This window comes from Tauraco erythrolophus, chromosome 14 (genome assembly GCF_009769465.1).
Source record: "Tauraco erythrolophus isolate bTauEry1 chromosome 14, bTauEry1.pri, whole genome shotgun sequence".
Lineage (NCBI taxonomy): Eukaryota > Metazoa > Chordata > Aves > Musophagiformes > Musophagidae > Tauraco > Tauraco erythrolophus.
The window spans coordinates 19576848-19721026 of record NC_141478.1 but is presented as its reverse complement, the minus strand read 5'-3'; the positions used below and the strand labels follow the sequence as shown (position 1 = coordinate 19721026).

General features: G+C 39.7%; 3 protein-coding genes across 4 annotated transcripts; all 3 read left to right on the top strand.

The window, feature by feature from the left end:
- Positions 1 to 12369: 12369 nt before the first annotated feature.
- Positions 12370 to 28979, top strand: CIB2 (calcium and integrin binding family member 2). The gene is made up of 4 exons (XM_009983100.2): positions 12370 to 12474; positions 22632 to 22779; positions 22872 to 23067; positions 28958 to 28979. Exons 1-4 carry the CDS (start codon positions 12385 to 12387, stop codon positions 28977 to 28979), a joined length of 456 nt encoding a protein of 151 aa, XP_009981402.2. The 5' UTR covers positions 12370 to 12384.
- Positions 28980 to 52214: 23235 nt separating this feature from the next.
- On the top strand, positions 52215 to 86411 carry TBC1D2B (TBC1 domain family member 2B). The gene is made up of 13 exons (XM_086620172.1): positions 52215 to 52580; positions 59532 to 59685; positions 64616 to 64781; positions 69977 to 70134; positions 71155 to 71381; positions 73145 to 73537; positions 74874 to 74984; positions 76086 to 76279; positions 76812 to 77306; positions 79113 to 79230; positions 79941 to 80126; positions 81497 to 81618; positions 84617 to 86411. Exons 1-13 carry the CDS (start codon positions 52215 to 52217, stop codon positions 84810 to 84812), a joined length of 2886 nt encoding a protein of 961 aa, XP_086476298.1. The 3' UTR covers positions 84813 to 86411.
- A 3448-nt stretch (positions 86412 to 89859) lies between these two features.
- DAPK2 (death associated protein kinase 2) lies at positions 89860 to 143067 on the top strand. 2 transcript variants are annotated; one of them, XM_086620101.1, is made up of 12 exons: positions 89860 to 89889; positions 99537 to 99634; positions 118798 to 119019; positions 125140 to 125278; positions 128419 to 128548; positions 129706 to 129754; positions 130435 to 130461; positions 134261 to 134413; positions 135598 to 135643; positions 142116 to 142205; positions 142382 to 142462; positions 142993 to 143067. In XM_086620101.1, exons 2-12 carry the CDS (start codon positions 99558 to 99560, stop codon positions 143065 to 143067), a joined length of 1089 nt encoding a protein of 362 aa, XP_086476227.1. In that variant the 5' UTR covers positions 89860 to 89889; positions 99537 to 99557. The 2 variants fall into 2 exon arrangements, with proteins under 2 accessions (XP_086476227.1, XP_009988538.1); XM_009990236.2 differs by lacking the exons at positions 89860 to 89889; positions 142116 to 142205; positions 142382 to 142462; positions 142993 to 143067 and adding exons at positions 94507 to 94524; positions 136543 to 137178.
- Positions 143068 to 144179: the final 1112 nt, after the last annotated feature.

Below are 144179 nucleotides of genomic sequence, written 5' to 3'. Positions count from 1 at the left end.
AATGCTTAGAATAAAATCATAGGAGTAGTTCTGTAAAGACCTAAAATCATGGAAGAAGGAATAGTCACTTGGAATAATTGTATTTCCTCTTCTACCTTATCCTTAGAATGTGATGTTTCTGCTTATTGGGAACATCTGTACATAATCAGTATATGTTATGGCAGATAGTAATACAGTCAATAGCATTTCTTTACTGTTTATAAACCGTTGAATACAAATTGCTGTCTAAGGAATAGAGTAGAATTATTTTTGCATGTCTAAGGTGAAATTTTACTGAGTGGGAATAAAATGGGCTATGACCCTCTCTTTAATTAGCACTTACTGATTTAGCATGTCCCCACCTCCGTTAAGAGCAGAGTGAGTACTGTTGTGTGTTTATTTATGCACTGCAGAATGCTCTCAGATGGGATATGAAGGAAGTGCAGGTCCAGTCCTGTTTAGGCTGAACTGAATTTCTTGTGCAGCTGCAAAGTTCAGTGAGACAATCCTGCAAGGAGTAACCTTACGGAAAAAAAAAAAAAAGGTGAATAGTTTTTTGGCTGAAGTCAGCCACCCTGGCTGGCTCACCATCCATTTGCATGAATGTTAGTGAGGACACAAGGGAAGGGGCACAGTTTGTAGGTGGGGATGAAGGGATGAATATGGCAGCTCCAATTTAGATCGATTTAAACGGATGTAAATCAGTATGAGATTGCAATTAGGTGAAATGGGCTAAGTGATTTTATCTGTCCCTACAGGAAAAGTAGCCCATCAAACAGCCCAAACAACAATAAATCTATTTTCTGCTGGTTTAATGAGCTGAATCAGCTCTCTGAGGGATCAGATGAGTGCTGAAGCTGGCACAAGAACCGGAGCAAGCAAATGCAACTGGAAATGAGGAAAGGAGAGGAGAGCAAAACTTAGCATTTCAGTACCAGTAAGGTGTTAGATTGGCTTAGTCTAACTTTAGTGTGTAAGACTTTGGTACCAGCCTTAACTTAAGTCAGCATAAACAGAGGCTGCTGTCAAAGGGGTTCAGGACACATCCTTTTGATTGATAGTCTGTGTATGGATAATTTGCAGATTATCAGGAAATAGAATTTATGATTTTAAGATGAAGAAGACATGAACACAGAATAATGAAAATGGATCTAGGAAAAAAATAAAGTAAGTTAGACTGCAGCAGAGGCAAGCATGCCTGGTGAAAGAGAGAAATAGAAACTATAGATCGTTATCAGTGTTTAATAGTTATTTATCACCAGAAAACCTAAATACACTCTTAAGTCTTTATTAAAGATAATTCATTTTGAAAAGTGCTTAACACAGCTAAGAGGATTCACTCATGGGCTCAGGGCAAGAACGGGTTAAAGAATGTTTTGTAATGTAACTGTTGTGTTACGTTACCAGAGATGAAAACATCTAAAATACTTATAGGACAGCTGACAATTTTTTAGAGTTGTTACTAATTTCGTGGGTAGGTATATGTTAGGGCTTTGAGAACATGCAAGGAGAATGTGGAAATTAGACCAGTGTGTATAACTTCAGGACACAACTTTAGTGTACGGAAAGACGCCAGAACACGCTGGTAAACAATCAGTTTGTAAGTGCCTGGAACATAATACTTGCTCAGAGGCAGCCACTGTGGATTTGTTAAAAGGAAGTCTTCCTTCAAGTGGCTGCTCTTGCGGATAAGAGAAAAGAAACAGATGCAACATGTCTTTATTTTGATGAAGCCTTTTATCCGTTCCTGTATGTGTTAATCCTTTTCTACTGGTGTAAGTGCTCCAACCTCTTGGCAAAGGCACTGTTGAGCGTACTTAGAAAATTTGTCAGGATAGTAAGAAACATGGACGTAAAGAGGGTTGCAGGCGCTATGAAAATCAAGATCAGCATTTTCAACAGTGCTCAATATATTAGAGACATTATTAGATCCAAAATAAGCAACAGCCAAGAGAAGACAGTGTCGCACAATACAGGTCTCTAAAAAGTCGCGCGAAGCGTGCCCCAGTTAAAAGGAGTCGAGCCAGAGCTGCAGTCAGGTGCCCTTTTTACCTGAGTAAGGTAGTACCCGACGTGCGCCAGTTCCGGCTCCACTCTTTCTACCTCAGTCAAATACTGAGAAAAGAAAAATTTGCAAGCACAGAATGCAGTGTAACAAAAAAATTAGGGCAGGGGGTTAGCTGATCTGACCAAAGTGAGCGTGATTTTAACAAACAAATAAAAACGGCCCGATGGTCTTGCAAAACAGAGAAATGTAGTTCTAGGATGCATTTAACTTCATTGTATATAAAATGGGAGAATTCCATTCCAGTCAGTGTTTTTGGGACCTTGGTAGGAATAGACTATCCAGTTTCGGACATCACCATTCAAAAAAGATTTGTTGTACTGGAAAACATCCAGTACAGGGGAAACAAGAATAAGAGGAAAAAACGACATATGAAGGAAGGTTGGAAAAACACCTTATTCATAGCAATGAATCTGTTCATATAACGTGCATCTCTTGTGATTGTAAAAGGGAACAAATTGTTGAGTTGTCTCTTACAAGGCAGTGTTTCTCTTACTGAGTTTTGTAAATCTAATTTTCTAGCAGACAAGCTTTTACTCCAGTAATAATGCTTATCTGCCAGCCAGGCCATCTGTTTCTATTTCTCTCTGTAGACTCGTACAATTGGGCAAATAGCCAAGCAGTCAAACACAGGTGTTCTTGGATATCCGTCCTAGGCAAAAAGCACAAAATCCGTAAATTAAAAGTTGTATAGCTTGAGACAGACTTAACCTAGCTAGACAACTGCTAGGGGATTATGGCACTAAATTACCAAGCCAGGCACCATCTGAACAGTCAACAAACTTTTGAACATTTTTGTAGAAGAAAGTTAGTAATTCTGTAGCATTCTCTTCTCTACCTCTTTCTCGGCATATTTTTGGCGGGTGAAAGGTGAGGTGCAGAGGAGCCCTTCTAGCCAATCCATCTGTTTGTTGGTGTTTAATTCTGAAACCTGCCTGAGAGTTAAGTTGGGGAGGTAAGCAGTGGTTTCCTCCAAGTGTCTGGAAAGCCTTCCTTATAAGGGAGCAAATGCAGCAAACTGCTTGAGATCCATCTCTCTATGGAGCAAGTTGCTATGTGAGTGGATCTCTCCTCATAACCACCTATGAGGGAGAGGTTAAAACACAGCTCGTGTTTTTCTAACACATCCTGTCAGCTTTGGGGGGGAAAACGTGTCTGCCAAGAGAATAAAGTTTGGGGGAACGCTATATCCTTGGGAAACTTCCTGAATTTTGTGTGAGAAACTACATGCAAGAGCAACGTATATCCTGAAGCTGCTACTGATCTTCTTGTCAATTCTGTTTCTATTCTTGTTGTTGATAATGTTTCTGTATCTTCTACGAACAGAAAAAAAAAAAAGAAAAGCGCTTCTAGACAATTCCTGGATCTCCTGTATCATAAAGCTCCTTTATTATATTTTTGTCAGGTTGCTCCTGTTTTGTCAGGCTGGGGTGAAGACAAAGTCATCCTCATCCTCAATGTTTATCTGTATGGAATCTGGAGTACTGGTCTACTGTGTCCAGTTCTGGGCTTCCCAGTACAGGAGAGAGATGGAGCTACTGGAGAGAGTCTGGCAAAGGGCCGCTAAGATGGTTAAGGGACTGGAGAATCCCTGAAATGAGGAAAGGCTGAGAGAGCTGGGATCTGGAGGGTGCAAAGAGGATGGAGCCCGGTGACAGGACAAGGGGCAGTGGGTACGAATTGAAACACTGGAGGTTCTGTCTGAACATGAGGAAGCACTTTTTTTTTTTCTCCGTGAGAGTGACAGAGCACTGGAACAGGCTGCCCAGAGAGATTGTGGAGACTCCATCCTTGGAGATATTCAAAAGCCATCAGGACATGGTCCTGGGCAACCTACTCTAGGTGGGCATTGGACCGGATGGTCTCTGGAGGACCCTTGCAACTTCAGTCATTCTGTGATTCTTAGAATCACCAGTGGAAAAGAAGCCTGTGAGCAGGTTTTTCAGTGGTGCTTCATGGAAGGAAAATACTATAAACTGCTTTTATCTATACTTACTGTGCATCATGTAGTTCAGTGAACCGCAGAGTTACATGTATTGAAGGGCAAAGCGTTCCTAAGTATGACTAGATCTTTTAGAATAAACTTATTATTATAACTTATCTGCCAAAAACATTTATCATGCAGGATTTCTTTTGAATTTTACTGTAGATGGTTTAGGAGGGTATTTATTTAGTATTGTCTTGAATTAGTTTGTATGGCTTCATTTTGCATTGCAGGCATGAAAGAATATTTAACATGTTAACTAAAAGCTGTCAGAAGGCTCATCTATGCACCTTTTCTCTTCCTTTTATACTGCCTTTTTATAAATCTGATTTCTCTGTCCATTTATTGTGTTTTATTGACATAATGAAAATAACTTCAACTGGAAAGAATAGAAGGGACAGGGCATATCAATAGCAGAAATGTAACAAAATTCCTTCACCTTTCAACTCTTCCTTCTTGTGTTTCTCACTAGCTTTTGGTTTTTATCCTTGTCAAAGTGTGACAATTTGGTGAGTTGTGGTTCTAGTTTCTGTCTGACATTCCTGGCTGGTGCCTTCAGATCTGGCACCAAGCTTCCTATCATTTTTGTTTCAGCTTCATATGGTAGACCCCTTTCTCTAGTGGACTGTTCTGAATTCTTGCAATCCTTAGAGGCAATAATTCACTAAGAATTTTCTGCAGCACAGAGATTTATGCCTTGGTTACCATGTGCAACATTTAACTGTCATTGCAAAAGCAATTTGTGAATGTATGGCATAAATCTGAGACCCTGACAGTACTTTCCTTATCAGTTGCAGACAGCCCTGAAGGCCCTTCCTTCTTCAGTTTCTCAGCCCCAGATTAAAGAACCTCCTTCTCTTGGACCTACGACAACTTTTTCCTCTGTGTGGTACACTTACGGATATAGGTCTGTCTGGATGTGTTCCCCAGTTCTCCAATCCCACATTCGTCCATCTGCAATAATAGCACTATAGGACAAAGGAGTATGTGCACCTCAGCAATTTGCATTGGCAGAGGGCTACAGCCTCTGTAGCATCAGTTGTAAACTGGTTCCCATCAATGTCTTTGCATCAGCATGATGCATTCTTTCCTCCAGTCTGTGCAATCACATCTTGAAAGCTTCTTTTACTTCCAGCCATCTATGTCTCCAGGGGCTCAGAAAGGCTGATTGCTCGGATCTGTCCATTTCCAGGGCTATGGATAGACTCGTTGGTGCACCTACTGGTCTCTGGAGTGGTGAATTCTTCTCTGAATATTGCAGGAAGTCCTTTTCCAGCTGTTCTGTTCAACTCTGGCATCTGTACAAGAGCCTATAGCTTTGGATGTGGTGAAAAACTGAAAGTGCAACTGCACAGCAACAGAGCACTTCTCTGGACCTTCTGCTGACATAGTTTATTCCATTCTGCACAGTCGGTCTCTGGTCAGGTCATGGCACAACTCCTATGAACTCTGTGGGACTGTCCATCAGCACTCACTGCCTTGCTTCCTTGTTGCAGTTAAGCCATTTTGCTATGTGTTTTCGGTGAATATGCAGAGCAATCTGGAATTTACTCCTTGGGATGATCTTGATTGTAATGTTAAAGTCTTTGAATGCATTCCTGTTTTTTAGGAATAAATAGGATATATATTACTGAATAAAAATGTTTTCCCTTTACAACATAAATCAGGTGACTGGTATTATGAAGGCAGGACCAGAGTTGGTGAAATGTTTATTAGATTCTACAGGCCACTTTAGAGCCTCTACTTATTTCTAATCAATGAGCCATTACAAGCTTTTATCTTTTGTTTTCAGCACTCCTTTAGTGCAGAGTTCTTGTTACAAAGGCAGCCTAGCCGGCTGTAATGTGTTGTCACCACATTTAATGGTGGCGATTTATGTATATCAAGCCAAGAAAGAGCTGCTCTGTGTTTTAACACACCCTCTGGTGACCTTGGGTACGATCTGACTTTCTCTTGAAGCTTAATAGCAAACTGAAACAATGGCTGCAGGGTGCAAGTTCGGAGATCTCTTTTTTCAGGTCTACAGAGGTATAGCTGCAGGCCTTGTTAAGACGTTGGAGATGTGCCAGTCAAGCTGTGTCCAGCAAATACTCACCAAGTGTTGTCCTTGCTGACTCAAGGATGTTACGCCCTTGAGAAGTGGGGACAGACTCTGACCTACCTGTTCTACTATGTAAAATACAAGTGGCAGAATGAAAGTTGACAAACATAAAGTAGGCTGTGGAGGCAATACTGGTTTGTTTGGTTGTGCTTTTTTTCTCTGAACACAACATTTTTGGTTTCATGAGCAGCTGAATTGATTTATAATCTTCTGCTGCCTACAGGGGTAAGTCTTATTCTGCCCTTATTTAATTGATCAATTAAATAGGAAAAATATACCCCCATTTACTTGCACGGGCAGTACTGCTGTTGCAACTGCATCAGTTACCTCAAGGAGCTGACTGTGAAAACTTTTATACTTTCAAACACATCAGTCCCCTGAACCTCCCTGCAGTTTCTTGTTAGTGCTTATGCAAGGGGGATGGGTGGGCTTGAGATTTCTGCAAGGGCAGGTCAGCAGTTTGGGTTTAGAGTGGATTTAACGGATACGGAATCACAGCCTTAATCCTTGATATAGTATGTTAAGCTTGAACATCTAGCAAAATCTGTGGGGACAGGACATCATCAGAAAATTAAATTTAGCATTAAATTTGTCACTACATTCCGTCCCACTCTTATCTGTGGGAGAGAAGACACTAGTAAACACTCCTGGCTTTTCCTTTCCTTCTTTCATGCAGAGTAAATAAGGCATCCTGGCAACAAAGAGAACACATCCAGGAGTAGGAAAATGCTTCTGCATGCATCCAGAAGATGTTTTTGAAGAAAATATCACTGCAGGATCTGTAGTCACTACTGCAAAGACAGTGAGGCTGGTTGCAGGTCCTGGACTTCTGAATGTACATAATGGTCTGTAATGGCAGCCTTTCCAAATCTATACATGTACAGACAGCACTGCAAAACCTTACGTTGCTTCCCTGACAAGACAGAAATGTTTCTGTGACTAGGGCAGATAGCTAAAGCAGCTTTAGGTTATTTTCAGATGTGCTTCTTGTTGAGGGTCATGCCATGTAAAAGGACAAAAAGCCTTTCCTCTCTAGATCACAACTGCTCCTGATGTGTTCAAGTCACCTGGAGAGCCTTCTGCTTCTATAAGAACAGGAGAAATATTAGAGCCTTTATGACATAGGTTTGTTTCTTTTCTTTTTATGATTAGTAATTAATGGCAGTGAGAGATGTGTCAGAACAGTCAGTAATGTGTACGGTGCCAATTGGTGCAGCATTTGGGAGATGGTTACTGAGTCTGACTCACAGCATTGGTCTTAGCGCTTGGTCCAGGTATGGCAGGGATATGACAAATTGATGTAGTGATGTATTGCGTCAAGGCAGGATGATTATAGGTGTGAATAACCCTGTGTCTACTGATATTTACCTTGTGTTATAGAATAATTGATGAGAAATGCATCCGGTTTCCTTGCCAAAAAGTAAATACTCACCCAGTGTAATGTAGGTTACTCAAGTAAGCAGAAGTGTTGCTGAAACTCATGCAAAAGGGACTGTGTTTCACTGTTGTATGTGGCTTTCTCAGAATCCTCTAAGATGCTAAGGAAGATCTGTTACTTTTCTACCTGTTTTCTATAAAATCTGGTCATTTGAGAGAATGGCAATCGAGTGCTTAGTTCGTCGTAAAACATTGCGTGGTGTCCCTGAAGAATTCACCAGCATAAAGATCTTTCAGTGGGAAAAGGTGTTACTATTTTTTTGTTGGTTTTTGTTGGTTGGGTTTTCTGTTTGTATGTTTTATTGAAAAGGATAACAGAGCTTGTGCAGCATACTGTATGTTGGTTCTGGAACTTCAGCTAGAGAAATCTTATGGCCTTTTTCCTTGCGATATTAGCTAGTCATGCCATGTAATAAGGCTATCGCAAATAGAGTTGTAGGATCCCCGCAGATAAAAGCGTGTAAAAGACTGTTTTATTGCTGTAATTTAGTTTGCAGGAGTTGGATCACAGCCACTTCCTACAGACTCATTTGGATGCTTTAGTGAGAAATCCACTCAGGTGGAAAGCTCTCATACCCACAGATCTTTGAGGGATTTGGTGAATTAATGGAAGAGTTAGTGGGAGGAGAACAGGATATCAGAGCTACTCTCAAATCTGCTCCTGGTTACTTGCACATTTCTGTGTCGATCATCTGCCTTCCAGCTAATTCTAGCAGAGTCCTGCTGAGCCCGAGGCAGTGTGCTGGAAGGCTGTCTAGTTACTCGTGCCTGGCAACTCCTTTCTGCTCATCATCAGAGATACAAGAAAGACTTAACTTCAAATGAATGAGCTGGGAACATATTATCTTAACAGATTTCTGTAAGATAAATATTGTCTGCATTGTGGATGTTTCTGAATAAAACACACGTGTAGAAACTGCACGTATTGACATGTATAGGTAGAAACATATATATTTGTTAACAGTAAAGGTGTTTGGCAGGAGGAGTTGTTTTCTTGCTTTGGTTGTTTTTGCCCACCTCTTGTCCCTGGGCATGCATTTCCCTTTCTGATTCTAAAAACTGAGTTCTGTCAGCAGATGTGTTGTTCTACTCAACGCTTCTGGCTGTACCTCCTTGCAGAAAGGAAAGAGGAATTAGTTTCACTATAAACTGTGGCAGCAAACCGAAGGTATGGGTTTTTATTCCCTGTTCTCTGGCAATGTTTTTAGCTAAAACCTAATCCCTTCAGAGAGATGCGTTGAATATATTCTTACAGATGCTTTCTGAAATTAGTGTATTTACATTGCATGGAGATGTAAATGTGCTAGGGTGGTATCATTTTTCTTGAAGGAATTGCAGAACCTCAATGTCTGAAGTAGTAGGAAAAGCACAATAAGAGACAATGTATCAGTCTTGGGTAATTGTACTTACCAAGGTGTCATCAGGTGGACACAGTATATTCTTCACAGTTAAAGTAGATGCATTATCCACAGTAAAGTAGGAGTGCTTTTGTTGGCTTTATGCTAGAAGACACGAATTAGTTGATATCTGTGGGACAAGAAAGGCAGTTCTAAGATCTAGTACAAAACCTAACTGCTCTGCCAAGTGCCTTGCAATTAACAACACAGTACCTTTCAGTTGAAAAATCAGATCTTTCTTTCAGCTACTGGAGAGTTTGGTTTAATTTCAGTATAAATATGTTGTTATCATTTCTGTGGACAAGATAGTGAATTCTGTCAGCAAGAAATTATGGGTTTATTTTTTTGCACTGATAGTGCATGTTATAAGAGACTAAACCTTTGTCCTGGGAAGAGGAATGTCAGTAAGCAGCTGGTAAGAGCTGTGGCCTCTCTTTGATTTCACTCCTTCTAAGCCTCCATCATTTAAACAAGGTTGTTGCTTCACAGCAAATGGCATCTGGTACACAGCATTGCAACCTGTCATGTGCCTTGCAAGGGTAGCTCTTGTGTGAGAATGATACTGCTTGCCCTGTAGCTATTGTTTCAAAATTTGTTACTTAATTTGGTGAGCACCATAAGAAGCTTTAGTATTTCTACCAAAACAGTACGGAGTACCAGATTGCTGTGAGTCGCAGTGCTGACTCTGAACTGCTTCTTTATGTAGCCATAATAAACACTTTTTATTTGTTATCTTAGTAATCGGTCTCTGTTGTAGCACTGTGTTATTCCCGGTACTGAAGTAACTTTAAATTCACACTGTTGTGACTGTTTCTTTCCTTATCATTAACATTAGTCTTGTGATAGATTGTATTTCAGTAACAGATACTTTCCCACAAGGTTTTTAGACCTATGTCATATGTTTGCTCCCAGTGGAAACTGACCTATCCTTTTTTTTTTTTTGCAAAGAAAAGGTTTGTTCAGAGTTTTTCATTGAAAGCTAAGAGAAATTCCATAACTTGCATATCAGATTAATATAACAAGCTTAGTAAACTATGAAACACAGATCACTTTGTTCCAATTCCTTCTGTGTCTTCTGAAAGACATTGTGGAGAACTCCTTTAAGATGCCCAACTCAGTGTCTGTATGCATAGTGCTGTTGGAGGAGACAGAAGACAGACAGAAAAGTCTAGTACTAGAGAAAATAGACAAGAAAATCTTGGCACTTAAAATGGAGCAGACATTCCTAGCTAGTGTGTGTTGAAATGTTGCCCACAATGATCAAGCCATTCCAATGATGAATGCTTTATTTTCATCAACACCATTTCACTATTTTAGGTTTAAAAAAAAAAAAATCCTGAGCTGGATATTTGCTTTGAAAGGTTTGCTTTCTTTTCAGTGCTTTTACGCTGTTTTTGCCATTGTATTTAGGGGCATCTTTGTAGCCGCTGTTTACAACGGAGAAATCAATTGCTGGAGTGGGAAATGGCTGTTGCATCTTGAATTACACAGTATTTATGAAATGTCAGGGTGAGCTGTGGTAAGCAGCTGAAATATGCTTAGATCAGTGGATATTTAATTTCCTATATGACACAATACATTGCTGCACAGTGTAAAGACATTAGTTTCTTAAGATCCAGACAAAACACATTTCTACGTTCCATTTCATGTGTTCTTTGTGACACGTAATCATGACCAAAGAGGTACTGAGAACAAAGATGCCTGTAGATTATTTTCTCCTGGTTTTTGAAATTGCTTAGCCTCATTAATCTGAAATAGCTGAGTTGCTGTGGGGCTGACTGAGGGGTTGCTGAGGCTAAAGCTGGAAGGATGAAGGGGTTGGTGAGGCATTACTTCCTGTATTACTGATTTGTTTATGTTCTGAGCTTTAAAACATGGTAATCTCTATTTGTAATAGTTAGTATGCTTAGGGAGCAGGCAGGATTTTCTGTGTTAAAAGGAAAATAAGTCACAAAATAGTAAATATAGCTTTTTAATATAGATAAGTAGTACATGTGACCTAATGAGACAAGAATACACTGTGTTAGTATGTAAAGACATGGCAAAATGATCACTTTTTGCTCCAAGCAGTTTATGAATTAGGTGTAAGACAAAATTTCCACATATGATAAAAATTACATTTTATAGTACATGACATTTTCTAAGTTTTCTGTGAACAGCAGCTACCTAATATTCCTTCCTATTCTTTTTACACATATGGTATTTTATAGAGGACTGGCAGATCATGCATTCATATTAAATATATTGATTTCTGACTAATCTTTGAGCACTAGGATACTGATGCTCTCTCTGCAACCTTTTTGTGCTGTTATTTGACAGAGTCTTGGAGTCTAGATTCTTGTCTACTAGAATGAGATATCACTAGTTTCAAAATTTGCCTTCTACTTAATTTGATGTTTTCTTTACACGTCGCTGTTTTTTCTTGGCTTTTGGGCTATGCTTTTGTACTCATTCAGTGGAATATTTGGAGACAACAGATAAAGGGTGGGATCAACACTTGTTAAATTAATTCAATTAACAACTGGAAGTAATGTTGTAGAAACGTTTGTGCAGTCTTTGCTCAGGACGTGTGTGAGACTGAGACAGTTTTTATAATTTACTGGTATTCATCTTCTAAACCTTTAGGAACATGGATGTGTTTCATGGCCTTTGACTCTTCCTTTTGCAGATCCATTACCCAAAATATAACATAATGCTGTTAGCATGATAAGCAAGCTTTAAAGATTGAGACTAGGTTTATGAGTGTTTGACTTGTGTATCTCAGGAAAATCACTTGTTTATTGCTTTTAAAATATACTCGTTTGAATGAGCTGAGCTAAGAACGAAACAAAAGTGTGTGAGCTGGAATGAAGTGGAAATGGTCTGTGTGCTAGTGTCAGCCAGTGCTAGAATTGTAAGGCTAAACCTGCTGTGTTAGTGAGGCACAGATAGGAAACAGGGTTTTTTAATTCAGAAGTAGGGGGTCTCAAGGGTGCTGTTGTCTATAGCATCATAGTTGCATATTGTTTGTCTTTTAAATTCTTTGAGCTGTTAAACAACAACTGTTTCTTGCATAGTACAGATCAACAGTCTGCACTGACATATGATCCCTGGATTATAGCCACAGTGTTAGGACATTGGTCCAGGCATACTTCTTCTGTGCATGTACCTATACAGTCCTTAAATGTTACCTACAGGTAGTGTGAAGCACTACTTGGATACACACCTCAAGTTATGCAGTTATGCTGGATACTGCATCAAAGCCCTCTTTTATTCAAAAAGATGGGAATTTGGTGGGCTCAGACTTGTGCACTAAAAGTAATGATTAGAGCTGCAAGACAAATTTATGTCTGATTACTGTATGAGTAGAATTGGTTATTTAAAATTCGTTATTGGCTGTTTTTTTCTGCTTGTTTACAGGTTGCATGGCCGATACCATGAAATGGCACCAAACGTTGTGCCCATGGACTATACAAAGGACCCAGATGTTAAACTACCTATGCAGCTTATAATTAACATGCCTGAGCTAAAGGTATCTCTTCTGACTGCTTACAAACTGTATCTTCTTAAGTTATGTAGCTCATCTGCCAGAGGTTTTGCCAAGTGAGTTTGATATCCTGAAGCAATGTGGCATGCTGAGGTCTTCCTGTTAGTGTTAAAGGGCAAAATCAGCACCAGAAGCTAGAAAATATTGACGTAGTTAGGGATAGTTAGGATAGATGTTAAAGGCAATGAGTAGGAAATAAAATTAATTTTAGAAAATCTTTCCACTTTGTATATATCAATCCCTTAGAAGCCAGTCGGATCTCTGTGTGAAGAACTGGTTAGAAATCAGAAATTCTTATCTCAGTGTGTTGATAGAAAATCTTCCAGAGGCGTACAGATCATTGCTGATCAAAAATAAAGATTTTCCCCTTTTTTCTCAGCTGCAAAAGCATGATAAATATTATTTTTCTTAATTATCAGGAGTTTTCATTTTTTATGGAGTCATTACATGATATGAAGTGGAGAGGCAGTCCTTGTAACTACAAAGGAGAGAAGCAGTAGGCATAAAGCAAAAAAAAAAAAAAGTCAGTATTTGGTTGTATTTTTTTACCAGTTCAACAATTGAATATGGTTTTAACAGGACAAATATGGATTTTTAGCATTTATTTTTTAAACAGCTCATTGAATTACGTTGTCTTTGTTCTCATGGTCTGTTTTTCTTTTTTCACATAAGCAAATTTGTTGACATCTTTAAATTATTACATGTAGAACCAACTATATGTTCACTGTGATAGCTGCATGAAGTATTACTAAGCTTAAGAGCAATGCCATAAAAAAGTTGTAATTGATGGCCTCCCAATTCATTTTAATGATTTAGAAATTCTTCCTTAATGTTGTAAGATATCGAATGTTTGGAAAAAGAGTACAAGCATAAGCAGCGCTTCAGAAATTCAGTTGGGAAAGAGGTTAAGTCAACATAAAGTGAAAGACATTAAATTAGATTTCAAGTTCACAGAACTCCTTGTTCCTTTAGTACCACGCTTACTGCATGCTTGGTTCTGGGACAGTACCATTTATTCAACAAGAAGCACATTTCACTCTAAAAAATATTTGTTAAAAAGTGTTTGACCAGCATTTTATAAATGGAGACATTAGAGATTAAACACATGTGAGTGTTTAATTCAACAGAAGACCTTTGAAAAATTTTCATCCTTCAGTTATGACTCTGATTTACCAGATACTTATGTACAGGTTAGAAATCTGGGTTTCTGAAGAAACGGAGAAATTATTTAGGATTCTGTTCACACTAATCATGGGCTTCTTCAGCAAAATCCTAGTGTATGTTTATACTCTAATAATGGTTGGCCCTGTAATAAAGTAGATGAAAAAGATGTAGCTAGCTTTAATTCTAAAGTTATACATAAAAAAAAGAAGAAACTCTAAATTTTAACATTTTATAAATAAAAGAAAAATCATGGAAAACTTTAGACATCATTAATTCTATCGTAAAAGCCATAAATGCCACTGTCATCAATGTAACACATCTGCACTGGGATATTAAACATATTAATATTTAAGGATTTTGGTAGGGCTGTTTTGCTAATGACCTTCCTTAACAATATCGTGTAGAATAGGAATAAAAGTAGTATATACCTCACTGTTGTTTAAATAGTTACAGAATTGAAATCTGTGATGTGCCATGAGTTGTTCCTAGAACTTAAGCTGGTTGAAAGCTCTTCAGCCTTTTAACTCCTAAAGCTTCATCATCCAACCCTAACAAGAGTCCAGCTCCAGGTTAGTTTCATGTCAGCTGTGTGCGTGTTCCAAATATGTGTTCTTGACTGCCACAGCGTAAGTGTAATTCCCTCCTCTGCAGCTTGCAAAGCTGACCTTCCTAGCTCACATCAAGTGAAATGAACGACGTTTAATAAATCGTGCAGGTACGTAGTTTAAAAAATTCTTCTCTTCTTTGCCCTTTGTTACACAGTGTGAAGCAGGAATGAGATAATAAAGTAGTGTTATTCAAGGTTTCTTCATGTATGAACTTTCAGTATCAACAGCATTCAAGGAAACGTTATTTTTCAACAATAGTATGTGTTTAAATGTATTGAAATGTCTATGAAAGAGTATAAATTATGTGCTTGTATACTTAATGATGAAAAAAAGTGTATCTAGAGCAGTGTTCATGGAACTTTAAAATACAGGGTATAGAGATCTTGCTGAAAAGTTCTTTTCAGTTCATTCTAGTAGCATAAAAGATCTTATATGCATCATTCTTAATGCCCCAGTGAGATTTGTCTGAGATGATTTAATCAAGGGACCTGCTCCTAGCAATTACCTGGAACCAGTCATTTGAACCTTAGCAGCTAGTACAAAAGGAAGAAGATTCTTCATCTTGAAATAGGAATATTTGCCTGACTTACTGAAGTGCTGCCATGTTGGAGGGGCAGCTGTATATAAAAATGCAAATTAGTGTTGAGTGGAATACAATACAACAAAAATTACTGATGGCCTTACCTGTTCACTGAATATAAACTAAACCAATCAGTTTCTTTAGTACCTGTCAGGATGAAATAACATGGCTTTCACAAAGTCCAAATACATGGGAGCATCTTGAAGTATTCTGATTGTTTTCAGCCATCTGCTATTCTTGCTTATGCATAAATATTGAATTCTTATCTTTGCAATGAAATGTACCATTCTCAAGGGGTTTTGTTTCATTCATCCATTACTGCAAGTAGTTTTATGTCTCTCTAACATGTCTGCAACTCATTCATCACTGTGGCATCTTAGATGCTTGTACTGGCACTTCTGGTACAGACAATCAGTATTCCTTAAGTTTTATATTATTATCTCGAGGATCTTGACAGCACAATATGAAATTCTCTGGCTCAGTTTTGTGACTCTGAATTCAGAGTTTAACTGCCAGATGGCTGATAGTTGCTTTGTGAAAAATCAAGGCTAAGTTCAGAAAAGAAAGTGAGAAACAATAATCACACACATTCTTTTTTGCTTCAGTGATACAGGATTGAACACTTAAGGAATAGCTCATTCCACGAACACTTTAGAGATGGGAGACTACTACATTTACAAGCTTAGGCTGGGTGCTCAAGCTGGGATATAAACTAGAAATTTTATACTGGACCATGATTAGATTTTGAGACACAGGAGTACATCTCACTACCTTAGTAAACTTAGGTGGTAATGATAATAGACTTCCTAATAGACTTCTGTAAGTAAAGCAGATCATCATCTATCTTCTTGCACCACATCAAGTCTGTGAGGCTTTCTGACTCTGCTTTAGAAGATGTTTCCAGGGTAACGGAACTTGGTTTTATGAAAATAGCAGGACAAAATTCAGTGTCAAATTTTATAGTAATTCTCTCTCAAGTCTTATAAGGCTGTGGAAGAACCTTAGAAATATTTCCGTCAAACCACTCATTTGATTTCAGGAATTCTAGCAGTTCATAGAGAAAGTGTTTTCAGTAGCTGGTGAGTTTGTTTCCAGTAAAATATCGATTAGAGGAGACTAAATCTTCCTCCATAACTCTGTCAGAACATTGACGCTAAAAGATATAAAAATGGCACCTAGGATCTCAGTTATACACGGGGATCAATCTTGGTCCTGCAGCAGTTTGCGATTACCTGTGCAGACGGTGGGGAGAGGGAGAGTGTCTTTCCCCTAGAGTTCATTTTCCAAGCAATATAGGTAGTTAGTCCAGCTTATGCACTAAGAAAAAAAATATCTTTAACCTTTGCAACTTGACCAGACTACTAAATAAATCGTTATGGTGTTTTCTTTCTTCAGTAAATTTTCATCAAGGTGAAGGCAAAGCCAACATTTAAATCTTAAAATAGAAATAAATGAACTAAGTATCTATTGAATTCTAATAAAATTAGTGTTAATTTCAGTGCACCTGGCTTTTTTCATATACACATTACATTTCTAGTTACTGGCAATGTTGAGCTCAATACCATTGCAGAATCTGACAAATGGATAGAATCAATAATGCACTTTTCTAAATTAGATTCTGTTACTATAAAGAAAGATCTTTACCTCAGGCATCAACGTTTTGAGCCAGGATTTTGTTGTTTCAAAGAAAAAGAAATGCTGATGGTCACTTACTTTGATTGGTAATGAATTATTCACTAACTCATGGTTCTTAAAAGTTGGAAGTCAGGAGAAGAAATAAATAAATAAAGAAGGGACAGGTACTTTAGGTTGATTAGGTCTACCATTACACCGAAGCGAGCAGAGCTAGTTTACACCATCTGTTTCCTTGTGGTCTCTGTTCTCCAAGTTTGGCAATCTTGGTTACACAGGCAGCAGTCTAATAAATTAAATTCAGGGCGTATGGACTCCTGTGAGATTGCAGCAATTAATGTTGCAAAAGTGTAGCAATGATATGGGCTGTTCACTACGAGGCCATGTAGAAAGCGAAAGTGATTTTATTTCAGAACAAAACCGATTTAATTCACGTTATCCCTGTCATTTTCGGAGCGCTAGTTGTGGGAACGTAACCTGATGACAGAGATCACGTATGATCTGTAGAAGTGGGTGGGCGGCCATCCTCTTTGTGACACATGCGTCTCTAATGGTCAGAACCTTCAAACTGGTGTGTGGCCTGTCTGGTTATTGTAGTGTAGAGCAACCCTTCTGTCAGGAGTTGGTCATAAAAGGACTTCCTGGAGGGGAACCATTTTTGTTTCATTCACTTTCCAGTCCGTTGCTTTCTTTTTTGGCTCACACAGTAACTTCATTGATCCTCACAGGCCTTGCCATTAGCTGCAGTGGTAAGGTAGTTTGTAAATCCACACGCTACTGGAACAGAATGACCAGCAGGCATAGGAATCAGTCAGGAGAAAGGAAGGACACACAGGGAACAGTGAATCCGTCGCATGTTTCAGAACCAATGTTAGCACCCTGTTTTCGGTATGTTTCAACATGAACGCATGCGAGCTGCTTCAAGATAAAATGAAAAGGCATCCTGCAGTTTTAAGAGGATGGACTTTTATAAGTGATTTCAATGAGTCCTCAGTTTCAAAGCTTTCCATGTAATGGGCAATGACACCTGAGAGAGAAGGTTGATACTTTTCCCAAGCCCCACTCCTGCTCTGGCCAATCTTGGCCTGCAGCTCATCCCAGCTTCCTTGTCTCTGCATCCTGTTGGTTGTTTCTAGTTATGACGATGTGTTTTACCACTTTCAGACCACTCTTCTTGCTTCTCTGAAGCCCTTTTTTAACTGTGTGTCTCAGTCAACTGTATGCCCTCCAAGTGTAATAAGTGAGGGCCACTGTTGAACTCTAAATCTGTACCTTCTTGATGGTATTTACCAGTATTGTCTGCAGTTTCCTGCTATAGTTAGTGAATCAATTTTTGTTAAAATGCCTTATATTTCCATGATATATTATTATGTTCTGTAATATTTAAGCAATTCTGTATACATCTTGGTTATTTGGCTGTCGTGACCATAGAGGAGCCTTCAGTAAAGAGGTCAGTTCTTTGCTGAACTCTTACGTTTCTGCTTTCTGACAGAGTGACGTGATTATTTTTTTTAAGATCAATCCTGAAATTTGAGAAAGGTTTGCTTCTGATCAGTTCTGAATAAGTCCTGAATAAAGCTTCCAAAGGGATTCTGGCTTTCAGTAGTCTGCAAAGCAGACTGCTTTGTGTGTTTAAATATCCCGTAATGTCAGCGTGGACTTATGCCTAAATACAAAACAGAAAATGATCATCATGTTTCTGTGAATATAAAGCTGAGAAGCATTGTGTAATGACTGTCCAGCATCTCCAGCTTAGTTGTCTTGACCTGTCTTGCAGCTTTACTTGCGACCTCTTATTTCCAAAATGCACTCAGCTTGCACAAATAGGATACAGTGCTTTACATTAATTCATCAAGCTGCAAAACAGATAGGGCAAAAGGACAACACAGTGCTTTCCTAAAGGCTGTGATGGAAAGTACAGGATGGGAAAATAACAAGTGACTTGGTAAGATTTAGTTGCAATTTCAGGACTAAACCCTATAATAGTTTCTTAGAAAACTGTTATGTTTTGTTGAGTGATATTCTAGGGCTGTATGTTAGAATAGATTTCACATGACGTTCAAAAATGTATAGAAACACAATTATCTGAGTAGAAAAAATGATTGTTAAAAAGATGGATGGCACATTTAGGAGGATTATCTCAAGCCACTACATCAGCAGCGATCTGCAAAACAGCAGAGTTTTAGCTGCAACAATTCTTTATCGTTTGTCTCCCCTCTTATTTTTATTGTGAAAGGACAGAAACAGCTTCTGAACAAGACAAGTGTAAGTTTCTGCTTTTAAAAGAATTCTTTTTTAAACAATTAGAAAACAATCTAGGAAGGAAGAGTATCATTTTCCCCTTTACTCCCTTCCCCCATGGCTTTTCCTTCAAATATGATGGAACTTTAATCTGTGCTCTTTAGAGAAGAGGTAATGAAATTACAGAAAGGATGTGAAAAGTATCTGTGAAGGTAAGCTAATACTTTCCATTGTCTAAACCACAGATATACTGCCTGAAGACACATAATATGAGAAAGTTAAAGGAAAGAAATCAATATGAGGAAAGATTTTATTTTTCATTTAGGTTTTAGAGATCCATTTGGCTAAGAGTTACTTAAGGAGTATGCTTTGGTCCATTTAATTCACTGCTAATTCATCCGTGTTTTCAAGATCTCTGATATGCCAAATAGATAATTCATCTTACGCAACTGTAATGTACTTATTCAGTCAGAGAGATCTCGCTTAGCGTGTCTAACGCAGAAAGTCCTGGGCTTGGTACTCGCTGCTGATAGGGGTAGTTGTACTATGTGCTCCCTGTTTGTTACCCAATGCTGCCTCGGAGATGTCAGTTTACGACTGTTACCGTGACACTGAATTCTGATGAGGTTTGTTCCAAAGAAAGCAACGTAGTATTTTAGAAATAAAAAAGATAATTTTTTAACATTTTCTCATCCACTCTGATATTTGGTATTCTCTAATATTAAACATTTAACAGATACACTATTTTTTTAACGTGCTTTTTAGGAAGAAAGTGGACATTTTTCATGTACTTCAGCCAAACTGAATCTTATTTTGGCTTATTAATAAACAGCCAATTTGAAACAATAGAATCAATTGTTTTCCACTGAGTGTCTGTACGTATATTCATACCACAAACAGGCATATTTCCAAGCACTCAGGTCAGATACTTTAGCCTTGGCAATACCCACAGATGCGCATCTACTATACCTCCTCTGCACATCATGCACATGATGTGAGTAAGCATTATGTATTCCTTTGCAATGACTTTCAGCCATCTGGCTAATTCTGGGGTGTTGTTTTTCATTCTGAGACTCGAGAGATGTCACCCTGCTGCTTTTTTGAGCCTATTGTCTTTTGATTTTCAGGAATCCCTCTTTTCTACTCTATTTAATTACTTTTTTATCTTTATTTGGCCTGGTTTTGTCTTCATCCGAACAGTGTGCTCAGCTTTACATATCCAGCTCAGAGTACAGTGAGCTCATTAATCTCCTACCCTTTGAAATCTGTAGGCATGCTCCCTATCGTGGAATTACTTCAGTCATTGAACCCTGCAGGAGAATTTGAATTTAGTATTGACTACCGTAATGGGCTGTTATTTGAGCCTATGGCTCTCTGGTCCCTACTTCACCTATCCATTAAAACAGCCTTATTCCTGGCCGTTATCTCATGCGGAAAGATTGGAGACGTCTTGGCATTTAGTACTGCTAAAATCTCTGGTCAAGGTTACTTTTTGAATTTTGAATCTTGATTGTCTCAGGGAATTACGCTTCCAATGTCTCTTTCTCAGATCTCACCCATCCTTAGAAGATTGACACACACAGTTACGTGATTTGTCACTAGAGGAATGTTTGCCTTTTGGCAGACTCCAACTAATTTCTACCATAGAAGTAGTCCTGGGGCAGAAGCTGCAAGACCAAAAGACATCTCATTAGATAGTTGATGTCTCCTGAGTGCTTTGCTATCATGAAATAGAAACCTCCTGATAGAATCAGGTACGCTGTCTGAGGATGTTAATGGCCAGTAGAGCTTCCGTGAAAAAGTATCTCAAAGTAGCAGCTGGGATGGCCACTGAAATCTGTTCCTGAATTTGCCAGGTGACATGACTTGCCAAATGTATGTAGGTGTTTTATGCCCTTGATCAGTCCACGCCTTGTACTCAAATGTCTGACCACTTCTCTGTACCTGCATCGTGGAACTAGACACTGCAAAGGGTAGTCCTGTGGTGTGAATCTACACACTGACCAGTCTCCCGAAGAAAAAAGGAAGGCTGCTTTCCAGGAACTGGATGTTCTTTGAATTGTCCACGTGCACAGTCACACCTCACGTTCCTCTTTGAGAAATTAAGCGTTTGTATGTTACACGTGTCTTTTAACAAGAATCCCTAAAACTTTTTCATTATTTTGAGGCTGCTACGAAATGTATCTTAAACATTATCTCTGTGTGGGTGACAAATTTCATTGTGCTTCCACGTTCCCCCTGTGATTTCAGTTGAACGTTTTATCTGCAGTTCTTGTTGTAAGCTGCTGCACACCATTTAGCAGTTGTTGAATTTTACTTCAGAGGCAGCTGCATACTAGTGGTAAGTAGCCCGTTCTTGTAAGGTACTTTATGTTCCTATAAGGTGAAGGATACTACATAAATAGAAAACATCAGTCTGTCCGTGTAACTCTGCTTTGTACATGCTGCTTGTATTTTTTCAGTCTCCACAGATATGCAGAAAATGTGTTCTATAGATGCATATGTTCTGTGTGAATTATCAAGAAAGAATTCAAGTAAACTGAAAAATAACATTTTGTGCTCATTTACCTCTCAGGTATAGCTGTTTTGTGAAATTTCATTTAAAATAATTGAATGATTTATGAATACTTGTTAGCTAATTAAACTTACAGAAAAAATATGGATATATGCTTGAGCTCTGAGCTTTCACAATATTGCTGCATTTAAAATCAAGTAAAATGCTGCATGCCTATTAAAAATAATTAACTTGATATGCCACTGCCAAAGCTCTTTACATTTATAGGAGATCAATATGTTAATTGGTGTTTTAACATCAGATAAGATCTGTAGAATAGCTTTGATGAGATGCTGTTAACAGCCCAAATGATGTTTGTGTGTTTTATTCATATTCAACTGAATTAAATTGATTTTTCCCAGTTTTATAGACATAGCTACAAATTCGTCTTGGATTTTTATATAGCTGTGAGAAAGATATTGTTTTGTTACTGTAAGAACATTTGGTTTGAACTTCAGAGTACTAAAGCAGCTTTTCTTACACTTGCTGTTGAGTTGATGGTTTATTCAGAGTATATTCAGAGTTATTCAGAGTTTATTCTGTCTTATTCAGAGTAGCCTTGACACCAGCTGGGTTGGCAGGGTGCAAGAAAAGGATCTTAAGATCATCTACTGTGGAGGTGAAATTTTATTTAAAACTCTGGAACTTGCAGTCAGTTCAATCGGAAGTTGGACATTGATGTGTGAAAATGAAAAGAGTGAAAATGAAAAGACTTTTCTACAAGATTGTACTGGGATGTGATTCTGCATCCTTAATGAACAGACATGGTTTGGTTGATGGTCGACTGATGGTTCCCCATCAGGCAGGTGTGGAATGCAGATTGTGGTTTCATAAATTATGTTTGTTCCTCCAGCCTGCAGTCAGGTGCCGCCAGACGCCATAAAGACCCTGTTTGTTTCATTGGCTTTCCACCTTGGTCTCTCTGCTTCCTTCCCCTCCTGTCATCCCTGTTCTTATGTGCTAGCATGTAGGAGCTGTAACCCTCCTGACTGTGTCAGTCTGACACCCTGTCAGGAAACTGTTACATGATCTTCACACTCTTAGTACCTTTATCCTGATGTTTATAAAGCACATGTTCCACATAGGAGAAACGAGATGAGCAGCAGTTTAGAGAGAATGAATAACAATGGAGCTGAGAAGATCTGGGTGAGAAGTGGTACTATGCAGCAGCATGTTCTGCTGACACTTTCTGCTAAAGCATGCAAATGTAAATGTATAGATGCATTTGGGAAAAAAAAAAGTTTTCTTCAAAGAGCCAACCATGGAGTTAAATACCCATAATTACAGGGAGTCTGCAGGTTTGTTGATCTTCCAAATACTTAAAAAAAATAAATCTATCCATCTATCTATCTGTTTTTCATAGGAGAATCCCTTCAAGGAAAGGATTGTGGAATCTTTCTCAGAAGATGGAGAGGGCAGCCTCAGCTTCAATGATTTTGTGGACATGTTCTCTGTGCTCAGCGAAATGGCTCCCAGAGAGCTTAAAGCAATCTATGCCTTTAAGATCTATGGTACTGTATTGGGGTTTGTAGGGCTTTTTTCGTTGAAGTAGATGAGTAGAAGAGTTGTTGGTGATCTTTCCTTTGGTTCCTTTATTTTTTAGATTTTAACACAGATAACTTCATTTGTAAGTCAGATTTGGAAAAAACCCTCAATAAGCTGACCCGAGAAGAGCTAACAGCAGAAGAAATCACTCTAGTTTGTGAGAAAGTGATAGAAGAAGCTGACATGGATGGTGATGGGAAACTAGGATTTGCAGATTTTGAAAACATGATTTCCAAAGCACCAGACTTTCTCAGGTATTGTTTTAAGAAAAAAGATACTCTTGCATATTTTCAGGGTTTTTTTTAGGATATCACTGTGTAGTGTAATACAAGAAATGTTACACCTAAGTACTTTACCAGAGAGCTGACTAGAGGATGGCTTTTTACTCTAACCCAGTTTACTTTCCTAGATCATATTCCACTTCTCTCCTAACTTGAAGATTAAGAGCTCAATGACTTAATTATTTTTTTCCTGTTTGTTTATGTAGTTTCTTCAGGAGAATGTTTTGATCTATTATAAGCTCAAATTCATATTGTTCTCAAGCCTATAGCAAGTATCCATGCTGTCTGAATAAGAATGTGTGTAAATATTGTATAAATGTTACAAATATATGTGGAAACACATGGATCTTTTGTGCTGAGAGGGCGAGAGCTAGAGGACATTACAGTGGTACAGTTCATGCTGGTAGCAGAAAATCAATTCAAGTGATTAATTACTTCAGTCTTTCTTTGATCCACTGTTAATCAGGGGTTTTTAAATAATGGATATTTTTAACTTTGTTGCTGAGTTACAGCAACAGTGGAAAGGTGTGGAATTATTTTGCATCTTTCTGTGGAGTGGAACACTTAGAGACTCTCTTACACTGCTGCCTTTTTGCAGATGTTGGCAAAAACTTGATCATCTGTCAGTCAGATGTTGAATTCTGCCAAAGAATTCAGAAGTTACTGAGGAGGATTAACAAAGCTTACAGTCAGACTAATTGAATAAACTGTATTTTCATAGAAAATAAGGCTAAACATTAGGACAGAATTAAGATAGATCGAAATTTGGCCTGATAATCTTAATGCTAACGGTGTTTAAGAACTTTTCAGTGTCCTGCAGAACACAGAATGGTTTATTTTTCATAAATAAAATGTCTAAGGAAAGACGTTATAACAAAATGATTCTGCAATAAAGCATGAGGACATGATCCGTATGAACCCTGAGAAACATCAGTATCTAGAGAGGATGTGCTACAAAGCCAGTATGAATGTTTTTTGTGCGTTAGAAACATCAGGCATTCCTTGGGTAATCAAGTGTACCAGCAGAAACTCTTTTAGAACAAGATACTTATCATCATTATGGTGAGGCTCAGCTGAACAGGTATTCTAATATTTTGTTTACATATATTTCCAGCTAAGAAAATGTTTTCTTTTTACTGTTATCCATATAGAAGCTGCAAAAGTCAGGCAGTTTCCTTTAGTCAATGAAAAGGCTGTACTGTACCTACAAATCTGGTAGAAAGCAGTGATCAAATGTCGAGAATTGAAGGCAGATCTGAAGACTCAGCAGAAGCTGTAGTTTCAGAAGTTTCCTGTGCCATGACGGACTTTACTGCTGTGTTGTAGAGGCTCACAAACTGCTGACTGAGGTTTCCAAGCTGAGGATGCTGTGCAATCCACTCATTTCCTGGGAAAGCAGCAGAGAGCAATATTTGCCACTGTAAATATTGGAATGACTGTCATAATTATTTTCTTTTCCAAGTCTGTGATGTTTTAGGAAGCTGAGGAAATGAGTAGGAAAACCTGAGTGCTGGGTACTCAACAGGGCAAGATGATGAGTAAAAAGGGGGATGAAGTGGAAAGTACAGAGCTTGTTATAGATTAGGTAAAGAGAAAATGGAGAGGGAGGGATCACTGACAATGTTGATAATCTCAAAGGACCAGTCTACCAAGTATTAGAAGAGTGATCGTCCAGTTGCTCAGTTTAAACACATACACTTTGATCTGTGTTTGCGACATGATAAACTCATGTTATCAAGATGTCTCCTAGATGTTCAAGATGGCAATGTATATATTTAAGGCAGATTTTTTCCATCCCTGGCTTCAAGGAAAATTGTAGCTTCCCTCTCCTTTCAGGTCCAGGAGATTAGCTGGGTCACAGGAGTCTGCTCTGAAGTCCTCAGGCTTAAGAGCTCCTGATGTGACATGACCTAGAGAAGGGTTTCCTTCCACCTTCTAGCTGAAACACTGGTTTAGAGCTTCAGATTGTTAACTCAGCAACATGTTTTTTAACCGTTGAAGCTATGCTGCAAAACAAGAGTGTAAATGGAAAAAGTTTCAGAGCTGAGAAAAGAATGTTTAGTTTCTCTGATTCAGTTTTTGTTTCAGCTCAAGTTAACAGTTGCAGGAAAAGAACGTAACAAGGTCATGAGACCACTTTTATCCAAACTGATCTGTATGGAAGACTTGATACCTGTCCCTTATTGTGGTTTACTCTTCATTTTGCCTGTAAAGGTATTTTATTTTTTGAGGACGTTCTTTGTCAGGTTTTTACTGTATGCACTGCATTGTAGGCTGACGTATTTGTTAATACTGAACTCCCTGATCTGAGCCACTTAGTCTCGTTTTTTAAATACTGTGTAAATGTGGCATTGTAAAGGGAGAGTGATTTGACTTTTGGAATGGGATCCATTGACTTGTAATGCCACAATAGGTACACCAAGGTCTGACTGGGGACTGAAACTGAACCAGTGCTCTCTGATAGTAGCCAGTTCGTGCTAGCATGTGACAACATGTGACATGGGACAAGAGTGCAATTTCTGTAGCTGATCTCTCAGCACAGAAAATCCAGTTCGCATTCATTGAGTTCAATTATACCATAGTAGTCCAGGACACACTACCTATGCATTTAATGAAACAATACTTTCTTTTGTCTTTGTGAATTTATCTCCAGCTTGATTCATGGCCTCTCATTTTCCTCTCTTCTATGCCTTCAGCTGTAGTAGTCCTCTTAAAGTGATCACCATAGGCTGTGTGCTGCCGAACTGAAGACAGGGCTGTGCAGTTTCACCATGTAATATAATACAGAACATACAAAGCACAGGAAGTGTTTTAATAGTGGATCAACAACCCTACATGCCAGTGGTAAACTTATGTCTGAGCTATCTTCTTAATAAGCTGAATAAAATTGTCCCTTTTGAAATCTTCAGCAGGTGCATGGAAGAAATACGAACCCGTCAATGTCCAGAGACAGTCATAATTTCGTTTGACTTTGCATATCTCTACTTTTTGTGCCTAATTGAATGCATTCCAGACTTTAAATTCAATGAAGCCTGAGTGCCTATTGATTTATGCTTTCAACTGCTCAGCAGCTGTGAAAAATTAACACCTACAATCCAAAGCAATAGCCACTTCTGAAAATTACTGTCAGTATGCAATTGGGAATTCCGGCTAACTGCAGTTTTCAGGTACTTTGCTGTGAAGCTATGGGCAATGAACATTTGTGAAGATCTAATCTTAGAATACCATACTGGCACCTGGTATGTGATCCTTTTGAAAATGTCGACTGACTTACCAGACCTCAGATTATATTTGTTCATAGTAAAGGTTTTCTTATTCTGTTCTTCACCTTTTACCCCCCACCAAAAGCCACTTCTTTGCCTCATAAGAGCAGGAAACTTAGGATGCAGGGCAGTTAGGTTTTCTCCCTGGCTCTGCCATTGCTTGAGCAGGTGATCTCTGCTAAGCCATAGATGATTTTGTTCTCTCTGTTACATGGGACCAGTGCTTACCTGACTTCTGACAAACACTGAGAGCTTTTACAATATGAACTATCCAACTGTGAAATATCCTCATCGTTAAAATGAGGTATGAAATTACTGAGGAGGAATACCTTCTTTACTCTGTTTGTGGAAAACCTTTGATGGCCAGATTCCTATAACAATGTACAGTCCATTTTTGAAGCACTTTTTTCACACAGCCCAATATGTTAAGTTTTTTTTAAGCTGTCATTCTATCATGCATACTTAATGCATGCAGCAGGCACCGTGATCCAAGCTTTGACCTGGTATAAGTTTAAGTTCATCCACTCCATGTTGACTGATTTTCCTTATCTCATTACTCATTTCTCAAACCTTTACTTAATGACCCTGTATAGGTTTAATCTCCTACAGACAGCCTTTGCAAGCTTTGTACTGCTGTCAAGCAAATGAAGATGCAGTAAAGTCTGTTGCTTGATTTGCACTGCTGTGGTTGAGGAATTTTTTTAAGACTAGAAGAAAACACTGCTAACCGTTGACCAGGGAAGAAGATATATGCATTTTTGGCTGTTATCCCAGAAACTCGAGTAAGCGGTAAATGATAGTGACAGTTGCTAGTTCAGAAACTTTGATCCCAGTAGGTTTATTTCACTCAAAATTGCTATCGTGAAGAAGCTGCTTGTAGTTTAATGGAAGTATTGGCGGTCTGAATTGGCACTAGCTAAGTGTTCTGTTCTACAAGACTGGTTACATTTTCCACAGGAAATTGTTTTATAAATCATCCTGGATGTTTAAGCTTGTTTGAATGCCTGAGGGTGAAACATACTATAACAATTTGAAATGGAGTTTGAGAAGAATACGGTGTTAGTAACACCTCGGAACTGCCAGAACTAGACAGAGAAACAACAGATTAAAAAAAAAAAAAAAGATGTAATTGGAAATACAGTATTTCTGAAACCTTTGTGGGCCTTTGCTCATATAACAGTTGATGTCCTGACTCCAGTTCTACTTAAAGCTGAAGTAACAGAAGCTCTCTCATAGGAAATGTGCGTTCTATAAGACCTGTCCCATCATGCAGATCATCCAGTTCTTAAGGACTAAAATTAAAGCTAGTGGGAGGAGATGCTTAGCAATAAAACAGTAGAAGGGAATAATTTTTGTCAGTATTTTTCACAGAATATTTCAGTTACTTCTTAGTCAAAAGCCTAATCTCCAAAGGCCAAAATGACACTCTGATAGAAATATGAACAATTTCCAATAAATAGATTTCCAGTGAAGTGCATTTGGATAGATTTTTTTTTTTTAAGGAGTCATGTCTAAAATGTTTTCACATACAATGCTGTGAAATTTTTTAGTTCCTAGATATTGCTATGTGGGACTTAAATTTTCAAGAGTTTGGATTAATATGGTGCTCCAGACATTTCTTGAGTCGTGAACAAGATGTTTATAATTCTTTTTTTCTAAAACCTTAGATCTAGTAAGCTCTTGGCATCACTGTATGCTTTCTTTCACAATACTTAGGCTAGTATGCCAAACTGCTATGCATCATATCTTTCAGTGTCACCAAGACTGAATAAGTTCCTAGATAGGAAGTTTCTGGGGACTGTGAATATAAAATTTTATCTTCTTCAAATACATACTATAGATCTTCCTTCACTGAATTCCTGTTTCAAATCAAATAGCTGTGATTAAGTTCGACCATTCTTTTTGTAAAACAAAATCCAAAAACTATACATCCAGAACTCTTCAGCCTCTCAAATACTCCAAACCTTTAAAGTTTTCTTTTGGTCTAGGCATCAAAATTATAGTATTTACATACAGAAAAGGTAACAATCCCTTCTGATTTCAGTCAAGAAAGAAAGAAACATATGCTTTATACTGTCATGCCATTGAACACAGAATACTACCTAGAGAGAGTGAGCTTTCAGGATGCCCTCTTAAAATTGTCTTTTACTGTCCTGCTAAGATGGTCAGGAGTTTTGCTGAAAACTGATGGCAGTAGTAAGGCATGCTGCTCGCCTGTATCAGTGCAAATAGAAAGAAGATAACAATCAGGAGCTCTTGGTCCTAGCAAGAGAAACAGCAAATTTATCTGCCTAATCTGACTTGTTTAGGAACCCAAATGCTGTGCCATAGCAAAAGTACCATTGGGAAACATTTAGCTCTGCTGTATATCCAATAAATAAGTCAACTTTGACTTGATTTAATCCAGTGCTGAGCTTGGCCCCCTGAGCTAACGTTTTCAGAAGATGGAAATTTTTCCCAGAATGTTTAAATCTTCCTGAGAGCTTGAGAGAAGAGATTCAGATTCATTACACAGCACCTTCCTTTTTGTACTTTAAGGAAAATGTTGTGCGTAATGACAAATGTGTTTATATCTCTTAATCTTTTTCTTTCCTTTGCAGTACTTTCCACATAAGAATCTGAAGATGTTTCTGTGAGCCAGTGTTATCAGAAATGACTTGCCAGTCCAGCCTTTCTGAATCTCAGGCACTTGGGGGCTTTTGTCCTCTAATTATGGCTTCTTAGAACTCAGCAGAAAGCTCTGAAATAATTCTGGTCCACAAAGAGACAGAAGCATCATGTGATCTACAGGATATTTGGAACAGAAACATTTTTATCTTCACTGCTGGCCAAGCACTCTTGGCAAAGATAGTTGGTTGTTGGGTTGTGGTTTTTCTTCTTTTTTTCTTCTTTTTTCTTAAACAGGCAGAATCAGAATATTCCTAAAGGTATTTCCACATAGTTTTTATATTTATGAATATTTAATACTGCTCTTAAAAGCGCAAAAAAAAAAAAAAAAAGAGTCACAGAAAGATTAGCTTTGGTGACCTTTCCGAGAGTATTTGAAAGAAAGCTTGGGCCTTAAATAATGAGATGCCTATATCACTGTGGTGTACAGCTGGGGATCTTGCGTGGAAATTATCTTAGGTGAAAGAACTGCAGTCAAGATCAAGCTCCCAGTGTTGAAGACAACCACATCCCAGGATTGCCTTTCAGTCACTGAAATGGCAGTTGCTGGGTTTGGTGCTTACCTTCAACCAATATTTTATGGATTGTCATGTCCTTATGAAACTTGAAATACTTGCCTTTTGTATATGATGACTACATACGTGATTCATTTCTTCCCAAGATAAATATTAAAACCGTGTCCTTATTCTCAAAGGGGGTCTTGCATTTTACTCGTTCTATGGACCGATAATGTTGAATGGAAGAATATGGTAATCCGTAACTCATGAAGAAGTTAAAGAAGCACAGAACTACTACTAAGGACATGAAAAGACATTTTCTTTCTAAACCAGCTATGCAATCTTTCCCATTAAATGCATGAATGCAGCTCTATATTTCTCTTCCCTCTCCAGCTGGAAATCAGCTAGATTTTTTTTTTTTTTCTAAATTCCAGTATTGTTTAAGTACTGGAGCCTGAAGACAATCATATGTGTATAACTGTTCTAACAGTCAATAGAAGGGCTCTGTCATTTACATGGCTTCTGTATCAAAGTCATCACAATTAAAACTTTTGATGCATTCTGTTGTGCTTTGAGAATTTTTGGGCTAAGCAATTTCCTTTCTGGTCGTTATTCCAATTACTGTAAAGTTAAATCTTTCCAAGGATGAAATGTGTTATTCTTGTTGAAAAAGTTGTTAAAGTAGAGAAATTAATCTTTTTACCATTTCTGTAAGGATGATGATGCTTATCTACCTAGAAACCTCTTAGGTATACTGAGCTAACAATGTTCAAATTTACACAGTATGCATCAAGAAGAAATATTTATCTAGCAGTATGGTTGTGCATTAAAAGTGTTGATGGAAATTCTGGATATTCAAGGTATACAGGACAGACTTGTCTAAGATAGTGTAGTGAAAATGAAACTTGTATGTTAGTAATAACATTTATTTTTAAAATATTTTTTAGAGTGATCACATTCAGTGACATTTGTAGCATTTTAATACTTCCTCCTGCCAGTTTCTGTTTAGATAAAGGAATTAGAGCCTGAACTGCCTTTGATCTAATTACCCAAGTTAAAATTAGCGTAAATCAATCCTGATATTCGGTTTTGAGTAAGAAGAGATTCAAACCTCAATCTTTTTCATTTTGAGCGGATTAAGTTAGACTATTGGTTCATTCAGCCAATTCACAAGACATTGGCTTTAAGAGAGATTATGTTAAAATTACTTCCTATTCGTTGAAACGTCAGCCTAATAGTTTTTTTATTTCATTCAAGACATATTTAATCTTGAAATCATTGCGAGATGTGGTTTTCTGTCACGGTTAGTATGTATTGTAAAATACCAGGTGGCAAGATTCTGGATTAGATTATTCAGACAAAAAAGGATCTGGTGCTGATGACGTAGCTCAGTTCCTTTTCACATCAATGTTCTTCTGTGTTTTAAAATTTCTAGTAGCTAAAATTTTTTCCCCTCTGACACTGTGTGTCATTCCATGATTAGATCATCCCCCTCACTTAAAGGAAGACCTCATTTGCCTTGGAATGTGCTCACTGTGTTGTTTCCCTATGTCCTCCCTGACCTGAATGTCACAAAGCAGTTGAAGAGGCACTTGGGCTTTGCAGTCAGATGTCGAACCCTGGAGTCACCCATCTGAGCTGAGAAACAAAGAGAAAAAGAAATCAGGAGGACCCAGTGAAGGAATATTCCTTTCCACAGTTAAAGGCAAATTTATTGCAGAATACTTTAAATACAGATGCATGCAGTTGTCCTAATTTCTTTTATTTCTTTGACTTACGTTCATCTCCTGCAACAAAAACCTGAGCAACATAGTATGTTCCTGGAGTTTGAGAGAGATACGTACTCTAAATACTTCTGGAGCAAAATAATCCTGCGTAGTAGTAGGTAAGTTATACCACTTGGTGGCAAAGGTAAGGGATAGATTTCTAAAGAAGATTTGTATTTGCAGGTTCTTAGTTGTCTCTAGTTGGATGTCTTATGACTGAAACTTTTTTTACACTAGGAGTGTTGAGTGAATAGGAGTGCAGTATGATGCATTGCAAATTTAAATAATGTTATGAGGCAGAAAGCCAGCTGTATTTCTGCAATAGCATTATTGGCAGAATATTACAAATTCACTAGCAAATGTTTCTTCGACCAGGCTTAATTAGCCTAAAGGAACTACCAGGCAGTTTAGAAAGAAACTGAAATAGTAAAAGAGATTTAGATTTAAAACAATTTTGGATGTGGCTTGAAAGCAAGACCACATACATTTCGTATTGCAAAAAAAGTCTTAAATATGAATGGACGTTTCTATATTTGCCTTCAAAAATGGACCAAGAAAAAGGAAAACTATTACCTAAAGCCTCTATTAAAACAGCTAAGTGTGTGTTATCTCTAGTTTATATACACTCAAAGCATTTTAGGGAAAAAAAGAGCTAGTAGAAGTGAATAAAACAGTGTCAAAAAGCAAGTCATAACCAAGTTATTTCTTAACACGCTTCAGTTTATCTTTGTTTTAAGGGAGTACCGTAAGCCAAGATTTATAGCAGCCTGCAGGCCAAAATCTGATCTTCATTACTTCCACATTAATCTTCAGTAACTCTGCTGACTTCGGTGGAATTGACTCATGTGTCTGTAATTGGATCTGTGTTGGGGAAAGCAGCTGGGTTTTTGCTGCAGTCCTTTGTGCTCTCTCATGCCCTTTTAACGTAATCTTAAAATGCTGAATGTTCCTTTGTTAGTCGATAACCACATGCTCTTCTTTGTCAACAGACTCAGTGTTGGAATCTCTCGCAATTTTTCCAATCGCATAGGAATAGTCTCCTTTTTCCCGTCGGGCTAATTTTGTCTCGTACATGTCAGAGGCACTTCTGATGCAACATCACAAGGTGGCACCATAACATCATATCAGGTCGTGATTTCATGTCACTGTTTAAATTTGCCTGAAATCTAGGATACTGTATGGAATCTATGATGCCACAAGCAAAAAGATGAAAAAAAGTGGTTAATTTCTGATGTTAAAACTGTAGCTAATTACACAGAAAGTTTCATATTTGATCAAATTCATGAAGTTAAATCTTACAAGGGACAAAAAGAAACACTTTTGAAACAGGTACATGAAAATGTAATGGTTTTATAGAATAATTTGTGTACATGAGGTTTTTTCTTGATACACACACTAGTTGGATTGTGTCCCAATATAATGACAATACTCCTTCGCAGTATTTTCAACTGTCTCAAATGCAGATACTGTAATTTTCTATACAGTTACTCATTTCCTATTTTGTGATGTTGGTCTTAGTAATATCTGATATTGATCAGAATAATGGGTTAATTTTTTTACCTTTCATGAGTTATTATGCTTTTAATTCCTTCTGTTGAGTTTTGCTGTCTTTCAGTATCATTGAATATTCTTTTCATTTTTTCCATTATGCAATAGTAGTGCCTCATGGTTTTTTGTTTGTAAAAATCATTATTTCATACCATCTATCGTGTTCTCTGGAAATATGGTGGCCACAGCTGCCGTGGGTAATATCAAACCGTTGATTTATAGAAAATTTTCTGTCTTATCCTTTATAATTTATGCCAACTTGTTTGCCTTAGAACAGTGACAAACACTAAGTGGACGTCTTTATACATGGTCTGTGGTATTTATATCTTTTTCTTGGTATGAGGAAATGGAAGAATGAATTAATTCAACATTTATTATTTTAGATATGCATTATCTGTTGCATTGAAGTTTATCCACCATAATGTTTTCTGTTAACAAGTTTTGCATTTGATTTCTGTGAAACATCTCTGTCTCAGATGACCCATGTATTTAGTCTTCAATGAGGCTTAGGCATATGCCTAATGTTCAACACGTGGCACATGTACTGTTCTAAGTAGAATTATTTCTTTGAGTTAAGGTCAAACTGAGGTAATGCACCATATATGACATTATCTCTCTTCTTAGAGATGGAATCTGTTCCAATATTTGTTGTTTGGTTTGTTTTTTTTTTGTGAAAAGAGTGTATTAATAAAAATGTTTTAAATTGAAATCCCTGAAAATTGAAATGTACATTAAAAATGAAACAAATAGGGATTTTGTTGCAGAAACTATAAACTCTTATATTCTAGAGACCTGAATAGTTTTGAATTATATTCTGAAATAACGGAATATAAAGTAAGCTAGAGACAGAGTTTTTGGTAACAAATCAGTTGTGGAATGGGAAATATTACACTTGTCAGCTCAGGATCCATAATAAATCAATTCAGGCTGAAATAACAGCGGGATTAAAAAGAGTTTATCGTGTTATTGCCCAATACACCTCTACTGGGACAGACAGTGGAATGAAATTTGATGAGGAAGACGTTAAAGATAATCAAATTAGAATTGTTTGTGTCCTTAGAAAGATGTGTGTCTGAGACAGAAGGGAAGGACATAGCGAACAGATGTTCTTCTTTTTTTGTTGTATCATTTTGCGGTTATAGGTGTCTTGTAGAGATGTTAATGACACCGAGTGTCTATCAAATTCTCTTTGGTGGGGAGAAGGAAGAGACTGTTCTTGGTAGAATTAAAAGAGCATCAGCATTATGGGTGAAAATGCCTTTATTTAACTGGAAGTTCTGCTGTTCTTGGCTGTAAAAGACCTTTTACAATTTCAACCCCAAATGAGATTCCCTACTGCCCTTTTTTCTTGACTGTCTGTCATTTGCAAGACCAATGACAAGCCAAGTGTGTCAGCATTGCGTGCTTTGCTGTTGCAATATAGATTACTTCTTCCCTCTGTTCTTTCTCAGTTCAGATTTGCTCAGATCCAAATTTTTTTATACGTAAATCCATGACTCTCGTTATATCAGTTTTGTGCATGCATGATTAACTGCAATGCAAGCTGTTGAGTGCATGCTTGCAAGCCCTGCAATACAAACCCTGATTTGTACACTCTTCTCCAGTTCTGTGCACATACAGGTTGAGGCTGTATGTGCCTGAAAATGTAGGTCAGAGTGATCTAACTCTGGCAAAACTGGGTTATGGGCACCAGTCCAGCCTCCTCCCTTTTTTTGCTGTAACTTTTCTCAAGTGAAATTGGTGGATGTGGCAGCCTGCCAGGAGCAAGGCAACTCACTGCTGTGGGCTTAATCACAGCTGAGGCAATTCAACGTGGACAAAACTTGCTATCTGCTCTGCATGCTAACGAGCTGTATGAAATGGTGGCCAACTCTTGAAAGGGTGATAATTAAAGACTTTGGTCTGGTCACTCATGTAAAGCTCCGTAAGAAAGCAGGTACAAGGTGTCTCTGTTTACTTGATGGAAGTGATTCTTAGCAAATATGATAAGGAAATATATAGGTAAATTTCTTATTGTGATTTCACAAATCCTAATAATGACAGCAGCACCTGAATTTACAGTTTCACAAGTCACTCTTACTACACGTCTTTAAACTTTGGCTTGATGCAGAATTTGCCAGCAAATGTTCCTGATGGAATGACTTAATCCCACGTGACTAATTCTCAATATTTTTCCATTTCCAGTTATCTCCTGTAGCTGAAAAAGAGAGAATAATTGGCGTCCAGAGAGGTTTGTGTATTTTGAGGTCTTTTCCTTACAGGAAATTCACAAAATTAAATGCTGGGTTATTAAGGCAGTGAGTCCAGCCTGATTTGCTTAAAGGAGCTTCTTTTTCTCACTGTGATAATTCTGTAGTAGCCAGATATCCTTGAGGGCCTGATCTCAACAACAGGAAGACTCCTACTCACTTCAGTGGGCAGGCTTCAGATCAGGTTCTTAAATAATGTTTTGTTTTGTTCTAACATGGAATGCATAAAGAACAAACCAAAGACTGCAAATAGTAAATTATTCTATTTTTGAAGAAATACTAATAAGCAGGCACTGTCAGAGATGGAAAACAGATTTGCTGCGAGTATTTTTATTGTCGCATTCCTTATGAGACAATATGTAAAATGAAAGTAAATGTTCCAGCTTCATATGACATAGAGGTTAAGGGGCATGTTTGTGAATAATGGCCAGAAGAACTAAAGTAAATCTACATAACAAACTGTCATCAGCAAACATTCTCCAAGATGGTGAAATTTTTATTGCATTTGCATATCTGTTAAAGTTCGCAAGTCGGGCTGTGTCTGGGTAATGCTAAAGCTGAATCTTCTGTGACGCAGATTCCACCTCTGCAGATGGGCATTTTCAGGTTCAGCTGAAATGCTACTCAGCAATTTCTAATCAAGTTCTGTTTCACACAAGGCACCTTGGTGGGGAAGAAAAAAGTCAAAGCAAATCTTGTGAGCAGCAAGCCTTTAGATGTAAAATAAAGAGTGGGAAAGGAAGACTTTGTGAGCAGCTCGTGAAACTAAGCTTTACTCTTGCAGAGTGCTGCAGGACCAGTGTACTAGGTATTTCAAACGTAAGGCAAGTATCTTATTTAGAACCAGTTCAGCCTTAATCATATTCCCTTCTGGAGAAGAAATTCTCTTTGTTACTAAATTCTTCTCTAATTCTTTGTGTAACTTGATTTCAAGTGTATGATTTTAATTTTTGAATTGTCATCTTTCTCAAAACCTCTGGACTGCAGGCCACAGTTCTTCCTTCTGATCTGCATTCCTACACTCAGCCAATAAACAGGCAGAAATTATGGAGCACAGAGAGAGGAACCTTTTCCATCACACAGTGAACTGATGCCAGTAGTGCAAGTGAAGAGCAGGCAGAAGGGGCACTTTGGGATAGCAAAGAACAGGTATGCTTATGCATCTTTGGTGAACAGCCTTCATCCACTCCCCACGTCAGAAATGGATGCATTTCTCAGTAAAGGTATAGGTTTTTATATATCCTCACTGTCCTCTTTAAGTGTGCAGTTAGCTAAATCATGCAAGGTTAAATTACTGTTTGGAGGCAGACACCAGACTATCCAGTTCTTTGAGGTGAGGGTCCAGTACCATACTACTTGTGCTAAAGAGCACCACTATCTCTAGTACGTCCCTTTAATTTCAATCAGCTTATTAGAAGATGAATAGTTAATCTGAGACAACTGAAAAAAGCAGAAAATCTTCCTTAGCCATTTCATTTGTGCTTTACACATTTTGTTTGAACGTTCCTGCTTTACTGATCTAAACAAAGAATATTGGAGGTCTCATAAAGAACATGGGCATCTGAGTTTGCACTGTATTGTTATTTCCTGTGAAACTGTACAGTGAACTCAGCTGACATTCCCTCTCGTTTCCTTGATTGAAATGAGTACATTTCATACATGGAGAGGCTGCAGGCTTACTGCTAAATACCACTGCCCTCAACAGTATGAATAAGCATTTGATAAAACAAATTCTGATAAAGCCAGAGTAAATATTTTAAACAGTATCTTCATATTTTGACCACAGTCCTCCTGGGAAGAAACTTGAGATTTGTTATCCCTTTGAAAATGTCAGTGTTATCATTCGAAGGCTCACTCAGGCACCTCTCTCATGTATTATACACTAGTCAGGACTCAGGCAGTGCAGTAGGTTTGGCTTCAGGTCTCTCAGGTTTGCCAAGAAGTTTGGGGCTTATTCTTATCACACAGCTGTAGAAATAAAGTCCACTGCATTCAGTGTATTGAAAAGTATAGCCTTGCTAAAGAAGCGTACCAATTAGTGACCTATTTATGGTATATTCTCATTATTTCTTAATTTTTACTTATTTTCAGCAGAGGACTGGTAGAACAGTTAGTATTTCTGCAGTTCATCTGTAGTATTAACCTTGAGAATACCAGTGCAGAGAAAAGGTAAGAGTGAGCAGGGAAAATTAAGCCTATTATGTGAGAAGAGCCTAAAAACCCAATCTTTACTTAGTAAAATGGAACTGAGGGGGTTATGAATCCTGTGATGAAACCCAGCAAGCTTGATTCAGTGACCTGGGTTTTGAAACCTACAATACCTCCTACCTTTCCCTATCCTATTTACCTTAAGATACAGAGCAGGTGGAATTTTTGAATTGATAGCTACTCTAGTGCTACTGAATCTAATAAATTGTCAATAAATGTGATTCTTCATGACCTTCGATTCTCATTAATCTCCTTTTTAAGTCCCACTAAAAAAGAGGAAGATGAAGAAGTGTATTCAGAAGAAAAGAAAGTCAAGGACACTTAGCTGGTCGTGTACTGATTTATTCTGGCCCCAGGCAGGACCTTCAATCACCTCTATGACTGCTGAGGCAGCCAATTTCTGAACTCTTTTTTAGCTTAGAAATCCATTATAGGGACAGGAGGAAAAGACAATTGTGGTGATAATTTTTAATCGAGATTCATAGGTGATTTCTTTTTTGTGAATGGGATTTGCTTTTTATCTAATATCCTTTTTAGTATTTCTACTAATTGTGATGCTGTGGTAGTGTTGCTGGCTGCATGTTTGTTGTTTTTCTTCCATGAAATAGTTTACATCCCTTTTTTGCTTTAGTTTAATGATTTTTGTTGGCTCACAATAGAAGTTTGGGGTTTTGTCATTGCCGGCTTTGATGTACGGTGGGGATTTATGTTTTGCATCTTTCATCTAGAAGCATAATAAGCTGATAAAAATAATTTGTTTAAAAACCAGAAAGGATTGTAGTCAAATGTTAATAACAACTGAGAATGGAATTTTGGCCTCATGCTTCTTTGAATGCATACGGTCAGTGAAAGCAAACTGAGCAGAATGGAAATAGCCAGAAGCACTTCTGGAATACTCCCACTGCTTTGGGATCTGGAGAATATAAATTCAATCCAGTTGAATTGCAAAAGTGCGGAGCACTATTAGATTTTTTTAATAGAGCTTTTCCAAAGTTCACAAGAAGATATAAGATATTTTGGTCAAAATTTTGGACAGATTCTTAAGCAAGATGAGCCCAGACTGCGATGTCACCGACTTTTTTTTGATGTGCATGAGGTTGCAGAGGTCTTTATTATGAACAGTTGTATTTTTTCAGTTACTGAACAATGAACAAGACATGTAGTTCCCATTCAGAGTCTTCCAAAAAGCACGGGGCAGTGTCTAGACGCTATGAGAAAGAGTCTTTTCTTGATTAAAAAAGTAATTCCACTTTAATCACTGGCATTTTGTCTGCTCTAAGATTAGTGTAATTAAGAGGAGAATGAACCAGAGGGTTTGAGTTTGTCCAATTTTGTGATTTTTTTTTTTAAATTTTCTTTTCTTCTTTTACTTGAACTTATTTATTCACCTGTAACTGCAAATAACTTTAATAATAACTTGAGGATGTCTGAACAGAGAAATAACAATTAACAAATCATGCCTTGGAGCAAAATACTACCAAAAAGCCTCAGTGAATTTCTCAGTACTGTTTTCTCTTCTAAGAGTTTCTATCCTCTTTTATACCAAGGAAAATCGGGGAACCCTAGAGGGTATGTGTTAGTGGGTTTACATTCCCGTTGCGTACTGGGGACCTTGCATTTAGATGTCTTCTGCGCAATGCTGGGTTCTCGCATACAGAAAAGAAGAGTTACCTGAGCCGAGTTCGGTCACTGCACCCAGGAGAAGCAGATTGTTTCATCTCTCCACTGATCTCCGCAGTCCAGGTACAGCTTTCTCATTTGTGGCTCTCTTCTTGAAAGGCCAGAGGCTGAGGAGCGTCAGCAGTACTGCTCCTCCTTAGCAGTTACTCCAAGATTACTAATATGCAGTGGATGCTTCCAACAGAGTTGTTTATCTTCTGTGCTTTCCTGTGAACATTTCCTTCCAGAAGGTGTTTTCTGTGTATTCCCATGCTCTATTTGCTCTCCTCCTGTGAACTAGGAAACAGAATCCAAGTAAAGACTAAATTTTGGAATAGCATTCTCAGAAGATAAATGAATCTGCTGAACCTGGTGGATGCTAAATAAGTCTGGTAAAGAGACTTAATGAGACTGTCTACATTTCTTACAAACTAAATTTATAAACTAAATTCTCAGCCCATTTTTATGTGCAGAATTTCACATTTGCCATCAAAAAGATGCATGAATGTATGTTATGGGTACAGCTAGAAGACCAGTTGAAGTGTTGAATGAGATGCACAACTTGCTGTTTTGAATGGGCATCTAACTGACAAAACTCAAAACCCAGGAAACAGAGCAGAAAACATTGAGGATAAGTCTTTATTGCTCTGGATTTATTTTGCAAGCTGAGAATAGCTTGTATATTGTGCATTAAGTTTTCCATACAGTGTAATTGGAAGAGAGACAGAAGTGTGTGACAGAATACGTTTAGCTGTCTCTGTTACAGCTTTGTGAAGTTAGGTCAGCTGGCCTTCTCACAAAAATTAGCAACCTCATAGAATTACTCTAACTTGTACTTCCAGTATCTATATGTTATCACTGAAGACCAGTGAGACTTACTGACACCTGTCTACACCTTTTTTCTACAGGTCATGCCTGGTAGTGGCTACAGGGAGTTGCTGAGTACCAGTGCTTGCTCCGGCATTCCTCTGTTTGGCGATCTCTCTAACTGGGAAAAATCTTTCTGTGAACACCTGTTCTGATTTCTGTAACGCTAAGATTGAGCAGGTACAGGTTCCTCTGTTTTTCATGAAGAGTTCTGCAAGTGACCTCGATAAAACTTTTCTTGACATAGTCCCTGACAATAAGCTTAGAGCAAGAATGAATGTCATGTTAAACTGGAAAGTTTAAAATCTCAGTGAAGAGTCACTGAATTTATGCTGCAGGTATATGCACCTGTAAAAACTTCAGAAAGCTGAGTGTATTAAAACCCAAAAACACTGCTGGCAAAAATTCCTATTGCTTCGATTCAAAGCCAATTACACCTTCTCAGAAAACATCAATTGTTACACTTTTCCCAGTAATACCAGTTGGGAGGGCTTGGAGGTTATGAATTCTAATGAATATAGTAAATAAAAGCTAAATAACATTTTGAAAAACTCATTATGGTTGGTATATATGAGAAATAAAAGACGAGGAACATGACCAATTTTAATGCTTAAGAACAAATTCCATAGGAAAAGTCATACCATATCCTACATATTACTATTTGTATCTTTTGCAGAAAACAATATGTGGATCTATACAAGAAAGAATACGTAAAAAAATTAAAAATAGAATTAGAATTTATTTCTCATATAAATGATACATTTGTTACTAAGCTGATAAAAACTATGAACGATTGTTCTCCAGATATTCAAATGAAGATTTCAAATAAATACCCAAATAAAACTTACATTCAGAGAGCTTGATTCTTCTTCAATTCTCACAAGGTTAATAAGAATTAAAAGCAGTTAGTTGAGTTTATCTGTGCACATTTTAAGAAAGATTAGAATCAAACTAAATGTTTTGCTTATAGTGAAAAATAAAGTATTTGATATCTTGATGATAATCAACTAGCAATGTTGCATATAAATACTACCTTACCTGTGTATCAATATTGCTTTAATTAATGTAAATAAGTACCTAAGTATAAAAGTTATTACCTGCATGCTGATGGTATTCTGAACCACACACCAGGATTTCATTTTGTCAGGTCCTGTACAGAGACAGAACAAAATCCCAATTCCTGCCCCAGAGGAGTTTACATCCTAAGAATATGAAGAACAACACAAGGTCAGTCAGACTTTTGGAGGAATACAAATTCACATATTCCATAAGCTGAAAATTTTCATTAGCATGAAAAAGCATTAGTGAAAAAGCTCAGTTTCAGAAGTTTGGTATTAGCATATCAAATCTGCAAGACTTTCCTGAGTGCTGGTGTCCCCAGAAATAACGTAGAGGCCATAACTCAAGTGGTTGGTGACAAAATGCCAACATCAATCTTTGCCTCTGCAATAAAAATCATGGTTTAGCTTGGACTGGGAACACGCTGATTTGGTTTGACATTCTTACGTCAAACTTGGCAACTCAGAACTTAGTATAACTTGGATTCAAACTGCATTTTATCGGAATAATCAAAGAAGAACTTTTGACTAGGAAACTTTGTCTTTGTCTTTGCACAGTCAAATGTGTAACTACTTAACCTTGGAAAGCTTGGCTCACAAACCTAACATGTTCTGCATATTGTTGTTGGTTTTTCTTTCTGGTCTGCTTTTGTACGTTTAGAAAATCTTCAGAGGTAGAATCGGCTTTATGTGAAGCCGTCTTGATCTTTAACTTTGGTAATTAGCTGGATTTGGACTTTTACATCTCACAATGTCATCCCTGTTGTTTGAGCAAATCCAATGAAACAGCACTAGTAAGCAGTTAGCCTCAGTGTGAACTGGTTACAGTGAAGAGTGAGATATACATAATTTTATATATACATATGTATTTATTTTTTAAAATTAGCATTTTCCCTAACTGGAAACACACAGAAAATGAGAAATTAATTTTAGGATATCATGGTTATAGACTTATTTACTCTCTCATATTTTCAATTTCCCATCCTGGCTCCCCTCTTTCTGTTCCTATTGAGCTTCCAAATCCAGGCTCTGTTCACATTCTCAGGCCCACATAAGGCAAATACTTGTCATAGGAATACTTGCCTTGCCTCTGTTAGCTGTTTGCTCCAAAGCAGGATGGTGTGTTGTAGCTTTACAACATAATGGTTGCAAGATTTTTTAATATGAGCAAACACCACTATTTCTGCATACCTTCCCAACCTGTTTTTCAGAAACACACGCTTGTTAAAAAAACCAACAAAACCAAAACTCCTGTCTTGAAACAGGCATGATACAGAAAATATCAACTGTGATGATTATATTTTCACAAAGTTAGTAACTTAGAAACACTGTCATCATGGTAAGTCTTGTGTTCTAGTTTGGAAATTGGCACTTCACAGCTTCAGCAGTGATTTCTGTAGGAGGGCTCTTTCTTAGTCCTTTTAGTCTTACGAAGTCGGAAACCCTAAAGCACACTATTTCCTATATGATTCAGAACATATAGAATGAACTTTTACGTAATATTTAAGAAAGAGGAACAAATTCAGCCAGTCTCATTTGGACCAAACTCCAAGCTAATAATTTCAGCATGATTCTACAGGCAATCTGCCTCTACCACAAGATTTCAACTAAGATAGCACTTGATGACAAGAAATTATGTTATGCCTTCTCATTCTGCTTTTCCTAATTTTCCATTATTGGCCACTGACCACTATTTTCTGTTCTGTAGTGTCTGTGAACCACTGTCTACCACAGACTTTTCACCACTTCTGCATATTGACAGACATAAAAACCAGAAGTCTGCATCTTCTTCTCTATGCTAAAATTACAAACCATGCCATTTTTGATACAACTTTTCTGTAAAGAGACTACATCTTCTTCCTATCTTTTGCATCCTACAGTACTTTTTCATTCTCCCTATAGGAAAGTTACACATTAGTATTATTTTACAGACCTGCAATCAGTCTGTGTTTGAACCATTGCAGAAGTTAGACTGTGTCCCAGGAACTCTGATTTAAGGAATTCATGTATCTGAGAGACATAAAGAAAATTTTGTCTGTCTGGAGTTTTTCACGCTTCTATACTTGCATTTAAAAACACCACAGCATTGAAATACCCTTACAAAAAAAGAGATCCTGAAATGAAACGTGTTTGGTTGTGTACACCTTAGTCTGTTTCTCTCAGCCTATGCTGTAATTCATTTGATTCACTTCCATTACATTACCACTACTTTGAATACTTCCTCTGAATTTGACCTCATGAACCTGAGTGAAAATGCACTGTGTGTGCAAGAAAACCACCCCTCAAGAACCTGCCCCCGAGCCAACTGTTACCAACATATTCTGGTAGGCAAGTGACAGCGTAAGGTTTATCGTTAACCTACAAGATGAAAAGCTGTGTGGATTCATGGTGAGCCTAAGAACTAGATGACAAATCTGTCATCTGAATTCGTAGGTATGACACTGGAGCATGAAAAAAAGTGGAATTTCTCCTCCATAAAACACTGGAGGAAGAATCAAGCACCTTTTGCACTGAACAACATAAAACTGTTTTGATCCTGCTTTTCATGAAATACTGAGTACCTTCAAAAGGTCAGCAGAAAAGGGAGTTAAGTATGTGTGTGTCTATACTGTAGTCAAAAGTTCTTGTGATCTTACAAAACCTGAACATTTTAGTCCTGCAGCCTTTCATTCTCATGTGAAAGTAATGAGAGGGTTGTTCAGTGTATGCTGCTTTAAAACAAATCTCTTAATTATAGGTGAATAAAAATATATCCATTTAACTAGAAAAATTTTGTACTTTTCATAAGAGCACAAATGCTTGCTTTCATTTGCAAATGATTTAAAATAAATAGGAATGACATGTGGTGATATCCATTTCACAAAAAGTGTAAATGATTCAGGTTCCTCTTTTGGAGCTATTTTTATGAGACCTTTTATCACTGAATGATTTATTGGGGGTTAAAAAAAAAAAAAGCCTGCTCAAAATATTCAGAAGTAGTCACTGAACCCTTAAATGCCCATTCTACCTCTTTGTTATTCAAAGATTTTAAGCATCCACTACTAGCCTAGTAATTGGATGTTTATGGTATTCTATGAAAAAAGAGACCCATACTGACAGCTTCAGTCAGAGATTTCCCCTGCCTGTTTGGTCCAAAATCTGTGTCCTTTGCAAAGCCATGCGGTGTTTATACTGTCTTTTTGTCAACATCCCACTCTGAAATAACATTTTCCTTGAGCCCTCCAAGAAGTCTGGAGGAACTTGCTGTACAAATGCTTTCATAATGTTTAACTTTCTTTTGTTACCCATCTTGTTTTCTCATTATAAACCGTGAAAGCAGGTATGAAAAACACTATTCTGAGGAGCATTTTACACCTATTTTGTACAGCTATTGAGCATCACAAGAGTAGGTCATGAACTGGGACTATAATTGCCAGTGAGTCTAGCAAAAGATTAATGAGGTTCATTCTTGCTGCTAGTGAAGCCAAGGAGGATATGAATCAAGCAAAGCTACCTATCACTAGAAGAAAGTTATCTCTAAGTCTGCTTGAGCTTTGGCTGAGGGAGTTTCACTAGGAGATGACAGAAAAGTGATTAATTTAATCCATTCATACTGTGCACTACATCCTCTGCTAGATCTCTGCATTGTGTCACAAATTAAAGTTCTAGTTCATGTCCTGCAGAGTATTTCTAGAGGAAAAATCTAATCCTAGGCAGTTAAAAGCTTAGAAGGACCCAGCCTTGACAGTTTGTCGATGTATTTAAAGCTTCTGTAATGTCTCAGGTTCTCAGATATCAAGCTCTGCAATTAGACACCAGTTCTAGAGCAAGGCTAACATTGAGATGGTGACATACAGCTTTTCATGTTCTTCATGACAGTCAAAATCAAACTGATTTTTTCTCATGTGTTCCGCATTGTGAAACCACAAACCCAGGAGTCTAAATTGAATCATATGAATCTTGTTTGTTTTGTTTCTTATGAAACATTCTAATTCACATTTTAATATATATATTTCCTTGGCACAGAGTCATTCTGTTCCACCTTCCACTAAGACACTGTGGCAATGTCTGTTGTTTACAAGAAGACATAGTCCAGCCTCAGATGGTAACTTGCTAATCTGTGGTCTGCTTTTTACCGTCACTGAAATTAATAACGAAAAAAACTCACAACTGTTTTCACAGCCCCAGGTTTCTAAAGGTATAGTAGATATATGTTCTTATAGTTGCATCTTCTGTGGTTGAAATCCAATAGGAACTAAATCTTGTTGGTTTCGAATATGAACCCATATCCACAAACTACCACTTTCAGGAAAAAAAAGCCCAACTCTGCTACGTGGATATGGTTTTAAAAATTCTTCTTGACATATAGAGAACTAAACACTGAGACACAAGCAAATCTTATCTGAAGTAGTTAGGATTAAGTTAGTGCCACTACAGAATTTTTAGTAGTCAATAAAGTTTGCTATTGAGTATCAGAAGTGAATTTCCCCTTTCCCTTACTGTTTAGTATGTCTGAAGGCTATTGGACCTGGAATTTTTGTTTTACTAGAAAACTGTTTAGGAGCTTAGAGAACTACTGGTAGTTGAATTGTGACATCCCTCAAGACTGAAACCTGAATGATTGCAAGGGCAAGGAATTTTCATTCAGATCACTGGCATGCCCTGTCTGTCGATATGTGTGAGCTCTAGGCAGACATTGATCTACACGTGCAAAGCATCTAGCTGCTCCTTATCCTTCATTGTCTTTTTGTAGTTCAAGGTTCCTAACAAATACATCAGAGACAAGTTATCTTCTAAAACATTTAACATCCTTACAATCTTAACTAAAATTACTGTATTCAAGGAATCTTCTAGCAATATTGCAGAAAAAAACCCCACAAAGTGTATTTTATCTAATGTAAAACTGAAGAGAATGAAAAAGTAAATAAAAGCAAAGATCACTGTAGATCTATACCATAAAGAAATACAGGAGATAAAAAAATTATTTTCTTTGCAGATCACTTACAGTATTTTTATAATTTAAACCTTTTCCTCAAAGAGAACCTTGACCAGGGTAAAGATCACAGGATATCATCTATTGTTTTTACCTCTTAAGTGTTGTTAAACTGAGAAAAAAATGGAATTGGTAAGGACAAGCATCAGCTTGAGCTTGCCAAGTTGCTTTTTTCCATACTGGATATCAAAATTAATGGAAATGCCTGCATGCTGTAATTAAATGAAGCTTTTTTTTCCTTTGCTTGTATAAAAATTGTTGCTAAGGTCGATTCTAGAGTAAAGGTAATGAGCTCAGGCTGAAAAGTAGTAATTGTTTTCTGTAATTTACAGCTCTAAGGTGACTGCCAGCTCTTCGTTGTGCATTACTATCCATGACGTTAATAAATGTCTGTCTGAGTGCGCTTTTCTTTTTCAGTAAGTGCTTTTTCCTATGCTAATGTCACTCGTGTAACTTAAACACTCTTCCTACAAAGGAGATACCAATATGTTTGGCAAACAAGACATGAGTTTCTTATATTAAGTGTTGGAACTTGAGATTCATGTTAGCGTTAATTGGATCCAATTCCCATTGTCACAGAAACGTCTGCATGGGGCTATGCAACCCCAGGTGAGCTTGAACGGTCAGGCAGCAGAGTGTGGTTTTGGGTGCTGAGGGTATCTTCAGTCCCAGGAGTGGTATAGGCATATCAGCACAACACGGTATTTACACAGTTACCCTGACAAAATACTATCAACATGACCAGTGCTGGCTCTGGTTCTATGTCATGCTATGTTTATTTTTCAGTGTATCCCTTAATTTTATTCTTAACTGATGTTTCTTGTCGCATGATCTGAAGACACTTGGTGCTAGAGGTTGCCACAATTATTGCCCCATATCCTACTATCCTACCCCTTTTCTCTTTCCTCAGGTAAAGTTATCACTTATTTTTTCAGGTGTTGTGTCTCATTTGGGACTGAAGAGTCTGAATCAACACTCAGTGCACTGCCAGTAAATGAGCTGTCTTAGTTGTCCTCATTACTCCTTACTTATTCTCAGTTCTTTCATCAACTTTCTCCCAACACCCTTCTGTTAGCCCTCTCATCCTTCTGCTATTCCTTTTCAATTAGAGGTTCTGAAGACAGAAATTTCAAGACAGACAGTCTGAGTTCTTCGTTTTAATAAATCAGATGTCATATACTTCCCCAAATTCTGTCATTTCTCAGGAGAAATTAATTCTAAATGAAAACTCATGAAAGAACATTTGGGAGAGCTGCTTCTATTTGTAGATGTCACATTCAGGAAATAACTGGGTCGTCAGTACACAGCAGCCTTGTGACTGGGTCGCTATCTGGTGGTAAATGCTTAAGATTAACTCAGTGAAGACTTCAGAAGATTCCAAATAAAAACGACTTCTATAGCCATTAATTGCTTTGAGTAAAATATATATTCCATAACTTTTGTGAAGAGTTCATAAGTACCTCAAAGGGCAATAAGAATGCATTATTACTAGCGTCAGCTGGCAGTCCTCAGACTAACCACATATACCGTTTACAGTATTTTCTATGAAGCACAAGCACAAGAGGCAGTTAGGATTTAAGATTGAGGAGTATGGAAAACATTTGCCTTCAATAAACTGAATCGGTTTTGGAGCAATTCTGAATACATGCTGTGAAAACACAGCTTAGCCTTTGAGGAGAAACATTTCCCCCTTCTCAAACATAGAATCATAGAATGGTTTGGGTTTGAAAGGGACCTTCAAGATCATCTAGTTCCACCCCACCTGCCATGGGCAGGGACACCTTCCACTAGAGCAGGTTGCATACATTCCATATGTGGATTATACTGAATTTTGAGTGAAGGTAACCTTAAGCTGCCCTTCACAAAGTTATTTCTCACTCTCTGAGATAGTGGATATAAAACTTTTGTGATCCATTGTATCCCAATGGATCTTTCCTGATTCTTGTTATATGTAATGCTTCCATGTAATCTAAAACAATTACACAAAAAAAGGATTATGTGAAGATTTTTGTTAAAGTCCATTCTATGATCTCCTCTGCTCTTTCTTTTTACTGAACACTTCTGTAAGTCCCCGTTGTATGTACATATTTTTATGTTCTCCGCTGGGAATCAAGTATTTCAGTAAGCAGCTGAAATAATTGTGTTTTATTAATTGCGTCATTATCTGTATTTATCTCTCTTGCCCATTAATCTTTTCATCTCTACAACAGCACTCTAAATTCTTCTGTTATCCTCTTCAGCATTCCTGTCAAGCTCTGCAGCAGTTCTCCAGGCGGTCTGGATCTACACGAATGCTGACAAGCCAACGATTATGTGCACATGGATTGTCCAGTGGGTTGCTACAGTTAAGTAGTTCCTGCTTTTTTATTCATAAGGGCTCTAATTTGACTGTCTCTCCTCTACATGGCTACCAGCTTGCCTGGATATCTTTACAAGTCAGATCACAGATGTGCAACTAGAAATCAATGCTGCCATTCACTGAATTGTGTAACTGTTGCTTTTTCATAGTGAAGAGTTCTTGATAAGATGCAGTGCAAAAAAAAGTAAAAACAATACATTTAATGTTGTCGTATATTGAACGGCTTTTATATGAGAGAGTTAACTGAAGTTAACTTAGATCTCTCCTACTGAATCAGAAACTACAAATAAGCTTCCCTGCTTATTCAAGGCTTTGTATCTTTTTTTCCATTTTGAGAAGGTAACAGAAATGGAGAATGTGAATCAGGAAAGAGCACCATCTAGTGTTTAAGGAATAGTAACGGAGAACGAAAAGTGTATGAACCGTTTCCCATCAGTTAGAATGTAGAGACCGTGTAATTCTTTGGCTGACTTGTTTACACATAAGGAAATAATTTATTCTGGAAATGTAATGATGTTCTTCATGGACATTGTGGTGACTGAGAGGCAGGGGAATGCAGAATGACATGTTAGACTGCATCAGAAACAGTAATTTGGAGAGATTTTTTGCCTGTTGGTCTCCATTGGTAAAAAAAAGCTTAGGAAAGTTTTTGGTTCCTGACCTCCAAAGAATTTAAATAATAGTAGGCCAAAACCATTCACTCTTCGAAAAAATGTATTGCAATACTGTATGCAAGTACTATACGTCAGGCTATAGCAGAGTGACAATGTTTATCTTGGCAGTGACAGTCACGGATAACATTCTGCAAGAACCTGCAAAATATTTGTTAAAATGGAATAAAAGTAGCTGTTTAGCCTTTATCTCAGCATGCAGGTTTGGAATGACCCTGTGCGGGAGAGAGTTTGAGGGGGTAGTTCCATTGTTCTGGAAAACAAAAAACAGTAGATGTTCAGTGTGAGCTCAGAAAAATCTGGGTTTCATCTCTAACTGAATCCCTATATCTCAGAAGACAGCAGACGAGACATTTTTGCTTTCTGTTTTGTGAAAGGAAGCAGTGTACACTGAGCCACTCTAATTTTGGAGCATGATCTCACTTTAACCAAAAGCACGGTGTAGATAAGGCTGCGTCTGACTTGGGTTTCCTGCACTTCTGTAAACATGACCGCGTGAGCCTGGCGTACATGCCACCTGTACTCTCTCTGCCTCCCTATCTGAGGGTAGACTCTCTCTTTTTCTTGCATATTTACTTGTTTTTAGAGTAAAATGTGAACTTATTCAAGAACTGTGAATGCTTATATTGATTATAAGATAAAACCATTACAGTTCTAGTGAGTTAGACCAGTCTCTCACTTTTAGAGTAAAAACTATTTTTATGTGTAGTAGATGGCCTTGTTCAGCCAAAAGTGCTATTACTAAAAGATTCGTTAATTTAGGGGAGAAAATAACACCAGAAAAAAGAAGGGAGTTTCAGATATTTTCATGTTTGACAAGCTTTGCGGTTCTTTTGGGAGTATAACCACTGTTTCACTATATGTAAAATTTACTTGACTGTTACACTCTGGTTAGGAGTTACATGCCAACCAAAAGCTTTATTGGCCCTCATCTCTAGGCAGGAGGGAAATATAATCTTTGGAGATGCTATTTATATTTGTTTTCTATATGTTCGTTAGCAAAGAATGTCACCTATATCATCTGTGCATTCTGGACATGAAAACACGAAAGGAAGAAGCAGGTAAAGGGAAAAGCATTGTTCTCATTTATATTCACCACAGCAACTCAGAAATAATAAATAACAGCAATAAATAATAATATTACCAGTCTACATCTGGATCTGTATGTCAAAAAAAGGGCATACATGAAAGAAGGAACTTATTTCCCAAGAAGGGGAACTTTCTGTTCACATGAACCAACTGTGAAATTAGGGGATTCTCCTGCTTTGAGTGTTGTAAGGAAGCTGAACAGAAAATTAAAAAAGAGAAGTACTGACAGCAAATTTGAGGATTTAGGAATTGATTCTGTGATTCGCTGCAGGATGTAATTATTGATAGCCAGTAGGAGTCATGGTTGCTCAGCCAGGCGAGGAACGAGGCCACGCTTCACTAAATTTTTGAGATGATGTAGCAGATCAGGAATAAGTGCTGGGGCACTTCAACTTGTCTAAACGAGTCTAAACTTGTCTAAACTGAGATAAAGAACTGGCAGCTTCTAAAGAGCAGCAGTGTTTTCCCTGGGTAACTCACATTCTGGCAGATGACACTTGCCAACAAAGAGTATGATGCTACCAGAAGACCGAAAATACTTTGTATTTGGGGAAGAAGGCACTGAGCAATATATATGGAAGAAACGTTACCGACCTGTTGTGTAAGCAGGATCAACCCTTCTTACTTTCCACACTTACTAAGGCTCAACTTTTTAACGGAGCAGAATCAGTCATTCTAGTCGGGGGAGGGGGGGAAGAAAAAAAAAGTCTAGCTTTAGTTTGCAACATTTACTCTTTCAGCAGGTCACACTTCAAGTCACGTGAGTAGAACGGAGAGATAACTTCTGCGTCTGGGTTTCTGTAACAAATTACTCAAGTTTCTCTGATACCAGAACACTGGCTGTTTCCTCACTCCACACATTTCTTATCTGTAGGTGACATCCGGAGGGGAGGACTGAAAGAATTCTGCAATCCCTTCTGTCAACATCGAAGCGGAACCCATGGACAACCACACCGAATATTCAGGTGCTTCATATCCTTAAAATCCTTTACCGTAGCACGAAAATACCGTCTCGCAGATGAGACAGTTACTTTTTACTGAGAAATTAATCGAGGCGTTTAAAAATGACGACAGAGCAAGAAGCTCTGGGGGATTTCAGATTTCTAGCTAACTTGAACTTTCAAACTGTCAGAATTCAGTCAGATGAACCTAGTTTATAAATCGCATAATCCTAATAAAAATGCCATTGCAAACATCAGCTCCAACCATTGCAACACTATTTTGACAGTGAATCTTTTGTGCTGTATTGAAGGTTGAGAATGAAAAGCTGAATGTCATTGGACACGGAATTGTCTCCTCTCATTTTTGTATGATTATGCCACATCAGACTGTTTTCTCTATTTGTACCCAGAGCGTTGGAAATTGGCATATAGTGTGTTCCAAACACAAGGAGAAATTATGTGAAATTATGTGTCCTTCCCTGTGGCGACTTGATCTCTTCACAGTTAAGTTTTCTGTTACAGAAGTTCTCTGTTATCAACACCAGAAGTTCACTAGAGTCCAAAATGTGTTGGACGTTTCGGTGAAACGGAAAAATACAAATAGTTTGGCCTGTAGCCATTCAGCGGTCTAAAACCTGTAAGCTACAGCTTTTTTACCTATTCCTGTCTGCATGTTCCGTGATTTTTCCCATAAATAGTAGGATTTGGGGGCGATTTTTAAATGCCTACCAACAGGCAGAGAGCAGCAGGGGTTCGGTTACGTGGGATCGGACATGGCAGAGAGATGGCGGAGGCCTGGCGCGGCCGCGCGCTCCTTGGGTTCCTGCCGCAGCCTCAGGAAGGCGCTGGGACGGAGCGGGCCGGGAATGGGAGGCCACAGCTGAGAGTGCGGTTTGCGGCAAGAGAAGGGTTTGATCTCGCCACGGGCCAGACCGCGATCTGGAAAATACCGCCACAGAAGTACCGCAGCGCGGAGGCAGCGCGGCGAGGGCGGGAGCCTGGCCGAGCCGGCGGCAGCCGGAGCGCGCGCAGGCGGCGGCTTTCCACGTCAGCAGCGGCCGATGCGCCTCTTCCCTCCCGCGGGGCCGCGCGGGGGCCCAGGCGCTCCCGGGGCCCGGCCCGCGCGGTCCCGGCGGGCCGCGGGACGCCGCTCAGCGGGCGGGGCGGGGCGGGGCGGCCCCGGGCCTTCGGCTGCGGCCGCTGCCGCGGAGGAGGGGCGGGGCGGGGCGGGGCGCGCCGCGGCGGCCGCACTACAAGTCCCGTGAGGCGGCGCGACGCGGGGCGAGGCGGCTCCCAGGGCGAGGCGATGCCGGCGGCGGGCGCGGAGGCGGACGAGGGCCCGGCGGGAGCCGGCGGGGAGGGCGCGGGGCCCGGCGGCGGCCCGGCGGGGGAGCAGGCCGGCCCCGGCGCGCCCAAGCTCTGCGGGTACCTGCAGAAGCTGTCGGGCAAGGGCCCCCTGCGCGGCTTCCGCAGCCGCTGGTTCGTCTTCGACCCTCGCCGCTGCTACCTCTACTACTTCAAGGGGCCGCAGGACGCGCTGCCCCTCGGGCACCTCGACATCGCCTCCGCCTGCTTCAGCTACCACCAGCCCGAGGCCGGCGCCGCCGCCGCGGGGGACGAGGCCGCCGCCTTCGAGGTGCACAGCCCCGGCGGCGCCGTCGCCGTGCTCAAGGTAGGCCCGGGGCGGGCGGCACCGGCACCGGGACCCGGTCCGGCAGCACCGGGCGGGCTGCGGTGGGCGCTGGGCGCCGAGGGCCGCTCGCCGCCCGTCGCAGCGTGCCCGGCCGGGCCGTTCCCCTCGGGCTGGGGCGCCCGCGGAGCGCGGCGGGACCCGCGTGGGCTGCGCCTCCGCGGCGGGACTGCCCTCCGCTGCGTTTTGTGTATTTTTTTTTTTTTTAAAGAAGAAAAGTAATATTTCGCCAGCGTAGAGTAGGTCAGCAACACCAGGCTGTCCCTAAAGTTAGTTTTTTTGTTTTTGTTTTTTTTCTCCTGTACGAGTTTGTTATTAAAGCGCTCTCCCGAAGGGGGAGAAAACGCTTCTGGTGGGCACGGTCCTGCTGGAGCAGGATGGGCTGGCTGGCTTGGTTGAGCGGGTTCTGTGGAAAGGTCTGGGGAGAAAAAAGATTTCCAAGGAAATCTAGCGGGTTGTGGTTTTAGAAGTTGGGAGGGAGTGGTTGGTTTTCACTTTTGGGGTGTTTATTTTGAAAAGATGATGCATGGTAGAAGTCTTCATCTAGACTGCTTTGGGAGGAAGGAAGAGGAGGAGGGAGAATTGTTTCCTGATAGTAGCAGAGGCTGCTTCTCGCATTGTCTTTGCAAGGACTCAGACCTCATCGGATGAGAGGTAAATGTTAGGATTGTTTTACGTATTATTCCTTTGTTATCATACCCAGGAAAAAAACCCAAGGAAACCGTTTCTACTCAATAAAGAGGAAGCGAATTATCCTGAGTATCTATTATTTTTGATGGCTACTAAGACCTATATTTCCCACAAAGAATGTTCTTGTGCACTGAATGTGAGTTTTCAAGTGAACTGCGTTCCTTTTTAGCAAAATTAGAGTATAATCTGTGAAGTTATTAAAGTAAACCAGCAGAAATTCCTATTGAATATTGGAAAAGACTTTCCATATACACTTATTTAACAGTGGAGATTTGAGCAATGATAATGAATGCTGAGTTTGTAGAACATGATTGTTTAAAGCTTTTCAGTATTCTGTTTTTATAAATATAAATGTTTGTCAAAATAAGGAATCATTAACATATTTTGCTAAAGAATAAGCAAGTAATTTAACTGGACAACTAATATGATAATGATTTTCACTATGTTTGGTTAAGGAAAAGCAGTGTAATCAGCAGTTTTGCATGCAATCAGGTGTAAAAACTACCTTTTTCTTTAGATAGCCTTAACTTAAATTTTTACCGCTTTTCATGAATCTGCCTTTATAGCCTGAGTGTTTATGTAACAGAAGATAAAACTGCAGACTTGGTGTAAGCTTTGATTTTTTTTTTTTGATAGTTTGAGGGTTGGTGTGGTTTTTTGTTTTTAGTTAATATCTAGTCTTTTTTTTTTTTTGTGGACATGTCCAGGAAAATACATAATGCATGTTTTGTTTTGAGAATTCTTTTTGAATAGGAGGGCCTGTGTTGAGAAACATGTAATTTATGCTTAGGATTATAGTGGCAAATACTATATGCCACCTGTGTAATAAGCTAGTCTGTCAAACAGCACTCTAGCAGCAGCTTCAGGTGTCTTCTGCAGTCATAAAGATATGAGTCATACTCAGCACTGATGCTCAAGCATGAGGAAAGGAGATTTCCTTTTTCATGTTTTTCTTGGTCTGTGATATTGCTCCTCTGCCCATACCTTTTGTATTTGTTTTTATCCTGTACTCTTTAGGAAAGAACAGGATTGGAGCTCTCTTCATGGTTCTCTTACAGGGATTGAGAAAAGGTGCCCGTTAAGGAAGTCAAGGTCATTTCTGTAGTTAGCAGAAAAAAATAAATTTTTATCTTCTGTCTCTCATATTGTTACAATGCTTGCCCTAAAATGGCCAAGCAATTGTCCATAAAAATGCTGTTATGTTATAGGTGTTTACCATAATAAATAAGGAATTAGTGAAAATCTTGAGGGATATTGCAGGACCAACTGGCCGTTTGTGACTGTGTGATTCACCAAGGGATAAGGCTTTTGCAGCTGGGATTAATTTTCTTCAACCCAACATGATAGTTCTTTAAGGCCTTTAAAAACATTTTTCAGCTAATTTAGGTAGAAATAGAATTAAGAATGAATACAAGATGTTAGATTAAAAACAACAACAACAACAACAAAAAAAACAACCAACAAACCCCTGCAGTGACTGATCCAGCTCCTGTTGAAAACAAATGGGATTTAATCTGTCAAGGAAACATTACACATGGAGCACGAGGAATAAAGTCAAGTCGAACATGGTCTTCACCCTCTAACTCACATGCCTTGTTTTCCTCAATTTGCTGCTTGTTCAGAATTTCCAGATCTTGTGATCTGGTCTTTCTCATTGAATATTATGAGCTGAAAAGAGCAGTAAGAAATCAGCAACTGGAATTCCAGATTGCTATGATGGTGCTGTTGAGGAATGCATTATTTCTTCATAATGCTTCAGTTTTTTGTTAATGTAATGATTTCATCATCTGGATTGCTCAGTCTTTGTCATTTAATGGGAGCTGAGGACTGTATGATATACTTGTAATTTGTTTCTCAGTTTAATATCAATTTCAGGAAAAATATACTGTAGCCTTTACAGCAAACAAGGCAAATTGCTAATAATTTAGAAATGTAGCTAACCAAACTGACATTTGCATGGTTGCAGCTTTTCTATACATTTCAAACAGTTAAACTACATTAGAAGCTGCTAAGTGTATTTAAAAAGCTTTTCCATTTAAAGTATTTAATAGATACCATCACTTTAGGTAAAGAAGCAGAGAAAATTGCGTACTTTATGAATTATGGATAGATTATGTTTGAGAATATTTTCATGGAAAGGACCTGACCCTGCAACTCCTTGCTGTAACACAGAATGTTGGTAATACAGTCCAGTGAGTGTTCGCCTGTGTTTGCACAGTGATGTCTGTCATTAAAGGAGAAAAGAATTAGCATTATGAATGTATAGAAATGAACAAAGGGGTAATTTCTCATTTATTTTTAAAGCAGTGTCTTGTAGTGACACAGTATGCTTGCATTTGGAACAAAGAAACACTGGCCAGCGATGATGGCTGGGTTGTGTGTCTGGTCACTTGTGTGTGGATGACGACTTTGTGAACAGTGGGGGATTGGGAGGGGAACAGAAATTGCACAGACTTTTTAAAGAAAAAGAACTTTCCTAGGTTATTGGCCAAGTAGTAAGCGTTCCAGACACTGCAAATTTTGGAGCCCACATCCTTGAAAGTATTGGACGCCAAACTTGCTGAATTCAGAATTGTTTAGGAGGTTTTACTCTAATTTGTCGATAACCTTAAAGGATGTGGCAGTGATTAATAATGGGGTGCTTGAGCTTAGATAGTATTGGGCCTAACTCAGTAGCGAAGGTGATTTGTTTTCTGAGCTGATTTTTTTTTTTTTAAATTTTAATATTGGTTAGTTATTGCAATGCTTTAATTAAAAATCGGGCTGCCCTCCAAAAAAAGCCATCTGGCTCCAGATTCGCTGTTTGAGCATAGCAGGATTAGTAAATCTTAAGAAATGCAAACTTTCTGGTGATGTTCCCTTTTACAAAAAAATGCTTGAGGGAGAGTTTGTCTGTGTTAAGGATTGTGGCAAGAATTTACATGAGTTTCCTCAGAACAGCAGGTCTGCTTGTTGCATTTCTTTGGACTCCTCCTGAAAGCATTTAATATTGGCGTACATGTTCCACCAGTGGGTCCAGGCAGAGGGTGCCACTGGGTAGTTGTTTTCCCCAAATAATTCTTCGGTTTGTGTCATGTGTGCATCGAAAGCAGGCAGTTCCTGCAGCATCCTTAGTGGGAGAATATAGGGAATGGTTTTAAGCAAATGGCAATAATTTTCCATCGTTTATGTTGAAAAATACATGGGACTGTATGTCTCTTCGCTTACAGTGCCTTTTGTTCCTACTGTTGCCCAAAAGTTTGCAATAGGAATTCCTTGTCTTGCATCAGTTCAGATGACATTTATGGTGGTTTTTCTTCTCACAGAAATGTCTCCATTAAAATGTGACTGACTAAAGTTTGTTCTTGCTGCAAAGGCAAGAGAAAAATAAGGATTTTTTGTGATACCTGATCTGTGCTGCACCTAGTTAAATGTTGTGTCTCTCATGGTGTGCAGTAGCCAAATACACAGAGAAGTCATGAGAAAAGGGGCAAGCATAGGAGTGTTCCTTTTGAGAGGTGAACTGAATTAAAAAAATGTTTGCAAATTTGTATTTTGTTTAGGAGTAGGGGAAGAGGGAGACTTAAAATATTCTATGTGTGGTTTAAAAAAATGTCCATTTCAAACAACAAGCTTCAAAGATTAATTTTGTTTAAACAAAACTCATCTTAACAGAGATTCTCTGGATACTCTTTTACTTGTGAAGTAAATAATAAAGATGCCTATATAAACTCAGCAAAACCTGTTCAAAGGGAGTGGAAAACTCCATCAGAGAAGGAAGACCACGTATGGGAAAGAAGGAAGGCAAAGTAACAGGCAGGGTGCAGCAGCAGGGTGCCGAGTAATTCTTGAGAAGATCACTTAAAATAGGGAAGTGAGAAACTTGTACTGTTTGCTGTCCTGTTTTACACTGAAGGACCATAACTGCTCGCTGACCCAATGTGTAACAATGACATCACTTGTAAACTGAGGATGCTGTGTGCAGCTCAGCAGAGAACAAGTGCAATTGGGAATTTAAAAGCGACAACAAAGAGCAGCTCCATTAAAATCAGTTCATGGTTTTCTAAAGACTCTTGGGGAGAGGATAATGGGACAAATTGTGAAAAAGGCTCATTAAGCTGAACTAGTCCTGGGTGGAAATTAATTGTAGGTTTAACTTAGATTGACTCCAGGTGCATTGCCTCATCAGCTATGTTGTGGTAGCAAGGAGAACCACTGAAGTGCTACATCCTGTGTTAGGGGAAACTCTTTGAATTGTTGGTGGTTTTCTGCTGGAGCACAGTAAAATGTTGCTTTACAAGGCCTATGTGCTAGTCTACCTAAAGGGAATACAGGCTCTAAAATTTGCCAGAATTGAAGACTTCCCACTGGATAAAACTCCAAAGAAAATACTTGTGTGCTAGAAATAGGAGAGACGTTTACTTGTTGTAAAAAGTGACTGGACTCTGTAGACTTAAAGCCTGCTGCTGAGGTCATTCCAAAACTGCCAGTGATGGCTGTGTGGATTGATGTTTCCCAGTGTCCAGTTCTTTGATGCTTTCTGAGAACCTCTTGGACACTTCTACACTGTTTTTTGAGGGAAATCTTTTCCTCCAGTTTCCTGTGAGCAAGCAAGAATAAATACATGAAGCTAATTTCCATTTCAGATTGGAAATATCTTGCTTACATATCTTTCTTACCAACTGAGAAAAGTGAACCTGCAGTGTCCTCTTGTATCACCCTTTGGTTTATTTTGCTACTTGATTTGATTTAATAATGCTTATTTGATTTATGTATTTTATGTCTTCCCATGTATATGATGTCGTGAGAGGAACTGGAGCAGCAGCTCAAGGAATAACTGTGTTGTCTGATTAACTTCGTTGCACAGTGCTTTGGCGCCATTTGCTGTAGGATGTTGTGGATGTTAAAGCTCACAAGGGTACAAAAAGCCAAATGGTAAAATGGTAAAATAAAAAGCGATCTTTATGATCGCTAGACACTAAGATGGCAGATTGCTGAGCCAGAGAGAGCACCCTGGGGAAGCATCAGTTCTTGTGTGCTGTATTGCTTATGTTCTGTCTTGTAATTAGCAGCTTTCAGGGTGAAAATATGATGGTAAATGGAAAATATGATGGTCAAATTCAGTTTGACTAGACAAGAAGTGTTCTCATATCAAAAATGAAGACGAATGTGAGACTTATGTGCTTTATGCAGCACTTACTGTACTTTGTAAGGAAACTTGCGTTGTTTGTTGCTCTTTGTTCCTTTGCAGCTGCGCCCTGCAAAGGTACCCTCTTAAGCTGTGATAAGCAGAACAGAAAGCTATTTGAAATTAAGTTGTCTTAGAGTAAACACAGTCATTTACCCAAGTAATGAGGGCTTTTCATTGATAATGCCACCAAGCACTTTGGGAGAAGGTAGGAGAAAGACGGGCTAAAAGGTAGGCACTCTGTGTGCCTTCAGGCCGAAGGACTGAGGTGAGTGTCTCTGCACAAGTGTTAACATGTTTACTAGTGGTGGGTGCTCGTTCTGAGCTGGTGGCTGAGGATGTGTGTTGGAATAAAAATGAGTTTTCCAAGTGAGCACCTGCACTGTCAGTTACCATCACTTGGTCTCCTGTTGATATTTGTAGATTGTTGTTTGGCACACTTTGGAAATGACTCTTGTAGCTGTGATTCTTAGTGAAGCTTAAAGATGTGTTTGAATTCTTGATGGCTTATTACCTATTCATCTTATTGACTATAGGCTTGTAGATTAAATATTTGTGTTGGGGTTTTTTTTAAATATGACCTCTCCATAGAAGTTAGTTAACTCATGGGATCATCAAGTAATATGGTGTGTGGATTTGGTCATTAAAGCAGGAGGCATTGCAATATATTATTAATTTGTTGTTTTGTGCTGATAACAAAGCATATTAAAAGAAGAAAATAGGAATCTTCCTGAGTGTGTTTGAGACCTATTTTTTTCATAATACAGATTTGTAGTTATGCATTTAAACAGTGCTTTGTGTGTAAAATACAAGATGCTGCTTCTGCGTTTTCTAGTGTTTGAGTGTCAAACTTGAGAAAAAACCACAAGTGGTTACTTTTAATGGAAAACGAATTTGGCAAGAAAGTCAGGAATGCGTATTTGTGTGCAAGGTTGAATATATTGGTTTTGGGTGATGATACCTTGCTGGTCTGCTAATTATCCGAGTTGTGTTTTTTTATTGCATTTGGATTTACTGTATTCATATACCAAAGACGTGCAGTGATCTCATCAGCGTTCTGGTTCTTTGTGTTGCAGGCTGCAACCCGTCAGGATATGACGTACTGGCTTCAGGAACTTCAGCAGAAGAGGTGGGAATATTGTAACAACCTTGATGCAGCAAAAAGGGACAGCCGAACTTCCCCTACACCAAGTGACTTTTCCAAAGGTCTTGTTGCCAAAGACAACCCTGGTAGGTTGAAAATTTGAGTTAAAACAGAAGATGTGTTTTCTGTTCAGCGTCAGTTAATCAGTACAAGGCATAGCACTGAGGCAGAGAATGGTCTTAGGAAATTCTTTGTCACAGCTTGTTATCAAGTAACTCTATGTAAACTTTGCATATGTTGATGATGCTAAAATCATTTAACATAAATGTAACTTTATGTGTGATTTCACATCTGTTGATTTGTTTAAAAGCAGCTTTTAAAAATGAATTAAAAGGGAGTAGTCCTGTAACTAGGTTTCATTAAGCAGCAAAGTACAGTTGAGGTTAAAGAGGTTGTCTTTTAGTGGTTGCAATATCTTAAAAGCCTCATGTGTTAGGTATCCTGAGATCTAAACTCCAGTTTTTAACGGGAACAAGTGTATTTTGTAATCTGAATTATTGTATTTTGTTCTTGGAAAAGTATGGTGTGGTGGATCTGTGATTAAAAATTTTCTACCTCGTAAAACTGGAAGACAGTTTGCACTGATAACTACATAACCGAAATTCAGTTTCAGTAATACCTTTAGCCAAGGAAATTCTAATTCTAGAGTAATGTCAGAGTTACAAAAATGTATCAATATATTACACAAAGTTATTCTGTGTTTTTGACTATGTTGCTCAAGCACTTCTGAAATGTTTTATTCCTGAATCATTACAGAAGTGGATTGCTTGCTGATTTCTGTTAACCGTAAATAAGGCTGAGTAAAGTCCTGTTCTGTGCCGACTTAGGCATTAGTAAAGCTCTTCTGGGTTTAAACAGAGTTTTGAGGTCAGACACGTTTCATCAACAGTTTTATATTTTGTTGATTTCAGTTTGCTCCTTCTGTAAACCCGGAAATGTTAAGCTGGCTTCTTCCCTGCCCTTCTCTCGCCTCCTCCATGTCCTATCCCATGCTGCAGGATTGTCTCCTAACCCAGTTTACTGCTTTCGTTTGAGAGCAGCCTGCTTGTGGCTGCTTGCTCAACCACAGCTGGCTTGAGAGCGTGTGTTTCTGTAGGGGCTCAGCTTGATGCTTCGGCTACATCTGTCTAACAGCTGGTCACCACTTAAAGAAATGCCCAGTGCTCTCCCGTGATCCAGCACGGGTGCTGTTCTCACCCTTCCTTATGCTAGTGCAGGAACTAGCAGGAAACACCTTTTTCTCCAGGTTAGTTTTTGGCCATTGTAGCTCCTTGAAGTGGTTTACTGAAGCGACAAATGAGTGCCAGGATGAGCTCAAGAGAATTGTTGAGAATGCAAAGTGGGATGGTTTGAGACTGCCTTTCTGGCAGCAGACAGTCTGGTTAGCAGGTTGTCAAGCCATATCCTGCAAGAACATACGTACTGGTGTGCAAAGATATAACAGCTTGCAGGTGCTGGAAAGGGTAACAGGATTTTGCTCTTTGAAACCTTTGTCTTTCTTACTTCAGCCTCTCGTTCTCTGCTCTGTAGTCTCACTTCGTGCTTTTCGCGGTGTTTCTCTGACCCTGTGCTGTGTTGGTTGAGTTCTGTTCTTTTTCTGCTAGATTAATGAGCGGAATGTATTTACTGTTCGATCAGATGCCTTCCGGAGCCGATGGAAGGGAGGGAACAAGGCATAGTGGCCAAGTGCGGAAAGGCAGCGTAAAGGCGTAGGCAGGACTCTGCCCTCTTTCGGCAGGGAACTGTTGGATCAGGTCCGCTATAAAATGTAACTTCGCCTCAAATCTTTGTTCTTGTTTGTGCTGCTTCCCTCAGAGCTTAGGGACAGCATGAAATTAACGGCTGTCCCTGCAGTCTCTGTAGGTAGATGTTGTTCCCTCACTCCTGTTTTTTTATTAGCAATTACTAGCAATTGTAATCCAGTCACTTTAGATCACTGATAGAGTGTTTTCCTTTCTTGTAAATTGTTGGGGTTTTCTGGATCAGCAAACTGAACCAATTTGGATGGTGATTATGATTTATTTCCAGTACAAGGAATGTTGAGACGGAATAATGGGCTGAGTAGAGCCATCCCTTTCAGGGACAGCCTGCAGTTAAACTGCATTATGTATAGTTTGAAACTGCATTTAGAGAGTCTTGTTTTTGAGGACAAATCGCGATGATGACTTCATCATAGACTGAAGTGTTTAAGTAGGGATTTCCTCTGGAAGAAGGGCAAAGAGCCTGAATGATTGATGGTTGTTTCTTCTTTTTAAACAAGTAATCCCGAAATTTCCCATAGAGCTAGGGGACTCGTTAAGGCTCAGGTTCCATGTTGATGACTGAGATGTGTCTTGTGTTTTTGTTTTTTTTAAAAAAGTGAATGTGCATTCGATGATGTGCTTTATGCTGGAGCATAGAAAATGGTTTGTTTTGCTAGTGCTGGAGTACACATGCTGTTACTAATGTTTTAATTGGGCAAGTAGTCTGTCTTCAGTCCAGAAACAAAATTGCTTGCTGTAGTCTTGCCTGTTTTGTCTATCATCCTTCTCCCCTCTCCAGTTTAGAAATCTGGACTAACTGGAACATAGGTAAAGCTAAGGTACTGCTTTATGGATCAGGCTTGAGAAGGTTTTAAGAATTTGCAAGGTAGTGAAAAGTACTTCAAAATATTTTTCAAAGTGGGTTGTGGGAAAGCTGATGTTAGAAAAGTGATTCTGTAGGATTTGTCATGGAGCTGCCTTACTACCATGGAAGTAAAAGAAATTCTTTGTTCTTTATACAATATGGATGGTTTTGTTTTTTTTCTTGAAATTGAATGTTAATGTAGTTTTTGTAATTTCATTTCTTAGTTATGTTATTCCTCAACTCTTGATTTGCATTAATAAAAAATGGTATGTCATATATTTATAAGATTGCTATGTTTTGAAATAAATTTAAAAACAAGATTTTTTTTTTGTGGTGATGGCATTAGCAACCACGTTACTTTACTGTGCTGTATCTGCCATGTTGTCCGCACCTCTAACCAGTCAGCTGGCTGGTGTAAGCAGGGGATCAGGTACAATGGGCAACCTCAGGAAGTCAGAGAGGATTCAGCCAGACTGATTGGCATGTCTGTGAGGGGAAATGGATTTATTGGAAATTCAGCTCTTGAGCAATTCATTTGCCTGGGCCATACTATGAAGAGGTTTTGTAGTCTTGTCAAATCGTACAGGTAGAAGATGAAACAAGCTGTATGGAAGCAGAAAGTTAGTATTCCAGCTTGGTTTTGGGTGACCCTGAGTTTTTAGTGTTTTTTTGTTGAGGAAGGTGTGTGGCTGCTTTGGGGTGTTTTTTTAGTTGAAACCTGTTGTGTTATCTTTCCCATTTATTAGGCAACAAATATGATCAAAATATAGTTTTATCTAATTTGTCTTAGCTGAATTTTGTTCAGCTCAAACAATCAAGGTCCAAAAGAATTTAGAATTTAGTTTGACCAGTAAGGCACTGAAGAAGTTTCTATCAGCACTGTTCATAAAATAAGGCAGTGTAATTTGTACCTGTATTTGAAAGATGGCATGGTAGACTTCTGTTTCAGGTACCATTTTTCGAGAGTTTGACAGATTTACAGTGTTAGTCATCTTTTATATTTTGTATACTTTATCATAAAATGTTCTGTCTTTCTACTTCTAATCTTCGATATGGGCTAAATAAAAATAACCATCTACTGAGTCATTGGAGAGTGCAGCTTGCTTAAAGATGGTCTTGCTGCTAGTGCCAGGTAATCATCAGAATGAAGACTGAAAGGCTCACCAGTGGTAAAACAGGGTGTCATGATTTCCCAGGGCTTTTTCCCTTCCTGCTGAGAAGTCAGTCAGAAGCCTGTCTAGTGTGTTACTCTCTAATATAACTCCTGAATCAAGTCTGAGAGTGTTCTCAAAATTTTTTAATCCACTGCAGTATTTTGTGAATGATAGGGAGAAGAGTCTGAAAATTACATTTGAGCTGGTTTTTAACTTGCCTGTTCAGAGGGCTTGTAGAAGGCCATAAACCACTTTATGCTTCTCTAATGCTTTTGCTATTCATAGTATATTCCATACTCCACATTTCCTGTTCCCTCTGCCTGCTGGAGGAGAGGTGAGGGAGAAAGCAAGCTATCTAGGATAATGGAAACACTGAGGTAACATACTACAGATTCTACACTGCATGTTGGACAGTGTGGTACCTTGGAGACCTGGCTAGCTCTGTTGGATCCACTTGGACTGTATTAGCTCTGGCTCAGGGCTAGTGCCAGTTCTTGGCTGGTTCCTGTGGAGCCATTCGGAGCTTGCATGAGTTTGCTGGCATGTGTGCAGTGCTGGGCCTGAGCTGCACATCTGCATGGCCCTGCGCCCGATTTGTACATTCGCTGAAGTGCACAGGAGGGTTTGGTGGGATGAATTTAGGTATAGCTGTGTTCAGCTTAACTAGAACTAATAAATCCTTGCTGATCCCATAAGGTCTCTGACGTGTCTGCAGTGCCCGTGCTAATATTATTGGCTCTGGGAATGCCCAGGCTGGATTTGCACAGAGCTGGCTGAAGTCAATTAAGCTCATTGGCTTGCAGCAGCAGTGTCAGTTTTGGGATGAAGTACACCCTGAAAGCAGTCATGGTACTTTTGTGACACTGATTCTGATAGACCTGAACGTGTTCTACAAGAGCATTTTGTGGATTAATATAACTAACCCACCTTAATTTTTATGGCTTTATAGCTGCTTAGGCTAGTTAAATTGATATTGACTGAGTGAGATTGTAAATCATTCATGAAATAATGCTTCATGAGCATCACACGAGTCCTGTTATCCGAAGTATGTGGTTGCAGTGAGAGCTCACTTTGCTATTCTTTGTTTATTTGAACAGAGCATTTTCTAAAGTTATGTTGCACTTTAAAATAAATCTACTGCCCTAACTGCATTACTAGCAGGCTTAGTAGTATGTGACTGTGTAGCCACTGTTCTTTTACTTACTGAAAGTTTTGTCTATTTTTCTTTTTCTCTTTCTCTTTTTTTTTTAAATAGATTTGAGTATCCTAAGTCAAAATGCTTCAGCAGAGAGAGCTAGAAATATTCTAGCTGTGGAGACTTCTCCTACAGACCTGGTGGGGGAACAAGCAGCTTCCCAACCTGCACCAGTCCAACCAAGTGCCATCAATTTCTCACTTAAACAATGGAGTACTGAAATCAAGTAAGTTGTGGATGTGGGAGAAAGAGTTATTATGAGATGGATAGTTGCTGGCAGAGACTATTTTCTACTGAGAGATGTGCATATGTGCTAGGCAGAGCTTTTTTGGAGAACTGGGGTGTGATGGGATGAATCAGGACATGTAGCTCTTCAAGCAAACTGTTTCTTCATTATGCTTACTTGTTTCAGGGCATAGCTGAACATCATTGTGTGGCACTACTGATACCTGAAAGGGGGAGTCAAGTGCTATAACGCACTTCTAGTGATGGCTTTGCTCTCTGAACGCAGGCAGGGAGCTGAGAGTTGTATTCTCAGCTAGCTCTGCTTTTTATCCTTCACTGTGTGATGGAGCTGCTAACTAGCATTGTGGTAGTCATGGTATTTAGTGCTTATGAAGTTATTTCTAGTGATGAAAATCAAAAAAATGTAAGTAATTCTTCTTCTGTTTTCTTCCTAAAAACTTAAAAGCACATGACACAGATAGAAATCAATGTAGTTTGAATCCTGAGCAAAAACGTGCTAGACCCCCTCTGAACGACAGCAAAACCACATCTTGCTCTTTGGCGTTGATTGCTTTAAGGAAAGCAGTCCTACTGTTTCTCAGCTCTCCTGTTAAGATTTCTTTCTAAATGTTTTCACAGTTCGCTCTGCCCACACAGAGCCTACTCAAAGGATATTACAGTGCTATTACAGAGCACTTCGTAAAGCAGAGCTGTAGCTTTGGTTAACTAGACCACATCCCTCTTGAGCTGCAAGTAAAATGTTGTTGTTTGGTTTCATCAGCAGTGCTAAGTTAAACAGATTCCTGTTAAAGCTTTCCTGTTTTCTTTTTTCAAGGGAGTGTTGTGGGTTTTTTTAATACTACTGTATAGGCTATCATTTAAATTCTACAAAAGATGGCTTATGCTGGATTAAGAATTATGTAAATCCTATACTACAGGTCCTGTTTAAACTGGTAGTCTTGTATGAGTTCTTGGTTTGCGTAGCTGCTTCTTTGCTTTGGTAGAACTTAAAGTTGGTCATAATAGAAGGAAAATAACGTGAAACAGTTTCCATTAGGTGAATTCCTGTGTGAGACGAGTGTTTCTGGCTTTTAAAAACCTTTTTTTTGATTCTTGTGGTTTTTCTTCTGTATTGGGGATGATACGCTTTGGGGAAGTCTAGCTAGAAGGGCAGGGTGAGGGTGAGCTGCGCAGTGTTGCCTGGCTGGTGTGTGTTAATGTTTCTTTGTAACTGAGCAGAAAGGTGACAGTGGAATTGTGGCTTGGGAAGCCCTTTGGGCTGGCAGGAAATGTTTCTGGTGGCAGTGTTCCAACAGACATAGTAACACGCCATTCAAGAGTTGGCCTTTCTCTGTATAGCTGTGATCCTAATGACTTGGAGTCCTTGAAAGTCTCGGTAAGAAAATTTCACGCTGTGAAGCCCTTTCAGGCTGAACACCACCTTCCCTCATTCCACTATTTTTGGAAATATTCAGATGCAGTGGTTCATCTGTCTGAAAATTTTCCTGGGAAAATAATGTTTATTGTATTTACTAACACTTTTTCTTTAATTCTGTGGGGTTTTTTATATGACTTTCCCTAGTGCCCCCACAGGCTCTGAATTTTAGCGCAGGCATTCTCCCCTGCAAGCTAATACCAGAGGGAGATAGTGTCTTTGTCAGGATTGCTTGTTATGCTCGGACATCCTCTCCTGAGCTTTTGAAATGTCATTTTACAGAGGAGCCAGCAGCTAAAATCTGAAGTGTGTGTGATGTGGACAGTTGTGCGCTACCTTTGACCATGTATTTTGTCATTGGGATAAGAGTCTGACAACCTTGTCAGAAGCTATTTAGCTGCGTGCTAATATGCCAGAACCTCTGACAAATTTGTCTACGTTAGCATAGGCCTTGCGGTGACATGTCTTAAAAGCTATGGACTAGCATTACCTCTGCCTGTTTCGAGCTAGCAGGACAGGAGCACTTAAGTTCCTGTATCTAGTAAGATAAATTTGCTGTGACGCTTGAGTCTGTAGCAGTTTTCACAAGAAAAGTGATGTTTTTCTTTAGCGTAGGTTTGGTTACGCACAAGTGAATTTTCCTTCTGCTGGCTGTCTGCAGCTCCTCCAGAGAGGGATAGGGCATGTGTAATCTTGATTAGGGCTTATTTTGTGTAAGTATTAAAGACAATCGTTATTACATGCTTTCATTCCCCATATCTTTTGTTCATTCAATCCTGCAATGAATGATGCCTGATTAATAAGCAAAACTGGTAATGGTACAAGGGTCCTTCAGACAGCAGCCTTTGTCATTGTACAGCTTTGGTTTATGCTCAGACTATTTTGAATGGAACTCTGGCGAAAAAGCATTAAGTGGTCATGTAAGTCTTGTATTTTAACATGTGCAGTCTCATTTGTCACTTCGTGATTGACAAGTGGTGATCTTTTACTGGGCTGAACAGCATTCTTGGAGCGTGTATCACAAGAAGGTCTAGTTAGTTGTGTTGGACCTCTGTGTGGGATCAGGACAAGATTGTTGATATTCTCATAACAGTGAAAAATAATAACTTTGGAAAATTAAATTGACATAGTAGTGTGATTATAAAAGCTAGTAGCAAAAAAAGCACCACTAAAATGTTAGAAACTCTGTTAGAGTAAACGTATGTGAACAGCAGTACTGTTATGGTTTTCTTCCCTTCTCTGAAATTCTATGAAATTTGGTGCAGTGGTGGGATCTGATCACCTTTTAGAATATGTGTGCACTATCCATTATTTTATTGGATTGTGATTAGTTTTAACCCCAATATTAGAGGATGGATCAAGGTGTTCCTAAAACTTTAGAGTTTTCTCTACATTTCTGGGAGTGTGTATCTATTAGGAACCTAACAGATGTCTTAATCAAAGACTTATCCTTCCTCATGAACACAAGCTATGGCTTTTACGAGGGTATATAGTGATAGGACAAGGGACAATGGCTTTAAACTGGAAGAGGGGAGATTTAGATTAGAGATAAGGAAGAAATTTTTCACTCTGAGGGTGGTGAGGCACTGGAACAGGTTGCCCAGAGAAGTTGTGGATGCCCCATCCCTGGAAGTGTTCAAGGTCGGGTTGGATGAGGCATTAAGCAACCTGGTCTAGTGGAGGGTGTCCTTGCCCATGGCGGGGGGGTGGAACTAGATGATCTTTGAGGTCCCTTCCAACCCTAACCATTCTGTGATTCTGTAACTGCATTTGCATCCTAAATAGCAGTGTTGAAAAAATAATTGGAAAAAAAAAAAGTGAAAAATATGTCTTAGAGTTAAGATACATGTATATTTACAGTCACTAAAGTTGAAACATGCTTATCCACTTTCAAAAATCTATTTTCAAGTACTAGTTGGCATGTATAGACATTTAGGCTTGGATTTTCTTTATCTTTATGCTGTCAGCTACTTGTATCTCATTTATGTGGAATATAGAGTTGTAAACATACTAAATTATAGTAACCTCAAGCTATATAATCATAAAATAAGACTTAAACCCAAAACGTTTAAAAATAAAAATCATTAGATCAGGTCTTTCATAGCGTGTCCCATTGTACTTGTCATACTGTGCTTAGGAAAATAAATACTGGTTTTTAAATTCAACTACCTACTTTTAATCTAATGGAAAGCAATGAAGCAGTGCTATTTCAGTGCCCTTAACAATCCATTGCAAAAGCTTTACAGAATTCAGTGTCAGCTATGGCTGTTCATGGGCCTAACAGCAGTTCTTGAAGAAGCTTTTCTAGAGCTTATTTGACTTCTTGTTCCTTGCGATTTTTCAAACTTTAAAAGGTGGTGTTCAGACAGGCTTTAAATACTCAGGTAGACCAAGAGCAGAAGAGGTGGTTGTGGAGTTGCATGAGATCAGTCACTATTCAGAGAACAGCTATAGAAATGCCAGGTGACACTGAAGAATTTTGGAAATACTTTAGTCGTCACCCAATTTGACCAGTTTAATTTGAACAGAAGGTCTGAATAATGGAATGAGGCTTCTTGCCCCCAGCAGAAATTGTGATTATTTCTGGAAGAAGACTGTATGTGTAGTAGAATTCAATCTTTGCCAAGTTTGCAAATTGATTGTTGAAATAGTTTTATTAGTAACCTTTAGATTATTTTTAAATTATATTTGATTATTAATCAACTCACCAGACTGTAGGAATTTTGCACTGCATAATAATTAGCCTAGAGTTTACCTTGATCAGATGTTAAATCTCTTATGAAGCTGAAAGACTGGGTTGAATCATCAAATGATCTTGAGGGTGTAATATGGGTTACTTTATGCTTAAGGTTTGAAGAGTAAGAAGAGAGAACGTGGCTGAGGGAAAGCACCTTTGTGAGCCTCCATCTTGCACAGACTGTATAGAAAATGCTGAGATACTAAATATATTTCCAAACTTTATACCTAAAATATGAAACTGATTCATATGGATTGATGTAGAATCTCCTTCTCTAGTTGAACAAAGACTTTACAATGCTGAGCTACACTAATACTCATGGACATAAGTGTGTACTTCAACATTTCTGATTGCATGTTGGTTGTGGGGGAAGCTGGGTAGGGAAATCTCATCCGACTCATGAAACAACTCTGTAGAAGAACAGTATATGTGACTGGAATTTAGAGGTTGCCTCTGAAATGTTCTTGCAGATAACTGGCAACATTCCACCTTAGAAAAGGAAAACTGCTAAGGTGTCTGTCATCAGCGATTCGGATACAGCAGGTCTCTTGGATGATCCCAAGCTTGACATTAATCCAGAACATGAAACTATAACGTAGATGCATTTTGGCTGCATGCTGTTCTGCTTAATGCTTGGCAGTTATCCTAAAATTCTAAGCTATAATAACAGATCAATAGAGAGATGCTGCTTCTAAATCTTCATCTTGCTTTGCTTTGTTTTTCCCTGCTGCCAAAACAGGGATAAAACAGAGGATGACACAAAAGACAGTAGTGGTCTCCTACATATTAATATCCTGTTAAAATAATTCTGTTTGTGAATTCATAGCATGTTTTGATAGCAGGTACTATGTAGTAGGATATACTTTATTTTCTTTGAGGTTTTATTTGGTATTGTTTTTGTCTGTGTTTTAGCTTGTTTTTAGTTTGCACTGTTTCAACTGCAGTGGTTGTCTTGAAAACCCCTTTATAAAAAGAAGACAAAATGGAGAAGTCTTTATTGCTTTTCCTGCTATTTTTTTCACAGAAATTCAATGTCCTCTTTAAGAAAAGGAAGTAATGAAAATCGCAAGAGTGTATTTTATACCACTGAAGAGTGGGAATTACTGGATCCAACCCCAAAAGACTTGGAGGACTCGATGGCCCTGGAAGAGAAGAGGAAACACCTGGCAGAAGGAATTAAAGGTAGAAGTAAGAGGAAGGAAGGGGAGTGTATGGCTTAACTTCTCTAGATAGTGTACTGTGTTACTTGTATCTCCAGGAAATAAGTGGAAGCTTCTCTTCACAAACCACATCCAGAGCTCTGTAAATTCTTAAAAAAAATTTAAAATAAAATTTACTTAGGATGTGTTTGGAGTCTCCTGCCATTCAGATACAATAGAATAAGTATGAATCCTTGTTATTCACTGTTTCAGGTCCCCCGAGCATGTTACCATTTCTAGTTTTGTCATTTGAGTTGTGAAGTTAGAGGATGAAGGGAAATGTTGAGGTTTTTGGTTACTCAGTTGAGTGTCACTCATCAAAGCAGAACTGCCTTTAGACTCTAAAGTGTGTACATACACATTGTATTGGCTTGCTTCTGAAATGGAGAAAAAAGTAGGGATGCATATGCAGTGATAGCTCATCTGTGCGTTGTAACTGGTTCTCATGTTTGACCAGTGTCTAGAATAACCTTATGAATAACATTTTTTTTACAGCTTCTTAAGGGCACTTCAGCTGACACCCAAGTGATTTAATCTGTTCGAAAACATCCTTCTCTCTAAGAATTGTTTCATGGTTATGTAAAGGGAGGTGAAGCCTTATACTGAATGCCTCTTAAAAGAATTGTATGCTGTCATGTCAGTGGTGTTTTTACTCTAATGGCTTCTGAGCTGTTAATTATTTGAAGCAAACTTTAATTTGTCATAGTTAGGGGTACCTTCTATTTTCTGTAATTAATTGTAAAGTTGTTTTCATGTGTTATTTCACAAGTATTCATTTATAAGCTAAATCTTTTATCTGGGAGGGGGCAAGACTTTGAGCTATATACTTTTCCCACCAAAGGAAGCAACACGGAAAATGAGACCTGTTTAGCACTATTGTATTGGGCTGCTTAAATGCTGCTTAGAGTCTAATTTTAATGACCATATCTTCGAAAGGAAATCTGAATGCTTTCAAATGCCTTTTTACTAAGTGAACTGAACTAGAAGAAATTGTTTTATGCAGGACTGACTAGTTCAGCTTTTCCATTTGATCTTGGCCGCATTCCACACAAACCAAGGCGCCCGTTAAAAGACATGATCGGATCAAGCAAAAACCGGAACAGCAGTGAGTCATCTCCAACTGAGTGGTATTCTGGTAACAGCAACAAACTAGTCTCTGAACTGCAGCTGAAGTATCAAAGCCAGCAAGAAGAGTTGGAAAAGCTGAAGAAAGAACTTTTGAGCCAAAAGGTAATTAAGCCTTCAGGCAAAGTGAAGGAGAGCAAACGGATCTGGCAGGTGATTGTGAATTTGCCCTTTATGGCCATCTAACTGCATTAAGAGCTGGTTGGTTGTTGTAAAAGAATGGTGCAAAATGAACCTTTGTTTAGAAAAAGTCTTGAACAAGGACCAAATTTTAGATCTGTTGAAGATTAGATCACTGAACAAAACTTGGATTAGCACAGTGTTCATTCACTCAGTGTGTATATCTGTCTTATTATCTGAAACTGACTTTCTCAGTGTCTACCAGGATTCTGGCTGATAATCACAGCTTCTTCCACCATTAGTACATGTAATTCCTGAGGGACTTCTCCTTTCAGGTCCTATTTTATTTAGTTTGGTTTTTAATTCTGGAGGGAGATCTTTCTGATCTCTTTCCCTCACTTATATTCTTAATTAGTGTTGAAGAACTATTAAAAAATAAATTAAAATCCCAGTTTCATTGATAAGTATTGCAAATGCTTTTAGTGTTGGAACGTACCTTCCCACAGTTGCACAGTGTTAAACCATTAGCCAGACATGGGAAACAGCAAAGGTAAATAGTCCAGATTAGTGAGACTTGTAAGTGAGCAGTCTGCTGTTCTTGCTTTCTTAGTGTTTATTATTGATCTGGAATATCTTCTTGAGTTGTTTTTGGTGGTGTTGTGTTTTGTTGGTTTTGTTGGGTTTTGTTTGTTGTTGTGGGTTTGTGTTTTGTTTTTGTGTTGTTTTTTACAGCCTAGCTTTGGGAGAGCTTCTGGTAGTAGCCAAGGCAAACTCTTCTTTTTCAGTATTTCTTTTCTTTTAAATTTCACTTAGACTTATTTGCATGTAACAGCCTTCACTTCTTGAATGCCGTAGTAAGATCTCATTCCAGCAAGGAATCAAGTAGGGTTTTACTTTCAGTATAACTGCCTTAAAAATCAGCTTCTCTTGTACGTCTATACCCATGATTCCCCAAACAAAACACATGTATCATTCATGCAAGTGAATAAATGTTGTAATTGTCCAGGATCTATGCAATCGCATGTGCTAAGGTACTTGTCCTTTTTTAGTGTCAGGGAATAGAAGAAGAAAATGGTAGAGTTGTTAGGTGGATGTGTTTTCAAAATAAAGTTCTGGTTCAGAGACTTGGATGCTGTCTTTTTGCAAAGACCACAGAAACGCCTGTTCTCCCTTGTGGCAAGTCAGTTAATTACTTGGCTGATTCCGTGGCAAGAGTTCCTAAACAGCCCTTCAAAGAGGGCTTCCTTTTCAGCAAAGCAGCATGTGTTGTGTTTTGTTTTTTCCTTTTATTTTCTCTACATCTGTTGGGGAAGAGAGCGATTAGTTTTCTTTCCCTTTTCCATTCTGTAATGTTCACCTCTTAATCTTTTTTGGCTTCAGCCCTCTTCCTCTTTATCTTCTTACAAGTAAGCCTTTTTTTAGCTTCTGAGTAACTGCTGGGCCACAGCTGTCAACTACTCTGCCCAAACCTGTTGTAGCTTTTCTAGGCAGGATCCTTAGCTCAGCGAAGGATACTCAAGGCATCTGTATAGGCCAGTCATTGTAAGATGTTAGCCTGCTAGAAATAATGTCGTGTTAAGTGTAACGTCTTAAGTGTTTTGTTTTTCCCTTAGAACACCATTAAGTCTGTTTATAAGCTGATGATTTAGATGCAAAACCCATTCCAAAGCTTTATTTTGCTTGACCTTAGTTTCTAAGTTACAAAATTTGAAACTTGATTAAATGTATACTTTTTTTTAAATTCTCAGGAACTTGTTCGACTTCTGCAGCAAACAGTCCGATCTTCCCAATATGATAAATATTTTGCAAGCCGTCTTTGTGAGGGGGTTCCCAAAGACAAATTAGAGCTGTTGCACCAAAAAGATGACCAGATTTTGGGGCTCAACAACCAGCTTGAAAAGTTGAATCTGGAGAAAGATAGTCTCCAGCAGGAAGTAAAGAATCTGAAATGTAAAGTTGGAGAACTTAATGAGCAGCTGGGTATGTTGATGGAAACTATTCAAGCTAAAGACGAAGTGATCATGAAATTGTCTCGTCAACTCAGCGAATGTGAGGACAATACCTCTTCTCCAAGTGGAGCAGTAAATTCTTCCATGGCCATCTGTACTAATAAGGATCTACAGGAGCTGGACAGACTAAAAGTAAGAGCAATGTCTCTGTCTTGGTGGATAGGGAGAATCTCTGCTCCCTGTCAAAACTACTTGCTAGTCTGCTAAACTGTTTGAGGAGGTCACTGCAGCAGTTCTCCAAGATACTCATCAGCTGAGGCTTTCTCTGCTTGGAATCTACACTTGGAACTGTTATGTGACAATCTAAACAGGACTTTGAGCTGGTCTGTACATCTATAGTACAGCGTCCCATACTTTCAGTAATGTAATCATTGGTGTGGAGGAGGAGTGATGTGAGAAGTAATCAAAGGAACAGGAAAAAGTAAGGGTAAGAGGAAAATATAAGCGTGGAGGAAAAAGGTGAAAGCTTGAGCTTTTTTGATAATTTTTTTTAAATATCAGAAGTGAGGAAACGAAGAGCATGTGGAATGGCAAAGGGAGCTCTGAGGAGAAAAAAGGAGGAGGAGTATAGGAACTTGTTTTACTAATGCTGCTCCAGATGTTATCAATGCATCTATTTTTTTTCTCTATTCTACCTCAGTGAATGTGTCACAAGTTCTTAAGGGAGTTACTGAAGTTACCCACTTTAGTCTAAACGTGCTTTCTTGCCTTTAGAGATAAATGTTGTATTCCAAGTTGATTAACATTCCAAGGAATGTGGAATACAAGTCAGTCATTTAAAATATGTAAACATTCATAGATAGGAAAGAAAATTATGAGCCTGGGAAGTTTTAGAAAATAAAATTGAGACCAGAAATCAGTGGTCTTGGCCGAAAGCAGACCAAAGCTTGTAGATGGTGTAGAGTGTGGGAGTATTGTAATTGTTGGGAGGGTACCAACATTCCCTCATCCCACAACCTTGGGTTTCAGAGGTAGTATTTGTAGCCTGGAGCTGAGTGAATTAGGCAAGGAAGCTTATTGCTAAGGGTTTGTTTTTGTTTTTTTATGGAGGCCTGGTGAGAGTAACCAAAACCCAAGGTGTTTGCCCCACTTCTTGTGTTCCATGGTGTGTGCTTCTGGCTGGCGCGCTGCACCGGGACCTCTGCGGCGCGTTGGGCGTGCGTGTTTGTCCCCTGCCCGGTGGGGCAGCCTCGCAGGGCTGGCCTGTCTTGGGACACCTGCCCTCTGCCAGGGGTGCAGCACTGGAACGGGTGCAAGCGAGGCACAGCACACCTCCGTGATCGTAGCTGGCATGTGTGTTTGACTTTTGTGAAGACAAAAAATACTTGATTTGATCCTTATATTTTTAATGATAAGTCCTATTGGTAGCTGCTTCTTCTGTATTCTAAGATATACTTTCTCTGGTAGGCATTTGCTGTTTGTAAGATATTTTTTTGTTAAAAATCCAGTTTGTTTGTTTTATCAACAGGACAATCTTCAGGGTTATAAGAACCAGAATAAATTTTTAAATAAGGAGATTTTGGAACTTTCTGCTCTTCGAAGAAATGCAGAAGCAAGAGAGAGAGAATGGCAGGCAAAGGTCAGACTGACACAGCGTATTCTCATTTTGGCAATGTCTAAAGCAGTATTCAAAAACTCAGTTGTAAATCTACTCAGGGAACATAACTGTGGAACGGAAATGGAACAACTTATGTGTATTAATTGTGATAGCTTAAAAAAAAATCCTCCCAAACCCACTCCTTACGGACTAATCCTTTTGAATGGATTCTTGAAAGAAGTAATTGACTTGAAATCATGCTAACCAGTGGAACTTTCTCATAACTTATGAACACAGACATGTATATTTCTGAAAACATTGATTCCCTAGAATTAAGACAGTAATGATTTTCTTGAAGTATGCAAAAGACAGGATGTGTAAGGATTTGGTATGTCACTGAGTAGAGCTTTCTCCTGATCATGAAGGATGACTATGGTGTGTGATTGTAACTTGGGAAGTGTGTTTCTGTGTAGATGAACTTGAATGTAGAGAACTTGCAGGTAAATAATGAAGATTTCCATTGCCTGGGGATATGCACACATCCGTAGCTATGGTTTGGTAGGGTTTGCTTTTGTTTTTTTGGAAACTGCACACAGCAGGCAGGTCTGAAGGCTGTATTTTTGGCACAGAGGTGTGTGTTTACAAATCCTACATGCTGTTACCTAACTGGTATCTTGAAAATTCCATTTAAGTTCTTTTTCTTCAAACATGCATAGACTAAGGCTGCTATTTTAAAAACACTAAGTGATTGAGTTGTCCTTCATGCAATGTAACGATAATGCAAGCTTGTTCAGATTTTCTGTATGTAAAAATATGTGTGGTAGAGAATCTCTGGTCTACTATTCTGCCTTAAAAGACTTTCTGTAAAAAGCCACAAGTGTCTGAGGTTTCTTTCCCAAGTACTTTATTTACAGAATTTTACAGTAGTGTAATCAAATGCGTGTATAACTTTTATTTTCCACATATAAGAGTTGCTTTATGTTTTATGATGCTACAAAAATAGGCAAGTAAAGCTGACTGTTCTTGACTTACAGATTTCTAAGCAACTTAAACTCATAGAATAATATTGAACCAGATTTTAAAATTAGTGCAGTACAAAGTAAGTTTCTGAAGACTTACAGTATTGTGTATTGTTTTCTGCAGCATACTAGTTTGGAAGCCAAACTCTGTCAGATAGAAAGTAAATACTTGATCTTGCTTCAAGAAATGAAAACTCCGGTTTGTTCTGAGGAGCAGAATCCTGGTAGTGAGGTCATCACACAGTTAGTGGAAGATGCCTTGAAAGCAGAAACTAGTGAACAACCAGAACAAGCATTTTTCAAACCACACCTGGTCAGGTAATTTGGTCCTATTAAAATAAATATTTGTGTATCTTGGTCAGTGGGCCCGGTTCTAACACTGGAAAACGGACAGTGAGGATTTATTTCCGGGATTTGGATTTTTAATGTATTTCCCTTCATGAATAACTGTATCATCATGAAATCCTTTTGGCTGTGTAAATACACATATTTTATTTGAGATACAGTACAAAACTTAGACTCAAATGTTTTTGTATAGCTGCTTGGGGCAAGCTACTGAAGAGATGAGTTCATTTGAACTTGACCATGTTCTTAAATTGCTTGATCTATGTGGTAATATATATTGGAACATGGGCACAAAGTCTTTTGTATATGGGATTATAAACAATAATTATTAAATAAAGCATATACTTTAGAAAAATGTTTAAATAATAATTGTTAAAACTTGAAAACTATGGGAAGTGTCTTGAGGGGTATTTGATGTAACTTTAGGATGGGAACTTGAGGGTTTTGGAACTACTGACACATTTTTTTTTTAAAAGCCTGTTTTCTTTTTTTGTCTCCATTTCAGTGAATATGATAGGTATGGTTTTCAGACAGTCCCAGAGGATGATGATGAGGAGAAACTAGTTGCAAAATCACGAGCTTTGGACCTGAGATCGCTTTCTCTCAGTGAAAATCGAGACATCTCCACAGGGGTAAAATGGGAAAACTATCTTGCAAGCACAATGAACAGAGAGATGATGCGCTGTGTAGAACTCAAGAATCTTACTCGATCTGGAATTCCACATGAGCATCGTTCCAAGATGTGGAAATGGTGTGTCAATATCCATGTTAAAAAATTCAAGGATAGCACTGTACCTGGGTACTTCCAAACCTTGCTTCAAAACGCTTTGGAAAAACAAAATCCTGCATCTAAACAAATTGAGCTGGATCTCTTGAGAACTTTGCCAAACAACAAACATTATTCCTCCCCAACATCCGAAGGGATCCAGAAGCTACGAAATGTGTTGCTGGCATTTTCATGGAGAAATCCTGATATAGGATATTGCCAAGGGCTCAACAGGTAAGATTTTGCAAATCTTGAGTTATAACTATACAGTGAAGCACTTAACGAGCCTTTCAAATCATGTGTATAGCAACACGCTTTTGGACAGCCATTTGCCTTCTGGGTTGTATGTTTATAATTTATAATGTTTAAATGAACAAATATCACTTTTTTGAAACAATAAAAACCCAGAAGACTTGGATCATGAAACTTGTAGAATTAACTCACGTAAGAAATGGACTACTGAAATGGAGTTTTACGTTGTCTTCTTGTCAGTTGTAGGGGATCTTTTTGCTTTTGTGTGCAAGAATTTCTTAGGGGTTTTTTGTTTTTAAACAAGCAGGAATAGATGCTTGAAAGCTTTTTGTACTTGTAAGGCCACAAATTTCAGCATTTCCCTCAGAATGTCTTCAATCAGAATTGCAGTAGTCAATTTAAGGATGATTGTAATGATACAAGGCTAAGAAAAATTTGAAGTCATTGCAGTTGACGTTTGCCGAAATAGTTTTGGTACTTTGAGATCTGTAGTAAAGGAAGGTGTTATTTGAAGCAGGTACGTTAGTCCAACACCTGCCTCATCCCCATGATGTGATACTATACATGTCAATTTGTGCACTACTTTATGTAAAAGGGTAAAATAGGGTAAAAGACTTTTGACCTAGAGCAGCTTTATCATTTGAAACTGCACTGAAGTAGTAGTAGAATAGAGGCAGTGAGGTGGTGCTGGTAGCAGTTGTAGAGGTACTGAATAAAGTAATAAGTGTTCTTTTTCTGAGTGTGCATCACTAGTGGTTATGCTCTGTAGGTAAATGGTGCATTTTACAGCGATACGACATCGCTGGCATGTTACAGGACGTGTCCGAAGAAGACAGACGTTGTGATCTTGAAGCAACATGTCTCTGGTGACTGGAAGGTGTTAGAAATGCTTTTGCTGAATTTGAACATTCTTTGCAGCATTACTTTCTCCTGGGACGCTTTTGGTTTTATTTTTGGTTTTACTGTAAATAATTCTGCATTTGGATGTACTTGCAGAACTTAAAAGCCAATTAAATGTTTACTCCTTGCTTTAGTTTTCCTAAGCTTTTAAAGTGTGGTCATGGTATTAAGCTGTGTAACATCAGAAGCAGTTCATGTTGTTACAGCTCATCTTGCATACAGAAATAAAACAAGTTTACTTGGAGAAATATGTTGGAGGTAACTTTCCATATTCAAACAACTGTCAGCAACATGATCACTGGAAACAGGAAGAATGGGAATGCTGGAGTTGTTTAATATCTTTTTTTTTTCCCATCTACTTCAAGAAAGTCTTAGAAGAAGTTTAGTCTTTGCAGAATTTTAGGAGTTTTTCTTTTCCTTAATGGCACAAAAAGACAAAAGTGTTACTTATGTCTCTCCTAATAGATATAAAGTAAACTCGCTAGAAAGGATTTTTCTAAAATTACAATAGTTTTGTGTGAAATGCAAGAGCTGTCTGTTCTCTCTCCTCTTTGATAAGGAAAGACAAAGTCTAGGAATCAGAGTAGCGTATTTAGGACTTGAAAGCTTCTAATTATTTTGCCTTAGTTCCTGGAAAAATGACTTGTAGCGAATCACTTTGCTTTTGCCTTCATCTGTTTTCTTGTTTAACTGAATAAAAATATTTGACGTGGCTGAGAAGGCATCTCATTGCCCCACCTTAGACTTAATTAACAGTTTTGCTGTCTAGTGCTGTTCTGTTAAAACATTCATCTCTGCTGAGCAGAAACAAAGGCTGTATTGTAATTGTTCTTAATACATTTTGTGATACTGTAATAATATCTTTCTCCAAATAAACCCTGTTTGCAGATTGGTAGCGATCGCACTTCTGTACTTGGAACAGGAAGATGCTTTCTGGTGTCTAGTAACCATAGTGGAAGTTTTCATGCCTCGTGATTATTATACTAAGACACTGCTAGGATCTCAGGTATGTGCTCTGACAAAATTAAAGCCTGGTCCCATAAACTGCAGCAAGTCAAAACCTTTTCTCTAAAACTGTCTGGTAGGCCTTTTTGGGGGATATGTGTTGACAGAGGTGAGTTCCAGGCACCAGGGTCCTTGTTTAGACAAAGACTCTTAACACTGAAATAACTGTTCAGTGACCTGTGTGGAGCTCCAGTCCTTAACCCATTTTCTGATTATTAAGTTTTACAACACTGACTGAGCTGATTTATAATTTCTGCCCTTAAAATTGGGGATTAGATTGTAGGCTCTCCGGGAGAGTGGGGCTGGGAACGTGTTTTGCAGTACTGCAAGCAGGATACGCCATAGCACTGCTCTGCTTCTGGGTGATGCTCTAGTACGTGCTGCCTCCTCCCTCCAGGTCTTTCCCCAGCTTGTTCTCTGCTCTGGTGCTTGTGCAGCACTGGTGACCTGTAGTAGGAGCACAGCATCTGTGTGTGAGGAGCCCTGTGAGACTGGGTGTGGGTTGGGACTCAAAGGTTGTGTCAGCAAGGCTGGTGTGCGTTGGGATGGCCGTGTGTGTGTTGGGTGGGTCTAGCTTAGCAGTGTTAACTAGACAGTCCTGGGTGTCCTGGTTAGCTCTTGAAGCACTTGCAGATGGTAACAGCCTTACTTTGAACCACATATACGTTGGAAAACGTAGGACCAATAATGTTGTTTTTGTCATCTCTTTAGGTTGATCAGCGAGTGTTCAAGGATTTAATGAGTGAGAAACTTCCACGACTGCATGCTCATTTTGAACAATACAAAGTTGACTATACTCTTATAACTTTCAACTGGTTTCTCGTGGTATTTGTGGACAGTGTGGTTAGCGACATCCTCTTTAAAATCTGGGACTCCTTCCTATATGAGGGACCAAAGGTGAACTGAACGAGCTAAGTTTTTTTCAATTGTTACCGGGTAACAACATACATACAACAGTAATACTGTGGTGAAACTGAGTGCAGGGTGGAGGAAGGTTGTTTCACAAGAATGTCAGTTAAAATCACTGGTAGTAAAAAAAAAAAAATATGGACGAAACGTGTGTAAATAACCAGTCAAAACACTTTCCATTTTATCTATGTTCTGCAAGTTAAAAGCTCAAGTTATATGGAAGAATGGTAAGTGCAAAGTACTTTCCTTTCACCAGCCACCATTTTATTTTTTTACCTTTGAAAAATAAAACTATAGGTAGTGCTGTTTACTCTGCCAATCAGTTTGAAGTAATTATATCAAAATGAGAGCTACTCTTAAAAAGAAAGCTTAAATGAAGGAGGCAGAAGCTAGAAGTATTGAAAAGATGTAAAAATTAGCTGTAACCAAGAGCTAATGTTTAGCTTGCCTCTGCAGCAACTATTTGTTTATTTCTGCAGACATTTAAAGTACAACTGACAAACAATGACTATGTGGGCTTCTATCTCATAAATTAAGGGGTGAGGGTGAAAGAATTTTCATTTGTTTCATACTTGTGAAATTGCAGTGAAATAAAATCAGTGCAGGGAAGAAATCATTGGATTCAAACACAATAATACCAAAGCAGATGTCGTAGGCAATTGGAGAGAACAGGAGAGTTATAAAATAAATAGACAAACTACGTGTTTGCTAGATTTTTATTGACCTCATCTTGAGCATTCTACACAGTGTTATTTTGGTTGTATGTTCATTCACATCGGTTTTAAGCATCAAGGTATTTTGTGAAGGCAGCCAGGTACAGACTAAGTTCAGAACTTACTGAAGCCTTTCCAAAATGAAGGGAAATAATGCTTGTTCTAGCTCATGCCAAAGCTGATTAACAAACTGGTGTCAGAAATTCCTTCAGCATCAGTCACTGATTGTGTTACGAAAACTCAAGGCATTGGAAAACAACCTGTTTAAAAAGCAAAACTCAATTTTAGTGCTGAGGTAATTTAATAAATGCATTCAACAGGCCCAACTGTCTTTGTTCTACAACTGAATTAGGAACTCAAAACTTGAAAGAATTTCTATGCTGTAAACCCCATATTGTAATCTGGATAGAACTGCAGAACACCTTGCCTTGGTTACAGGCCACAACAGAAGCTTTTGGCAGCCTTTGGAAACGGGGAATGGGGCAGGGAGTGGCAGGGAACAGAGTAGAGGGAGGTGTGATTAAATAGCTCAAATGCAGCCTTCAGGAAGAGTAACAGTTTTCCTTTGAGTTGATGGTAGATAATAATGAGAATCAGCACGTTCTGTTCTTGTAAAGAGCTAAACATTGTATGTATTTTTATCAGGTCATATTCCGATTTGCCTTGGCACTTTTTAAATACAAAGAAGAAGAAATCCTAAAACTGCAAGATCCAATGTCCATTTTCAAGTACCTTCGTTATTTCACACGCACTATACTTGATGCTAGGTGGGTAACTCAAACTTATGTGTAATTGAAAGCCTTGTAGTAGGGCATGGAAGAAGTCTGTTGTAGTTTGGTTTTTTTTCTTTTGTTTTTTTCTAGATCTTAGTTTGATCTCTACTTGCTTCATATCTAAATTAAGATTTCTCATGAGTAGCTTTATCTAGCAGAGACAAAAGCACTGGTAATGAATGTGTCATTGTAAATTTTAGGTATTACTTTTATTTACTTTAGAGATTACTTTGCCAAGTTGGTCTTATTTCAGACTTATATCATGGTAGCAACACTTAAGAGTTTCAGCCATAGCTGAAATCTCCCCCTGTATTGCAGATACAACTTATGTTGTAAAATGTTTTACAATAAATAAAACCATATCCTAGTTCAAGTATTAAAAGCATGAGCTGTGACCTGCTGGGTTTAGATATCTTGTGCATCATTAATGCATAGGCTAATAACACATAACTCCAGCTGACTTTAAGATTTACTTTGAAGCAAAGAATAAATACAAATTAGATACTCGTCTGCTTTTTAGTCCTTGCATAGGAATTACAGTTTATACATTAGGGTCTAATGTTTTTAGGTTCGTAGTTTCAAGATTGTAGAGTAGCAGATTAACCTTAAAAAGAAAAGTTATACTTGGATTGGTTTCATGCCTGAAAATGTGTTTTGTGTAGATACTGAAACTCACTGATTTTGAATTTAGTACAAAACCATATACTGGAATCTGAGGTGTTTCTTTTTACTGTAATAAATTCCATATGAATTTAGGCTTATACTTTGGCTCCTACTACAAGAGCTACTTACTATTTTTACTTCCTGTGTTTCAGTTTTGACTGGAGAGAAGTTAAAACTGAATGATTTTTAGCTCTATGCTTAAAGATTGCTGAGAGACTGATGCAGGGAGAAGGTTCTGCACCTGATTTAAATGATAAAAGTCCTGATAATAGATCTTGCTTCCTCTGCTGAAACCTCTTCAAAAACTTTCAAGAGAGAGTTGCATGGTGCTTTGTATTTTAGCATTCCCTCCTTTCATTTGAAAAATCAAGCTGGACAGTTGTTGTACTCAGCTGTTTGTGACCAAAATAAATGCTGACTCTGATTCCAAATCTGGAAGTGACAGAGAAGTATGTACTTAATTCTCGGGAGGAGGGTGCACATATTTTTAACAGAAAACAATAGATAAAACAAATTTGTGAGTATTTTATAATCCATAAATAGGCTATTTTATAGCTTATAATCAAGTGTGTAATACGGAGCACCACAGCAGTATCACCAGAAATAAAAGGCTGCAAAAGAAAAGGGAAAAAAAATTCTTTTTTACTTTTACCTAATTTAAACAAAATTTTGATATTTAATCAGAGCTTCAGATTTGGCTTTCCCTTCTTTTTCCAATAATGTGAAGGAAATGGTGGTTTAGCTCTCCTGTCTAAACTTTCTGGTGCTGAAATAACCTGTTTTAAAGATTTCTAACATTGGTAGGAGAGATCTCATTTTGGTGTTAACAAAATGAGCTCATCTGGTATATCTGGCAGATGGCGAGGTGATTTCAGGTGAGGACAAAATTCAGTGCATTAAAGATGTTTACAACACAAATATACTCCGTGCTGGTCTGTAAATCCCTTGGTTTTGTAGGCTTTCAAGAAGCTGAAAGGAGTGGTATGGTGCCACCTAGGGGGTATGGATTTGCCTGCTAGACCTGATAAGGCATGGTTCAAACCACCTGGTTTCTTGTTCTACTGTTTTTGTACAAGTTTCACAGCATCAAAATTTAAACAATACAAAAGCATGTAGAATGATGTCTTTGATACGGGGAGAAAAGTCGTCTTGTTGTAGACAAAAAATTCGGGAAGATAGTTTTTTATGGAATTCATGGACATCCTGAATGGGTTAGAAAATGATTTTGTACAGAATTTCTAAGTTTAAGCTCTCTGGTGGCGAAAAGTCTCTGCAGACATGTGCACAGTTACACTTTAGGTTACAGGTTGTCATAGTTAAGTTTTTCTACAGATGAAAGCTGTGTTCCGTAGCGTGTCGTGCACAGGTAGAGAAGCTGTTGGATTACGTTCTGTTTATAAATAGCAGGAAATCGTTCTTGTTCACTCAAAAATACAAACCTAGGGAGAGCTGAGCCTTAAATAAACTGTCCAAATAAATTTTCTGATTCATCTGATAATTAGACTAGAATAACTTAAATTCCGGTTCCTCTTTTTCCCTTAGTAAATGATGAGGTATGTATTGGGTATAGATCAACAGTTAACTTCTGTGTTTGGACTGATGAGGCAGATGAGTTATTAGGTTTGCTGTGACTCAGTGATAGTATGATGCAGCGTGACTCTGGAAGGGTGACAGATACTCTTGTGGTGCATCGCTGTGTAATCTGACGAGCTTGAGTTGACGTTAACTGAGAGATCTCTCTGCTCCGGCCTGCAGAATCCCAGAGCTTTCTCGCTGTATCATAAAGTTTGGCTTACACATATTTTGTTATCCTTGTCTGTATTTGTATTATCCCAGGCTTTATCTGGTCTCTTACATCACTTCATTATCTTGGATAACTTGAGAGCTGACTGTCCTGGGACTTGAACGAGCTTCAGTGAGTTGTATGAGGGAAGCTATCCAATCCATAATCAGGTAGCTGGATCTACCAGCTATTCAGTGTAGCCAGTGAAGCTCCGATGAGCCAAGCTTACATCTTCTGTTCGGTGTTGGCAAGGCTGCAATCACTGTAGCATTATATAGAGTTTGCAGGTGGCTTTATGAACTGTTGAACATTCGATAACAATCACTTGAAATAACATTAAAACTGAGTGGTTCATAGAACTTTCTTGCAATGCTGATAACATCTGAGACCTGTCATGTATGTGAAGGAGACCAGAGATATTGGCCATATACTAAATATTGATACGGACGAAGTTCAAAACTGATTGAAAAAAAACACTGATTCATGGAATGGTTTGGGTTGGAAGGAACCTTAAAGATTGCCTTCTAACATTGTGTAATCTTGCAGGAAACTGACTAATATTGCTTTTGGAGACCTGAATCCTTTTCCATTACGTCAGATCAGGAACCGGAGGACCTATCACCTGGAGAAAGTGCGTCTTGAACTAACTGAACTAGAAGCCATTCGTGAGGATTTCCTGCGTGAACGGGACACATGTGTAGAAAAAAGAGACCTTATTAGTGATGATGAGGAGGATAGTTGAAACTACTCAACAAAAACTTTTCTTTGGGATCGTGACCAAAGTGAGTTAACCTCCAAACCAGTTTATTAATCCTGTCAAACAGAATATAAACTAGTTGCTTTTGGAAATATGCAGGACAGATTTCCAAACCCAAGCACTTTCAGAAATATTGCTTTGTATGGAGGCCAAACACTTCTGTTTACATTTATGTTCATGGAATTGTGTAGAGCACTTAATATCTGTCTCAGCTCAGTCAATCGGCAGAATTGCCAGTTGCTTTCCTGCAGTGCACTGTTAGTGCCTGTATGTGAAACAGTAGGAAGAAAAGTCCATGCTCTGTTTACAACATTCTTTGCCATTCTGCGTTTTTTTGATGTAATCATGTTTTTTGTAGCGCAGGTTCAATGTGAGAGGACATCATATATTTTGGTTTCAGATTGGTTCAGTAAGTGACTTTCATCATGTTGTCCTTGAACAAACTAGCTGTTCTTGAGGTTGCAAACTAGAAAAGTATAGAATGAAGCACAGGAAGAACTTTCACTTTCCTTTTGTCTTTTCCTGAAGTGACATGAAATGGATCATCAAACAGAACACTTGAATATATACTTAAAGTAAAGGTAAAATAAGTACCTAGTTGCCATTGAATGTTCAGTGTATACTGAAACAGCGATATCAAACATCACTTATGCTTTTCTGGGCACCTGTGTTGATAAAGATTCTCGTTAATGCAAAGGATTTTATAGATCAAATCCTGTTTAGTCGATTTCATTTCTGATCACCTTTTTCATTGCAATGTGTCAAAAAAGCCACAACCAAAAACCAGCTGTCATGGAAGAATAATGGAGCTTGCCACAGGAGTACCATGTTTTAGTAGCTAATTAGTTGCATATCTGTTGAAGGCGCTTTTTTTTTTATTGTAATGCTTCTTATTTAGGGCTTTAAGAAAGATGAGTCTTGATCTTTAAGAAGAAACATAGCTTTCTTTTTGCATGAATGTATAACTATTATACGATAGTGGTAGAGATAGGATTCCTAAAACAAATATTTGTCAATCAATCAAAGAAGCCTAAAGTTCACAGCATGCACACAGAAATTCAGGATCCTTTTTCCACAGAAAAATGTGATATTCTCTTAATGTGCCCAGCTTTGCTGTGAGTGTTGCAGCTGTAAGGAAACATTTGGGATGTTTAGCTGCAGTGTTTCTGACTATGAGAGTGAGTGGAGGCCATTCTTCCTCATTTGATGACTAGGAATACTCTTAAACGGTTCTGAGGACGAGGAAGGTTTCTTTCTTGCTGGCTACTCTCTGGACTTTTGCAATGTTCCTTCAGCTGTTGGATCTTCAGAATGTTGGATTGACTTAAACATTGTGTCTGGATACATCATGGTAAAACTAGGGTTCAAATTCTAGGCAGCAAATAGCTCAGCTCTGGCTAAGTGGCTAATAAGCGAAAACCAAAACTGGTGGTCAGGAACAGTCAAGTGCATCAAACTTCTACTTTGTCTGTTTTGTTTTGGTTTTCTGAGAACAAGTTGGACTTCTTTGTCAGGTGTACTGATGTAATTGTATTAGAAAACTTAAGTGTGTGCAGGGAGAAATCCTGCTTCTGTTTACAGCACTACTTTTTGAGAATGTATTTGTAGCCTTCTCTAAATAAACATGTTATCTGTCAATTTATCTGTGAAGGGAAATATTTAATCAGTGGTGAACGTTGTAATTTACAGGTCTAATTTTGATAGAAAATGTGTTGTTTCTTATACGACATATAATTTTGAATTAGCCAACAAATTCTTGCCAGTGAGGGACACGTTGTATGATCATCTTGATTTGTATGGTATTTGTCTTCGAAAATGTCCCCTACTTTGTCTGTTGTAAGCAGTAGTTTGTGGTTTTTTTTTAATTCCCTAGTTACTGTTGGTTGTGTACTTGAGTTTATTAGGCAGGTTTTTCATACTATTGCATGTACTGTATTCTTTTTTTATTACAATCAGTGTTTGAATATAAAAAAAAATGGGACCAGGTTCTAATTTTCTAGTATTGCTGTCTTGGTTTTGAAAGAGCTGGTCTCTAAATCGATCTGTAATGTCTGCTTTTTTTTTTCATTTTAATCTTGTTTTCAAATGTTGAATGAAATCTTTCTGAGCTGAAGATCTTCCTTTCAGTAACAATAGTTGAAATGTTAAGTTGAAGAATTTGGAAGCATGTACATACCGTGTTCTTAAGAGACTATTACTCCTGGTGTTTGAGTCTTCACTATGAACTAGTCCTATGACTCTAGGAGATGTTTTAAGACTGATTTCATTGAAGTCTTTAGGTTGTGAAGATGAAACTAACTTTAGGGCAACTGTTCAGGAAGTTCTCTAGCTGACAAAACGTGATCTGAAATGTCACAGGACCATTTCGTTTTTACAGTTGTGCTGATGGTTAAATTTGTGTGTGTTGCTGTGTTTCATGATATAAGGTGTTCCCGATTGTACAGTAAAGCTAAGCAGCTGTTTCTTTCTTCTGCCACTGTGTGAATCTAATACATGAATGTTAGGAAGCTTATGGAAATCACGTTGTCTGAGTATTTTGTTAGCCTGCGAATATGAAATGAGTTGATGCTGTTATAGTCAAGTTCCCAGTGAGCTGTTGGCTTCATTTTGTTGAGCATCGTTACTGATGCCTTAGTTAAAAGGTCAAAAGATTGCAAAGGCATCTAACCATAGACCGCTAGAAGTCTACATATAACAAAAATGAGATGCATATAGCAGGAAGCAGCAGCGGGTGAAGCTTGCCTTCCTGTTGCAGATGTTTGGGTGACTATTAGTTTTCTAGTGGTGCTTAATCTGGTAACTTTGAGAGAAATAACTAGCTAGGGACATGCGAGATACACAGGTCTTATTTAAACCTATGAAACCAAGGAAGAACACAGTGTGACTCAGTGGCCTGCATAGATACCAAGTGTTTGTATTTAGGGGTAAACTTCTAAAACAGTGCATGAGAACTTAACATTCATGCCAGCCACTTAGCAGGAAATTGACCTCTTAATGCAAATAAAGACTGCTAAGACTATTTTTTTGTAACTTCAAGGTCATGCACATATATGCCAAGAATTCCTTATTTCCCAGTATATGTGATGTAAACCAAACCACTAAGTTGCATCTTGCTGAATATTTCTCCATCTTCATACATGTATACATGGCTTTCCAGTGAAACTTCTGGTTACTTGTTTAAAATGTTTTATTATTTTCTATTAAATAGTTTCTTACTGATGCACTACACCTCTCACTATTAAAACTGCACAGTGTTTCAGCTTCACCTGTACATGTGTACAGGTAGAGTGTTATCGTCCAGTATTATCAGATTGCTTGGGGTTTTTTACCAGCTAAATAAAAGACTTTGTTGCCCTTTAGGTGTCTTATCTGAGAGATTCTCCCCTTCCTCTCAGTCTTTGTAAACGTGGTAAGATATTTCAGCAGAAAGGGGAAGATTTTTAGGTTTTTTCCTTAAAACATCAGGAATGAATGAATGGTCTTAAACTTGGCAGAGTTGTATGTTCAGTCATGCTTGACTGAGAATGGAAAATTCATCTGTTTCATGAAGTTGTGTAGCTGTTTAAGTGGATGTTCCCTTAAGTGCCATGTTAGAAATCAGCAATATGCGGTACAAGAAATTTGAACCACAAAACATAAGTGATGTTATTTTCATAAAGGTTGATGTAAAGAAAAAATAAATTGTTTATTGCTTTACAACTTGCTCTGGTTCTCTTTTTTTATTCATAACAGATGGAAATAACTGCAGATGCCATTGGAACAAACCAGTAGTAAAGCTGGTGTTTGTCTGATAATGTGATTTGAGAGAGTCTCTATAAAGGAACATACATGCAAATTTGAAGCATGAAGATGTGAACTATAGAGATGTTGCATGCAGGTGATGCTGACTGGATAAACTTCTGATTGGTAGCCTTAGTTTCTTGGGAGAGAAGGGGAGGGGAGATTAAATTTGCATGAGTGTTCACAGGGAACAGATTTCTTAAGAAACATGTATTTGTATGACATCTCCTGATACCAAAAGCCTCTTTAGTAGGCTGGGCACTGATGTTCTGCTAAAGCCCTTGGTAGCCAAGTGCATAATTTCAGCTGCTTTGAAAATTTAGCAAGGTACTAAATTAATTTAGAAATCTAGCCTCAATGTCTGTCTTTCAGATGTAATTTTTGCATTTTGGAGTTGGCTTGATTTGCTTTTAGAGGCTACCAAGTACCTCAGCTACTTCAGATATAAAACTTAACAACTAAATGTTTGTAAAGGAGGAAAAATAAGAGTTGGGAGATGATTTTTAATTGCATGTCCAAGCAGATCTTTCATAGTAGAGGTGAAGAGTGCACAGTTCTTGTCCTCTGGCTCTGCTAAGGACAGTGAGCTGTTAAGAGCAGCACAGTTGGAAAACTGCTCGCAGGGGTTGCAAAACAGGATAGAGAGCAGCAATTGAGACAGAATATAACTATGTCCTAAGGACCTCCCGTCCTCTGTACTGAAAACTTAAGTCAAAGGAATAAACAGAAAATTCTAAGAAGAGACTGCATAGGGAGCACTGTCCTCACTCGGACACTTGGCATATTTAGCTTGAGTAGGTTGTGTTGCCCTGGCAGCTGCTGGGGCCTGTGAAAGAACAGCTGAGGCTCTTGTTTCCTCCTTGGGACTGAGCTTGACATCTGTTCTCAGTAGAATTGCAACAAGGATGTGAGCATCGCTGATGCATATAGCTGATTTATGTTGATAAATACCTTATTCCTATGAAATGCATTAACTTAGAAAGGAAAAATACAGCTTGTCCACTCTGAACTGAAACCGAATACCTGCAGAGCCTCACTCTCTGTCCTCAGTGCCTCAGAGAACACACTGAAGTTTGCTGGTATTACAATATATCAGGTGTTCATTCCATGGGTTTTCAGAAGTGCTAAACATAGCTTCCTTATCTGCAGCTCTTTGACCTCACTGGAACCAGAATCCATGTAGTGCTGAAGCTTTAAGAATTCCCACATATGAAGCACATTTACTCAGATAATGCAAAGGAAGGGTGTGCTCTGCCTTGGAAGTTCCCTCCTGGAAAAGAAGGTAAAAGGTTCAATCACAAGGAAGTGAGTAGAGTAGTGTTTTCATCATGATACTATGCTGTAGAAGCCATGCTTCTCTGCAGTTATACCTGTCTACAGTACTAGCTTGTCAGAGGGTTAGACTAGAAAGCAAAACTCAGGGCTATATACTGCAGGTGATATTAAAACCCCAAATAGTTACTTAAGAAAACTATCTATTCCCTAGCCTGAATTAGTCTGGGGTGTTGTCAAGAGAAGTAAAGTAATTAAAACATTTGACACTAGGATATACCTCGGAAATTAAAATGACTTTGGCCTTAATTAAGATACTCCTAGCCTTGATTGACTGCATCTTGCCCATGTGTTTCAAGTGAGGTGTTCCTTTTGTGTGTACAAAAGTGGGTTTTTTTGCATTTGCAGTGAGCTGCCTTTAACACTTCAGGTTTGAGCTGAACTGACTCAATGATGTCTCCAGGCACTGTGATTTGTGATTAAACTGTGAAATAAGCTATTTACCTGTTTTTATAAATGCAGATGGTATTTTTCTGGTCTTTAAGTGTGAGACTTCCCCTTTGGAACTAAGATACGGGTTTTCTTCTTTATGACTTCCTAAAGGAGACTGGTAAGTGAATGGCTAGCAGACACTGCAGTGTCTGTGCTGCCAGCTTCAAATGCTACTCAGCTTTGAGTTTTCCTTCCCATTCTTGTCCTGGATACACATAAAGACTTTTGCCCTGATTGCCAAAGAAGCCTGAGTTAGTGTTTTAAGGGTGAACAACTAAAGAAGGATGTAAGAGCAATTTCTTAATCATGCAGAACCTGTATTTTGGCTTTCAAACCCTAGGGACATAGCATCAGGGGTGAGATTCAATCTACCCTTGCTGTTCTTGGAGACCTTGCAGGGCTGGCCAGCAGATACTAAATTCAAATGGGATTATTCAGGGCCTAGTTATATCAGGGCTTGTCCTGGTTTGAAGAGCAGTTATGGCCCCTGAGGGCAAACCATGCCGCTTTGTCCCCTGCCTTCCAGCTAGGGGCAGACAAAAGAGGTGGTCTTCCTTGTATGCCCCTTCCTCTGAGAATTTTGGAGGAGGATTGCTGTGACTTTCATGTAATAGTATCACATTGTAGAACTAAAGGTGAGGAATGCAGTATTTTTATTTCCCTTTCAAAGTATTCTGAATTCTTCCACTGCCCTTTGAAACCTTTACTATTGCTCCCATTTCCTATGTAGGAAAAACATACTTCCTATGTATCTTCTCTGTCCTATGTAGTACCAGCTGCAGCCACTTTCTTTTTGGAATTGGCAGAGCAGGGTGGAACTCCTGGGCTGTGAACATGCCTCCCAGGGCAGACAAGCAGGGGCACAGTTCAGTCCTCTTGACTTGGAAGAAGTCTGAAGCCAAGTTTCTTTTTAATTGTGATAATAAAAAGCACTGCCTTTAGGCACTTGCCTAGTATAAAATGATTTTTAAGTTCATCTATCTTTGCAACTTATTGCAATGGAAACAGCCTGCCTATTATGTATGATAATTTGCCATAGCTTCGCGTTATCTTAACCACATAGAGAACTGGAAGTGAAGGCATTTATATTTGATTTTGAAGGTGTAAACAACCAATGTTGGATATTAACTTGCCCAGAAGAAATTTAAGGAGACCCAACAGTTTTTATTGCGATTGTCTGCCAAATGAAAAGGGAGAAAATCTAGTCTTACAGGTTTTGGGAATGTCTTTCGGACAGGAGAGTAAATAGAGGAAGAATGTCATTGTTGGTGGCCAACATTTGGTCTAGGGCAACCTGGAAAAGAGTATTGCAAGTGTTTGTTACGGTAGTGCATATTAATGCATTCTGAGATCCACAGTGAGGGCTGGAAACCTGTGCCATTTTGTTCTGTCATAGTGATTTCTTGAAACAACAGGGAATTTCAGTGGGTAGTGTTGAGTTTCAGACCACACAATAGACAATATAGGCTTGTATTTATGTTGGGTAGAATATAGAACAAGAGTTATGCAAATGAAGTGCCTCTCTAATGAATTCACCTCCTCAGCCTTATTTCCTTGGTATCGTTTTGATATATCCTGAAGAAATTGGGTCCTACCTCTGAGATATTCCCTAATCAGCCTGGGTGGACTATGATGGTCTGGAAGGCTTTGTGGTGACCAAGGATGTTATCTACATCTCAAATGTGGGAATGCAGGGCTCTGGCTTCTCCGGTGATGTTGAGTGCTAGGGTTGTTTGCCCTATGGGCTGCCCACAGGCACCACACTCATATCAAAATAGTGATGTCGAAGCCACATCAGGCAGCCATTATGTTTGTCTGTGTGTCCTGGATTAAACTTTCTGTTCTCACTGCAGAGTAACTCAGCTTGACCACTGGTGAAATGGAGCACAACTGAATAAACAAGTGAGGACAGTGTTTGTTTTTCAGATGTGGGGCCCTTCAGTTTCTGGAAAAAAGGAGTTTTTATTGATGTACAGGATTGCTGCTGAAACCTGGGACAATATGAGCTTTTTGCTAAACTTTGGACCAGTTGCTACTAGAAGGAGAGCCTAATGCCTGGTCCACAACCTCTGCCAGTTCAGTGGTGATGCTGGGTGAACTACTCCTCGGGTCTGGCTGGAGAAGAAACCCGCCGAACTGCGCTTGCTTCCTGCGTGCCCGGCGGAGGCAGCCGGCCTTCGTCCCTCCGTCCCCGTGAGGCAGGTGGGAGGCCAGAGCCCGCAGGGCCCGGGGCACCGGGGCACGGTGCAGCGCGGTTCCTGTGGGGTCCCTGCGTTTCCTTTCTGTGGAGGAGCTCCCGCAGGGAGCGCGCCCTCGGCTCCGCGCGTACCGCGTACCCCGGAGCGCGCCGGGCGGGCGGCGCGGGCAGGATGGAGGCGGGCTCTGCCCCGCGGGGTCCCGGACACCTGTGCGGGGTCTGAAACCGAGTCTGTGCCCCGGGGGGAGCTGTCGCGCGGGTCGGGACACACTGACGCCGTGAAATGGTTTTATTTCATGGTTTTTCTTTATGGGTTTTTTTTTTTCGGAGCGAGGGGCGCAGGTTCCCCCGCGCGCTCTGACGCGAGCCCTGCCCGTGCCCCGCCCGCCTCCGCGAGCGCCGTCCTGCCGCGGGGCCCCTCCCTGACGGGACCGCCCCGGGCGCGGCGGGGCACGGCGGCCCCTCCCTCCCGCCCAGGGGCGGGCGGCCGGCCGGCGCAGCCCCGGCGGCTCCTCCGGTGACCGGCGGCCGGTGCCGCCCCCTCGGCCGTCTCCCGGCGCACGCGGAGGGGGGGGCCCGGCCGGGACCCTGCGCACCGCGGCAGCGCCGGAGGGAGCCCCGAGGGCGCGGACGGGCCGTGTCTGGCGGTAAGTGGGCGTTGCTTTACCGCGGGCCGGGGGCTCCCTTCCCCTGCTCGGCGGCGGCCCCCGCTCCTCATTTCTCTCTTGGTCCGTTTTTCCCTGTGCCGCCTTCTGAGCCGCTTTCATGATGCTCCTGCTCTGCGTCCCGCCTGCGCCGGGGTTCAGAGGCTGAAGTGGCGCAGCCGTGAAGCCCGCCTGGCCGGGGCAGGCTCTGGGGAGCCCTGGGGCCACCGCTCGCCGCCGGCTCTTCCCCAGCGCCGCGGGCGAGGCCCGGGGTCTGCAGCGGGCGGCGGGGTCCCTCCCCGCGGGTCAGCCTGGTGGCTGCGGTGCGGGGCTGTCACAGGGGCTCGGGCGGTGGCGTGCCCTCGGTCATCCCGTCCGTGCCGCGTGGTTAGTGGTGTTTCCACCTCAGACTGTGTGCCAGCTGTCCCGCAGCTGTCGGCCGGGGAAAAGGCAGCTCCTCGGATCATCTCCGCAGTGAGCAGCTGTCGTTTGTTCCTGAGCAGGTCCCGCAAGGGCTGGGGAACGCGGTGGTTACAGAAGTGCGCTCTTCAGGGTTACATGCTGCTCGATCTGCCGTGGTTTCTGTCAAAGCCGTCAAGGACAGCTGGTCCTGGGTTCACATCTCAGCTTACAGATGTCATTCAGCAAATGCTGTGCAACTTTGTCATGTTTATCCATAAGTTCCTTCCTGACTTTTCCCCCAAAAAACCTCACTTGGGGTCTGGTAGGTTCTTTAACGCCTGCTCCTCCGAGCAACGAGCCTGGGGTCCTAGAGCCATGCAGCACAGCGGGGTCTGGTTTGGCCTGGCCTGCATCCTTTTAGAGGACAGTCAAGAATGAAGGTGTGAATAAGAGGGTGGAAAGATGTGACAGTTGCTCTCACTTTGGCTCCTCAGTCACCAGCTGCAAAAAAACCCCCAAAATCGGCACGCTGACACGCTTTTAATGCATGGGGGAAAACCTCAACTCTGACCCTCTCTAGAGGTATTTGTTCTGAAACATTCATAGGTTTCAGACTTTCCTGTGTCCTTTATCTGCTCGCGCAAGAAACGTAGATCATGTGGGCTAGATCTCACTTGGCTTTGGGGCAGTGACGTGTCTTATCTGCAATACTAATCCTTGACAGGCGCCCCAGGGACGGGGAGTGTGGCTCTGCGATGCCATGCCAGCATGCCGGGCGTTGCAGGCTTCCCCCTGTGCCCTGTCCGTCGAGGCGTTCATGCCAAGCTCATCGCTCAAGTGCTTTGAGATCGGTTACAGCAGCGGCCCTCGCAGTTAGCTGCTGTAATTAGCTGCAGAGCTAACGCCTTTGGTACGTGAGCTTGAGGCGGGGGCTTGGAAATGCACACTTTGGTCGTTCACCACACGTGTGGTTACTGCAGAGTAAACCTGGGAGGTCAGAAAGGCATCCCTTGAGAGAGTGGCAGGAGCAGTAATTCCATAACAGATCTGAAGTACTCGGATGTAGGGTGTGTTTTGTGTCCTTTACAGGCACACAGGTAATAACAGCTGTCTTAATTTTCTGACAGAAAAAAATTTAGGCTACTGTAGTTTTCTGACAGAAAAAATATTTAGGTGAAAATGAGAGTTTACCAAAATTAATGTAACTTTTAACTGTGCTTTGATTATGTTTATCTGAAAGCAGAAATTACATGCTTTTTTTTGCTGTTGGAAATGCTTAGTGTTTTCCTAGGACGAAAAAGAAAGAGAATGAGAAGGAGGGAAGAGGAAAACACTTTAATGCTTATAAAAATCTATTAATTTTTACCATAAGGCACCAAAACTAGAAGACAATATCACTTGAATTTGTTTGGTGGGGTTGTTTGGGCTTTTTTTGATGGTGTGTTTTTTTCTTCAAATTAGTAATTTAAAACAGTCCCATTTTGATTCTAAATTGGTTTGATTATTTTTCACTATTAAAAAATAACTTATAAGGGAAGTTGTTACTTTGATCTGTTCTAACATGTTTTGCTTTGCTATAACTGTTGTTTTGTAATATAAAAACATGCCACAGGGGATGCTTCTGGGTTTGGCAAAAGATTTAGTGATTCAGCTCGTGTCAGGTGTACTTGAGAAAGTGAGATTATTCAGCTGTTACCTCAGTCACTTGAAACTGGTGTCCTTAGGGTAGAAGATACCCTAAGGAAAAAAAGCAAGGCTAGTGACATGCCAAGGGATCCAACAGCTTTGTTCTCACCTCTATTTTCTATAATCCTGCTCTTGTTCAGCAGTGCGTGGACATTTGTCATGGATTTGATATGTGTAGACCAGTCATTGATTGTCAAATAATTTGATGATGACAGGCTAATAACTTACCTATGCAGGGAAATGTTTTTTTAAAAGAGAAAAATAAAACTTACTTTTTTCTGCTCCTCTTGAGACAAATGCTGTCACCCTCTTCAGAAGAGTGGATTTCTTCAGATTGATTTCCTTTACACACAACACAAGATGCACTAAAAAGGCACTTCTGTACTGGAATAAGAATGTCTACATCCAGAGTTTGTACTGGTATAAAATATACATGTTCAAGTGTATGCTTTAGATCACAGTAGGAAACAGTGTGATTTCTTAGGATAAATAACATCCGATTTTATAGTATGACAGAATTTAGGAATGCGAAAAGATTAGGCAGGACATGTTTCTAGTCCCTGAAACTGGAATCTTGGATATCTGTATTCTATTTCTGGTTTTGCTACAGCTTTTTTACACGTCTGTAGGAAAATCATTTGCATAGAATTAACAGTGCTTTGCCACCTTGTGGCATTTGGGATGGGTAAAGAGGAGTTGGATACCGGAGTAAGAGGTGAAGCATCATGTACTTATGCTGTACGTATACTACACTATGGAGTATCATTGTGAAAAGATGGTAAACGCTATGGCTGCTGAGTAGAAGCTGGCCTTTGTATTAAAATGCTCACTGCTAGGAATCCGAGAGCAAAGAGACCGATACAGAAGAGGTGGCCCCAACATGGGATGGTTGAGGAATGGACACAGCATGTTGTGTGAAAGAGCACAGAAGGCCATCTCCCCTGCAGAGCTTGCCTTGGAGCCCTGAAAGCTCTGGTCTGATCCAAAACTCACTGCAGTGGATTCCCCCATCCTCCTGGTTTTGATGAATTCTGGTGCAGACTGTAAGTGATTGGAACGGTCCTGGCTCATTGTGTTGCGATACTGTTTGGGCGAGTTCAGTCTGCTTTCACTGACCAGCATAAGAAATCACCATCTGACTGAAGTTAAAAAATAAGGCTCTCATTTCTCCTTTGATACGCTTGTGCTCTGCACTTGCAAATGAAGTCCACCAAAAACACTTTAGTTTAAATCCTAGAGTATGAAGCCACCTTAGATTCCTGAGATCAGTATATAATATCTGAGGAGGGTTGTGTTTATGCTTGTGAATGGCATTTTTATTTCAGGTGAATTTTAAGTGGATGAAAGTTATCTTTTATTGTCTTATCCCCCTTATGCTGTGCATATGCTAATGACAATTGTCTTGAGTCATCAAGTGGGTGGTCTATTTTGGGCATCTGCCGACTGTGACTGCTGGACAAAAGTCAGTGAGAGATATCTGCAGAAGTAACAAGAGTGGAAGGCTATGTTCCCAGAGGCATCTTGGGTGGGTTCCTCATTCCCAAAGCAATGTTTTTAACTTGCTCTTCTGAATGACAAACTCTCTCTTAGGACAATGGTGGTGTTCTAGGTGTGTTTGCATTAATGTTATTTATAGCCATGTACCTTGGATTCTGATGCAGGGAGTAGTCAGCTTGAGAGATTTACAGTCTTTGGGCAAGTCTCAGCAGTACCTCTTAATACGTGGGCATTTTCCTGTACTTAACTTTTGCATGTGCTCAGAACTTATTCTTGCAATTCAGGATGAGCAAAAGGTTTGGGTTTTTCAACAAGGCTTGGCTTTGTTCTTTGTTTGCTTTTGCTGAAGTCTGTGAGTGTTGAACTAGATTTTGCACTAACACTTCAGAAGATCCTGCTCTGAACAATTGCAAGCAGCATTATATAAACTTAGTATGGAGCCAATAGCTCAGAGACATCCTTGTTCTTTTAAATGCTAGTAAAGCATTTGTTGACTGTTGTTTCAAGCCCTGAGCAGTATTGGTCAATGAGCTTTCTCTGGGATTGTGAAAGGTTGCTTGAGGAATACAGTAATTTGCTTACAAAGTTAAATTTGAGTTGTTCATTTTCATTGAGAGGAAAAAGAGACGTTTTTGTCCCAGGCATGAATGTGGCTTTGGGAAGGGAATTAATGAGCAAAGTAGTAGAACAGTTCACCTGGCTTCATGTTGAAAACTCTGAAAATATGGACAAAGTAAGGATCAGCCAGAAAATGTCTGAGAAAGTATGGGAATGGAAAGTGGAAGTGAAATAAACCTCTGCATTGTAGTTCATCTAGTCGAGGCTCACCAGTGGAAGTGTTGATTTCTACAGTGCACTTTAATAATGCTGTAGTTATTCTGGTCTTCAGCGTCACAGCCTGTGTGGTTTCTATCAGTTGTCTTAGGTAGCTGGGTAAGAGAGATCATCACTAGAGCACAGTTATACAGGAAGGTGTGGGAGGCAAATTTGTCTCCATTGCAGAGCTTTGGAACTGGGGTTTTAACAGATTTGTTAATGAAAATGCAGTAGACCCCACAGAGCCTTTAGAAGAGCCACTGCATCTGCAGTGGTGACCTCCAGCAAGGCTGTTACTGAAGGCATGAGAGCTACTGCTAGGGATACCTTGCACCTCCCTCTTCTCCACGAGGTGCCTGCAAGTGTCTGTCACGCAGTGGAAATGGAAACTTCTCAAATGTGACAGAAATGGATGTGTGTTGGTCATGTGACAGATGCATGTCAGTCATGTCACATCACAATATGCATTCTGCCCCACAAGGTGTGCAGGTACACACCCTTTGAAAAGGAGGGGACGCAGTTTTGATGTACAGCTGAAGTGTTTCCCATTGTCTGCTCAGAGTGAAGCTGTGGGTCCTTTGCGGGGAGAGCGCGGGGCTTGCCAGAGTAACGCGTATGCTCTGTATCTTCTCCTCCATCTTGGGAGGACAGAGCGGAGAGGAGAGCAGGCCGGAGGCTGGGTGTGGGCCATTAGAAGCTCACCACCTAATGACTACATTGTGAGAGGGAAAGGAATGAAGGGAAATGAATGGTCACAAAGTCCCCCTGGATCTCCCTGTGCTTTGGAAACAGCGATCCAAAAGGAGCAGCAAGCAGCCTCTGGGATTCACAAGGAAATATAAGTTACATTGAGAAGTACAGATATGCTGCTGAAGCCTGGAGATGTGTGAGAATGACTGCATGGCTCAATGTAGTTAGATTTTGTTATGATGCTAGAGGCCTTACAGCTACTTTACGCGTTCTGATCTAAACAGTGAATGTTGTTTGGGCCATTGGGGACAACATTTATCTACACAGGAGACACCAAACGTAATAAACTGATGGGCAGGTTACTGTGTTAAAATCTACTCTGTTTAACGTAATATAAAATCCACTCTGTTAACGTAACATCTATGTTGCTGTGTGGGTGTAGCCTGAGGAATTATGTGGTCTCTGATCTTCTTCTCTTCCAAAAGCAGCACAGCATAATGCACTCCCAGATCCTCAAATGCACCAATGTGAGGCTTGTCTTTCCAGACCTCACAGAGCTTATTGACTTAAAAGATTGTGTTCAGGAAAGGAATTTCAGTTACACAGAGTAATGCACGCAACAAACGCCACTGGCGTGTTTGTCATTTGGAACACCTAGTGTGTGATGAAAGATGTTGAGCTGAAACCTCTGTAGATGTAATCACAACGTCTTTTTGCAGCAGTAGTTCAAATTTCCATTTGCTGTCCTGCTTGTGTGCTTCAAGAACACTGCCTGACATGAGAAAAAGGAAGCTCTGTCTTGTGGTCTCCTTGGTTCGTGGTCTGCCTGCTGATGCTTTAATGAAGAAGCCTGTAATGCTGATTCTCATGCTAGCTCTCTTCAGCCTAGTGTGGATGCTTCATGGTCCATAAGTTTGTAAAATTAATAATTAGTTGCTTTACTTCTGTCACATTTATGTTTCAAGGCACGTTCTATGCTTCTAGTTAAGTATGTGGTCAGATACTTCAGTGAGAGGCAAGAATCCTCTTCACTTATAGGCGCTCACCTCTTTCCAGGTTTGGACCCTCACTGTTAGGCTGAGACTGCTGAACTCATTCTTTTTATTGATCAGTGGTAACTTTGGCCATGAATAAGCTGCAATGGATCCAAAGTGACTACACCAGAAATGTGTTTTACTGATTCTTTGCCTGTTGGAAGATTATAATAAATGTCATTCTTCCTTAATATTTCAGTTGCATCATCTGTGTGCATCAATGAAAAGTCGAAATATGGCTTTGTTCAAGCAACAGAAGGTGGAGGATGTTTACGAAATCGGGGAAGAGCTAGGAAGGTAAGTTTGTACTGATGACACCAGGCTATTCTAAAAGCTGACACATGGGGATGTTTGCCACATCTTAAAGCAATGACTGCATGATGGCTTAAACCAATTGCAATATACAATGATAGAAACACATCCCTTTGCAAAAATGGCACTTTGCATATTTTTTTAAGTTAAGTGTGCTAACTATTCTTCCTGTTTCTTTTCTTGCAAGTCTGACAACAAAAGGTAGGTTTACATTGTCTTCTGTAGATAGTTGTCATCTGTGTCTGTGCTTTAAGTTCACCTGTTTGTTCTCTGCAATAGCTAGGAAGGAGGAACTCGTGGTGCCGTCATGGTGATACCATGAAAGTTGGCAGAGAAAAACCCTCTAAGATTTATTTTGAAGTTTTAGAAGGCAGGCGTTCTTTATTGCAACGCTGGAGACATGGGAGATGATTCCTCCGAATGTGTCTCCCTTTGGTTGAAGTTAGTGAAGTTTATATAAGTCAGTTGTATACATATGTATTGGATTTCCAAGAATAATCCTATAAATTTATCTCATTTTTGAGAACTAGTTACAATACTTGCATTATAGTTATGCATATGTCCTGAGTCTTTTAGGGTTTTTTTATGAGGGTCTTTTGGGATCTTCGAGACCCTCTGGTGGTCATTCTTTAAATGTCCTTTGGTTGAACTTTCTTTTGGAGCATGCACCCTGAGGAAGAGTGTAGGTGTCCTTTATTTCGATTCTAATGGTTAACCAGTTCTAGCTACCACCTAAGGTTGATCTGGTCTACTCTTAACTCAGTGATTAGTTTTCTGCTCGTTAACATTCTTGAATAGTCTATTGTTTAGATCTCCATTTTTATAATAATTTGTTATCTGATAACAGGAAGACTACAAACAATTATGCAAAAGAATACAGGTGGACATATACAAAGAATATAGATAGATATATACAAAAAGAATACAGATGGGCTGTTTCATGTTCTCGATATCAATGGACGCTGTTTTAATTTGGCTCGTTCTGAACAGTGCTGCACGGCACTGTTGTTTTCAACTGGCTCCTGGCGCTGAAAGAATGTGTTCATATCTGCCTGCAGACTGCTGTGTATGTATTCCTGAAAAGATTTACCTGTCAAAATTTCAACTGGACTGGTTAATACTTTTATATAGCTTTTAATCTATAAAGGCTTATCTGCAGGTGTTAATTATAGGTGGAGTTAATGGGCTATTACCATGCTTAGCCATAAACACCTGCTTAAACACTGTGCTGGGTTTGTGAACTGATGACACAGGGCCCCCCAGTCACTTAGCAACATGCAGTGCTCTGGGTGAGGATAGCTGGTTTCCAACCCTCCACTGATGTTCTTTTTAATATGCAAATAGCTAAATTAGGGCTATACACATGTTGGCTTCTTTCCCAATATCTGGCAGTTGGTTTTGATAAATGACTGTGTATGTGCAATCACCCTCTTTTGAGGGCCAATAATTTAGTTACAGTAAAACACTTCAGTTGAAGCTGTTTTGCTGCCAAATCTTATTTTTTTCACTCCCAGCTATTTAATCTTTAGAGTTGTTGAGAAGATTTATTTTAAGGGGAGACTGGGGGGTTGGTTTGTTGGGTTTTTTTGTGATTCCCTTCCCTCTCAGGAAGGCCTCCATTATTAATTTTCTGTAGCTGCTTACTTTTGAGTATTGGCTGGTCCAGAGAACATCCTGCTGAAAGTGAAAAGCTGGCAACAGTTAGCAGTAAAGAAATTCAGTGCGTGCATGCAGGGTGTAAAAGGTGTGCTTTTTTTTTTTTTAACCTAGGAGACCCTAGTATGTGCTGTAACAGTCAAACTGCTAAAATGAGAGCCTGGAAACCGAGTAGCATATTTTTGCTTTGATTCCTGAATTGGATTTGGAAATCCAGTGTCTTTTGAGATGATGAACCTCACTCTCTCCTTCAAGCTGGTGATTTTAAGCCTTTTGAATGGAGAAGTGTAATTGAAAACACCTGGTAAAGGCTGGCCCTTGCTGTTCAAACCTGCGTGAGAGGCCTCAGGCTGGTAAAGGCTTGTGTGATCACAGCAGCCCTCCATATTTCCCGGCTGCATATCATAGAAACCTGGCAGGTGCTGAGGTTATGCAGTGGAGCAGGTACACCATGGTACACATGTCGAGTGATGGGCTGGGTTTAGAGGAGACTACACTCACGCATAGAATCTGAAATTGTTGACTTTTTTAAATGGGTGTATTCTCTGCAAGAAAGATCTTTCCTAGATAAGCCAGAAGAAGGAGTAGGTGTATACATAAGCAGGTGTCATCCTCACATGACAAAGAGGTATTAAAGTCTGCTACAAAACCATGTTGTGTTTTGCAGCATTTTATGGTAATACTTCTTGTAGATGAGAAATCAAAGTATACGTGATCCTGAGGTCTGTAGGCAAAAATGTTCCATGAAAGACCTGAAGGAAATACGCAAATTGTAACAAGTAGACCTCTGCTGCTTGTTACGATTTTTCAAGGAAAGCTCTGTAGTTGTAAACTGTGAGAAGAGGGTAGCAAGATTGGATTAGGTCCCTTACTCTGGATGCCTTCAAATTGTATGCTTTACACATGCCCATGAATATAATGTCACACTGTATTTGTCAGTGTATTTTCACTTTCAGATTTTGTGAGGAGCTCTGCAGACCTCGTTTCAACTATGTGTTATATGTGGAGCATCACTGGGTTATCGTGCCTCTGTATCTCCGAGCGGTAACTACTGATTAGGGCCAGTGACAAATGCTATCTTGCTATATTAGGAGAAGAATAGCACATCAGACAGGTGCTGGTGACTGAAGCGCAAGAGTCTCTTCCAATGCTGACTGATGCACTTGGAACCTGTAGGTGCCTTTTATGAGGTCAGTATGTTTGTAACAAGCTGTTAGTTGCTGTCAGGTACAGGCAAGTAAATGGATTTGTTTATTATCATCCTGGAAACAGAAGTCACTTACAAAAAAAAGGTTTTCAAACAGCCTCTGTGAAGAGTCTGTCCTGTTCGTGTCCTGCTGACTGAGTTTGTGATTTCTTGAGAACAAAGGTAGTCAGTAATACAGGCCTAATGCTTGTTGTAGCTCAGGTTCAGTCGGAAGTTAAAACAGGATCTCACTGGCAGGCAGCACCTCTTTATCTGAAAGTCTTTGCACAGCACTTAGGAACGGAGGCTCCTATTGTATACTGCACATACTCCTTCACAGGGCTTAGCTATATCTAGTCTTGTGACGCAATTAGGCCTTTCCTGTCATGGTGCACCATTGAAGGTAGCTGCAGCGAAGGCTCTTCAGATCCAGCTGTATAAAACCCTGCACATGGCGCATTTGTGGGCTCCTCAACCACATCATTCTCAATCTCTGCTGAGCTAGAAGCAACTCAAAACAATGCTGGAAATGCAGTTGTCTCCAGTGCCAAGGCAATGGTGTGACAGAAAACCCTTTGCAGAAAGGGGGAGAGGGTTTTCCATAGCTGCAGCTGTGTGCTTTAACTAGCGGCTTAGCTGCAACATGCCCTCTATCTTTCAAATATTAATCTTAGGTTTACACCTCTGTTGCTCAACTTCTCCAAAGGGTACATCCAGGGAACAAGTCAGGCATGTGGCATTAGGGAAAAGAAGTTGCTGATGGACATAAGCCATTTGCAGGAATGTTTGTAGCAGATCACTCTAGTGGCATGCCAAAGCAAATGGAAGTGCTTCTTGAAAAATGTGAGGAAGCGAAGACTAACCTGACTTCTTGGGAATATGCAGCAGGTCAAATAACCACTGGTTCTTGTGGCAAGGAGGGTGGCAGTGAGAGATAACCAAGAATGGAAACTCTGAAATTAAGACCAAAGCAGACCTAGAGAAGGAAGAAACTGAGCTAGTGATATAGTTCCTGGGAAAGTGGCAGCAATAAAGCTCTCTGGAGAGTCTTTCAACAAAATGTCTCGGGACTTGTTGTGATTTGGGTGTGATTTGGACAAAAGGAGGTCTTGTACAAACCTGCAGGAGCGTTTTCCAGTTGTACTAGCTAACACTGATGGTGGTGGTAGGTGCACAGAGAGTGCTAGGATTTCAGAGACGTGCAGTGTAATTCATGGAAGGTTGTACCATTGAGTCATTAATCTGTTACCTAAATGTGTTGCCAGCCAGGCTGTAGAGAGCTGTTGACATTTGTGACTTCTGGGCAGTGTCACTGTTACATGGCAAGCCTGGGCTGAGGGTAGGAAGTGTCATGGAGCTTGTCTGGAAGCGTTTCATGACAGTGCCCATTGAGAAAGTGTGTTCCTGCTGGGTGGTGCGAGAATGGCACTGCAGGGTCCTGAGACAGTGTCCTGCTCGCTGCAGCTCAGCTGTCCGCAACGTGCAAGGACTTAGATCATGCTTAACAGAGGCAAACCTTGGACTGATGTTCCTGGGTAAGGAAGTCTTCCCCTTTCCTTCATGATTGTCCTTTCACTGTAGGGAAGGGGCTTTGCCTTCCTCCGCAGTGTGTGCCAGCTACCACCTGCTGTTCCAGTTTCTTGCCTGTCTCAGTGACTGGGAGCTATGTTCATCTCTAGCCTCTCCTTTCTGCAGCTTTCGTCTGGCTTTGCTATGTTTTCTGCAGAGGCAGGAAATCTTGTGTGGATACAAGATGCACAGTCTGATGAACTGATCTTCACAGCAAACCAAAACCAAATCTTTTGGTATGCATGAGAAACAGGAATAGCATTTTGTTCACTTGTTAGTTGGAAATCCTCTCTGTTGGGAAAGACAAGACAGTTTGTTGCTGTTACAGCATGGTGGCCCCCTGAGGAAGGCAGCTGGGCATATCTTTTAAATTGTAAGACCTTTTCTTCTGACGAGAAAAACAAGCAGGGCTTGCTGAAGTTGTGGAAATTACAGTGCTGAGATGGCGGTTTTCGGTGGGATCCTGTGCCTAAAAGGTCATAGAAGCCCAGGTTAATTCCTGGTTAGTGCAAAAGGTGAGCGAAATATGGGTGGATCAAGCTTAGACTGTGGAAATTAGTTTTACAGCAAGGCTGTGACATTTTTCTGCCTGTTAAGATGGTTTGTATTTCACTTTGAGGAATTTTCTGCTGTATGTGCTTAAATACCACTATCTAGTTGTTTCCTCATGTTTCTTGGGTTGTTCTTTTTATTGTTTTTGTTTTTAATAGTTACACTGATTTTGTTACCTAATCTTCTGCATCTTATTCTCTGCAGAAACATTGAAAACTGAGCGTCCAGCTCCTCTATTGCTTTCTTATTTGGAGTCTAAACTCTCAGGGATATGAATTGTTGCTATATTTTTGAGCATTGAGGTTGCTAGGTTAGTGAAATCAACATGTTACTGTAGGAAAAGTTATTCATAATACAGAAAAAAAAGTTTCTGTGGCTGGTCATTTCTCTACTGCTGCTTGAATTTACTAGAGTCTGGTGAGCAGTTGGAGAAGCAATGGTACTTGGTGTCACTGATATGCTAAATGAAAGGTCGTTTTGGTGAGCAAGTAGTTATTCTTCTTCATTTTCCCTCCTTGCCCTGAATGATCTAGTTTGGTTTTAAAGGCTTTTAGGATTTCTTGAGCTCCAAATCTTCATTCTTAAATTTTGGGGTAAGGCAAGGGAACTCGTGTATCACATGTAGTAGCTGATTTTTGTCATATGGATGAACAAAACAATATGTAATTGGTGTGATGGAAGCTTCTGGTTTTTTTCATGGTAGTAACATTCTTTCAGGCCGCTTCTGAATGATTGTATTTGTTTCTGCTTCTACACGACAGTGTTTCATGTTATGATGGGATTTTTTAAATATATGGAGTTTTGATTCACTCTCTGGACTTCAAAGGGATTGCTGGATTCTTTTCCTTTTTGAATAAAGTACTTCATTTCTTTGAATAGTTGTAGTTCAGCAAAGTCATGTTGTACATGCCCGCTCTGCTACAGAACAAAACAGGTGCATGCATTAGGTGTTTACTTTGGTTGAAGCTGTTTCCTTCTGCCTTCTGTGTTATCAGGCCAGGAAGAAATTCCAGATGATTCAGTCAATGCCTTAATGCAAAAGGTAATCACTGATTTCTGTTGATTAGTCTGAACATAGTCCAGCCTCCAGTTTCTCAGCCCCTGCTGTCCTGGGGTGGTGTTTCATGATTCCAGCCAAGCTAGATCTTTCATCAGTGGCTTATCATGCCTTCTGTAGTCCCCTCCTCTCCAGCTATAAATTCCTGCCTCATCCCTTCCTTGTGTGTGGAGGATCAGCTTTGCTCACTGGGACAGGTGAAACCCTTTTTTCAGGGTGAAGCTTAAAAGGACAGCAAATGCAACGTTTTACCCGTGTTAGTGGGACCTTGGGGCCTGGCACATAACCGCTGTTCTGACAGCGTAACTAGTAAATATTTATTTATGTAATGAAAACAAAAAGCAGAGATAACTGATGTGTTCTTTGTAGGGGAGGAACTTGGAAAGCTATGATAAAAAGTCATGTCATCCAGCTAGGTGGACTCTCCCTGGTAAACAGAGGGGTGTGATTGCAGCTAGGAAATTTACCCTTACACACATCGCACAGTATCTTCGTACCAGGAATGTTTTTCTGTCTATAGAAATTGTAGTATTGGGCTTTCTCAGACATGAACCTTTGCTCTGTTCTTAGATTAATTTGTAATTTGAATTAGTTCTTTAAATTTGGAAGAATAACCTTGCATTATTTTTTCCTACAACACACAAAGCAAGTCTTTGCTTTTGATGCAAAATGTGAGTTTAATTACTGAGCACTAACCAGCACCTCTATTGCTATTTTTTGTTACAAAAATCTTCTATGTCATGTGTTTGATGTATATTGAACAGTTTTGGCGGCCGGTACTTGGTCACCATCACTGTGATTGTAACTGCCTGTCTGGTACAGCCATTATTTTTTGATTTTTTTCATTCCTTCTAGCAGAGGTAGTGCTCAGAAAGCTCAAATTCATTAATGACTTTACTGAATATTAAGCCTAATCTCAATCTTTGCTTTGCCATTTCTGTAAAAATAAAACTATTTTTTCCACTTTACATTACAGTAGAAAGCTGATGGAAATTTGAACAGCTGAGAAAATAGACTGTATGGTATTAATTTCATGCTTCTGAAATGAAAAATGTTACTTATGAGTAAAAATGCACATAAAATAAATGTAGTGCACCTCACCACTGGACTAGCAATGATAAAGCATTGGACGAATTATTAGCATCTTATGCAGAACAGGGCTTTCAGATACTTGTCTGAAGGTCAAGTTTAATTTAGCTCACGTGACATCCATTAGTCATTGTTAAAACTCTACATCAGCGGTTTTGAACCGGAGTGAAACCCTGTTGTAATAGCTGAGCATGACGCACCCTGATGCTTTGGTGAGGAGAGACATGTAAAACCACTCAAATAGCTAGATGTGTTCTGTCTAGTGCCAGCGTGTTTGGATGGGAGTCACTGGGCTGCTTTGGGTAGCCCATTGTGCAGATTCAGTTTCACCGTTGGTGGGTGACAGTGTACCCTAAAGCCAGGACTTGTAATCTTTACTACAGAATCTACAGCTTTTGTGGGAGAGTAGTTAACCTCAGTACATGAGTTTTGTGAATCTATACTCCTCAGAAAGAGAGAATTTCCATTCATGTCTGTTTGCTGTGTAGGAAGAGTGGAGGGAACAAATAATGTAGCTTCTGTACTGTCCTGCTGCTGGAGGTGACTGTTTATTTCAATATAGTAAAGATTAAATAAGATGAGGAGATAACTTCCACTTCTTATTTTGGCAGACCAGAAGAATCCACGAAGAGCTGTGAAACGGGAGTTTCAGCAACCTTTCGTGGTTTTGGCCTTACAGATAATTTCCTAAAATCTTGATTAAAATGCGAGCATAATTTCCATCTGTTTCATACATGAGGAAGGAGAAGAATCATTTAACCATAATACTGCTATCCTTTTTCAATTTGTGTGCTCCCAGGTATATTACGTTCAGTCCACATCTGACTGGATTTGGACCTTTAAACACAAAGGTACGGTGTGCTGACCTTCTGCAGTCATATTACGTGTGCACTGGTGTTGCTCCACATAGCAGAAAGAACAGCTTATCAAATCAGCTATTCCTGCTGAGCGTGAGTCAGCTTTGACCTTCCCTAGGTCTCTGGACTCTGTTCATTACCACTTCAAAAGTTGATATTCAATCTAAAAGCTAAGTGTGATAAGTGGGGAAAATTTTTTATCCTGTGCATTTTATTCTTGAGCTTCGGATTACACAAAATGCTTGCCAGGCTATCAGGAGCTTGCTCGAATTGCTTGTGCTATATCACTGCAGACTCTGCTCCTCCAGCCTCAGGAGCTGATAAGGGCCACGTTGCTTGTCACTGTGTGATTGGGAAGTTCCCCAAAACATTTAACAGCTTCAGGAGATGCTGGTGATAATTCAGTAGGTGGCACGGTTTCTTGTGGCTCAGGACTGATGACCCAAAATGGTGTTTAAGGCATTAGTTAGCCATAGTGCAGATAACATTACTTTATTGATAGACTGTAATAATTCGTAGCATTGTTCAGAAACATTAGATTTATTAAATCTTGTTTTGAATTTCAAATGGTTTATTTGCTCCCTACTTATTCCAGTAAACTAGATCCTTCTGTGAGTCTGTATTCCTCTACTGTTCTCACCCTCTTCGGGCAGTGGACACAGCCATTGTCTTTGGGCCAGGATGTGGTGGTTACCTTTGCATGAGCTGTAAAGAGGTGTGAGTGAAAGGTGCCAGACAGTGACGTTATCAGACACAGCATATGTCCAAAGGTGCTCAGCACTTCTCTGTCATGAACATTGAAACTTAGTCTGTAAAGTCACTATATTGTAGAGTACTGTACAGTCAGTCAGTAAAACATGGGTTGTGAGTAAAAACGCCAGTGTAGTTAAAAGTGGCAGCTGATGGTTTTTTTTCCTATAAAAAATAGTGCATCTTGTTACGTTTAAAAATCAGTATATTGTTAGAGTAGTGGTATTGTGATATTTCTCTCTATAACATTAACTTGTTTGGTTAGAAGTCACCCTAACACTGTCCAGGCACTTAGTGAGCCTGAAATGAAGTCAAGTTAGTTGTTTCTCATATCATGAAAAATTTCTTCCAGTCTATACCACAGGGCTGTGGTAAGTTAGTGATATTTCTATGATAATCTTGCATGAAAGGTTCAAAGCGGAGCCATAGTGTATTGTGAATTGGATTTACTTCTGTATATTTCACACACATGGAGAATTCATCTACTTTTTAGTAGCTAAGCAAAATTCCTGTTAAATGCTCTATTGAGAAAAGTTTTAGATCATTCTGTCATAATCTCGCAGCTGCCCGGTTTAAGTAGTTCTGTGTGGTTGCTTTAGGAGAGGTAGCCACTTTGCATTTTGGTTGGGGAAGGGGGGAACAACCACAAACAACAAACAAAAAAAACAAGCCAAAACTCACTCTTTATTTGCATCTTAAACAGGAAGTACAGTGACATTTATGACAATTTCATTTTTAAAGTTCTCTCTAAAGTTGTAAGAGATGTCAGCAGAATATTTAACAGATCCAGGTTTTAGGGTTTTTTAGTTTCATTCCATAAAGTCTTACAGAAACAACAAGATACTTTCCCTGCAGTAACCTCACCATGCTAGGATTTCTGTGTTGTGTCAGCTATCATACTCTAGTTTCTTTGTAAATACTGTGCTGTTGGACATGCTGTTTATTCACAGCTTAGATTAAATTTCTGCTGTACTGAATCCTGGTTTAGTCTACCAAAATAAAAAGTCTATTAAAAAAAACAGCATACTACAAATTATTGCTGTAGTCTGTTTACAGAAGACTTCTAGTTCTTTACGACCGTGACCACAGACTTCGTACAAAAAACTTCCAGCAAAGTACTCTTATGCATATGTTTTGTGGACCTTGCATGGCCTTTGAGGCCTGTTTCATAAATGAGCTGAGAGCATACAGATGGGTTGTAGAAGAAGTTACCAACAGACTCCTGTCCTCCCTGCTGGGAAGAGCATGCCAGTGCAATTACAACTAGCAGAAGAAAAAAAGAGGGAAAGAGGGAAGAGAGTATTTAGCTTGATAAAACTACATGCAGTAGAGGAATTGCTCTAATCACTTTAATTTGAGAGGAAAACAGCTTTTTCTTGTTTTTAAGGAAGGCATTCAGCAAGAATTCTCAAGGGCTTTTCTTTGAAAGTTAGCAAAAATGCAACCATGAAAGGATAAAATTATTAGTGTAGTTTTTCCAAGAAAAAGAAATATGAGTGAAAAAGATAGAAAAATAATAAGATGCAGACTTTGTAAGCTTGAGATCACCAATTAAAACCCATCTGAATTTATTAGTGGCAAAAAGGCATGATGAACAAAACTGTTAACATAAAAACAATTGTCGTGATTGAGAACAAATGACTCTTCTTTGCTGAAACTAAACAAACCCTGGTGTCTGAGCTCTAAAGGCAGCCTCTTGAATCTAGAGAAGTCCTGCGTTGAGGTCAGCTAGACACTATTCGCTGTGATTATGTATATGAAATTAAGATTGTGCACATGATGATTGTGTAATATATTTTTAGGATTTTTACTCGCCTCTCGCTGTAGATTCAGCAATATCAAAGCAAAAGAATGCTGTAAGCTCATTCACTGGAGAAAGGACAATGTGGTGCTAACAGAAGGTGAAGCTGACTTGGCTTGTGACATAGACTGTAAGGTAACCCATTGCTGTCAGTAAACATAATTGAAATAGTTTTCAGGGTTAAAGATATCATATCGACTCAGAGCTCAGAGAATATATGACACTGGATAGGGTGTCATTTTTATTTTTTCTTGCTGTCAAGGGACCAAACATAAATTATCATCCAATTAGAGAACAAGAGCCAACAACTGGCAAACTTTAGTAAGTCTAGTAGAAATAATAAAAATACAATCTCTAAGCTGTGATTTGGCTTCCTAAGCACAGACATTTGTAAATGTAAATTATGTCAGTTTGCCTTTTTTTGGGGTAGGTTCATAATAGCAAATAAACCCTTTTAGGCTTTCATTCCCACAACGGAATGTCTTAAATGGGAAGAAAAAAGGGCAAATATAAAATTCATGATTTTATTCAAACTGTGAACACCTTATATTGTGAAGGCTCATTTTTTCAGTTTTCCTGTAAGCATCTTCCTATAGTAGGCTGTTCTTTTTTTATTATATGGTGCCTCGTGTGTCATTTGTGCCCCAAATATTACTTTTAGATATATAGAGCGTGTTTTGGGCAGTGGGGAGGGATGCTCTGAAACTAAAGCATTTACCCTACCCTCCTATAGAAAATCATCTTAAATCAGAATTGTGTGTCTGTTATTTGGTGTAAACACAAGTCAGAACCATCTAGTTCTATCAAATGGATACGGCTGCCATCTTACAGGGTATCGCTGTAAGGTAGCTGGATGAAGTGATGTGCCTGAGGAAGCCCCACTTTCTGACCCAGCTGAGCTCGGAACCCAGGGGTTTCTGTTTTCCTCAGTATGTGGAGAGGAAGCAGTTTAAATGTGAAAGTTCTCCAGTGTGTCTTTACCTTCCCAGTATCTAACATAGTTCTGAATTGCAATCAGGCTTGAGTTTTGTTGTCTTCCTGCATTGCGTGGCTTTGAGACTTCTGATGTGAGAAGTTTCCTTTGGGGCCCTTAAATTGTCCGGAATGTGATTATGCTGTTAAAACCAGCTGGCTGGTGTACTGACCATAGTTTCTTCAACTCAGCTTCAATCTTGAGACAAGTGCCCATCTGAGCAAGAACTGAAGTAGGCTAGGAAGAGCACGGTGTAACCTTGTTAAAACATAGTAAGCAACAACAAAACATGTGAGAGGGGAGAAGATCAAGGGGAATGGAAGGTCATCTCCGCTTCCCTTAAAAGCGTTTGCTTGTGTCCACTCTGGTTTAATGAACTCTTTTTTTCTAGTGCAGCAATACTAAATGTGTTGATATCAGTATCACCATGTTCATACTGCTGCAGCTTGGTGTACTTTAGATTGCTGTTTTCTTCTCAAATGAAGAGGAAACATTCACCTTTGTTTTTATTTGAATTTTCACCTCCATACACCTGCTGTAGGACAAAACCAACATAAAAAAAAGAATAATAGGTATTTATGGCACCATTCAAGTTAAAAAAACTGTGTGGAAAAAATATTACTGTGTTTTGCTCTGTGCAGTAGGCTGTGATTGCACCCCCAAAACAGCCTGGCCATATACCGCTGGCATTGCTGAGCTGGGCGGCTTCTCATTGCGAACTCCAGCCTCAAGCAAACACCTCCCGCATTGGAAACAAAAAATCCCAGCTAGATGCTTAGATCCCCAGCTGAGTTTGCAGGTGCTCTGTGAAAAGAAGGGTTAAACTATCTTGCATTCATAGTAGTCTGCATGTGCGTCTAGGCAGTTTAGAGACTGAGGTGCTGTTAGATTTTATTTTAGTTTCGTTTCTGGTCATGTATCCTTATGCAAGAGCACTTAGTGAATAAAGATATGAATGATTATAACTGCAATTCTAATAATGTCTAGAGATATGAAATTAATTTGTAGGTTCAACCGTATGCCCCCCCTTATAATTTTATTTCATTTTCGGTAGCATTACCTGTGTTTTACAGACTTTGGGAAATTAAGTACAGAAAGACTAAGATGTTGGTTTGCATCAAGTGCTAGGAATCTAATTACCATTAAAATCAGTGGGAGGTTGCTGTGTAAAATCCCTTGCAAATCAGTTCCAAAGTAAATTGTCCTGGCTCATCTAGGGAATTGAGTGTTACCTCTTGTCTGGCAGAGTGCCAGAGCACTGCCCTTTTCCAGGTTCACTTACTTTGCAAAGAACTCCTTGAAAACATATTTCAGTGTGAAGTGTGTCTGTCAGCATGTTCTAACATATTGTCTATTTCATGGGAATTTCAAGCTTTAACAACTACTAAAAAATAATAATAAAAATCCTCTATTTTAGAATTCCTTAATGAATGAAATTAAGATGAATATAGACAGAACATGAAGAAATAGCCTGAACATGCAGAAAGGGAGCATGTGTTTGTTATTTGAGGAAGAAATGGTTTGCTCTTCTCAAATGACAGGCAGAATCAGCTTCTTGACTTCTCCCCGCTCTGGCCTCAGAGCCTGACTGGAGTCAGGTAACCTGTGCTGTCATCTCAGTATTTTGTTTACATATTTTCAGTGTTTCATGACAGCTACTCAGCGATGTGGTGTTTCTGGAGTATCAGAATATTCATGTATATTCAAGTAAACCGGTGCTTACACAAACTGTTGCTTAAAGGCTCTCTTTATTCTCGTGCTTCCTGGTCATACCGTTGTTATGCATTGAGATGTTCTTGAGACATTCAAAACCTGCACTTCCATCATTCTCTCAAGTCAGATTCTGCCCCAGAGCATTATCCTCCAGAACCAATATTTAAACTTTGAAAAAAGAGCAAGAAGTTATCCTGTTATTCTGGATTGTCCAGTTTCTCTCGTCCCCCCATCCTTTCCACATCCTCCCTTGAACTGCACAACAATTAAATAAGCTGAACTTGTGCCCCTCTGAAAATAGACTCCAAAACCACACAGTAATACTGTCTCTGTGTTCTTATTCAGTGACAAATCTTCTAGATATTAGTAGCAATGCAAATAATAGGTTGTCTTCATTGCTAGGATAAATTCCTTTATTAATGATGGACAAATTTGATGTTGTACCTAATTATATTATAACTGACGTGTTGCAGCTGCTATTGTTTATACTTTTGAGCTGTTACCACAGTTGAGAACAGCCTATGTTGAATCTGTGACAAGGCTGTTGTACAGCTGTCTAAAATATTCCTGAAAGGGAACAAACTTCACTTAAAAAAAAAAATAAAAATTAAAAAATAGGAAGTGTCAGCCTCTGAGCATATCTTGTTTGTGTTGTAAATACCACTGTTTATGATCCAAGTCATCTTCATTTCAGTGATATACTAAAACCCATGAATTTTGGCAGTCATTTGACTGAAATTTGGACATCTGAGCTGTGAAAATTAGTTTCAAGTCTAAGATCAGCCACAAACTTCCCATGTGAAATTAAGTAAATGGCTTAATTTCTCAGTGCTGTCAACTCAGGTGTCAGAGAGACATACTTTCCTTGCTTCTGCTTTTTGCCTGGTCTAGGTTGCAAGTTTTTGGAGGGTGATGCTGTTTGCTCCTTACGTGTGGAATGCAAATGCATTAGGAGGTGCAGAAATGCTGTTGTCTTGGTCCTTCACTTTACAAGTTCTACAGTTAACAAGAAATCCAAAGTCTATCTGGCTGTGATTGTAGAATACCAATGAGACATCCTCTTTTTTTATAGCTGCATGGGCCTCCACACAACTATTCGTTGTATCTGGTAGAAAAGTAGAGCTCTATGTTACCCTATGCTACCTGTTGTGGCTAATCACATTGTAACTGTCTTAAGTGTCCAAGGCTAAGAAATTGTGCATTTATCTTTTTCTTTGCGTCTTGCAACCTCTTCTTCTCAGTCACAAATTGTCTCAGTAAAGACCGTTTGCAAAAGCCTGTTTTTGAGGAGTGAAGGAAATGGCATAAAGACTGGGACAGGAGCAGGTAGAGCGTGTGTTCATGGGTACACGTGCAAGGGGGAAAAGAGTAGATTACAAGGGAGCGGGTAATGTGATGAGCAATTGCCCCAGACTATGAGTATGTCAAAGGAGAAGATGGGAATTCCTATGCTGTGTTGTTGTTATTTTTGTGAGCTTTAAAGTAAACAAAAATGTACAAAATCCACAGTATTGTTGGACTTTTTAAATGCAAAAGTGATTGTGATCATTCCTGTAATCAGCAATCATAAAATATTATTTTTTCCCTGAACTTTGCCAGCCAAATTTATGTCCCCAGAGTGAATTTGAGGAAGCAAACACAGCTACATTAGTACCATGTCTCTTTACAAAGTCTGGACCAAACAAGATGTGTCTTGCAAAAAATGAACAAACAAATGCACACGAGACCCACAATGCTTTACATAAACAGCTCCTGGCACTACAGAACAAACCCTTTTAGCAGAAAGTTTAAGGCAAGTTTGGGGATTTTGTAGCAGGAATTTTATTCTAAAGTTCTCTAGGGTTTGCATGTGATGATAAAATCAGGAGGCAGAAATATGAATGAATTAATGGATTTAACAAATGGCTGCAGTCTCGATTCCATTTGTGACTCATTATTCCTAAAGGGATAAGTACACTTGTCCATGTCCCATCCCCATTCCTACTTCTCTCCTGAGACGTGTTTAGGATATGTATGAAAATGAAAAAGAAAAAGAAGTACTTCAGGTTGTCTGGCATTGTTTGAACCCTTTGAAGTGAGCCTCTGCCATGGAGCGTTAGCTTTTGAGAGCAAGCAAGCACCAAGTGACAGCCTTAATTTTTAACTTCTTTTCCTTTGTGGGTTTAAGACAGACTCCAACCAGATGTCTGTGTTAATGAAGCACTAAGTACATTATATAATTATAAGGTTCTGAATATAATTGCTGTGTGTGGTGCGTAATTTATGTTCCGACTATACTTGCATCTCTCTTTTACCAAGCCAGTGAAGGATATAGTAATACTGAAAACAGTTAACAGCTCGGTGCTTCTGCAGTGTAATCATAGGGGGCTGCCCTTAATGAGCGTTTGTGGTTCTTATGAAGAGATCCTGGCTGATAAAATCACAGTAGCTAAAGGTTAAGGTTATCTGCAAGATGAGTCTTTTCCTTGCAAGTCTGGATGTAATGCTCTAACTAAGGAAGTATCTGATACTAAATGTGTATTCTGAGACTGGACATCTGCCCATTTTTGCAGAGTGAGATCTCAGACACAACTCATTGTGGCAGGAGAGAACGGGGCTGCTCTTGGGTATGTAAAGGAGGTCACTGCCTTGTTTTGTCTGTTTGTAAAGTGGTTGGACATAAGTAGAGACTTGTGAATCTGAGGAGACAAGGGCTTGGGTAAGATAGTTCTTTTGGTGGTAGGATCTTGCATACCTGTTAGGCTTTACACGTGCCAGGCAAGGGTAGCTATTTGATTACACTGTTCTCAGAGGGCTTTCCTGCCTTATTTAGTAGTTGACTGTAGCTTCCTTGCCGTATAGCTTCCTAGAACTTTCAAATTTATTTCTGCTCCTTGATGGAAATGCAGTGAAATGTTTTGGGTGTTTTTTTTGCAAAAGTATGATTCTATCACATAGTCATTAATAAAACCTGAGCCTTTTCTGACTAAGGAATGCTTGGCAGGATATGGAGTGCACATGGTAGACTTAGTTTCTGTGTTTTTCATTCCAATTACTATGAAAAGAGCGGAGCATGGGCTTGAGCTGGGGTTCCTTGCCTCTAAATCACTGAGGTTCTGCAGATATCGCCCAACAGCCACTTCTTGCTTATGCTCCCCTTTTTGATATCTAGTTGCCAAAACAAAAGGCAGCTTCCATGAAGCAATAGTTTTAGCCAAACTGTGTTTAACTAAAGTCCTGGTCTGTCTTTACAGCTTGCCAGTTTTTCATCTCACTGTTATCGCAAGATGCATTGTACACTTAAAGAAAGCAGACTGAAGTGCATGACCTTATCCATAGGCCCAATTCTCCAGCTACCTGGTGTGCTTCCCCACCATGGAAGTGTTTGTAAGAATACATACGTGGCCTATTTGCAACTTGGATTCTGTGGTTGTCTTTTTCTTTCTCTCTGCCAAAACGGAGTTTGATAAATCTCTCTTGTAATGTGGCAGTGGAAAAATAAACAAGAAGTAACCCTCAGCTTCAGGTTTCTGGCAGAGGAGGTTTAGGGTGGTAATAAACTGTTCTTGCTACTTGAAATTGTAGATGTACTCAGTTGGGCTATGAGGTCCTTTAACTAGTGCCCCAAAAAAAGCTGTCAACTTTCCCTTCCATTCATACTCTAGTGGGTTGTGTTGCAGAGATACTGCTCCAAGACTTGTCAGCAGCAGCCTGCCAGGAGACTTATCAAACACCATCTCCAAATGCTGCTGCTAGAGTAATTTTCCTTGACAGTTCTTGCCACTACAACACTTCCCCACTAGCTCTTTGTTTTCCACCAGCTCAAATTCAGTGTCCCCTTTTATTATGTACTTTACACATCATTATGCTCAGGTCTGCACTAATAGTTATGGAGAGGTAAAAGGCATCCCTTCCCTCCAGCGTGTCGACCGCACCACACAGCTTGGTGTTGTCAGCAAACTTGCTCAGGGTGCACGGAATCCCACTGTCCGTGTCGCTGATAAAGATGTTAAACAGCACCAGCCCTAATACTGACCCTGAGGAACGCTGCTCATCACCAGTCTCCGCATTTCTAAGGTACAACACAGTTGTTCTTGTCCCTTCCAAATGCGATGAGCAAAAGGATCCTCTGAATAATCATTGTTTCATTCCACATTCATGCCTTATGTAGAATTCCTATTACTCAAATCCTGCTTTAGCTGCTGTCTACGTTTAGCCTGTATCCAGGGCTAAACAATAGCCAGCTGTTCTGTTACCCAATGACCCCTCCGCACTTGCGGAGGGGAATTGGGAACAGGAAGGAAGACTTGTGGATTGAGATAAGAACTGCGTAATAACTGATATAAAATAAAATGGAAAACAGTAATGATAACAATAATAATATATACAGACAAGTGATACACACGGTGCAGCTGCTCACTATACCTTGACCAACATCCAGTCTGTTCCTGATTAGCAATCCCAGAGCAGGAAAGTCCCGAAACTACAATTCCGGAAGAGAGTAGGCCTTGGGAGCAGAATGACAAGGGAGACCATCCAGAGACAGTGACCATTGAGGAAGAGAGAAGAAAATGAGGGAGAAAGACAGTCCCCAACAAACTTTCCAATTTATATTGAGCATGACATTACATGGTATGGAATACCCATTTGCCAATTTAGGTGTCAGATGCCCTGGTCATGCTCCCCCCAGGTTCTTGGACAGCTGTGTCGTTAGCAAAACGGAGTTGAAAAGACTTTGATCACTATAGATACCCACATACCACGGCTGACTGCAAACTAAAACAAAGGGTCTTACCAACTTTGTTCTCACTGAATTGGGTGCTGCAGTCGTTTTAAAAATGCAGCTTAGTTTAGAAATGTAGCTTCTCAGAATCATAGAACCAATTTTCTGATCAATCCCAGTGAAACCAGGACAGCTGCAGACCGCCTTTCTTAGTTTTGATAAGACATCACTCAGCTTGATTACAGTTATTTTTTCTGAAGACAACTGAGAAGGAGGGAACATCAACTCTGTGGAGAAGATGCTTTCTCTAGGTTCAAACAGTGCCTCTCAAGAGCATGATGAAGAAAGAAAAGCTCACACAAAGAAGAGCAAAGAACCCTGCTTTCCTGTTGAAAAGTCACGACTGTCTTGTCTTGAAAGGTTCCCACCACTGACATAAGGCTGCAACCTGCAGGGTTACTATTATTTGAGTTAATCATCTGACCTCCAAGTCTTTCCCTTTTAGGATATGTAAGGGGAAATATTACAGTGGAACTGGAATTTCTTACTTTAGGAACCACAGTGAGGAAAATTTTATTGGCAAATGGCAGCTACGTGCCTTTTAAACTTTAATGAAGCCACTTTACTATTTGGTCCAGTGGGAAATTCTTAGTCTTTGAAGTGCGGTGAGAAAGCGGCACTTACTCTAGTTACATTTACAGCTAAATTATCAAGTGAAGTGCAGAAATATGAATAAACCATTCTCTTATTTGAAAACTGGTTACTGTTTTCAGTACGTTTCCAAAGGGTTATCAGTCCTTTGAGTTCTTTCCTGAGAGATTATTCTGAAGGGAAATACTTGAATGCATGCATGTCCTTTCACAACATCCGGTAGTGTGTTGCAGACTTGGATGCCTTAGGCATTACCCAGTGAAGGAGTGGTAATTTGAACCTTTCGAGGCAGATCTTATTCATTTAAACATGAACTGTATTTTAGAGATTGTAACATCTGTCCTCCCTCCTTGTCAGATACTGCTTGGTTTTGCTAAATTTCAGACACAGCAGGAGGCTGCCTTGTTATGCTATAGTGACTTTAACTGCAGGATGCTGACAGTCCTCACTCTTGTACCAAGAACAAGGTTGTATGGTTAGCACAGTTGCTCAGGGTTTGCAGGACCAAACTTTGTGTATGAATGGCTTATGTGGGAAGCCGTCATTATATGAAAGCTTTAAGAGAATTTCTGTTATCTTCTTGTCCTTGCAGTGGCCAGTTTGCTATAGTGAAGAAATGTCGAGAAAAAAGCACCGGTGTGGAGTATGCTGCTAAGTTCATTAAAAAACGTCAGAGTCGGGCCAGCCGTCGCGGAGTGAGACGGGAGGAAATTGAACGGGAGGTTACTATTCTGCAGCAGATTCTGCATGCCAACATCATCAAGTTGCATGACATCTATGAGAACAAGACGGATGTGGTCCTCATCCTTGAGCTGTGAGTAAGGGGACGTCCTATCCTCGGGGGCAGGATGAGGTAAATAGGAACCGGAAAGGGCTGCAGAGGCAGCTAGAACATAGAGGAGCTGTTGTGTTCTCAGGTCCTGCAGATCTTGGCAGGAGAATTGAATGAGGTTGCTGGTAAACAGACCCCCCCAGTTCATCCATGTGCCCTGGGGATACAGGTGCACCTTAACATCAGCTGAGGCCATTGTTACTGAGCCAGGGAGTGTTGTCAACTTGAAAACAGTTTACGAACAGAGGGATTACCTCATGTCTGCCTAGTGCTGACCTGACATGAACCTTGGAGAAGTACAAATGGCCACTGAATGCTCGTTTCATATTTCTTTCTGCTTCCATCTCTTCCAATGCATGTGAAGCCTTCAAGTCCTTTACAAAATTTGCAACCATTCTCACTACTCCTGTTTTTTCCTCATTTCAAGGAGACTAGGGGAAAAGAGGGTAGGAGGGCAAGGGAAGAGGATTTTTTTAATCCCTAGACTTTGACTATCAAGGATGAATAGTAGCAGGGTGGGAGTGAAGAGCTACTCACTGTTCTCTTGTTCCACCATGTGGTGGGGCAAAACCCCTGCAATTTAGGTTCTGCTGACAAGTGAAGCTCCCAGCCAGGGGATCTGTGGACTGCTGTAGCCTCACCCCCTGCATCGTGACCCACTGGATAGTCAGACTGCTGGTTTAGGATGACTATCCTAAACTATATATTGGCTATGTAATGCAAACTGGTTTGTGCTGTTTGAGAAGAGACTTAAAACCAGCTAGAAGCAGCTTCTCCGAGCTGAGGGGACAACAACTTGTTCTGCAGAACGTGTGCATTGTCCCTGCCTGGAAAAATAAATGCACAGCCCAGGGAAGCTGGAAGAGTGGTCAGGAATCATCTTAACAAAGCCTTGGCTAAGGAGTCTTTGCTTAGTTGGAACATAAGTTTGCATTTCAGGGAGTCACCTTTGATGTTTTTGTCTGTATTTAATCTTGTTGACTGAAAGGAAGTGAGAAAACCTGACGTTTTTGCCTCCTGGCCTTGCAACCCAATACGACTCAAAATGATGTTGAGAGAGTTATTCCTGGTTATGTGACTTCGCTTATATTGGAGAGGCTGAAGTAGAGGTTTTGTGAGAAGGGACTAGTGGTATCCCAAAAGAATGAAGAGTTGCATTTGCAGAGCTAAAGCAGAACATGTAGGCCAGCTGCAGCAGTTTTCACGATTACTAGTGTGCAATATCGAGGGAGGATGATTAAAGTAACTGATCTATCAGACAGACTGAATGTTCCAAAGTGTTAGATGCTATAGGTAATTGTCATTACTTTAGGTAGATCCTATAATTCATTTCAACTTCCCCTGCTCACCCTAGGGAAGCAAATTCTTCACTGTGCAGTCAGGAAGGGACCTAAGTTGCCTCCTGCTGTTTGGCTTTCTGTTTGTAGTGCTATTTGCCAGCCATTCTGATGCATGTAAGATTTGACCTGTAGTGGCTGGGAGGTCACAGGAAGATCGCTTGTACCTCTGTGTTGCATCTGCAGCTGAATTCTGTAGGACATTTGAATATCCCCAAATTTAATAGTGTTACTGTTGATGTATAAGTTTGAGAGTCACTTCAAGAAAATTTTACAGCTGCCTAATGTCAATTATTGGGTCAAAAAGTAATTCGCCATGATAAAATTATTTCACTTTATATCTACATGTATTTGGGCAGCTCAGCCTTCTTAATCTTCACTGAGAACCAGGGGAAACCTGAATGCTGTCACGTAAAGCAGAGAGGACAATTGTGCGGTCATACTCATCAGAGCCAGGAATGGAAGGAGCTCTTCTAATAAATGGAGCTTTGTTGGTCAAGATGCATGGTCTTGGCCTAAGGGGATGAACTTTGTCATGTATGAAGCAAGACAGGCATCAGTTTAATCTTTTTTGGGCTGTGTCCTGCTCTTTTGTGGAATCAATACCACCTAGTTTGCAAAGCTCTGAGTCTTAGAAGAACTGTGCAGAAGATGACATATCCTTTATTCATTTGTGGTAGTCAAGTAAAGCTGTAAGCAAGGAGGCACCCTGAGGTCTTCTACTTGCTGCAGTTTTTAGGTAGTGAATAAATGATGCGATTTTTCTGTATGTGTGAATCAGGAAATACAGAGACACTGTGGCTGAAGTTATGTAGACCATATGTTCTCTAGGGCACCTGCCTTGACCTTGTGCGTGTAATCCAGGCAATGAGGCTTTGATTGATCCCTTCCCTGAGTGAAATGAAAGAACCGCTGGCTTTCCAGGGGAGCCAGCATTTAGGCCAGGGAGCATTACGGGAGATTAATGTGACTGCTGGTAGATGGCATATGAGTGATGATAAGCATCTGTTAATTTTTAAGTATATGTCTGTGGCCAAATGTTGGTCTCTGTAGCTGTGCACTGGAAGACAGAAAAGGAGATCGCTTTTTCTGACCAGCAGCTACTTTGTGCTAAAACAACCTCCCATTTCTTTACCTTCTGCTTTTTCCTGTCCTCACATGGTCTGATACATTTTTGTGTATCCTGTCATCAGGCCATAGCTTTTTGGAAAAGGCCATAGCACTTGGAAAAGGCTGGATGCAACAGAGTTTTGACCTGATTAAGGCCACTGCATTCAGTTGCTGTATACAAATTGAGGATGATGATAATTGCTGATAAAGATAATTAAATTCTGTCTGTAAACAGATGATCTCTCCTCCTGACACTGATATCAGTGTATCATACTCCCTGCAGTTTGTCAAAATAAGCATCACAGCACCTGGCCAATTAATTTTACTTTAAGTTATAGCGGACTTCAGCTTCAAAAGAAATGTCCCCAGTATTCTTGATTAATTGAAGAAGCTACCTTGATGTTTAGAAGAGGCTTTGGCTAAAATGTTGGCCCTCTCCCAAGCTCACTGTGCTGGCACAGGGAAGACTGTCTCTTCTTTACACAGGGGTTGGTTCTACAGGTGCCATTTCTTGTGTTCAAGAGCAGGAAGAGCATTGCCGAGTCTGCTGCTGTTGTGTGCAGGTCGGCAGGTACATGGTTTGCCCTTCCTGTGCACAGTGTTCAGGGATACGCTCTCCACAGCTCTTTGTGACCTTGCTCTTCTCTGTCTCCTGGGCCCTGCCTTGAGTCTGCTTCGCCCCAACAAAAGCAGCCTAAAGGCAGGTTTGGGTGATACGCCAGTCTCCTCTGCTGGTGAGTGTCAATGTTGTGTACGCAAAGTAAAGAGCTGTTTCCAAGAAGTAAGGCAGCACTGATGTTTGTCTTTTATTGGACTTTGAAGGAAGAGCAAAGTTGTAATTTGCTTGCTTCTTTCTTTGCCAGGGGTATAAGGTGATGTGATGAAAGCTAAAGAAATGGAACCAGAGGAAGGAATTTTTCTGTAACCTATGGTCCTTTGAGAAAGGGGCATTTGCTCTTTTACAAGTGGTGCTGCTTTAAAAACCACACTTCCCTGGATGCTCAAATGTAACTTGTAGTGCAGTTATGAGTGTTTTACTGCAAAGGAGTTGGTGCTGAATTGCTATTTTTCTGGGATTCCATAATGGCTGGCTTTTTTTTTTTTTTTTGCTAGTCTCTTCTGCCTGAGTGTTTCTCTGAGTTCAGGTGCATAATTTGGGTACGAATGATCCTGCACTAAACTGCTTACCGCTCTCTTTGTACCATTTACTCAAACTTGTTTTTAAAGCCTGAGTCTTTTTAATGAGAAATCATCACATCTCTTCTACTGAATTTTTCTTTAGATTACTCTTTTAAGATCTCTGCAGCTTAGGCTAATGTCTTAGGCTGTACCACAAGAGACTGGAGGTTAATGGAGTGTTTGTAATGTATGCTAATCTCTGACCTTCGGCAAATGAAATAGTCATGCAGTTGTTGTAAGAGGAAGTCTTTTGCTGATAAAGTAACAGAGGGACTTCAGACCCTCTGAATCTATTTTTGGTTTCCTTTTTTATTTTTTATGTTGTATTCGGTACCTTGGAGGCTGGGCTACATGGGCTGTTGGCCTGGCCTGAGGGGGAACTTTTTCATTCTTAGTCCTGATTAAAAAGTCCACCTTAAGGAACAATCACTGAGGAGATTTTACAGGGTAGAAGAGGAAGAGAGAGTAGTGTGCCTGCATGGTTAAATTGCAGAAAAGTACAAGAAATTGTCTCATTAAGGTTGGCTTCCTGAGGACAGGGCCATAGTGCCTGCCAGAGGTAATTGCTTAAGTGCAGTTTGAATAGAAGTCATGAAGGAAATGGGACTTGCCTGCTCTTTGTACACAGATTTCGCCAACAGACTACAAGGTTTTACTTACAAATTTCTTTATTGGCTTGTTGAGTCAGCTCTAATAATTTTTAAACTCACAAACAAAGGCCCCTAGACCTACTACAGTGTGGAAAGGAGACAGTGTTCCCAGGGTCCTGAAATGCACGGCGTAAAACAAAACCTGTCCAGCAAGGCTGATGGTTGTGCTGATACACTTGATATGTGCCACCTAAAAAGAAAATTGGAGACCAAGTAAGAGTCTCTCAGGTTGAGTAACTGAAATTAATAAGGAGGAGGACACGGCAGCCAGAAACAGCAGTTGCAACGTACTCCTGGGTCATGTAAGCTGATTTTTGTTTACCAGCCATTTAGTTGTTACAATTAAAGCATCAGGTGACCTGCTCAGGTGAAGTGTCCTGCCTCGTGTTGCTTAAAAGTTTCTGACTATGTGGAAACTGTGAAAAAATATCCAGTAATCAATGCTCATGTCAATAGGCCCTGTGTAAATCTCTGCCTTTGAAACAGCAAAGTATGCTGTCACCCACAGCAACAGTAGAAGCTAAGAAATAAGCTCAATGTCTTTGTGGCTTTTGACACATTCTTGTTTGCAGTTGACTTTTCTTTGCAGTTTTTGTAGCTGTTCACAATAGTTTACTCTGAAAGAGGCAGAGTGGGGAATCACCATCTTGTCACCACCAGTCTTGTGTGGGAGCCTGGGGTCGGAGGAATGATTGCACGAAAGAACCTCTGCAGTGCACAGGGTGATCTAACTTGTCTGTGAATCACGGCGCGTGGTTAACTCAAAGCATTCGAACCTGCCGGTTCTTTTGCAAGTATTTCATCAGAGAACAGGGCCAAAAGCTTGTTTTCCAAAATGACCGCTGGAGCTCTCAAGTCTTGTGCTTGCACTCTGAATAGTGAGGACAGATGGGTGGTACACCTGAGACCAAGAGCAAAAACCGCTTTGCGAGTGCCCCCAGTAGTAAATTTGACTAAGTCAACAATATCAATGACAGTGTGAACTGGAAACAATAAATGTAAGCATAATTATGAATAACAACTGCCAGCAGTGCCCAATTCAGTATCTAGATCATCCTGTTTCATAATACATAGGAAAATAGCACTGGAGCTCTCAATACAAGCACAAAAATGAAAATAGAAGTCTTACATACTAAATATGCATGGAATGTATTTCAAATTTGATGAAAACTCATAGTAACTAATAGCACTTCCTTGATGTGAGAAGACAATTTTAGACGCCTTCCAAGCTGCTACAGTTGGCTTTCTTTTTAAAAATTCAGCTCAAAACAAATGCTTTCCTATCAATTATATGAAGCAAGAATCTGTATTAGAACAGTGTAATGGCTGTTCTGGAAAGAAAAGAGGTTCTGTTGGCAGATCTTATTGCCTCATGTTTCTGATGGCAACTGATAAGCGAAGTAATTCTTTAACAGTTGTTGACTACTGCAACTTGTTCTATTTCCTCTATCTCATCCAAACCGAAAACGTTGACAAATAGCAGTTGAAGTGATTAACATCAAAGTCTACCTATTGAAATGTACATGTCTGTAGATTCATCAAACAATGTACCTCTTTTTGGTCCTTTATAATCCTTGATGCATCAAACCTTGCAGCACCCATGAGTTAGGGCAAGCTAGTCCTTAATTTACAGGGGTGAGAGCTGAAGCCAGAATGAAGTTTCAGCACACCTGGGACCAGAACGCAAAACTCTGAGTTTTTGTCTGCAAAAATGGCCTTTTTCTAACTATATGGAGGTTTTTTGCTGCTTTAGTTTTTTGTGCTCATGTTTGTTTTATGTCTTACAATGCAGTAGATAACAGGATGTTTTCTGGTGTGTTTTGCAGGGTTTCTGGAGGAGAACTTTTTGATTTCCTAGCACAGAAGGAGTCTTTGAGTGAAGAGGAAGCAACCAGATTCATCAAGCAGATTTTGGATGGTGTGAATTACCTTCACTCTAAGAAAATTGCTCACTTTGATTTAAAGGTAAAGGTGCTGATTTAGACTTACTGTTATGTTGTTCTTTAGTGACGGTCTGTACCTTCTACAATTTGTTAGGTATATATATTTGATAACATGACTAAAATAATAGGTAAGACCACTTTAAATGCCCTTCACAGTTGAGTGCTCCAAGGAAGACAATCTCCTTTATCAAGCCTGTGGTAACTTTTGGATGAGCTTATGTATTTATTGACTGAGAAAAATAAATTGTAAGTCTTCATCCTTCAGCTGTTTGCATTTGTGGTATCATCCAAGGCATGCTGTTTTAAAAAAAATAATAATAAACTAATTAGAATGATGTACAGAAGAAATGCATTTTTGGGAAGAGGAGGGCCAGGTCCAGCTACAAACAACTATTGCTGCTTCCATTCCCCACTGTGTTTAGAACTGCATGAGGAGTATGTGTCATCCAGTGCAGTTTGGTTAACAAAAAGACTTCTTGCTTCCTTAGCTGCTTAGGGCCTTGAAAGCAGCCCTACCATATCGGGTGACATCTGTAGCTTTGGTCTTTGATGATATCAGTACAACTGACCTAGACAATACACAAAAGACTGTGTCTCTTTCATTTTGATTGTGGTCTACCTAGGTGAACATGCTTCTCTGAAGCTAGGAGTCTGTTGTCCTTGGGAATGAAACTCTTGAGACTAGCAGAAAGTCCTTTTTCAATAGCAGACTCACAGCTACAAAACTGGCTGCCTCGAACTTTGCTGCTTCCAGAAGTACATTCAAAGTGCGCTTGGGAGAAAGTAGAATAAAACAGAGGAGGGAACTGGTTTAAAATGGAGGAAAAAGGAAGAAACTGTACTGCTAGATTACATGTTTCTTGTCCTAACTTTAAATACGGGTTAGTTTATTACTAATTATGCGTGTACTATAAATAGACTTCTCCCAGATTCTCAGGATGTATATGCTGATTCCTTGTGCTGAAGGTGTGCCTAATGCTGTCTCTGTCTTAAATTGCTTGGTCTTGAGTCAGCGTTAATGGAATACATGTAGTCACTGCAAATGTGGCAAAACACATTAACCTAAGAAACTGGTTAGCAAACTACCGTCCAAATCTTCATGGGGTGCATGTGAAAAAGTGTAGGAGATGTGTGAGCACAGAAAGGATGTACATTTGATTTTGAAATTACTACATGAATCCAGAAGCCAAAAATTGAAATTTTTCACTGTGTATTAGGAAACAGTGTAATATCCAGTGGGATGAAGTTAATGTGAGAATGTATGTGTAACTTTTTCTATACTGACTCCTAGCTACTAATTTTGACATTTAATACCAGCAATGTCAGGTGGTCAATGAAGATGTTACAAGAAATGCAAGATAGAAATCAGAAAGGATTATAAAGATTATTAAAGATAACGAATCATTTCACTAGCAGTGAATATCAAGTGACCTAAAACATACAGAGTAACTCTCCTGGGTTTTATAGGACTGGGTTCGGAGTTTTGCTAGTGTTAAATTAGATGTGTATTTTTAAGCAGTGGTCTGATTAGATAGAGGATGATTCATAATTATCTCGTCACTTAACAGGGCTCCACCGACTGCAGTGGAGCTACAATGACTTACACCACCTAAGGAATAAAACAGTCCAAGAGGAAGTGACTGTGACTTTTTGCCATTTCAGACTGTTCTGTCTGCTTTAGACAAGCTTACGTCATGTATCTGGGCTGAAAACATATGCCCTAGATCTGTGAAATAAAACCAGACTTGTTAGCCTGAGACTAAAATTTTCTTGGTCCAATGACTATGACAATAAATTATTCATATGCTCTCTTTCCCAGTGCAGCTCTGACTGAGAGTATTTGTTAGCAGAAGCTGCTTCCATCTTAGGATCTGCTGTGAAAAGGCCAGACAGCTGCCAGCAGGGAATCAAACTGTCTCACTGTTGCTCTTGAGCTTATGGTTAAGTTATGACAAATTAATGCATTAAAACTCTTCATGGGAGATAAATTGAACCCATAGTTTACTCTGAAACCTGTGCAATAGGGCCATGGTAGGGATTAACTAAGACTGAGAAATGTAGTTGAAGAAATAAGTTTAGGAAATATCCGTTATATCTGGTAAAGAAAGTCAATGTCTGTGGTTGAAAAAGTTAGCTTTAATTTCACAGTTCTAGCTTCAGCTTCTCCCAACAATGCTGTGAGAAGTGCTACACGTTCTTTTAATAGCTTGCTATCGTATATGAGTTAGGACCTCTCATCCCAACTCTTTCCATTTTCTGAGCTGTTCAGATAGTGCGTCCTAGGTCTCTCCTGGCCTTGTTGCAGCTGTGAGTTTAGCCTCATAGAGAAGAACGTTTTTCCTTCTCTAAGTAGGTTCAGCTATGACTAGAATCCCTCAAGAAGGATTTGATAAGACATCTTCCAGTGGGTTACAATACAGTATAGGGACAGCTGGGCAGAAATAGTGAGGTTTCCCAGTGTAAATTCCAAGAACAGATCAGTAAAATTGCGGTCAGTCAAAATATTCAGTGGTGCAGCTCTCCTTCAGGATCAAGAAATGGCACTCTGTCTCTGCAGCAGGTATCTGCTACCTGCCAGCTGCTGTTATGTGTGCACCAGTTGTTGTAACTGAGGCAAATCCATAGGGTCAGGGTGTGACATCTTCCCAGGAGGCCCTGCAGGAGGCGGGTATACTCTCCGTTTTAATAGAGGACAAGATAAACTGAGCTTCCACTTCATGTTATATGATAATGCTGCTGGGCTGATAATCTAGTGGCGTATTTTGTCAGATTAGGGAACTACATACAGTTGTGTGAAAAAACTTCTGTCACATTGTGAAAGCAAGGGTTATCTTGCTTTCATCCTGGCAATAAGCATCATTAAGAAAATAAGTCAACAGGAAGATAGAAAAAAGCAGATTTTGCATGAGATAAAACTAAAGGAATGAAAGTAATGCTCTTCTTAGATTTACTTTGCTTTTATGAAGTTCTGGTCTATTCAATGATGTCAAATTTCCCAGTTGTCATCCCTTTATCAAAAGAACAAATCGTAAATGGTTAGGCATAGATATGTATTTCTTGTTCTATAGTGCTGTGTATGTGGAAAAAAAAAGTTGAGAACTCTGTTACTTTCCCAATATATTACTATTATAATAACAAAGATCTATTCTTTCTTATTTCTAGCCTGAAAACATTATGCTTCTAGACAAGAATATCCCTATTCCACATATCAAACTCATTGACTTCGGCCTGGCTCACAAAATAGAAGATGGAGTTGAATTTAAAAACATTTTTGGAACTCCAGAATTTGTAGGTGAGTGAGTGATCCGTTCCTTTGTCTCATATTGCAAGTTCTACGAGGAAGTTGAAACTTTTCAAGATTAAAACTTAGGGGATAGAGGTCGTTTCAATCTTATTTGCATCAGAGTGACCTAAATCTAGAGGTTTATTATTTTTTTCCTGGAATAAGTGAAAGGTGCTTTCCATAAACCAGATGGGCTACTCCTGTGAGAGTAGGTTGCTGCCAAATAAGTATTTAGAGATGTAAATTCAGGATTGAGATTGTGAAACCCTGCAGATAAAAATTAGAAGTTTTTACTTGCTGCCTGGGGCAAGTAAGTGCTCTGCCTTGCAGTACATGGTTATCTCTGTCCTTGCTTTCTAGATGAAACTGCCTCACACTGTGCACCTGTTGAGGACAAAACCGTCACCTCCCCTTACATTTTTCCACCTGATTCTCTTTTTATTACTCACTGATCATAATTCTAATCCATCTCGCTCAAATTTTAGGTTATTCCTACTCCTTTCTACTAGTTTCAAGTAGAGGTTTTGGGGTTGGGTGTTGAGGGGCAGGGAGGGGATGTAATTTCTGTTCCAGATAAACACAACCATTACAGACACCTTTTTTCATCTCATTGCCTCACCTTGGTCTTTTCTCTTGCATGCAGTCTTATACGGGGATGTTTTCCAATCAGGAAATGTTTCTCATAAAGATCATAGGGTTTGACATGGATAGCAATGTAGTCTGGCATGTAATTTCAGTCTCTTGCCCAAGGGCTGTTTCTGGCTGGCCATTAGAAACAAGCTTTAATGGCACTGGTTAAAAACAAAACAATAGCTCATACTCTTAGGGGTAGCAGTATCCTAGGGAGGTGAAATAGTTATTTATAATTTGCACTGTAATTAGTATATAATACCTGCTTTACCCTTATCCTTGAGTTGCATTGTGCTCCGAGTTTCTCTAAATAATCTCTTTTGCACACCTGTGAACTTGAATTCCTATCAGGGCTATAAAACTATAGACAGTGCATCCTGTAACTACCTTTCCTTTTCCCACCCACCCTTTCTCCCTCTTGGTAGTTCTTGACCTGCTGTTCAACTCAGCTTGGTAAAAATTTGTTACCTCAGTTGCTGATGTTTGATTAAATTTGTTACCTCAGTTGCTGATGTTTGATTAAATTTTTCTTACAGCTCCAGAAATAGTAAACTATGAACCACTTGGACTAGCTGCAGATATGTGGTAAGTTGGAACAGGTTTTTTTTCCACATTGCTCTGCTGTTACTTTTTCCCAATTTGCTCTGAATAGAATCCATTCCACTGCAGCAAATAAAAACCAAACCAAAACAAAAAGCTTAAGTGCAGTTAATAACTCTTTATTCTGTCTTTCAGTTTTTATATGTTCTTTTTAATTAAAAGATAAGCATTTAATTTCTGCAAAATTGCAATGCAAAACTTTAGTGATGGCAGTTATAGAGTTAAGTTTGCCTCTGTTTACTGCAGAGGAGCACTCTTAAAAGAAAACATGTTCCTGCAGTGCTTGTGACAGCTTTATTTATAAAAGCACTGCATGCAGAGGAGACCTGCGTACTAATCTGACCTGCTGAGAAGGCAGGCAAAAGACGTTGCCCCAAATAAAACATCCTTGATTCTATGTCTTTGTATTTCTCATGTTTATTGAAGTAAATACCTACTAGAGTAGACACACGTAAAGACACTTAAAATATCCACGTTACTTGAAGTTACATGTAAAATTCACGTTTTCCCTGAAACACTGTTCTTTGAGAGAGATTAGCAGTTATCTGAAGCCGCAACAGCTCTTCTGCCTGTAGAGCAGCTGCTATTGACTTTTTTGTATTGTGTACATTAAGAAGAATACAGGTCACGTAGAACCCCTGCAATTAATCTCCTTTGTTTTTCAGGAGCATAGGAGTCATCACCTACATACTGTGAGTACAATAGATTCCCTCCTGTAGAAGTGTTCTTAAAGCTCTGTTGCACTAGTACGGAATAGCTCTTCCCTGTAGTCATTGAAGAAAGGAGCTGCACACGTGGGGTGTGCCTAATGGGTAAATGTTATCCTGCAGCCTTTTCAAGTTTAAAATAAGGGTAAAAGAATAGGGGCTTTCTGAGCAGATGAAGAACAAATGTCTCTAGCATCACTGGGCATTTCTGCTTCTTATGGGACCTTGTCAGCTCCAAATAGAGGATGGAAAAGCCCAGGTGAGTATTGATTGCTCACAGAATGGCTATGAGCTACCAGCATGTGGAGAGAATAGCAACAGAAAGTGTAATAGTACCATTTACAAGGTGAGTTATTTCAGGTGAAAACAGGGAAGTTTTAATTTGCTTGTAAATGTAGCAGTCTAAATTACTATGCATAAATAAGGTCACCTGTATCAAAAAGATAACTTTAAGCTGGGATAGGAGCAGAGAAGTTGACCCTGAGAAGTGAAAATTCATGTCACAGGAGAAAAAAGGGCTCGTTAACAATGCTAGTAAAGCAAAGGCTGGTTGGGAATATCATTGCAATCAGTAAGCACAAGGGGGAAAAAAAGATACTTTTTAGAAGGAAAGTTTGTTAACTGGTGATGAATAAATAAAAGTATGAAATTATGACTGGCTCAGACTCTAAAAGGAATGAGGTTCCGTGGGCATACTGGAGACAAGCAGTCGAGAGTTTTAAGATGTAGCTTGACAATTTGCAAAACTGCTTGTGTGACAATGGATGCATAGAGTGGAGGGGACAGCGCTTGTTTCTTCAAGAATTCTTTCCTCTGGTTTGATATGAGAATTACAGAAGTGGTCAGGGATCCTTGGACCTAACTGATTCCATTGAAATCAAGCTCTTGTGACCACTGAGGAGCAGAGCATGGTGGAAACTTCATGCTTGGTAATGCCTCACCCTAACATTCCTACCCTGGGCTGCTTCTGTTCCTTATGATACTCAGAGGACTAACCTGCTGCCAAACTGGTGCACTCCGGTGTTAGAGGGATTTGCACTACACTGCTCAGGGCTCAGTACAAGTATGGAGGCTTGAAGGGGAGGGATTGTCCTTTCAGTGTGGAAAATAAACGTAGTGGAATTAAATCCACTCTTGGGCTATACCCAAGACCCTAAAAGCTGTAAAAGAACAATGGTCTGAGAAGTCAGATTGAGTACAACAAATCTGCTTCTGTCTTGTGGTGCAGAGAAAGGTAGGGATAGTGGCTGAGCCCAAACTCAGGTAAAGGGGTTTAAAACATTGTCCAGACCCTTGCTTTTTATCAGCTCTCTGGTCTTCAGTGACATGTGTACTTGATAGGACATTAAACTTTGTAAATTGCTGTTTATGTGTGTTCATAAATGATGAGAGGAGAACTTAGGAGTTGAAGATAAGCACGTGGGAATAGTTCCCATGTGATTACAGTGCTGCACAGAGCCAGGTGCTCTTGACGTTTTTCTGTTGCATTGAGAGTTCTGTCCCCGGGGCAGAATAATGAAGCGGGTTTCTGTACTGGATCCAGTGTAGGAGATGTGTTTTACCCAGGTGGCTATTAATGATTGCCATAGTAATTAAGGCTGCAAATTGTCTCCCTATGAATGATAAGAAAAAAAACAAACATGCTTTTTCTTATGGGAGGGGTCAGCTTGCCTGACATGCTATGTACTAGAAATTGGTATACCTTTAACTAGTATTGCCTGTTAATTTTAAAACCTTTTGTTCTGAAGAATTCTGCATAAATGGGGTGTGTTCAATGATACCACCCACTTTAGCAAACATGCCAGCAGTCAAATGGATGCCAGCATCAGGTGTAGAGATCAAAATGCCTACAAGTTCTTAATTCAGTAACCAGTGGAGTGATTCACTGGGTTGTAAGGGCGAAGGCTTTATTACTGCAGTCTGCTGCTAGATGTTTACAGGCACAGAGTCCTGATATGACAGAACTCGTTTGCATTAGGTGTTAGGATTTGAGAATCCTCCCGTTTTCCAGAACTCAATACTGAGTCCTAAAGAGAAAAAGAAATCATTCAGAGGAGAATAGAGCACTGGTGGCGTTGGCTTACGGCAAAGGGCCAGAAGGTGGAATTATAGCTACTTCATGGCACAGTTTTGGGAAAGGGAAAAGAAACCAAGGCTCTAGGGGCAGGTTTCCAAGCTTGAGTTTTGAAACAACATCCATGGTCTGTGGTGAGGTGCCTGCTTGTGGCTAACAGAAATGGAACAAAAGTTTAAAAGGGAGTATGTAAAACCTGTTAAGAAGTGAGATTGAGTGTGGCTTATGGGTTGAAATTTACTGCATCAAAGACAACTGGAGGACCTCACTCTTGCTGCCTTGCTGTGTCAGCTGCTTTGGTGCCATTGTATGATTGTAGACTCAAATGTTTATTCTGTGGATAAAACCACATGCAGTGGCTGGGCTCTGGGATGAATGGCCCAGGCGGTCCCATCTAACTTTCTGCTTACCCCCAAATTCACAGTCAACATGGTAGTGGCAATACAGACTGGGTAAAAGGTCTATTCTGAAGGAGAAGTTGTGGATGCCCTTGGAGGTGTTCAAGGCCAGGTTGGATGAGGCTTTGAGCAACCTGATCTAGCGGAAGGTGTCCCTGCTCATGGCAGGGGTGCTGGAACTAGATAGTCTTTAAGGTCCCTTCCAGCCCAAACCATTCTATGATTCTGCGATCATGTAAGCTAGCAGTTTAGTATTCAAAACCTCTGTTTAGATCCCAGGAGTTTGCTGCAGTCCTGTTTTGAGCTTGCTGCATCCTGAAAATATGCAATCAAAGCTAGACATAATAGATAAGCATAATAATAGCCCCAAACATTTTTTTAAAAGGCATGAGATCAGTTTTCTTAGTATAAATAACATTTCCTGTAAACCAGAGTTTTGCAAGTCAGCATCCCAGTGGACTGGGGAGGGAGGAAGGGCAGGGAAAGGAAGGCAGGGCAGGAGGAGTCTGCAATGAATCTCTTCTGACACTTGAGTTTTATGGAGCAGAGGTAAATATTCATCAAAGATTAAGGTCGTCAGTCACAGTTGAGAGGTAGGCAAAGCAGGGCGAAAGCTTTTTCTGTCTAAATATTAAAGATTGCTGAATAGCATTTTATTATGATGATGTCTCCATTATATCCTTGCAGTTGGAGCAGAGTGCAAACAGAATGACATTTTGCATTGCTCAGAAACTGTTGGATTTTATTGCAGCTAAAGTCCTTTTGTTTGTGGATTCCTTTTAATGAGCAGTGTGGCCCTACCTCTCCTGCAGAGTTGGCCTCTAGGCAAGGCCACGCACCTGACTTCTGATCACACATTGTATATTGGTTCCAGCTGAGAAAGGTCTCTTGGCTGAACCCGCTGTGCAGGGAACTTGTCAGATGGAAAAGCAGTGTGGGCAGGGCTATTCCTACCAAAGAAAATCTATAGAAACACTACTTTATCTGCTTGAGGCCGATAGAAGCTTCTGCCTAGTAGTGTTTGTCATTTCACAGAGATAGAGACTCTCCTCAGCTGAAGCTTTTACTAGTTTGATTAGCAATTATTTCAGTGAGACGCTTAGGAAAATCTGCACATTAGTGCTGCACTAGACTTCCAAGATGAGTCTGACTCATAACCATAGATGTAGTGAGCCAAAGCCAGACCTGTTATTTTCCATGTGACATGGCTGCTGCAACACAAGATCCACAAATGTCCTGAGAATAGTGTAATTTCATTAGGAGACCGCTGCCGTTTATTTTTCCAATTGATTCATCTTTCCGGTTTACCTAGGCTTAGTGGTGCATCACCTTTCCTTGGAGAAACTAAACAAGAAACACTCGCCAACATCACAGCTGTGAATTATGAATTTGATGAAGAATTTTTCAGCAATACCAGTGACCTTGCAAAAGATTTTATTCAGAAACTCCTGGTGAAAGATACACGGTAAGTAAAAATTCAGAAAGATCCATTTGTCTCTAAGATAAATCTGGTGAAACGTGGCCTGGCGAGTCATCTGTAAAGCTTTCTCTGCACTATGTATTGCCATTCAAGAGCAAGATGGGAGGCTGCTGCTGTGCCCCTAGTTAACCACTGCACCCAGAAACCCTAGCAAAAGGACAACATCTCCTCAGCTAAATTTCACTTTCAGGACTGAATTCTCTTCTGAGACAAGCTGGTACAACAATAGCATGTAGGTGAAGAGCTGACAATGGTGTGCAAAATCTGTAGTTATGGTAACTACCTCTCCAATATTTCAGTCTATTATGAACTACATGCAAGGAGGTGACGTGATCCCAGGATATGCTCCCAGTGGTGCAAGGGCAGAAAAACCTTCACATGTGCTCACAGTGGAATTGTTCCTTAAGTCTCTCTGCATTGTTGCAATCACCTAGAATTTGTGTGGCAGCTATGCAGATCTTTATTCCCAGTTTATAGGAACCACAGACATTTTTTTAGTTTTTCTTGCTTTTAATGTCAGGCCATTGCAGTTCTTCCTAATGGCTTCATTAGGGGAGAAAATAGGTGTTAGAGAGAAAGAGGCAAGCTATTTGGTCAAGACTTCTGCAAATCCTCAGGCCTTAGAATTGGCTAGATTAGATGGAGTCCAACAAGAGGTTTCATGGGTCTAGCAACCTCCTTCTGAGAAAGGACAAGTCAGTGCTATTGAAATTTGTCCCGTGTACAGAGGCAGTCCCTGTGCAATGCTGTGTTCCTGCCTTCGATTCTCAGTGCTCTTAACGTGCTGCCAAACTGCCACAACGCAGGAAGTGTTAGGTTTGAAGTGTTCCTCCCAGAAATGTTGCTTTCAGGAAGTGGCAGCTCCTGGAGTGATATAATACTGTGTTCCAAATGACAGTTTTGATAGAATTAATGTTGTAAACTTTGATTCACAGTCTTATTAAAGGTGTATAGAAAGAGTTTATTTTCTAAGCATGTGGGATGAACAAAACAAAGTAACATTTTATCACTTTTTGTGAAAGATTACACAAATACAGGAAGTTTGAGAATTAGTGCTGGCATTATCTTGATAAAAGCTTCATATAGAGTCTGAGAGAAATAGGGGTCAATGGACTTGGGTACAAGGTATTTGCCATTCAACACTTTTTAATTGTGTTATTGTTTTTTAGGAAACGACTTACAATTCAGGAAGCTCTGTCTCATCCATGGATAACGGTAAGGCTGAATAAAGAGCCAGATTTTCAGATTTTGTTTTTTACTGTGAGCAAAGCAGAGATGATATTCTCACTCGTATTGGTGTGTTAAATGGAAAACTGCCCTCTAAGTTCTTGGAGACCCTAGGTATCTCAAAGAGATGCCTGGAAAGAAATTGGTTGCGTCTGATTAAGTCCTTGGATTTCTGTGAATGGCTTCTTTTATTATCATAACTTTCAAAAAGAGGGGATCAAAGCTTTGATGTTTGTTGCACATTACAGTGTCCTACATTAGACTGGGCTTTGCATTTTTCCATCCTTCTTCTCTGTTTGCACGGACATGTTGGGTGTAGTGCTTTCTTGAGTTGAGAGTACTACAGCCAATGTGTAAAATATAATTTCTCTCAAGATATAACTGCTGTACCAAGTGTGTTGATTTGCTCACATTTATGTGTCTGTATGTTCATCATAAATATTGCTTGCTTTTGTGGATAAGTCTCTTATGGAAAATACCTCAGGCTAATCTCAGCATGACTGATGAAGGATGTTTGAAATTCAGTTTTTGCTCTGCATTGAACAAAACTGGGGTGATTTCACCATTGTTGTTTTTCCTCTTACAAATATTGATAGCTTTGAGACTTGTTAACTGCTAAAAATTAACATGAAAATAGATTACGGGCCTGTTATTTACACTTACCACATTGGAATGAAGGCATGTCACTTGTCACATTAGTTTTTGGGTTTGTGGTTTGTTTTCTTTTGTTTTCTTTTAATGAAATGCATGAAGGAAAATCTGTGGGAGCAAAGAATCTCCCAGTGTTGTGGAAGTTCAGGCTGCATCCTTTGTGAAGAGTTTTTGCATTACTACACTATCTTGTAAGCGGTCAGTAATTTTGGTTCCTCTGTCTGACGACTCACCAGCTGAAAGAAGAAACAAAAGTCCAAGAAAACAAGAAGGTTGAGAACACACAGCTGAAGACAAAACGCCTGAGAGAGTACACCATAAAGTGCCATTCGAGTATGCCTCCCAATAATACCTACATCAACTTCGAGCGCTTTGCCCGGGTAGTAGAAGACATTTCACTTACGGAACGGGGTTTCAGCACTTTGGCTGCATCCCATGATTCCTTGCAGGAGGACATTGATGCTCTGGTTTCCATCTATAATGAGAAAGAAGCTTGGTATAAAGAAGAGAATGAAAGTGTGAGGCACAAGCTGTCCCAGCTGAAGTATGAATACCGTAAAATTGAATCCCTGAAAAGACATCTACAAGATGATATCAAGACTGTAGGCACTAGTCTTACAGGCATAACTGGGAAATATGCTGATCTGCAGAGTCAGTATGAATCTCTCAGTCAAGAACTTTCTGAGGAACTCAAGTGGATACAGGATTTAATGAGTAGTTTTCAACTGGAAAACGAAGCCTATGTGAATGGAAACTTTGACTCTGTTTTCAGCAAAGATACTAATGAATCACTAATGGAGCTGTTAAATAGATCTCGCTGTGAAGAATTCCTTGCAGGGTTGAATCTCGACGTAGCAGAATCAAATCAGTAATGTTTTAAATCAGGTTGGGTACAGAGTTTGCTGCCTGTTTCAATGTACAGCAGTTTAAAAAGTTTTCAGTGTGTAGATTCTACACAAAAGCATCACCTAGAACTAAAATAGAAATTCTGATGTGTTGCACGAGATGCTGATCAAAACCATAAACTCTGAGTGGTTTGTAGTGTTGAAGTTGTTTCCCCATGTTAGGTGTCTGAACTTACAGGAACTAGATTATCACAGTGGTGTGGACACATCTAATGCTACAGCCTTTTGCATTGCCTATATCATACTTCATCATGTATTACAGTTCCTGAAGATTCCTAAGTAATTAATTTGGAATAAAGAGTTGGTCAATCTGTACTTACTAGAAGCTGGGTGCCTGGAAACTAATAAAAATCTCATGATAGCATCTTTGGTTGGATGAAGGAAACAGTCGTGTAGACCTGCTGCAGGCAGTTCTATAGACTATATGAGAGAAATACTTGCAAAGGTTAAATCTGTCCTGTAAAACAAAGTAAATGGTGTAGTAATTTAACATTTAGCTGGGAATTCTTTATGAAACGGCTGCTGATGAAGAAAAGTTAAGATTATTTTTTATGCCAGTTACGCAGGGCGAAATCTTTTACCATTGAAGGTGTTAGCTGTCGATTATCTTTTAGTTTAAAATTCAGCTAAGTTTGCTGTCCTGTTCCAAAGAGATCCTATTCAAAAGACACAACTGGGAACTTGAAATGAACTGATCAAATAACCATGCATGTAAATTTAGAGTGCAAATATTAATTTGTGCGTGGTAAGTGATAACGTAGACCTCTAGTCTGGTTTCTACAGTAAAGATGATGACAAAGCTACAACTAATGTAACCTATGATGTGGGATTTGAGACAAGTGTTCTTGCTGTGAAGATTTTTTTAAGTTTTGTGAAGTAAAAGAAGAGTTGGCCCAAACTTGAATCATGCCCTGCTGTCTTGTATTTCAAATAAGTCATTTGGTTACACTGTATTAATATGCACAGATGTACCTATCTTGGTTTTGGACACAATAAATAGTTATTTATGCAGGATGCAACTGTTCCCTGATGGTGTAGTTAGTGACTGAAAAAGAGATGTCAGGCTTCTGTGTACTGAAAAGAGTCGCCGTCCCGAGTTCTGCGGCCAGCTTACAGCCGCTTTGCGTAGCTGTATGAATTTGCTGCAAGGTGACTTATGCAGCTACAAGAATCGGTGAGATAGCCAAGCATCCCGGCGTCACTGCTCAAGTTCATCTAGAGTGGATCTTTATGTATATATTTTAGAGCATGTCTTTCACTGCTCAGCCTCCCTCCTCCTTTTCCAGAGAAGTTAATGTCCTAACTAAATTGAACTGTGGTTCATAACGTCATTAAGAATCACGTTTCCTTCTTTCAGATAAAAAGATAAAAATATTGTCATCCAATTTGTGTGAAGTACAGTGAACTCATCACTGCCATGTCTTTGTAAAGACATGCAGAGGCTGGTGAAAATTCAGACTTCTGAAAACAGTTATTCCATAGGGGTATTGTTACTCCTGCCGTTGTACTCCATGGAGGATGGAAACTCGATGTGCTCTCTGTGGCATCTTTCTTTGCACAATATTTAAAATTTTCAAAAGCTTCAAAGTAGTGTAGGTAGCCAGGAGATGTCCCTTGCAAGCTGTTGCTGATGATTGGGGAGAATTGGGCTCCACTGTGACAGAGTATTGAGAATTTTACTTGCGTTTTGAGAGAATAAAAAAACACATTTCAGTCGTCATTTCTGCAGGTTCCTTAGAGCTGGAAGACCCACAAGATACCGTCCAGGGGAACCAGAACACAGGATTTTTTTATGAGGCAGAGAATTTTAGTTAAAAAGTAACTTAAAGCTTAGTGAGAGTTAATATCTGCAGAAAAGACTCTCAAGAAAGAGAATCTGCCTTCCTTCAGCCATGATCTCATATTCTCTGTTCACGTAGATTTGCTTTATGAACAAATGCACTGGCACAATGAGAAGGAACATTAAATGAGGCCACTCTGTTCCTGAGCGTGTTTGGGTGAGGCTAATATTGTTGTGACTCAGTCCTTGAGGCTGCTGCTCTCTGAGCTGAAGGAGGTCACTGGCATTCTGCTTTGAGAAGGTATTCTGATGATTGCAAAAACGACAAGGTCACTGGTTTGCAGGTACTTAGAAATTGAGAAGCAGTTATTAACTGTCTGGAGTACTGTAAAGTGAGCTATTTTGATTCAGCGATGGTTCTGCTGCTGCAAGGGCACTCAGAAATTTTTCTTGATGATTGTGCAGCTGACATTTAGCCAGTGACATTTTTTCCACTTTAAATTGATTCCTACTCAGTGTTTTGTTGCACTGTGCTAGCCATTTGCAGCATGAGGAAATGATATTTAATGCTTAAATGTCTCAGTTCTGTTGTATGCAAATGATGTATACATCTAAAGAGAAAGAGGCTTAGCTGATAGCTTGGCTCCTTGAATTGCTGCTGAGATATTTGCACAAGTGCTATACCTATAGCATTTGATGAGAAAAGTGGATTTGTTATCTCATAAACATTATCAATTATTTTGCTGAAAAAATGTTTATATCTTCACTGATGTGTTTTCCATTCTCCTGTGGTACTCTTGCTTCTTCAAGTGTCTAGCTTAGTTGTATTTCAGTCCAGTTCAGTATAAATATTTTTGGGTTATCTACCTCCTACGTGTGCGGATCAGAACTGCTGCAATGGTTGTCATTCCATAAACTCCATGATCTTTGAAGGGTTGATTCCTGGCCTTTCTCTTTTTACTTTCACCAGATCTGGTTTTTGAACGTTTTTTTCCCCTCCATCTGTCACATACAGTTTTCTGGTCTATGCTAATTTTGATGTGGTTTTGGAGTTCAAAGGTGCTTCACGTTCAGAAAGACTGTGTCAGGGTTTGCAGAACATCTGCTCCTTAACACCGGATTGGCATCCAAAAATTTTAGGTACATATTTGAATTCTGATGTATATATTTTTTCCTTTGTATTTTTCCATACTCAGGTATTGCAATTCTTTCCTCAGATAGTTATTGCCACAGTATCTTGTGTGGCAATAACAAGATGTCTTGTGCTTTTGTACTGTGTGTATGGTTAAAGGACAAAGCCTGAGTTTTATCAGATACGCTGTAGCGTGTATCCTTGTCACTAATACTAAACGACAGCTGACCTTTCCCCGTTTTATTGCAGTGATGTCAGCAAAACATACTGGAGAGAATTTGATGGAATGTTGTGAAAATGATTAAGGGATTGGAGTGTCTGTCTAAGGGGGAGAGAGCTGGGATTGTTTATTCTCAAAAACAGAAGGCTTGAGGGTGATCTTCTCGATCTGTATAAATATGTGATGGAATAGAGTAAAGGAAAAAGAGCCAGGGTCTCCTCAGTGGTATCCAGTGACAGGACAAGAGGCAGTCAGCACAAATTGAAATAAAGAAAGTCCATCTAAACATTAAAAAAAGCAAACAAACTTGTTTACTAAAGGAGCAGTCAAACACTGGAACATGTTGCCCAAAGGCGTTGTGAAGTCCTTTGAAACCCAAGTGGGACGTGGCCCTGGGCAAGCTGCAGTAGCTGACTCTGCCCTGAGCAGGGGGCTGGACTAGATGCCCTCCAGAGGCCTCTTCCAAACTCGGCTGTTCTCTGATTCCTTGTGATTCCAGTGTTAACCAAAGCTGATCATAGATTTACTTTTCTTGGGCCACCTTCTAATTCTGCTTGGGATCTGTCAATCTCGGGCTAATTGCAGAAAATTACTTGCAGTGGCAGGTTACCTGAGCCTTCCTGAGATTTTTGGTAAGCAGACAGGGTTTTATCGACCAGCTTCGTGAGACACAGAAAAAAGACTACTCTTTGGTACCAGTTTAATATTTGGGTTGTAGAATACAGCTAGCACGCTCTGAAGTTATTCCATATTTCACACTCACATGAATTCACATGTTCTCCATCTTCAGATCTGAAATGACTGCCTCAGACTTACCTGTGATGTTTAAATCAGCCTGGTAAAAGAAAAACTGTAAAAGCACAATTCAGAAAAGATGTGCTAGAATAAAATGAAGAGCCACATGCTGGAAGTTAGGAAAGGGCCTGAGTGTATCTTTGATTTTAAAGTATCCACGTAAAGGACAAAACGTGAAAACTTCTATCTGAAAATTTAGCAGGTGGCATGGGACCTAGCAGTGTGGTGATGCTGGGTTTGGTCCTATTGTGTCACGATTTCTAGCAGGCGTGTGCAAAACGCCTGAGCAGCAGCGTGCTGCAGTGCTGTTGATGTGCCGACAACAGCTCCATCTCCTTTCTGTCAGGACTCTGTGGAACTTTTTTGTTGCTCTCCCAATGGCTTTCAGAAAGAGGGATGTGAATAAAGGCCAGTCGATATGAGCTCAGTCCAGAGAAAATGGAGATGGTGCAGATGCGCACTGAGAAGCACCTTAGCGACTTTACAGAGTGAAAGCATTGCCTTAGCACCCTCTAGCATCCCCCTAGTTAGCTTTTGTTTGGCTGTCCATCATCCTGTCCTTTAGCTAGAAAAACTCTTCCCAGGCTTTTTGTTTTGTTTTGGTTTTTTTTATTTATGTGGATCATTAAGAAGCAGAAGGCAAAGTGGAGGATGGAGCAGTCTGTGGCTTGTGATACACTTATTTTTTGCCAGATCGAGTGGTAGAAAGGGGCAGCACTGGAGCTTCTCAGCACAATGTTGTGCACAGGGCCAAGCGTGACTACTGGCTGTACACTAATTTTAGGATTTTGTTTGACATCGAAGGGGTCCTGTCCAGGCACAGGGTGAACTAGATTTAATTATTTTTTCTGCTGCCTTTTCCCCGTATGAATCCCCAGCCAGCATTCTTTTCAGCCAGCTCCAGAGCACATGAAGAATCTTATGTATTTTATGCACCAAAGGGAGCCAAACAATAAAATTGCTCTCTTATTTTCCAGCCAGTGGACAAGCAACAGGCTTTGGTTCGGCAAGCATCTGTTGTTAACATGGAAAACTTCAAAAGGCAGTATGCTAGAAGGCGATGGAAGGTATGGCAGTGAGCCTTTAATACTTCTCATGTAAGGCTTCCTATGCCTGATGGGATCAGAGGGCAAGACAGAGCTTGAATGTAAAATTGTAATGTGCAGTAAGTAAATGAAATGTGTTTGGATGTGTCTGCATTGCATACGTGTGGTCAAATTCTCATTCTTCCCTCTCTCCATAGCTTTCTTACCGTATTGTCTCGTTGTGCAACCACTTATCTCGTTCGCTGGTGAAGAAGGTCCTGATACAAGATGAAAGTTTGGTAGGTACATTTCTCAAAGGGGAAAAGAGAAGGACCAGTTTTACTGTGCAGTGATTTTTTCTGTCCTTATAAGGGTGCACAGCTCCACAGGGTGGCAATGGTTTTGAGTGGGAAACCAGATGGCACCGTGATGTCTCCTGTGTGTCTTTAATGCTGCTGTTGTGTTACTGTGACAGAAATGTTGGGCAAGGAGGGCCGGTGACTCTAGAAACTCTTTAGGTGCTAGCCACATTTATTCTGTAAAGGAGCAGCACGGAGGCTGCAGATTGTGCCCGGATACCATAGCAGTGACCATGCTGTCTGAGCGAGAAATGAGCAGTTGTGCTCTCATCGAGTGCACTGCTGCTCGTTACCAGCTGCGTGATGGAGGGTGGGGGACCCTGCAGTCCAACTGACCTTCTGAATCAAACTGGGAGATTTCTGTTAGCTCTACTTCTCTCAATAGATGATACACTAATAATATTAGAACATCATATTTAGGAGCATGGTATCTCATTTATGTGACTGAAACATTGTGGTCTTTGTTTCAGACAAAATGTGAAAGTGACAGCGAGGATCTTTCACAAAGAAAAGCCACTCGTCAGAGGAGAAGCAGCGTGTCGTAACGTAATGAGAATTCCACAGGCAGGAGACAGAGGAAGCCTTCATTCTTGCTGAAAAAAGCAGTCCTGGCAGCAAACCTTGACTTCTTGTCTGAATCCTTGGTATGATGCTTCTCACTTCTTGAACTACACCAACAGCTGGATGATGTTATCAAATGCCTACTGAGCATTTTAGAAAATTGAGGATCCGGATTCCCAGGGAATTGCCGCAGCACAAGCACTGATTGGAGTGCTTTTATATGTTGAGCGTTTTTCAGTGATACTTCAATCTATTTGTGATATCAACTGCACTCAGGACATAGGGTTTCTACTGATATTCTTTTGCTGCAGAATAATTCACATTCCGCACAATGATTAAGACTGTGTGCATTATTATTTCAGGGAAATTGTTATTGAGTCTTAAGGAATTTTTTAATACAATTTTTATGTTTGCTAATAGCATGAATATTTGATGGCAGATATCTGACAGATTTTGTTAGCTGTGTGCAGAATTCTGTTATTGCTGTCAGGGAAGAGAAAATCATAGTGCCTTGATTAAAAAAAATCATATAACCTTGATTTTCACGAACCTAGGAGTAAACAGCTCTATACTGCAATAAGCATTGTGCTTCTGTCTTTGGCTGAAGACTAGAACAACTGCTGTTGTTAATTTGAGTACAACTGATTCTGGCCGCTGAGAGGATGAGATTGGCCAGGGCAATTTTTGGATGAAAAAGAGAAAAAATTCCGTAGTGACTTATATGCACTCAAATACAGTATTTTTATATAATGATGGCAGGATACTTCACCAAAACAAGGCACTTAAAAGCCCGAGATATGTGAAGAAATGGTCTTTATTAGACTTTGTTATTGTTTTAATTTATTATCAGCAAATTGGAGATTCGTTAACATCTATTTGTATAGGTGCTGGTTACATGTAACCCAAACTGCAAACATCTGTGTTTTATTCAGGGAATTGTATCCAAAATTGAGGAGATAAGCACTTTGATATTGATGTAACGTCTTTGTCCTAGAAAGTTGCATCTTTTTAACTGTATTAGTTTCTAAGCCAGTCTTTTTCAATTGGTAGCAGAAAATGTGCATAGACTAGGTTATTTTTTTTCACTGAGTATATT

Coding starts and splice junctions, on each gene's coding strand:
- CIB2 (XM_009983100.2), top strand. CDS start 12,385: ATGGCACCAAACGTTGTGCCCATGGACTATACAAAGGACCCAGATGTT. Junction 12,475..22,631: donor TTAACATGCCTGAGCTAAAG/GTATCTCTTCTG, acceptor TGTTTTTCATAG/GAGAATCCCTTCAAGGAAAG. Junction 23,068..28,957: donor AAAGCACCAGACTTTCTCAG/GTATTGTTTTAA, acceptor TTTCCTTTGCAG/TACTTTCCACATAAGAATCT.
- TBC1D2B (XM_086620172.1), top strand. CDS start 52,215: ATGCCGGCGGCGGGCGCGGAGGCGGACGAGGGCCCGGCGGGAGCCGGC. Junction 70,135..71,154: donor CCTGGCAGAAGGAATTAAAG/GTAGAAGTAAGA, acceptor TGTTTTATGCAG/GACTGACTAGTTCAGCTTTT. Junction 80,127..81,496: donor TCCTATATGAGGGACCAAAG/GTGAACTGAACG, acceptor TATTTTTATCAG/GTCATATTCCGATTTGCCTT.
- DAPK2 (XM_009990236.2), top strand. CDS start 99,558: ATGAAAAGTCGAAATATGGCTTTGTTCAAGCAACAGAAGGTGGAGGAT. Junction 119,020..125,139: donor GTGGTCCTCATCCTTGAGCT/GTGAGTAAGGGG, acceptor TGTGTTTTGCAG/GGTTTCTGGAGGAGAACTTT. Junction 134,414..135,597: donor CTCCTGGTGAAAGATACACG/GTAAGTAAAAAT, acceptor ATTGTTTTTTAG/GAAACGACTTACAATTCAGG.